The 121,896-nt window shown below is 34.3% G+C and overlaps 1 protein-coding gene and 2 pseudogenes across 2 annotated transcripts; 1 reads left to right on the top strand and 2 right to left on the bottom strand.

Moving 5' to 3' along the window:
* Nucleotides 1–592: 592 nt before the first annotated feature.
* On the bottom strand, nucleotides 593–75,525 carry Acvr2a (activin A receptor type 2A). 2 transcript variants are annotated; one of them, XM_026388548.2, is made up of 11 exons: nucleotides 74,716–75,525; nucleotides 31,525–31,732; nucleotides 28,881–28,990; nucleotides 28,543–28,697; nucleotides 13,574–13,717; nucleotides 11,528–11,671; nucleotides 10,478–10,623; nucleotides 8,488–8,602; nucleotides 5,094–5,232; nucleotides 1,971–2,101; nucleotides 593–914 (listed from the first exon to the last, which is right to left on the bottom strand). In XM_026388548.2, the coding sequence occupies exons 1-11, from the start codon at nucleotides 74,768–74,770 to the stop codon at nucleotides 720–722; spliced, it is 1,542 nt and encodes a 513-aa protein (XP_026244333.1). In that variant the 5' UTR covers nucleotides 74,771–75,525; the 3' UTR covers nucleotides 593–719. The 2 variants fall into 2 exon arrangements, with proteins under 2 accessions (XP_026244333.1, XP_026244323.1); XM_026388538.2 differs by lacking the exon at nucleotides 74,716–75,525 and adding an exon at nucleotides 47,801–47,940.
* On the bottom strand, nucleotides 53,347–53,772 carry LOC113182602 (small ribosomal subunit protein uS12 pseudogene; annotated as a pseudogene).
* Nucleotides 59,447–60,010, top strand: LOC144256587 (small ribosomal subunit protein eS7 pseudogene; annotated as a pseudogene).
* Nucleotides 75,526–121,896: the final 46,371 nt, after the last annotated feature.

Below are 121,896 nucleotides of genomic sequence, written 5' to 3'. Positions count from 1 at the left end.
CTTTTTTTTTTTTCTTAAATAACACAGTGAATTTGTGATACCTTGTTACAAAACATGGATCGATTTATTATTCAAATTTTGTTAGTGTTTTCAATTTTATAATTTAGCAACCGTGGAACTGAGGTATACCTTGTTGAGAGGGAGGTTAAAGTAATGCTTGGAAGCCTCTTTACTGTACCCCACTTTGATGACTTTGTTTATGTACACAGAACAGCAGCACACTAAACATTCACAAGCTGTGTCATATTGGCATTACAATAGTCATTTATAGAAACAACAACAGCAAATGCAATAAAAACAAGTTACCCTTTTTAAAATCTGAAATGAAAAGTTTTTGATTTAAAAAAAATAGCAGTAGTTCATTTAAGGAATTAGTGTCTTCTGACAGACATTAAGAAATCTGATGTCAGTTTTCAACACTTGATTAGCCAGGTCCAAAAGATCCTTGATTTGGAGAGGGCCACATTCTTCATGTACATTTTCTCAAAAGTTTCTTTATAGAGTTTGCAATTTTTCTCTTAGCCTCATGTCCTTCACGTCTGTGCTACAGGCAATGCAGTAGTCTCCCAGAGCCACATTTTTCAACAAGGGGCTGCTTTCTTATATTTCCAGGAGGCATCCTACTCATTTCACACAGAAAATAAAACTGTAAGCAGTTTGTTAGCTTAGCAGCTCCAGTTCAGAGTCCCATTGCTCAGTGTGTACAGATGATGCAACCATCATAGACTAGATTCTTTGGGAGGAAAGTCAACATTTGTCACCATCGTGACCACTGTTACAATGTCCTCTGTAGTAATGATATTTGTGAGTCTCTGCATCTGGGTAATTCTTTCACCTACACATCCTGCTGATAACCTGGCTTCTGCATCATGATCCCAACATTCTTCTATCGTTTCACAGAGCATCGCCATTCCCTAAGAGGAGAAAAACATGGTCAAACACCACAACAATGGTTTTAGAAATTAGAGTAAAATTTTCATGAACTGCTTTTTGTAGGCCAAGGAAATTTCAAGATTACCAAAGTATGATATAATTTAACATTCATTTTTTTACTGATGATATGCAAGTCCATGAAAGAGAAGCACAAAGAAGAAAATATTTAAGTACTGGACACTACTACAACAGGAATATTTTTTAATTCCAAAAATTCCTATCCATTTTTCATAAACCAGATCATTTCAATGCAACCTTGAACTACACTCAAAAGCAAGGGTAATGGAGGTTATACTATTTTTCATCTTTTTCTTAGCTAATATCAGCATTTCCATCTTGAAATTTAATACAAAATTAGAAGGTGATCCTTCAGGATCTCTACCTGGCTTTATCCACATTTCTAATTATACTTGGACCAAAACAATCAAGGCAATAATACACTGTACCATCTTCTGCCTAATCTATAATTTTTTAATGACAGATGAGTTTATTTCTTTTTCAAAATATTTTTATTTTATTTACTTATTTTTATGTGTGCTAAGGATCAAACCCAGTGCCTCATGCATGCACTCTACCACTGAGCTATAATCCCAACCTCCTAATCTATAATTTTAAAGTATTCTTATGAACTTCAAAATCTAAGCCTAAATCAAAAGGCTTTTGAAAAAACTCCCATAGTGATTTGATGGATTGATGCTGTTCAATACATTTAAAAATGACATCATATGAAAGGTAGTGATCAACAAAGTTACATAGCTGTCCACAGGCCCAGAATCAGTCATTCTTTTTTTAAAGAAGGTTTCCAAATAGAAGATACATGCACAGAATTATAGAGATGAGCCTTGTAAGGCTATGTGACTTTACCATCTCCCTGGTTAGTACACAAAGCCCTGATAAAGTGACTTTTGCACTGTAGTATGGAATATCCTGTGTGAAGATCACCTTCCCAGAAAGTCCTCCAAGAAATGTGCAGAGAATAAATCATGCCTCTGAAAAATGTTTTATTCAAATTTCAAATGAAAAGCTGAGTAACTTACAGCATGTTTCTGCCAATAATCTCTTAAAACAGGCCTCTTTTTTTTATGTACAACAACTTCCTGCATATCTTCAAGAGATGGATGCTGGCCAATTTCCTCCTCAAATGGCAACATGTACTCATCTACAGGTCCTGAAATGTAAAACCAAAAAACGGGTGGTCATTTTAATTAAAATCTTTCTGACTTCCAAACTGGTATAAACTTTCTAAAATATATTCTGAATCATCTTTTTCCAATTCCACCTGCTGTAATGACAGTAAGAGCAAGAGAGCAACTACACTTACACTCTTCTTTAAGGGACCCACTCCTTCTTGCAATTCAGAGTGAAAGGTTAGCAGTGATGTTTCCACCTCTGAAGATTTTCGGTTAAATGTGTTATAACCACCTTTATTCTGTGGCAACCTCAACCCCCACTACATGTCCCCTATGAGGAACTAAAACACGTCAAAGTCACACCTCTTCTCTACCTTTCCTCACAATAACTTTAACATTTTTTAATAACTTTAATATTTTAATATTCATTTTATGTTAAATTTTTTAAGTCACAACTATCTCTAACCAGGGTTCCCAACAAGTCAATGTACCTTCACAGATAAAATGTATTCAACAATAATTCTTTCTTTTACCTATTCATATAAGAGTTAATAGTAACTAATATAAGAGTTAATAATAACTAAGATTCAATGAGCAGCTATCCTGACCAGAAACTTGTATTACATATATAATTTATCACCGTTTTGCCTTCACAAGGTGAAGGTGCACTATCTGTATTTTGCAGATAGGAAGTTCAGAAATTTTTATGTAAATTTGCACAAAGGCACACAGCTATCCCATGGAATTTGAATTCATCTAAGTCTGCTTTTTTATCACTACATTAGCTCCTCTTGACAGTCAATACTGAGCTATTTCATTGACCAGACAGATACAAGTCTTGTGCAGTCTAAAAAGCACAATTACTGCTGGGCAGATATAATGAATCACCAAGAAGTCATTAGGTCTCCACAAACAAGAATCTTTGATGCCTGGACAGTTGGTCTCTGCTTGAACAAGTCCAGTGACAGTACTGATGTTCTAAGGTATGTCTGTTCAACCTTGCATCTACAGGTCAGCACCACTGGCCTTAGGTGATGCCTTTTCAGAAATGTGGATGCTCTGGCCTCAACCCAGACCACTGAGTCAGAATCTCAATTTTAACAAGATTTCCAGGAGTCTGGTACGCATATTTATATGTGGAAAAAAATCACCAAATTTAACCATCAACAACTAGTCACCAACAAATTTAAAAGCACCCACAATGTCCCTTTGGCCCCAATTTCTGACTTATTAAGAGTCAGAAGTACCTGATTCTAATTGTGTCATTGCACATATGAAGCATTTAAGAATAGAAGGCATTTACCCTTTTCTTTTTCCATAAAATACTCCCTGATGACTCTTCTTCACCCTATGAACTACCATAACACTGCCTTGTAGTTACATTCATCTCAAAACATTTACTGAATGTCTAGGTACCAGGCACTGGGCTAGATAATTCATTTACTTTAGAGTTAATTGTCCAGAATGTTTTTTATTACCTTAACTGTATATTACTTGAAGACTGGGCTTTATGTCCCCTATGACACCCAATCCAATGGTTTACTATGAAAAATTCATACTAAAGTTCTTATAAAATGTATTTTCCTATGACATCTTTCCTTGACCTACTTCCATTTCCACAAATGCATGTAATAATTGTATGTAATACTACTTCTACTTTTGAGTCAAAACAAACAGCTTATGTGTTTTCTTATACACTTAAAAGCTAAAAGTTATTCTCAAGTTGCTTCAACCTTTCTTAGGTTTTGGACCCACCCCAATCCTAAAGAAATAGATCTGTCCATTTCTGAACAGATTTCTAAACAGCTCAGTAGATCTACTAAAACTCAAAGTATCTTGTGGTCTACCCCTATATGTCACAAAACTTTTCAAAATATCACATAAGAATGTTGTCAAGCACCAACCAGAGCTAGCTGGTTTAAAGGGAACTTTTCAGTTCCCTTTAAAAGTGTAGTCCCCTAAATCAAATTTCACATTTCAGAGGACGTTTGTTGTACACCGAGAGCCTTTAACAATATTTAGAAAGTAAAATATTCTTAGTTGGTTATACCTTTTGAAATATTCAACATATTTTTTCTATGGTTTTTGACACCTGGAAGAAGTTTTTAGGTAATTAAAAGAAAAAAAGATCAAGCTCATTTAAATTTGTTTGGAAGTTTAACAGGAAGTTTGTCTTATCCAAAAAAAGTACTACCACATATTTGAGACAGAGTACAGACCTTATGAAGGAGCACTAAAGATCAAATATGTAGAACTTTATAGTTTTTACATTACAAATATGGTATGCAGATTTATAACCAATGAATAAATACCTAATGCTTATAAGATTTAAAGATGAACTTTTCAATAACAAGAACAAAGAATAAGAAACCCTTTAGAGCCACCCTGCTGTGGTAGAGAATATGACTAATGTCTATGTCAGGTCAAACCTTCAATGTTTTAGGGGGCAGAATTTTATCTGTGGTACATGTGAAAGCATGATCACAGTTCTGTCTTAGAGGATAAAACTAAAATTTAATATGGTTAACGATACGCTGGCATTTCCTGAGTGCTAAACAGACTCAGCCTCAGAGTCTTGAAAGGCAGTCAGAAGGCCCTCCCACTTTACATACATGTCCTCCTACTAAAATAGTTGACTTGAGAACCAGACAAGCAGGACCTACATGACCTAGCTGAAGTAGCAGCTCTTTCTTTACAACTGGATCAGAATCACAAATATAAGTTTCATCAATTACCTTGAAACAATTTCCTCACCTGTAAAATTGTGATAATAACTACCTCCAAAGTGGTTTTAGGAAATAAGCTAAAAGTATGTGAAGTATCCAACAAAACATCTAGCAGCAGTAAAGAAGCAAACACTGACCAGTTCCCTTCTTCCCTGTCCCATCCTTTCTCCTTCCCTGCCTCCTGAATTCTCTACCATCTCTTGGTTATTAAAACAGAAATGTACTTTATTACCTTTGAATGTAACCATCCACTTCATAAATGTGGCATATGTACTTTTTAAAACAAAATACTTTTTTCCCTTACCATCTGCAGCAGTACAGCGAGAAGCCAGTTCCCACAGGACTAATCCCATGGCGTACATATCTATCCTCAAAAATGCATCCCTTTGGAAGTTTATAGCACCTTCTAATACCTCTGGAGCCATATACCTTCGGGTACCAACCTGAAAAATATTTTGAAATCAAACAGTACTCATTCATTAACTTTATGAACTAACATTTTACATTTTTTTAAGAATCAAAACCACATATGGTCTATTATCAGGGTAAAGCAACTAAATTATGAACACCAAATTATAGCATATATACATAGTAAGATCATGTGTGAGTATACTTAAAAAAATATATCAACAGATGTTATTCTGGTAAAGATTCAGAATTTTTCCCTTTCTAGAAGTAATCACAAGGTATTGAACAATGAACAACAATGGGAGAAGGATGGAACAGAGAAAGCTGCATAGTTTTCAACTGTACCTTTGCAAATATTTGAAAAGTATCTTTAAGAAACCCCTTTTTTTGAGGGCTTCAATGACAGATATTATAAAATGTTTTAAAAATACTTAACCAAGCCTGTGCCCAACAACTTGGTATTTCTTAGTGCTATCACTATGGTTACTAAGCTAGTACAGCTAGCTCTATTTGGTGCCTGACAACATTCTTATGTGATATTTTAAAAAGTTTTGTGTCTTATAAGGTAGACCACAATATACTTGAGTTTTAGTAGATCTACTGAGCAGCTGAGCTATTGCTATTTTCAAAAAGCTCCACCCTTAGGTGACTGTGATTCCTATTCCACACTAGAAGTTGGGGAGTTACATGCAATAACACACACAAAAAAACACACACACAGCACAGATGTTAAAAATAAATAAATAAGGACAGATCGCTAAACTCTGAAGTTTTGAATATTCAATTTATTTAATAAGGAGAACACTTTAAAGAAAGAAAAGGTAGCTTTTAATTTTTTTCCTCTTCTGAATAACTATACTACAAATTAACACCTCCCAAAAGCCTACTTAAAAAAAAAATTATTGGTGCAGTATAACTATACATATCAGTGGGATTCACTATTACATCTTCATACATATGCACACATAATAAATTTCATTCCCCAGTACCTCCCCTTTCCCTCTCCTCCTCCCTCCCCTGCTCCCCCCTCCTCTGCTCCCCTTTCTCTATGCTATAGTCTCCTTTCTATTTTCATGAGATCCTCCCCAACTTTCTTCTTTTTTCTCTCTCTCTCTCTCTAGCTTCCACGTATGAGGAAAAAAAAAAACACATTTCTGAGTTTGGCTTATTTTACTTAACATTATGTTCTCAAGTTCTATCCATTTTCCTGAAAATGACATAATTCCATTCTTTATAGCTAACTAAAACTCTATTGTGTGTGTGTGTGTGTGTGTGTGTGTGTGTGTATGCCACATGTTCTTTATATGTTCATCTGCTGAAGGGTACATAGGCTGGTTCTATAATTTGGCTATTGTGAATTGCACTACTATAAACATAAGTATGCATAGATCACTATAGTATTTAATTCTCTTAGACAAATACTTGAGAAGTGGTATTGTTGGGTCATATGGTGGTTCCATTTCTAGTTTTTGAGAAACCTCCATAGTGATTTCCACAGTGGCTGCACTAATCCTACCAACAGTGTATAAGGGCTCCTCATACCTCCATATCCTTGCCAGCATTTATTAATATCTGTATTCTTGACAACGCTATTCTAACTGCAGGGAGATGAAATCTCAATATAGTTTTTATTTACATTTCTCCCACTGCTAAAGACATTGAATCTTTATTCACATATTTCTTGGCCATATGTATTTCTTATTTTGAGAAGTGTATATTTAGTTCATTTGCTCATTTATTGATTGGGTTGTAGGGGTTTTTTGAGGGAGGAGAAGTATTTTGAGTTCTTTATGTATTCTGGATATTAATCCTCTTTTTAAAATGTTGCTGGCAAAGATTTTCTCCCATTCTGTCCTCCTTTTTTCTCTTAAAGATAAATGTATGCCATCTGAAGTTCTCTTTTGTTATAAGAGCATGGCTTATCTAAATTTTTAGCCTAAAATATTCTCTTTTATAAATTGATAATAGATGAAAACTCGTATTTTTCCCCAGAGTTCTTTATTTGCAATATATAAAATTTACAATAACATGCAAGTACCTTCAAATAGTGTTCCAATTTTCTGGTACATAAAATCTAAAGTCAAGGATCAACTGGTATAAGTAATTGGTTATTTTTATCCAACCATATGACCTAACTGCAAAGGAATTAAAAGTTGACATAAGTGAGTCCCCCAGTTTTTCTCAGAAAAAATGCCAGAGGGGTTTATGAGGTACCAAGGATGAAACTTTCCAAAAGTTCATCTTATGACAGTGAGTCATAAGAAGTACAAAGTACAGAGGTTTGTCCCCAGGCTTTCTACATAACATCCACCTTGGTAGTATTTGCCACAAAAGTGTCTCCATTTCTAAAGAGATTTGGTGTCAACTTCTGTAGAGTTCTGTGACTGCTGACCACTGCCCTAAATGTTTTAATTGTTAGTCAACATTGGCAAAATTTGTGTGCCACGACTGTTTACAACTACGTTCTTAGAAACTTGAGGATATGCTGAAAAAAATAAAGCTCATAAATAGCTGACCAAAAATTGTATAACAAAATTTAACACCAAAGCCAATGAATCATTTGCTTCATAGGAAATGTCACCTATCAGGTTAAACTGGTTTTCTTGAAAAAAGGTTATCTTATAGGAGTGAAAACATCTTTCCTAGCCTCACAGCTTCTGAGAATAAAATGTACAGACAATCTTTTCTCTTTGGCCTTTCTATAAGGTTTCCACTGCCAAATTCTTGTTGTATAGACTTTAACTAATTAGGTACCTCACTTAGGCCTATACAAGGGCTTTGTATTCTGGAGAGAATTCACAGAAAGTAGATTAAGAAGTGAGTGAAACAATAAAGAAAAGCAAGAAACAAAAAATAAAGCAAGAAATTGTTGGATACAAAAATGGGAAGGGTATCTTAATACACTGAAGCAAGAATAATGGCTGATTTTTCTTCTATACCACAGGACAGTGAAAGAATAAAAGAATTAAAACTACTGAGTTAATAAGAAGATATCCCTAAGAATGCGGTCCATCAAAAAAGGTGGGTTCTTCCATGATCCACTTTTTAAAAAAAAAAAAATCCTGTAACATCTAGGAGTTATATTATGAAGTAGTACTCTAAACCACCTGAGTCCTCCACCTCAATATGAAAATGACATTTTCCTCAGAAAATGTAACATATAACTTTTGATTGGATGCTAATTTAATCTCCACAACAATTTATACCAATTCAATCTTGATATGCCAGTCTAAGAAAACATGAGACATATTTATTTTTTGTTACATGTTATAATTACCACCCTTCCTTACCTGTCCATGGGTGTCACCTGCAGACTTGCCAGCCTCAAATTTTAATGCCAATCCAAAGTCAGCAATGCAAGCCGTCAGATTGTTTTTCAACAGCACATTTTTACTTTTGATGTCCCTTGCAAATATAAAGATAGTACAATTAAGTTTCAACAAGTTATCTTTTAAATTTTTTGCTCATAATCGGAAAGAAGGAGAATATCTATGCTATAAAATAGTAGTTAAAATATGACATGCAAGGAAAAGAGAAAAGAAGAACCTTAAGCAGAGACCCCATACAGCACAAGAGTAAAGTAACAAAACTCCTATTCCTAACACAGATTGAAGAAGAAATCCTCTCCATAAAGCAGTTTTATAAAGAAATGCCATTCCAAAAACACTTTATCTATGTCATTCTCACATATCAATAATAAAATTGCTATGATTTAAGAGGTTAAGAATATTTCAAAGTTTATAGTAACAAACTCCAAAAAAACTAAAATTTTTAAAAACTAAAGAATTTTTTAAAAAATAGCTAAATTGTGTCCTTTTGTCAACTGTATAGACCTATATTTTAGAATACTCCCTTAGTGTAGTTAGTGGTTCTTATATTTTACACCCAATTGTAGAAAAATATCTCTAGGATATTTAACATCTCTAGGATATATAACACATTTTATCATAAACATATACTACTCTAGCTGTATCCTGTATTCTGAAAAGGGTAACAGTTTTGAAATAGGAAGATGTCTTCCTCTACACACTTGCCTCAACCAGTTCATCCTAGAGATTGCTCTACTCTAATTAAATACATCTTTGCCATGACAAATGGCATGTGTACAGTCACAGGAAACAGCAAAGGGAGAGGTATATATGGATGTTCCATAAAACAGCTTGAAATTCAGGATTTTCAGGGCCCCTACTCCTAATAACCTTTGGGACTCCAAAGGATTAAATCGTTCCCTGTATGGAAGACAGTGCATGTAGGAAGGTGAGAAGAAAAGGGAGCCATTAAGCCAAACCTTAAATGACTTCTTCTTCTGAAGAAGAAGAAGTCATTTAAGGTTTGCAAAACCAGAATCTATATATAAGACATAGGGTTAAAATAATGTCTCCCAGTAACCTAAAATACCACCTGGTGATAATCAACTAAATATTTGTTAAATGAATCAGTCAGTGCCTACTTTTAAAACAACCACTGTTAAATTGAATACAAGATGACAAACTGAATCCCATGTTGAAGGAAGTTAAATACATAGCAAACTGAATCAATGTTTTAAGGAAAAATATTTTGCCTTCTGAGCAATGACAACTGTCTGGATATTACCATCTCACTGACAATTGTTTGAATGATGTCTCCTTTGACCTTAGCTAAAAAAAAAGAATATAAGATAATTCAAAAAATAAGCAAAGAGCTGGACATGGTAGTACCAAAGACTTGGGAGGCTGAAGCAGGAGGACTGCATGTTCAAAGCTAATCTGGGCAACTTAGCAAGATCCTGTCTCAAAATAAAAAATAAAAAGGGTTGGGGATGTAGTTCAGTGGTAAAGTACCCCTGGAACCTGGATTTCACTCCCCAGTACTACAATAAAAAAAAAAAAAAATTTAATTAAAAAAGAAAAACAAAAAGATACACTCAAAAGACTTTCCTTCATTTACATCCCCTTGAATATATTTAAAATCACCTTATATCTTGACTTGAATTAAAATAAATTTATTTTTCCTTTGAGTTAAGAAAATATACTTTCATTCTCAACTATGGTTTTAGAAATGAGACTAAATTAAGAAATACGGAGATAATTAAACTTAACTAATGATGTTAATATATACATTTTCCAAAATACTTCCTAGCCATTATCAAAGCTAATTTAAAAAAATAAATGAAAATCATCTGCCTCTTAGGGCATGACTGGATAACTAAGGGAAAAATTAATTTTACTCAAGGATTTAAAAGCTCATTAAACCATAAACATATTCTGAATCATCTGGAAAAACAAATAAATTTTGCTCTACCTGTGAGATATTGCGGGTTTGTGGCCATCTTTGAGGCCAGGTATATCCTCATGTAAATATGCCAACCCTCTAGCCATGGTTTCTGCAATATGACACAGTTCATTCCAAGAGACCACATTAGCCTTAAGAAAGTCTGATAGTGAGCCCTAAAGAAAGGAGGGTAGAAAAACAAAAACAAAAAAAACTTAAGCTCTTGACAAAAGCCATACGTACACGGGAATTTTTTATCTATAAGTGTAAGACAATGTATCTTTCCTTTGAGTACATAAAAATATACAAAAAACATGGTCCCAATTTCCTTCCAATTCACATTAATCCAAGTTTTTCTTCATACATACTGAAAATCTAAAGTTCTAGAAAAAATTTTAAAGTGAAATTATAGCAATTTTAAATATATTATACAAAAGGACTAGGATAACAAACATCAGAATATACAAGCAACCACTAATAAAACTTTCTCTATTATGGTGAAGAATTAAGGTATAAGAGCCACATACTTAACAATGATAAAAGTATCAAAAATGAAATTTCCTTATTAATGGTACTTTTAAACATCTCTGGAAGTTGAAAAATTGAGGGAAAAAAAACACAAGGGTGTTTTGGTGATAATTACCCTAAAAGATTATATAAATTTTCTGATTCTGGGTTTGTCATTATAGATTTTAAATAAGAGTTTTAAGGTACAGAATTCAAAGTGAAAATGGCTTATGAAATCAAAATAGGTCATTAACAAGTAAATGAAAATTACTAAGCACTGCCTATACTAAAGTATTTGCAAGAGAGGTAATTACAGACAGCACAGGAAATCTGGGACAAAAGACTGGTATTACAAATAGAGAGGCTACAAAAAAAGCTACTTCATTCTTTTGTTAAAATAAGTTATGTTTTAAAATGGATTTTTATTTAAGAGCAATTTGCACTTTATGTTAAGTAATAATCAACTATATAATATATTATCTACTGAAAAATAGGTCTGAGGGATTTGTAGTCAACATCAGGTAGGTAGGCCAACTCTTGATTTTACTGAATTCAAGTGTTAGGTAGTTTTACCTTTTCATGAAATGCTGTTATTAGCCAAAGGTCCACATCAACACTGGTGCCTCGTTTTTCTGCACCGATGAACTGTAATATGTTTTCATGCTTCATTCCAGGTAAACTATAGACTTCATATTCATTTTGCCATGACTGTTTATCCTAGGATTAAAAAGAAAGAATAGTAAGAACAACAACAAAATATTAAATAAATCACATCTAATAAATTACTTAAAAAGTTCTAAAGAAACAAAAAAAATGTATTTAAGTAGAAAAGACCTTTTGTTTTGACCTTTCATTTAATGAAAGGAAGTTCTATTAGTTAACACTATCAGAGTTCTGGTAGTTCCATACTAAACGCCTGTCCACCCTAATCCTTTAAAACATCGTTTTCTGTGCTTCTAGAGGAACAGTAGTTCATCAGAAATGTTGCACTTTTGCATACTACAATGGCAACACATTCTACTTCCAAGTTATTATAAGTATTACACTGTAATTTCATCATGGTGTGAAGCTGCTCCTGTCAGTAATCAAAATAATCTCTCTGAAAGATGCAATTCAGGTGGAATTACTCTGTCCAAACAGAAAACATTTTTGTTTTCAACGACTAACATATTATGTAGCATTCTTTAAAGTCACCATATACTCATTTGTGCCTGCAAATGATTCATGTCTACTACATTTTTACTTATAAAAGATTAGTTTCTTTTCACTATGAAAGGACACTGAAAAGACAGGCACCAAAGCATATGGATTAGGAAACCTCTGGCTCCAAACTACCTAAACTTAAATTCTGAATCTGCCACTGACCTTTGGCAATATATATAATCAATTTCCTCATTAAGTAAAACAGGGATTGCAGTATCTGTCTCATAGTGTTGTGGCATTACATGTACATACTAATAATATACATACATATATGTAATATATAACACCTGACATAAGAGCATTCAATAAAATGCTACTCTTAATATCCAAATACGTTCATGTAATTTTTAAGATTCCTCACACATTAAAATAAACTTTCCCTGACTTTTTAAAATACCTTTATTTTATATATTTATTCTTATGTGGTTCTGAGGATCAAACCCAGGGCCTCGCATGTGCTAGGTGAACACTGTACTGCTGAACCACAACCCTAGCCCCTTCTCTGACTTTTTAAAAAATAAATCCTGGCATTACAGACTGTACACTCTAGAGTTCTAAATTGTAATTTATAGGATCTGCATTACTAACAAAAATAACCAATGAAAGTAATAATCTTCTTCATAGATTCTACAATACAAGCTTTAGGAGAGGTAAGAAGGCTAAAATCTAGTTATAGTAAGGCAAATTGCTTATAGGATAGCTTTGCAATAAGGAAAACTTAGGTGTAGGAGTAGAGCTTATATCCTCAAATCCAACCTGGGGCTTAAGTACTAAGGATAGCATTAGCCACAAGGGTACAAAAGCAAGAGCAAGGGAAAATGGAATCATCATCAAATTACACCACTGATGCAACAAAACAAAAGAAGGGTAAAAGCTTGATAAGGGTTTTGTGAAAAGTCCAGCTATTTTTGAAAGAAAAACAACTCAATAGTAAACCAATTATTTGGAGTCTTGATTCACTGCCTCTGAAAATTCACCAAACAAAAACTTAAATAATTACATAAACACTCGAAGTAGAATGAAAATAAATCAGTCTGTTCACATACCTCCAAACAGCAATTCTAAAACAAAACACGCTACTTCTTCACTTTTATGTTTGCTTTTTTTGATAATGTAAGGGATATTAAAATTTAACCAATGGGGTTTTTTAATTGGAATCCTTAGCATTTTTATAGAATTTTTATTGGCAAAAGATCACCCATGTTTATTTAATATAATTCTACCACTCCAAACAAACATGTTTTTGTACTAATAATTCCATTTCTCAGATGTGAAGGCAGACATAAAAAGGCTAACTGCTTTTCCCAGTATTATCACATTATCACTTTGGAATATATGTCCTATGTGTTTAGACTGCTTCTGAGTTATAATGTCCTAGTTGGTTTCAGCTTTATATATAACTTTATAACTGCATACCTGTATTGGGAATATTTTAACGGCAACATATTCATTGAGCAACTGGGCTTTCCAAACACAACCAAATCTTCCCCTTGCTTTCACTTCTAATAATTGCAGTGGCTTCAAACCTAGTAATGGAGAAGGTGGGGGTGGTCCTGGGTCCTGTAGATAAACAAGAATAATAGTGTAAATAAGCAGACCCTGGAACATATCAATTCTAAAAATGAGAAATAAGTGAGTATACTGAAGAATCAACTGACAGAAATAAATGGTAAACACATAAGGATGACATTAATTTCAATCTTACTAGAACTGAGTTTCTCAAGCATCACTAATCTGTAGGGATTACGAAGCAGGCAACTTGATTTAAGAGTTGTCATAATAACAGTTAGCAGTATTGCTTCTCAGGTACAGCAGTAGAAAAAAATCTAATACCATTTTTGATCCAGTCTCTCTAATTTTCCCCACTAAGATTTTCTGTGAGCTTTAGATCACTCATAACAATATTTCCTCAGAGAATAAGTATTTGAAAAGTGCCAGAAAAAGCAGATTATGACTATGTCTTAAAGAAAACCTCAAAATATACTTTTTCTAATGGCTATTTAATTTAAAATTTTTTCTTCATTAATTAAAATATTTTCTTCATTAATCTTAGAAACTACCAGTCATTCTTAAGTACATTGCAGTTAGATGTACGAAATACAAAAGCATGTAAAATAAATATGTTATAGCCAAATTGTTTATACGTTGTCCTCATTTTTTAACATATTAACAATTCATCACTTTGTTTATAATTATTCCCAAAATAAGTTTGTGTTCTGAGGCCGACTGGCAAAGAAAATATAAACCAAAATTCAAAAAAGAAGTGGTCATCATATTAGATAGCAAGGTATAATAAATAATTAATTTTTAAAACAGAACAAACATAGTATATAAATAGGAATACAACAAGGAAATCTTCCCTATACAAAGTAGGATGACAACTTTTCTCTGAAAACATTTTATTGGTTGGTTATCTGCCATTCCAGAAAGCTTCCAGAGAAAAGCAATAGAAATGTTTCCAGGGCTACATAACAAATGTTGTGAGGAGGACATAAAATTTTTGTTGCAAGAGGGAAAAGTATGATGGCACTGTGTTCCTCAGACATTTAGAAATGTTATGCTACCCAGATCAATACATCTTACTCTGCCTTTCTTCTCCCTCTCTTTTTATCTCCTCTCCTAATGCCTCAAATACTCCTAGTGCTCCTTAGGCATCATTCAGCCTACTGGTGCCACTCAGGAGTTTAAAAGTTCACATCTATCATTAGAAAGACCCTCAACAATAGAAACACTGCAAGGTTATAAAATAGGAAAAACATGCAACTAGACAATCTTTATAAAATGGCTTGAGAACTCCTATTTTAAAACAGCATACTGTAAAATAGATTACTGTAACTCATTTTAAACTCAGATATTTATTTTAAAACGTCTACAGAAGTTGCTTTTTCTTTCCAGGTTCAAAATATGAAGGATTAGTAAGCTAGAGTGTTTCTGTTAGCAAAGCAATAGGGCAACGAGGTCAGCTGTTAATCTTACAAGAAGGACAGGCTCTTGAGAATGATTCTCAGTGGGAGGGAACACAAGACTCTCTGCAGTTTCTATGGAAACTACACCATCCCTATCTCATTCTTCAACTATCTCTACCTGTAATTAGAGATTCTACCAACAGCAGTAGTTTGCTTATACAAATGTGAATACAGGCAAAAATGCTGAAAACTACTTTTCCAGAGGCAAAGAAAACCCATCCAGTCTTCAAGGTCCAAGAATAACTGTATAACTGCATAAAGGAATGATTAAGCTAAACAGAAAAGGCTAGAAAGGTATATTTTTCAAAGCAAAAATGCCAAAAACTAAAGTATGCAGATAAGAACTGAAAGCTGAAGAAAGTAATATGGTAGAAAGTAATACAGCTCTAAACTGAAATTTTTAGTGACATAAATAAACTGAGAACGTTTGTAGATAACATATACATTTATATACTCTCTGTTCTAAAGGGTACCAACCACGGAGATATGATTCAATCTGTAAAACAAGATTTAGATGATTTAATTCACATCTCAAAAATATATCAGTAGTTCAAACAATGATTTGAGTACATTAACTTTAAATTCAGAAGATATACAATAATTTTTAATGTGTATGTTTAGGGAAAAAGTAGTTATTTGTTTTCCAAATGCACAGATAAGGAAAGTTTCTAAGGCTCTGTTCAGCAAATTTCTAAGCTACCACTATTTCAGAAAGATATCTTAAGTCACCCTCTTAATATTACAATTATATTCAATATTGTATCATAACAACCATAACACTTCTTTCAAAATTACTTAAAAGTAAAAATCCTCAAATTAAGAGAAAAAACTGGCCTATTTTATTTTCAGAGTGAGAAAAAGGTCTACAAAGGCACATTCTTATAGTATTAAAACTTTTAGAAATGTGTTTTTAAGTGTAATTTAAAATAATATTCTTTAACAATTAAAGGATTAGGTCTAAAATTGAATAACTTTTTAGCAAAGATAATTGTATAAAATCTATAGTACTCATCAATATAAATTTTTTGCTTTTTTAATCAGAAATTATTCGAATAAAATATTAAATGCATTTCTAATATGTTTTATTTATCCAATAATCTAAGAATATTAGAAACAATTTTCAGCTTATTAAGATCATTATAGTAATTTACCCACACAAACACACAAAAAAAAAAACCTTATTTGATTCTAGAAATAAAGACTTAAACCTTTGAAATGTATGACACCCTGGGAAGACAAATGCAAATGTAAATGTCAGAAATGACAGCAGCATTCTGTCTGATGTTATCCACAAAATACTGCTTTGCCCTGCTATACTGAAAAACTACTTTTGGGAAAGCATCTAAAAAGGTTTTAAGAATTCATAAAAACTTTTCCTAAGTATCCAGTTATCTTGCAATATACATACTATTTTGGAAAACTAAAAAGATATACATTAGAAATGGCTCTGATTATACTCATGTCATCAGAAAATATCATGCTAAAACTACAATTATTGGAAAAAGTCTTCTACCCCAGGACTCCTTCCCAATATCATTATTATAACCAACACTAGAATACACAGATAGAGATGGACAGTTGTGAAGTCATCTGTTATCATTTTACTATTTCTGAATTCTCCATTTGAAGGGTGAATTCTAATAAAGTTATATAGCCTTAAACATTCAGACAGCAAAAATTCATCAAAAGTTGTATTTCTGCAGCTAGTTCATTTGCTAGAAATGCCAAAGATAAAACTATCTGAAAATACAGATTTCACATTAAAAGATAATGGGCTGGACTAGAAAGCTCTTGTTAAAAATGAGCACATGCTAACATTGAAACTTATGACATCCTCTAAAAATTAAACGATACAAAATTTTTAAGGCAATTAGAGTCATTTGATGTTCTTTTAATCAGCTAAAACAGTCATTTCTATATTCTACTTTAAATAAGTATAAATACTCTTAGCATTCCTTTAAAATCAAAACCTATTACTATGTCAAATCAATCATATTTTTATAATAAAGGCAGGGGGAAATCCTTATAACATAAATGTATATAAACTAAAGGATGCACAGTAAAGCAACAATAACAACAAAAATCTTAAGGACAAAATGTTTAATATGCATCCACAAAAAATTCCACAACCATAAAACAAACATCAATGCATCTTACCTCTATCATTATATGAAAGGCGTGCTTGTGAAGAAAAAACACAGGCAAAAGAAATTACGATTCATATTCAGAATGAGATGAAAAATGACACATCAGTTACAAAAGGAAAGAGAATAATGATTTAGCTTTTAAAAAGTTGGCAGTGATCCAATGTATTATATCTTTAAATGAATTTTGGGAACTACTTTCCTTATGAACAGAGGAAAGTAATATCAAAAAAAAAATTCAAAAACAAAAAACAAAAGGACCACTTGGATTTTACCTATCAGATGAGAGGTAGTAAACAAATTATTGACTCTAGAACAATATGAAGTTATCTGACCCAACATACTTCAAGCTAGCAAGTGAACTAAACCAAGTCTTAAATAATTTACTACTGATTTTTGAAAAGTACCTAGAGTCTACACTTTAAGACTAAAACAAGCATTTTAACTCAAAATGATATGAGAGAGAACTGGCTTCTGGACACCAGAGGGCAGTATTGCTTTTAACAAAATCTAGCTAGCAGCCCTAAAGAAATTTCTATAGAGCTAGAATCTCTCCTCTGATTATATTTTCTGGGTTGTCCTAAGAATTTTTAGAATCTCCTACTTCTACTGAGTGAATTGCCCCACTCCTTTTTCATGGAAGACAGCAGAATCACAGCCGTAAGAGAAAAATGTTTCTGGTGTCTATGACTATGTACAACATACTACACTGGTAAAAATAATAATAATACTAATAAGACAGAAAAAACAAATCACCAGAATTAAGTAAAACAGTGACAGACCAGGCCTAATTTTAACCTACTTTCCAGACACATAAAGGCAAAGAAATTAAAATGAGTCCTAATTAAAATAGAATTTAAATGAGTTAATCCACATTTCAAACTGATAATATATCAGCAGTTCAAATTTTGATTTAAGTATAATATTAACTTTAAATTTGGAAACATTCAATAATTGGATAAGCAGTAGTGGCCTTGGGAATGTTCCACACACATGTCTCACAGTCTGAGGCCAGTCGACTGCTAACAGAGAACAAGATTTTCATTTTTCTAGTCATCCCCAAATAGGTAAGAACTTGAATTTAAAATTGAGAGAAACATTGTTGCTGAGAATTATTCCCAATAGATGGTTATATTCCCCAGTTTCCAATATTTCTACAACATTTCTAAAGAGAAAAATAGCACAAAAAAAATAACTGATAACTCCTTTATCTTTACCGGCTACTTAGCCAGTTTTTCTTCCTTCTCAATATTCTTCCTGTGATAATGATTCAGAACTATTTATAATTCATACAAAAGGCTGAGTTAATCCCACCATTAAAATATCTCATCAGTATTCCAGAGAAAAATTCATCCCGTGAAAGCCATGCCATCTGGATAACTACAGATTCCCAAGGTTCAAGGATCACTCAGATCTTGCTTTAGTACAGGTGCTTTCAGAAATAAAGACACCACTGTACAAACACAGTGCAAATAGGTGCTATCCTTACATCTTACCAAAAAGGATATCTCTGCTTATATTATTCCTAATAAATAAACATTAGAATAAGTTATAAAACGACCAAAGCTTAAATGAGTGAAAACAAGAACGGAGCTCAACGTGACAAAAAGGATCATGACAGAATCCAAAAACAACAACAAACTCACAAAGAGATTTTTTATAAAAATATATATTTGCTTAATATATTTCCAAATAAACATCAAGATAAGAAAAATGACCCACACTAAACAAAAGCCACCAACAACAGTCCTTAAAATATACCCTATGTGACAAAATAACAAGTTAAAATCCAAAAAAAATGACTTAAATGTACAGATTAAAAAGTAACCAAACAAATGAGCTGGATTCACAAATTTAAAAACATAGCTTTGAGTATTATGTTCTACAACTCTAGGTAACAGCAAAAATAAAATCAGCACATTAATGTGAAGGAATTAGTTTGGGGAATTAGAAAGAGACTTGCTGCTCATCCCTTAAGTGGGAAAAAAAATTAGTGCCAAACATCAGAAAAAAATAAAGAGTATTTCTTCATTCATCATTTCAAAAACTGTTTAATAAGCACCTTGTCTGTGTCAGGTACTGACTACCCGAACCCTCATGAAGCTTACAGTAGTCCAGGGTAGAGAGACTTACCAATGATTCACACTAAAGAATACATAATTATAAACTAACAGCAATACAAAGGAATTCAGAACCTTAAGCATCTATAAAAAGATACCTGACTTTCACAGGGAGGTGAAATAAGATTTCCCTGAGCACACTCTCAAGTAATGGAGTAAGAACTAGAGGGATGCAGAAAACAATTTTGGGACTAGATATCCAACTTAAATGGGCAATTATTCCATTTATTGAAAACCAAGTTTCGGAGTGGTAAGTGTTTGAAAATCTAGAAGTGAGTTATTTAGGAGTTAAAATATGCAGATATGAAATACAAGGAAATCTTTCCAGAAACAAAGATTTTTGTTTATATACTATATATGTTTACATGATTATGTACTATAAATATTCTTTTATTTACTATTTAATCTATTCCAAGATATCTATAGCTCTATCTATATACATATATAAATTTTTCCCTTTTTTCTACACCTCACTCAATAACCTGTTGGGACTATCAAAAAAGATTTGAATGTCTCCTCTTTATTATCTAATTATTTTACATTTTAAGAAATTCTACAATTGTTCATTTTTTAAAAGCCTATTGTCAAGCAGATAGAAATAAAATAACCCAGTGTATCAGGGCAAACATTTCTGAGCTAGAAAAGGCAAATATACAATTACAGATTCAGTAATACTGATATTGTTAAATACACAGCCATGATTCTAATTAGATCTTCCATATTCCTTTGTAATGTATCCTACTTCCTACAGTTCTTTTCACCTTGCTCCTCCCGAAAGCAAAGCAAAAATTAACATGGATGAGACAAGGATTCTGGAAAAGTTCCCTACAAAGTGGTTAGCACTTCAGAGCAGACAGAACTGGGATGAAAAGTCAGAAAGAAACGAAGGCATGTCCATTTCTCCTTCTGATTATTGGTCAAAAGCATCAGGTTTCCGACTACAGAAGAAATTTTATTTATTTTAGAATTTGTATTCTGCAGATTAAGATGAAGAAAAGGAAAAGGATGATGTTGTACACAAATAAATTGTGTTGTGGGTAAAATGGTTGCTTATCTACAAGGGTATATATACTTGAAACAGAAACTGTTTTAAATGTAAATTACATAAACTTATCCCTTTATCCTACTTGAATTTTTTATAGACCCTATCAAATTATTTATTGAAATAAGTCATTTATAAGTAATTCAATCAATGAACCTCAATACTTGGAATTAAATGCCCAGGCTTTGCCACAGGGTCGGGGACTCTAAACAATTCATTTATATGTGCCTTAATTTTCTTTATGAACTGGACTTGATTAAACAGAACCCATTTCATGGGGTATTTAAAGATTAAATGAATTAACAGGTATAAAGTGCTTTGTATACTGTGTTATACAGAATTCAAAATGAAATATTTTATTACACAAAATTCCAAGTATTAACTTTGATATATATCAATGATAGGATAGTTTCAATAAAAATGATTCCTTTTGAGTTCAATTTTTTTTTAACCAGGTACCAGGAATTGTACCCAGTGATGCTTAAACAGGGAGCTACATCCCCATCCCTTTTATTTATATATATATATATATATATATTTTTTTTTTTTTTTTAATTTAGAGTCTGAGTCTTGCTGAGTTGCTTTAGAACCTCACTAAATTGTTAAGGCTGGCTTTGAGCTACAGATCCTCTTGCAGATGGGATTATAGATATGAGCCACCACACTCAGCTTGGGTTCAATTCTGAAGTTGCTACTCTGTTGGCAATAACAGCTAACAGTTATTTGAGCACTTAACATTAGCAAAACACCCCAATGTTTTCCTCCCAATCACTACAGAACTGGAATCAGACATTTCTTCCTTCATACTTTTCTTATAAAATGACTAATGCAATTCCTTTCATAATCTTTGCCCTTCATTTCTGAGCTGCAAAGTAATCAACCAATCAACCTGTTTTTAGTTTACTTAGATACTAATCCACAAAGCTTCCATAACAGTTGTTTTACTAAATGGAGTTTTTCAATTCTATTTTCTCAAATAAATAAAAAAAAATGACAACAATGAAATAGCATGAAGGAACAAGTCTAAGATGAGGTCTAGGAGATGAAGACTACAGAGAAAAAGCAAACTCACTTCCTCCTAACTACCATCTCTTTTTTGTCAGGTAAGAAAAAAGATAAATTATATACTCTGGTCCCTATACATGGTTCCCATTTCCAAAGGGAAAAATTAATTCAAGATTTTGAAATTTAAATGGAGGGCAGAGGCTATAGCTCAGTGGTAAAGTGTTTGCCTAGTATGTGTGAAGCCCTGGGTTCAATCCTCAGCACCACATAAAATTAAATAAATAGAATAAAGGTATTGTTTAAAAAATTAAATGAAAATCACTTTTAGAAATAAGTTGCGTTGGTTAATTTTAAACTGCTCTAAGCTATTAATAAAACTACATTTTTCCCCCTTCTCCCCCTTCCTAACTTTTTCCTTTGGGACATAGAATTTTAGCCATCTCCAAGTGACCCTGTCTGAGCACTTGTGGGTTGGGGGTGGAATAACTGAGAATTGAACCCAGGGATACTTTATTACTGAGCCACATCCTCAGCCCTTTTATTGTAAGAATCTCACTAAGTTGCTGTAGCTGGCCTCAAAACTTGCAACCCTCCTACCTTAGTCTCCCAAGTTGCTGGTATTATGGGTATGTGTCACCACACTCAGCCTCTAAGTATTTTTAAGTGGAATAAATTACATATGCCCAGTGAAAGTAATATTTTCTCAAGGGACATGTTTATGAATAGTTTATGACACTGCTCAGAATTAGAAGTATATTTTAAAGAAAGCTATAATTTAGGTTATCAATACAAAAGTAATCATATACCATAGTGGAACACAGAAGGAAAAATATGTATAGCAGCCCTGTACTATCTCTTAGGCATATGGCAAAAAAGAAAAAAAACTCCAAGCTGATAAAAATATCACATTGTACACCTTAAATGTACACCGTTTCTCTCTCTCTCTCTCTCTCTCTCTCTCTCTCTCTCTCTCTCACACACACACACACACACACACACACACACACACACACAGTTTTGATATTTCCTGAGCATACCAAAACACTCCACTAAATCTCACTTAAAAATACATCATTTAATCAAATGAGATAGATTACCCATAACAAACTGAAAATATATCTTCTGTATACTGTTAAAATAATTCAATTTTAGAAAAATATTTTATAATTGATAAAAGAGGAATAAACTATATCCTCAAGTGAGGTTACAGAAAGATACAGAAGGATATTCACCAAGCTGTTTTATAAACTGATTATTTTCAGGAAAGTGAGAGAAAGGGGAAAAAGGAGGAGCAAATCATTCTCCTTTTTTAGACACCTCTTTCTAAATAATTTATCTTGATACAACAAACATGTATTCATAAGTAGTATTTTAAGTAAAAGAGAGTTTTAAAAGAGAGGGAGAAGGCAAAAGAAAGAAAAGGCAAGAGAATAGATATGTATTAATTAACTCCAACCATTTAGCATCAACTTATGACTTCAAGATGTGCTTCTATGGATACTATAATAACTATTTTGTAATAAAATAAAATTTAATATATTTCCCCTGCATCCTCCCAAATAAGGAAACAGCATATTTTTCCAAACTGACTTAAAAAATGTTATCCTACCCATTCCATGTCTTATTAATTCTAAATGGATCCAAACAGAGACCCATTATCAAGAGAAAAACTTCTACAGAGTACTTTCACAGATGACTTAGTTTCTCAGTGGGTACTAATTTGGCATAGCATAATTTGACAACCTATTATTACTTTAATATTAAGGTCAACAGGATTATTTTCCAGTCCAACTCAGGGATCCCAAACATCAGAAAGTCCTTACTTCTTATCAAACTAACACCTATTTAAATGTCATGATGCAAGGACTAAAGAGGCTGGTATCATTTTTATAACTATTAACTCTGCAATAATAAAGTGCTAATTATATAGCCTTAAAAAAATGAACAAGTGGCCAACATCATACCCTGTTAAAAGGGGATCATTTCTAGCCCCTAAAGTTAATTTTCTTATCAAGTGGTGTTTTTTATTAGCACAAATATAAATCTTATAAGCAGGAAACTTAAACTCACATATAGTCATGAAAGCAATGCAAACAGTTTTATATTTTTACATTCAGTTTACTCACTATATTTTATAAGAGCAGCTTCCTATATGTGGAAAGATAGTTTCGGCACAGACAAAAAAAAAATTAACCTGGATAACACAAATTGACAGAAAGTTTCAGTCTCATTCTCTTATAAAAGCTGGAATATTTCAACTTCTTTAAAATCCCTCCAAAAATATGACCTCAAGATTTATCTCAAGGCAAAATCCTAAAGCACAAAACGTACAATTGAAGAAAAAAAAACTGGAATATTTTATTAACATCTTGGTATAACTCTACAAACAACAAATTCAATTCACTAATTCAGCACTTACAGAATGGTGATTACACACAAACACCTGTGTAAAATATAGCAGTAATTACAATATATACTAAGTCTTTAAGGAGCTTACAATCTAACAGAAGAATGGAATATGAACACAAATTGCTATAAGCCCTTCCCAACATAATTCATCCGAATTGCAGAAACAGAAAATGACTTGACCACTATTTTGTCAATTTTTTCAAGGATGGCAAATAATCAAAACAATTCAGATACATATGATGAATGTTCTAGGGTGTAGTGGGAAGAAAGAACCACAAGGCAGAGTACAAGACACGTTATGCTCAAATTTTATATCCTTTATAGTGGATCACTGGGCGTTATCAAATATTTTTAAACACAGAAACAACATAATCAAACATGTAAAATGCTATTCTAACAATAGTACAGATGAAGGAAGAGAAATGAAAACAAGAAAACCAACTATAAGATACAGAATTAATCACAACCACAGATGTAAAAATGTCCTGAACCACAATAGGATCAGTAAGGAAGAAAAAGGTGAAGGAACAGGATTTAATAAACGACAAGGCCAAAGTCAGAAATAGTTCTCTACAGGGCTTTCATCCAGTGTAATTGGGAAGAAATTAAATAGTGGTAGAAAAAACAGTAGTTATCCATCATAAAGAAGCATGCCTTCAATTTTTTTAAAAAATAACAAAATGCTTTTTCTGTTCTTTTAATTATGCTAGTTTTAGAATGATTTTTGTTGGTTACTAAAAATCATAATTAAAAGAACCATGTTTTAAAGTATTTATATCCCTGTATCACTTCTTCAAGATAAAAATACTAATGAAACCAGAAAAAAAAATCTAAACAACCTGATGTCTTAAAGAATCCTACCATTTAAATATCAGAACAGTTTTATTAATTATGATGCCACCAATTCCTAACAACAGACTACTTTATTCACAAAACAGTCTTTAGCCAAGATATTTTTATTGGTATAATTATATGTAATAGTGGGATTCATTATGTCATATTCACACATGCACATAATTTGATCAATCTCATTTCGCTAACCAAGGATTTGAGAAATTTCTCTAAGAAAGTAACAACAAATTTGGTCATTGTGGTTATACATTTAAAGAATTTGGAAGAAGAATTCTCCAATAATCCATGGCAAAAATGTTAAAATCTTTTCTCAACTAGTCTTGAAATTATACTGGATATACATGAATGTGGGGTAAAATTCATAAAGACACCTTAATACCATACATTCAGTATTCCTCTCCTAACTACCTCTTAACCCTTCAAAATAGTCATTTTGGGGACTATTTTCCAACAGGGTTTGAACTTTGAACCCAAGGACACTTAACCACTGAGCCACATCCTCAACCCTTTTTTGTATTTTATTTAGAGACAGAGTCTTGCTGAGTTGCTTTGGCCCTCACTAAATTGCTGAGGCTGGCTTTGAACTCATAATCCTCCTGCCTCAGCCTCCTGAGCCACTGGGATTATAGGCCTCTACTACCAAGCCCAATGCTAAAACAATTTTTTTATTTTATTTTTTTAATATTTTTTAATTATAGGTAGACACAATATATTTTATTTTTATTTAGTGCTAAGGATCGAACCCAGTGCCTCACACATGCGAGGCAAGCACTCTCCCTGTGAGCCACAATCCCAGGCCCTAAAACAATTTTGTAAATGGAAAACACATTTCTTTCTCTCTCTCTCTCTCTCTCTCTCTCTCTCTCTCTCCCCCCCCCTCCGGTGGGGGGGGGGTGCTTGTTTTGTCCTTCAAGATAATGTTAATGTGAGATAATGTTACTGCTTGTTTTGGTAGTTAGACAAACTATTCAATATCCAAAAGTAGAAAAATAATTTATCCTATAGAATGATTCTGAGATGGCAGGAGATGTTGAATTATGTGAAATACCAGAAGCATCTGCTTTCTAAAGACAGGCAGAACTGAATCAGCAATAGAAACAAAGCTTCAGTGTCAGAGGGTTCTTGGTTCACATTCCAACTCTAACACTTGTGAGTTTTGCTGTCTCAATTTCTCTATCTATAAAATTGTAACTTACACTACATATTTGGTCCTGTGAAGTAAGATTAAATAAGTGCTTTCCATATCTGGCTGGTCACAAGATTCACCTGGGAAACTTACTGAAAAAATAATTTCACAGACCACATTCCATATTTTCCAGGGTATCATCCAGGAAATTATATTTTCTAACAAATCCCAAATATAATCCTTATACACTAGTATTGCAATCTGGAAATTATTGAAAAACTTTTTCTTTATATGCTTTTTATATTGTAATTTATGTATTTATGTATAATATAATGGCACCCCAGAACACACATTTATATCTTATGTAAATCAAATTATCATTAATTATTTTTAAATAAAAGGTAACCCTTTTGTCACAGGATGGCTACTGAACACTCTTACAGAACTACAGTTTGAGTAAACCATACTGTTTCAGAGACAGTGAGAGGTGATGAAAGCAAAATTCCACATCAATGGCAATGCCTCTTTTCCATGGTTTATGCAGCAATAAAGCATAAAGTCAGGCTCATCTTGCATTTTTCTTCAGGTTACTATATCACTAAATTTGTATTTCTACTTTTTTTCTGCAATTCATATAAATTTATAACAGCAATGCAAGTACTAAAAAAAATGTGTACGATAACATTAGTAATTGCAACAAATATCTAAAAGGTTCAGAGACAGACATTCTTGTGATCCAGGTTCTTATGGTATCTTTCTTTTTTAGGGGGAGGGGGAGGTATTGGGCTTGAATCCCAGAGCACACAACCACTAAGCCACATCCCCAACCCTCTGTATTTTATTTAGAGACAGGGTCTCATTGAGTTGCTGAGCACCTTGCTTTTGCTGAGGCTGGCGTTGAGATCTTAATCCTCCTGCCTCAGCCTCCTGAGCTGCTGGGGTTATGGGCTTGTTCCACCATGCCCCATGCATTGTTCCTTTTTAAAAAAGGAACTATTGAATTAATCAGTATTTCTAAATAAAGTGATCTGATATATAGATTAGCAAGTCCTTTATAAAAAATATCTTAACTACAACTTTATATCTATATTGGATATAAACTAATATAGGATTACATTATCTTTTTAAAATTCTTTCTATAAGAACCTTAACAAATTTATTTAAATGTGGGTTCTAGTTTATTTATATCACATCACAAATCTATGGTAAATTCAGAAAACTACTATAATATTGAATACTCTTCTTAATTTAGGTACTAAAACAAAAGTTTAAAGTTTCTACTGACAAAGGCAAAGTGCACCCTATGGTTATCTGGAGTAAATTATATACATTAGGTACTAAAATTTTTTACTTTAAAACACTTTTTACAAATGATTTTTAATAAATCCAAATATAGCCACTACTGTTTAAAAGTTAAAATGTTTCAGTTATTTACATACATAAAACATTGTTTATGTTTTATTACATATTATTACATAAAATATTGTTTATCCAATTTATTGAACAATGTATTTTATTTTACCTTTGGGTTTACTTCTCCATATACATATCTTCCAAAGGTTATGGAGATCAATGATCTAATACTAACAGATTGCTGCAAGTACTAAGAAAGAAGTATGTTACGTAAATAAAGCTTAAAGGGAAGAAGTTGTTATGGTCATTAAATTATAGGACTTTACCATTTTCTTCTATCAAGTTTTAACCATTAATCCTACTGGTATTAGAAAAATAAAGTTAAACCAAGAGATCCGGAAGGCCATAGTAATCTGATCTTAAGAGTTAAAAGAAACTCAATAAAAACTAGAATTTAGAGAGATGTCTCAAGCAAGTATAACCAAAAGTTTTCAGCTTTCCTGGGCCTGTATAACATTAAATTACCTCCATAAAAAGTTCTTGTAAGGCACTAGACCAGTGTCAATTGTCCTACACGTTAGAGAATGAGGAAAAAGTAATGCATTTAATCTGATTACCAATCACATCTCTATTTCAAGAAATATTTAGGGTAAGATGAGTAAAAAACAAGAGCGTTAAAAAAAAAAGTTTTTAGTCTTCAACAGGTACTTTGTATGTTGGGGAAAAAAATTTTTTTGAACTACCAGTGACACATGAACACATGATGAGAAATGTTGCTCTTCTGCTCCTCCCCTCCCCCTTAAAACACTTTTTATGAAGATATGTTCCTAAATTATGATACTTCTTTTTCATACTTTCTTGGTTATCTTCCTGGGTCCATCCTAATGTTTGGACAATAGTATTGAAAAAGGCCCAGAAATTTAAGAATAGAGAAGAGGTTGGAAAAGAAAAAAAGGGTTATGATGACACTTCTTCTCTACCATTAATTAATCCTCAAGAAGAAAGTAGGGTGTACCTCCTACTTACACATATTAGAATGAAAGCAAAATTCTTGCATTCTAATTAATGAACATTTGAAAATCAAAATTAATATTTGAAAATCAAATTTTTAAAAAATGTTATTCATACACATTAATTATACAGAGAAAATAGGAATAGGAATACCCCCCATTCTACTCTACCTCAACTTTTGAGAAAAGTTTAGAACATAGCAAATTAATGTTTGTAAAATAAGCTGTAGTTCTCATGACAATAAACATTCAAAAATTAACTCAAAAAGAAAATAATTTGTTAGCTTAGTTTTAGCACAGTAATATTTCTTTAAAATATAAAATTTTAAATAGTACAAAGTATGGCGCAATAACTTACTTGAGTTGGAACAAGTACAGGAGGGTAGGCCATCTTGTGATGCCTGTATACCCAAAATGCACATATGACAATCCCCGCAATTAACATAAGTGGCACCAAGGAATAGAGCAGAATGTTGTAATAGGGTGGCTTAGGTGCAACTGGATTTGAAGTGGCTGTGGAAAGGGGAAGGAAAAAACAACTCAGATTTGGTCTATAAAATTCTACAATATTTATCATAGTGTCAAATATTTGAAAAAAATAGAATATGAAGAAATAGAAGTATCCTATCAACACAAATATTCCTTGTTTTCAGTCTACACGCTGAATAATCTTATGTATTTTCCCTATGAACTTACGCTGTGTGACTTCCATCTCCGGAAAATAAGAAAATTTTTCATTACACATATTGCCCTCACAGCAACAAAAGTAGACTTCAGGACTGTCTTTTTTTTCTATACAATCAGTCCTACAAACAGAAGAGAAATAATCAAAATCAATATTCTCAGAGATAAATAATAAATGAGTCACTTATACTCAACTTCAAGATTTTTATTAATATTTGAGAATCACATTTTTTTAAAAAAAATTTATTGGTACACATTTATTATACAGACTAATGATCATTTCCTAAAAGCCAAAAGTATCCTAGACTGCTATTACTAAATCTCATCAGGAAACAGACAAAAACAGCTGAATTTATGACATTCACATGAATTCCTTGAGACCAGTGCTTTAATACAGTTTTTAATAAATAATCTATGCCAAGCATCTTTTTTCTTTCTTTTGTTAATTATTAGAAAAGCTTGAAGAACAACATAAGTCAATGAGAAAATTCAGGCTAGCAGTGCTTTTGCTCACTGGAAATATAGCTTTCCCATTTTTATGGATATTAAAAACTAAAAACTTCATATAAATCTTCATATAATGCATGTGTATAATAAGGAATAATAATAAGTATACACACATACACATACCTATTTATACAAGCTCATATCTCATGTATAAGCATATTTCAAAATCAGAAATCCAAACTAGCTTTGGGAATTAATATTGTCATTTTTAATAGTAATAGATTTGTTTTCTGAACACAATGAGCAAGACTGGGTTAAGCATCAAGTAGTGAACAAATATACAATAACAAACATACAGGACCTAGTAACTCAAATTGCTAAGAATTAGATGGAATTAAGACGAAAAGGGGGAGGCAGTCAATGGGACCTAAGTCACTGAAAAGACGTGGATTTATCCTCTAGAACAACCCCTAATCAACTACCAAGAAATAGCTATATATATTTAAGTAAAAAAGAATCACCCTTTTAAATAAACTGAATCTTTGTGATGGCTGTAAGAAAAATAAAGTTAAATTTAACTATTAAGGGAAAAGCTCCAGAAATTTCAAGAAGATAGTTTTAACAAAATCAAATTTTAAATTATAATCTATACTAATACCTATTTAGTATAAAGTAAAAAGACAAATCTAAGTTTTAACAATGTATAAGAAGAAATGTACAAGTTTAAAAATTAATATTCAGATTCATACCTCAAGTTATAGGAGACTAACATGATTATACCTAGCTGAATTAGTTCAAGAAAATTACTTTTCGCCATCCAATTTCATTTTTCTTTATTTTCTTCCACATTTGGACACTGCTTGAATCTTTCTTCTTTTCTCTTACTTCTCTTACCATCCTTACTAAATTTTTTTCAATCAGATTTAGAGCATTAAAAAAACTCACATACTTCTCTATTAGCATTTAGTCTCCCCAAACAAAGCTAGTGTAGTAATTATCACCCTAAGAAAGCATGTATTTGCACTGAATAATGAAGCACTCCACAGACTTTCAGTGAATGGCTCACAACTCATTTCAACATTGAGTCTCACATGTTGAAATGCTGGTTTTAGGTAGAAAACAGTTTTTACTCTCCACCTCCCCCCAAGAAGAAATCTCTGATCTAAACTAATTAAAAGAAAGTTTCCCAAATCCCTCCTATTTACCTTTCATAATAGGTCATATCACTTGACTACTTTTGGTAGCAGACAGACTAATAATCAGAAATACTGCTAAAACATGTTAAGTGTAAAAAATAATAATCCTTGGAAAATTCAGACTTACAAGGATACCCTAATCACTAAAAATATACCAAAATAACTGCACTTTAATTTGTCATGAAATGTGAAACTAGTCCAATTTTCAGGGTTTATTCAATGTATGTTGTTATTAGTCACATATGACTAGCTGATCAGAGATCACAGGTAATCAACTGATGCTCCTGAAAGTAGATATCAGGGGTTCAGTATAAATGGCATCATTTACTTTCTGCTGTAATGGAAATTCTGTGGCTCAGTATCTACCCAACTTCTTAGAGAAATATCAAAGGCAGTCATGACCACTATATTTTACTTCCAGTGCTGAACAATTTATAAAAGATCTTTTAAATAAAATGTAGCTTCCTAAGAGAACTATGTTAATTCTGCTGTAATTCTGAATGTCAACTTAAAATGTCTCTTGGGGTAAAGAACAAAGGCCTATGTAGCAAGAAAAAAGTAGGGTGGGATGTAATAAGATCAATTTCTTCCAAATACATAAAGAAGAAAACTGAAAGGAAATTAAATACTACAATTAAGGTTAGGTCTCCTTGAGGATAGATTTTTCAACAGATATACTCTTATGAAGCAATTTTAAAAGTCCTTTTTCCTTAAAATTGGCATAAAAGTTCATAATTCCGACGTGGGCAATGAAATGATTTTTCCTTAAGAGGTCTCACTACTGGATAGAATATTCAAAATATATCAAGAATAAAACATCATAAAGATACCATGTTTATTACTTTAAAATACATATTTTGTCATTAGAGCATATTATAATGGTCTTCAAAATTCCATATTTAAGAAGCAAGAAAAATTCATGTGACAATCTATACACTGATCTTATTTCAAAAGGGGGAACAGGTGCAGGAAAATTACTCAACACTTTCAAAGAAAATAAAGTATGTTCTCACCTGTCATAGCAGTTGATATCATCCAGCCAACAACCTTGTTTCACTATTTCAATGGAACCAGAAATATTCTTCCAGGTAGCAAAACAATGTCTCCGTTTATCTTTGTCACCATAACAGGGTTCAACACCAGTTTGATTGGTTCTGTCTCTTTCCCAATTAGCATTAAAGAAAAGACACTCCTGAGTTTCTGATCTACCAAGTATAGCACCTATAAGATAATAAAACAACAACTTACTATAACATATTATATTATCATTATAAAAGAAGAGTTTGTCTCCCAAGATAGCAACTTCAGGTATTCCTAAAATGTCAAAATTTACTGTCTTCCCAGTATTATAATTTTAGATTTATGTTTCCAGGTTAATCCCTGGACTTTAAGTATAAAAATAACCACAATAATCTCAGACATCACAAAATTTCTCTGGACAACGCCAGTTTCATTTCATTTAAGAATACCCTTGATGAAAAGCAGCAGATAATATTAACTGTATTAATTTTCAATCATTGAATAGACTTCTTTTCAATACCTGTGACAAAATAGGAACTAGGCAAATGCAATTCTGCTGCACAGCAAAGCAAAATGGTTGCCTCAAGAAAAAGTCCTTGTATGACTGTACAATATACAAATTCATACTTGGGTATCTGGCAGATAAGTTCTTAAAGTAAACCAAGTGAAACTGTTACCTCAAGAAAAAAAATAAACAGGATGTATTGAAAATGCTAAAATTTGAGTTTTCAGGCAAAAATAAGAATTTTGAAATTTTTAAAACCTTCCCAATACTTAAAATTTTTTTCTGAAAAGATCAGTGGTGATATTATCAATATTTTTTTAGTTATACATGGACACAATATCTTTCTTTTATTTATTTTTTTGCGGTGCTGAGGATCAAACCCAGGGTCTCTCATGTGAGGCGAGCGCTCTACCGCTGAGCTACAACCCCAGCCCCCAAAGGTCTCCTTTAAAGAGTGAATAATGAAATGCACTAATCTCTAGAAGGTCTATATAGTTGAGACTCAATATTTTCTAAATGAATTATGGGTATTGTTACAAAAGCATTTATAAGTAAATCCAATGTGTAAGACAAATCAAGGGATGGAAAATTCATCAGTGATACCAAACCAACTAACTTTTAAGAAACTATGTTTAATCTTAGCTGGGAAAGCAAGTAACTAAAATACTCAAAATAATCTGTGAGGGGAGTACAAAGGTGAACTCATACTTTACTTTAAGGGTCACTATACTTATAGAACTATGTATCTAGGGGCTGAGGCTGTGTGGCTCAGTGGTAAAGTACTTGCCTAGCATGTGTGAGGCACTGGATTTGATTCTCACCACCACCTACAAATAAACAAATAAAAAAGGCCCATACATTTAAAAACAACAACAAAAAAGAACTGTATATCTAAAACTATATATTTTATTCTATCATAAACTATATTTAAATAAAGCTGATTTGAAAATAAAATTGAAAAGAAACTACCTGAATTTGGTATGGAATCAAAGAAAAGCATCCACAAATAGCTAATACATTATTAAAATATTACTCCTTTCCCTAACTATATATCTGTATGGCCAGATTTCCTTCATATACTTCATTCAAAATAAAATATCACAACAAACTTAACAAAGAGAAGAGTTCAGTTATCTTCTACTAAAACAATCATGAAAAAATATCTTGTTAATTTCTCTTTGTTTTGGAATATATTTTCATAAAGATCTGTTCTTTTACTAACAGAACAGATTTATTACTATTTTTAAACAAATTAATATTTTAAAATTTTCTGTCTTCCATTTCAAATATGATTAATATTAACAGATACAACCCACATTTTTAAAAAGTTCTTTGAGGTTTTTGAGAGCCTAAAGAAGTCCTAAGAAGAGCTGCTCTACAAATGTATTATCACAGAGATATAATTATAAGCCACTAGTATCTATGAGTAGTAATGGCACCATGGACTTTCCCCTCAAGTATGGAAAAAATAATAGCATAAACTGACAGCACACTATGCTGGTAACTGTCAACTGCAGTCTATACAAGAAGGACTGATACTACTACTTATCTGGTACACAGCCATTTTCTAAGTTATTCCTTTTCAGAAACTTGTTCAAAATATGAGCAAACTAAGTTTCCTCCTTTACCAAAAAACCCCAAAGCAATCATTTACTGCCCACACTTTATCTTAAAACAGAGATGGCAAACTTTTTCTGTAAAGGTCCAGACAGTAAGTATTTTAGGCTTTACAGGCCATATGGTCTGTCGCAACTACTCAACTCTGCTTGTGAAGCACAAGAGCATCCACAGACAGTAAATGAATGAATGTGGTTGTGTTCCAATAAAACTTTATTTATGAACACTATAAAAATTCTTCTAATTTTTGCATCTAAAAATTTTTTTTCAAAATTTTTCAATCATTTAAAAATGTAAAAATCTTTCTTTAGGCTGCATTTGACCCATAGATTGTGTGGTCTGCTACCCTGTCTTAAAACAATGTCTTAATTACAACAGTACAGCTAACTTGCCTTGTGTTTATTTTGTTAGGGATGGGTATCCTGTGAATTTTATTCATTTCATTTGTGTTAAAATACCACTGTTTAATTATCTTTAATTTATGAAAGAAGTTTCCACTGAGGCACAGTAATACCCCTTAAATTAAACAAAACTGAAGAACAAAGAACCCTGCCCTTTGCAACTCTGGTGTTAATTCCAATCAAGGAGTGGCTGCCTGGAGCACTGTACTAAAAAGGATTTTGAGGATTTTTCTGAAAGGATTTTACCATTTAGAAGGGAGGAAAGCAACACCAATGTCACATCAATTTAGACAGAGTAAATTTAGATAAAAGATAAGCTAATGGCCATTTTATTTATTTAAAAAGTATTCACACTAATTATTTTTTAAAGGTAAACAATATTTCTGAGTGATTTTCTAGATGCAGACTATCATTTCATTGATATGAAATATAGGTAGAGAGAAAATGTCTTATGGAAAAAACTATGACAATCTCTCCACTACTCCTCAAGCTTATCTGTAATCAGTTTCTATGCTATCACATAACTAAACACTAAACATAAAGAGGTACTTATAAAATAAACCAAATTATATAATAAACCAAATTATATATATTTTTATATTCTTAAGCTCACATTGTAACTTTAAAGGTGTGGTTTTAAAAAGATGGCAAAATAATTTACATGTATTAGGTTTTAATGGCAGGTCCTACTTTCTGAAACTTCATATCTCTCTCTCTCTCTCTCTCTCTCTCTCTCTCTCTCTCTCTCTCTCTCTGTGTGTGTGCTGGGGATTGAACCTAGGGTCTTGTACATGGGAGGCAAGCACTCTACCAACTGAGCTAATATCCCCAGCCCCTGAAACTTCATGTTCCTATACAAAAGTGTATTCTATCAAAAATAACTCCATATGCTTAATGTTGTCATTTTTAAAAGAAATAAACATACATGAAAGGTACGCATTCAGAGTTAGTACAGTGATTCTTAAACAATGATGTACATCAAAATTCCCTTTGTATTTTCACACATTCACATATTAAAGCGCTATTTTCTTATGTCCTGGAAATGCAGTAGATGAAAAGTACATTTGGGGGATACACACACACACACACACACACACACACACACACACACATACACACACATAGTATTCAGTTTGTGTTCTTTTTTTCTAATGTTCATTCCAAGTTAAGAACCATTGGCTTAATAGGCTTTGGCCTGTACTTGCAGACTAGTTCACAAACTGCTGCCTTGAACATGCTAGCAAATCCCTCAATTCAATTTCCAAATTATTTTCCAGATCCATAATTCACACTCCATCTTATTACAGAAAATTTAGTCAGGTGGATCCAGCATCAGATTTAATTTAGATAATATTTATATATTAAAAATACTGGTTATGCATTGAAGACTAGTACTAACTGTTGCATTCGTCCTACCATTAAAATATACATACATGTGAGCCTGTGTTTGGAGTATGGGGGCAGGGGGATCAATACACAGAATTTGATATTTGGTAGATTACTGGGCCATAAAATAACCTTGAAGAATTAATGTTCAGGGCTGGGGTAGTGGCTCAGTGGTAAAATGCTCACCTAACACGTATGAGGTACTGGGTTTGATCCTCAGCACCACATAAAACTAAAATAAAGATATTATGTCCACTTAAAACTAAAAAATAAATATTAAAAAAGAATTAATGTTCAATCTAAAATGTTTTTCCTTTGCAAAAAAAAAAAAAAGAAAGAAAAATTTCACCTGAAGCAACTGCATCTGAGAACAATTCAAGTTTTGTTTCTTAAAAACATAAAATATTAAAATACAGCTCATCAATTTTACACAATTTCTTCCAAAAAACAGAAGTAAAGGCATTTATTCATTGATGGGGCCAGTATTACCTTGATACAAAAAAAAAAAAAAAAATGCAGAAAGGAAAAAACACACCAATATCTCTTATCAGCTTAGATGAATCAGTTCTCCACATAATTTTAATAAGTGGAATCTAAAAACATATTTTTAAAAGTGAAAACTACATCACAACCTGGTTTAATCCAGGTATACAAGGTTGATTGATTCAGCGTTCAAAAATCAGTCAATGCAATCTACCAAATCAACAGGCTAAAAGAGGAAAATCCCACGGTTTTATCAATTGATACAGAAAAAGCAACACCCATTAATGATTAATAAAAAACAAAACTTAGTCCCTAGGAATAGAGAGGAACTGCCTCAGTATCATAAAAGAATATTATACTAAAAAACCTACAGATGACATCATACTTAATGGTGAAAGACCAAATGCTTAGGAAACAAAGTAGTAATAGCCACTCTTATCCCTCTTATTTAAAATGGTACTCAAAAGTTCTGGCTAATGCAATAAGGTAAGAAAAGGAAATTAAGGGGATACTGGCTGAGAAAGAAGAATAAAATTGTCTCTATTTTCAGATGATGTTACTATTTATATAGAAAATCACAAGATACCTTAAAAAATAATTTCCTAGGATAAATGAGTTCAGTCAGGTCACAGGACACAAGATCAATAAACTAAAATCAACTGCATTTCAATATGCTGACAACAAAGTGGAAATTAAAAATGCAATACCAGTTACAATTTGAAGCTATAACCTAACAAACATATCATACATAAGATCCCTATGATGAAAATTATAAAATGCTGATGAACCAAAGACCTAAACAGTTGAAGAGACATACTATGTTCATGTCATGGAACTGAGACTAATAAAGATGTCTGTTCTCCCTAAACTTACATACAGTTTTAGTGCAATTCATACCAAAATTCAGCAAATTTCTTTGCATTAAACAAGCTTCCTTTAAATTTTTTTGGAAAAGAAGACTAAAGTGGGAGAAATCACTCTCCACTTTCACAATGTTAAGATTTACAACACCCCTTAAGGCTTAACTGTAGTAAATCAAGACAAATGAAGTATAGGAAGACGAAAACACACATAGATCAGTGGAGCAGATAAGACACCAGAAATAGATCCACACAAATATGTTCAATTAATTTTTGCAAAATGGACAAAGCAATTCAATGGAGGAAGGGTAGGTTTTCAAAAACGAGTGCTGGAACAACTGGATCTGAAGCAAATACATCTTGAATGCCCTCCCCCTCACTATATAATGTTATTCTAGTAATTCCTGAAAGTCCAGCTCTTTCAGAAAGCCACCCAGGCAAAATCTCATGTATGTGACAGTTTTCAAGTTTTCTTAAGATACACATATCAAAATCCTAACTCTTTTAATCAGGACTCTTTCTTCTCCTAAAGTGCTCAATTACCGATCCAACATAAATTGTTTTATACTTATTCAATGTTTTTAATCAGCTATTTATATATGTACTTTTACATATCAGAATGCTTTGGGGGTTAGATTTTAAGCATTCTCACCACAAAATGTAAGTATGTAAGGCAATGCATATGTACATAAGCATCATTTAACTATTTCATAATGTACACATATTTCAAAACATGTTGTACATGCTAAATGTATATCATTTTGTTTATCAACTAAAATGAGTCAATAAAAAAAATATGTCCAGTTTAAGAACTGGGGAATATATGAGTTATACTGACATTTCTTTTCTTTAGACAGAAGATACAAGGTGATGATATAATACTGTCTGAAACTATAACTATGAATAAAGAGGTACGCCACTGAAGACCTACCCTAAATTTGTGCTTCCTATAAGCAACTCAAGTCTTCTAGGAAAGGTTAATGAAATTTCAAATATAATAAATTCAACTCAAAAAACAATTCTTATTTCCCTTTCACATATCATTACTCTTGCCACTTTATGGACAGACTACATGTTCAAAGAATCAACTATGGAAGACAGATCACAGTGAATGATGTTTTTTAATCCAAAATATCTTGTAATCAGGCAGCCCTCAATATGAAGGATCCCTAATTTCCCCCAAGAAGATTTTTTTTTATCTTGACTAACTTAAAATACACAAATTTTTTGTTTACTTGATACAGTTTAATGTATACTGAATTTATTAATTTAGCCTTATGTTTTAAATCACAAACACAAATTTAATAAAACAATTACATTCAAACTTTACCTGTATCTTCAACAAGTGTCTTATTACTTTCTTTTTGAGTCATCAAAAGTATCCTAAAAGGCATAATCTTCACTTCCATTTAAGTTGTTTTGAAAAGCAATACATTTTATAAGTCATATATAATACTCTCAATAAAAATATCTTTTAAGACAAAAATATTCATTCACATAATACTAAGGCAGTTAGTTTTTTAATAGTTCTATACATACATGTTGTGATTTCCATTAGTAACATGTTAAGCATCCTAATCCAAATATCTAAAACACAAAATGCTCCAAAATCTGAAACTTTTTAACAGCAACATGATGCTACACATTGACATCTCACAGTCAAAACAAGGTGCATTAAAGATACTGTTTAAAACAAACAAACAAAAACCTTCAGGATATGTATATAAGATGTATACAAAACTAAAATGAATTTTTGGGTCCCAGGGTCCCATCCCTAAAATATCTCATTATATATGAGAAAACACTCCACAATTCTGGGTCCCAAGCATTTAGAATAAGGGTTATTTATCCTTTAGTTCTGTTAAAAATAAAATAACAGAAGTTTCAAAATATAAAAAATCTTGTAAAAACTAAACTATAACACCTTATTTTAAGGAATAAATTTTTAGAGAAAACTGCTTTACACTGGATGTATGCAGATAAAAGAACTGATCATACACTTGTTCCATAAATAAAATCAACAAGATAAGGGCTAGATAAATGTAGTAGGAATTTGGAAATGATAACCTAGGATCCCCATTAGAGTTTCTAAAACAAGTACAGTCACCACCTCTGTATCATCAGTGGCTAACACCATATAGACACTCAATAAATGTGCACTAAATCAATTCACAAAGACCTAGAAGAATTAGAAAAGGCTGTATAGCCAGGTGTGATGGCACCCACCTGTAATCCCAGTGGCTTAGGAGGCTAAGACAGGAGGATTACAAGTTGAAAGTCAGCCTCAGAAACTTAATGAGGCCCTAAGCAACTTAGGGAGACACTGTCTCAAAATTTAAAAAAATAAAATAAATAGGTGTAGCTAAGTGGTTAAGCATCCCCTGAGTTCAATCACTCATAACAAAAAAAAAAAAAGAATGAAAATTAAAAGGATTTATGGAGGAAATGGGACTAGAGCATGACTACTAAATAGAGACAGAATTAAAGTAAATATAGGCAGAGAAGATGAAACTATAGTCAAGGTTGTGAACAGTGTTTGCCCTCACTGGATGGAAGCATTTCATATTCTTTAGTACTGGATATGGTACACTAAAGGAAAAAATGTCTTGAAAGACAATAAAAACATAAAATTGCATTTGAAAGATTGATCAGAAAACAATAAGTAAACTGTGTTGGAAATGGAATGAAACTCATGAAGCCATACTAACCAATCAATAAAAAACAATGGTCTATAATATGCATGTCATAGGTATCATTAAAGGATTAGCAAATTAGAGTACAGAGATCAAGTTTTTGCTTACCACAGTCCCATATTTAGTCTCCCTGAGCATATAAAAGTAATATATAAAAATGAAAAGGCTTATTAAGTTGGATGGCTGCATTTCTTTTTTTCCCTATATTTTTATTAATGCATAATTATATAATGGTGAGATTCATTATTATATATTTATACATGAACATAACAATACACTTTGGTCAATATCATTCCCCAGTATTTCTCCTTTCCTTTCTTTTCTCACAACTCCTAGTCCCTTTCCTTTACTAGGTAGCTATATTTCTAAATGTTTATCCAACTTCCAATAAAACAAAGCTTGCTTCCAAACATGTTTATCCTATGTTTCCCTGTTGCTAACTCTTTTCCTGATATTTACACTGTCATAAAAGATATATATTGCCCAGGATAAGTTAGATATCTTCAAAGAAAAAGCACAAAATACTTTTTGCCTATAGCTGCAAAACATGGGATATATTTATAAATGCTGAAGTCTTAAGATTAAAATAGTTCTATGTAGTCTTCTGGCATTCATTCAAAAGATGCTTTATACCAAAACAGGAATAAGTAAAAACAAGTTTTACTAAGATTTTACAAAAGATATTTCTGATATTAGATATTCATTTGCGGGCAAGGAAAGGGAATCATGAGGACTGTAGCTGGAGGCCAATAATCCCATCAGATTAATAGGCTATTTTTTAAAAAAATGTACAAAAGCCAAAACTGAGCATAAATTTAGGAGGGGGAAAGATGAAAGGTAGATTCTTAAAATCACAACAGAGCTCCTAGTAGACAGATAAAGTACCCAAACACATAATATTTCTATTATTTATGCTTTCTATGAAAGTAATGTGAAACATAACCCTTGAAGAATCAATCAGCAGTGTCAAGAGCGAGAAAAGTGGGGGGCGGGGGACACAGCATGACAGCCACCATAAACACTCTCATCAAAGCAATATCTGGAAGTTTAAAGGAGAGCTTGAATAATAATAATAATATTTGTTAAAAGTAGCTTTTAATAGCAACACAGTAGTTATTTTAAAGTAAAAAGACGTAAGCTGATAACTCACTACGACACTAAATAACAGATGGATACGAATCACTTAGCTAAGCTTATTTTTTTTAATCACCAGCTTTTTTCATATGTATAACTGTGTTGCTTCAACTTACAAAGAATAGAATTTCTAGTATCAAAAAAGAAAAAAGAAAACTAAAATTCTTGTTTATTACATTTGTGCTACATAATTTCTTTCCTATTGAAGACTCATTAATTTGTTTCTGTATGATTACAAATACATTTTAGGTCTTTTGGTGCCTTTTCTTTCTATGTTAACACACAGCTTAGAGGTATCACCTTCCCTATTTGGCTGCTCTGGGCTGTTTTTAAACTTTACAAAAACTTAACACTATCCAAAACTTGCCCTAAAGTCTAATTTGTCCACAAAGACACAGAAAGGTTTGAAATATGATGAAGGAAATATTAACTAGCTCAAATTTTCTAAAAAATTATTAAGTTAAAAATAAAGTAAATTCAAGTTAAATATATAAATCATAAACAACAGAATTAGAAAATCTAAACCAGGATTTTTAAAGGAAGTGAGTGTCACTGAAGTAAGAAAGTTATTACTGCAAGTCATCATTATCTCTGCCTGAGCTATAAGCAATACTCTTTTTACCTGATTTCCTAGCTTCTACTTTGTCCTATATCAGTTCTTCATGCATAAACCAGACAATTCCTTTATTAAGGTTAAAACAAAAAATATCAAGCCATTCCCCCAACTTAGAGCCATTCATTTAATGGCTGCCTGCCACACTTGCCTTAAGATAAAAAATCTTTAGCAAATATAAGAACTTTAAAAGTCTGGCTCCTCTTGAGCCTCAATTCCTACCAGACAAATGAACTTCTTTAAATATCAAACTCTCAGGTGATACATTCTACCACTCTTCCATCATCCTCAAATCTCCTCCCCCTCCTTGTGTTTCAAATCCAAAATTATTTGTTTATTTATTTTTATTGGTTCTTTTTAGTTATACATGACAGTAGAATCCCTTTTAATGGGTGAGATAATGGAAGGAAGTAAAAACATTGAGAAAGTGCTTGAAAAAGTTTGCTACAATTTGAATGTTTATCACTCTAAAACTTCTGTCTGAATTTACAATTGCCAATAAAAGGTACTGGGAGGTGGGGTCTAATGGGAGGTGTTTAGACCATGGTTTTAATGCTGTTACAAAAACAGCTTTTAGAAGTATGTGCTTCCTCTTGCCCTGGTACCATGTAAGGATACAGTAAGAAGGCCTACACCAGATGTTGGGACCTTGAGCTTGAACTTCCCAGCCTCCAGAACTATAAAGCAATACATCACATCATTTACAAATGACTCTGTCTCATGTATTCTATTATAGCAGCACAAAAGAAACCAAGTCAAATTTGAAAAAAGTTCACCAAAAAAATGCAAAACATCATCTCTAATTCAGTTTCTTAAACTACTAAAAACACAATTTAATTGCATTTTAAGTTTTCAAAATACATAAGTTATCATCTTCTCCTCCCGTGAAACTACTTACATCTTTAAAACACTTAAAATCAGTTAAATTTCTGATAGTTGTATAATATTACCTCTCCCTTAAAAAAAGAAAGCTAACTAACTTGCTATTTAATTTATAAGAGACAAGGGAAAGCCTTTAAATCTAAATCTTTCTCTTAAAGAAAAACAAGAGAGAGAAAGAAAGCGAGACTATTCCTTTGGTCAGAATAACATGAACATGCACCCTTTCACAGAAAATCTGGAGAAAATCAACCAGAAACTTCAGATTTACATTCTACATCAAATAAATACCTGAATCTAGTTCACAGTTCTGAATTCCTGCTTAATAAAAAAGTAAAAAAATATTAATAAAAGTAATATCTGCCCATTTTAAAGACCTTTCAATAATTACTAAAGTTGTTTTAGATTACTATCTTCTCTAGATATCATAAACAAAAAGTAGCAAGGACAAAATGAACACAACTTTTTACTTAATATTACAAACTACAATTAACCTATGACAATGGTATTAAAGTAAACTGAAGAATGGCAAATAAAGTTAAACCATTCACTTTTAAACCCACAGTGAATAAAAACCCAATACAGCCTTGTCTATATTCCTTGTGAATTTACATGTCACCTTTGCCCAGAGGTCTTGCTAATCTCTCCTATATTGTTTCAATTTTAGTACTTGTGCCTTATGTTTTAAATAAATGTCCTGAAAAGAATTCTGTAACTTTTGTTAGCCTACCTTGAATGCCATTCCACCATTTCTTCTACATAGAAATGTTTATATCCATCATTCTCTTAAAAAGAAACTTTAATAATTATTGGGGCTGTTCTCAATCTTTATTTGGAAACATTTAAACAAAGCAAAAAAAGTCATATTTCTAGACCACTGAAAGAAACTAAAATAAGACTCAAAGAAGTTCAAGTGATAATGTACTTTATTCGAAGTCAAAAACTACTTTGGAATGCTAGAAACTAAGTAAGGCCATGGCTGGCCAATTTTTTTAGTTCGGGTCTGCCCTCAGAATGGAAGCCTGAGATAAAGATATATATTAGAGAAAACAAAATAATTTTGAAACACAGACAGCAGCTTTAAATAATAATACTCTTTTATTTTTTTTTTTTTCGTACTCAAGGATGCATGTGTGTGCTGAGGAGATGGGAAAGGGACAGGAGCAAAAGACAGAAGCCGACAAAAATGAAGTTGAAAGAACAACTGTATCCATCAGAATTGTTCTCAGTTAAGCAGCTGGCTAGAGGATGCGTCAAGGGTCAACAATTCTAATCCACAGTCTTTACTAAATCTGAAAACCAATTCCTGGTGGAATTCACACACCCTCTTCCCATTTATCACTTACATCCATCCACCTGCTCCAGTTTCCAGTGAAGAACACTTTTACTTTTTAAAGACAAATTAAGAAGAGGGAACAACTGCAATAAAAGCCCACAGGAACTTACATACCTGCAGGCATTTAAAACCTTGTAAGTCTGATAAAGACAAGGACAGTGATAGGCTAATGAGAATTATATACTTAAATGCCAGTCTAAGAGCTCAGTCTTTAATATTATAATTTTTTAAACACACATAAGAAATTTATGGTATATACCTACCTGAGGAAAGGAAGAACAGTGAAATAAACAAATAAAATGAGTTTTATCAAACCAATTTCTTATCAGGTATGACCTACAGATAGTGGGTTTGTCCCTTCATTTGACATCTCTATAAATATCATCTTGAGTTCCCGTGGAAAATACACATGAACACACATGGCATTGTGATGTCCAACATTTAAATGTTCAAGCTAAAATTATATTATCTCCAACTTACATTAAAGTCAGTACCTATAATCTGTGTCTCTGGAGGCATCAAGAAACAAGAGCAATGTTTCTCAATGTGTGGGCCCTGCACAACCTTCATAAAAATATTCAGCCAAAAAGTTGAATTCTGAGCTCATTCCAGATCCACAAATCCAATTCTCTAATATAATGCTGTTTAGCTGAGGCTCTACATATTTAATAAGTTACTTTTTTCATATCCAGAGAGAAATAAAAAGGGCTTCTATTAACTATGTATAGGAATTAAATAAGAAAATTTATAAGTATGAAACACTGTAACTAATGCTCAATAATAGTCTGTACTCTCTGAAAATGGAGAAAATAGAGGATATTTTATCTCCAAAAAGTACAGTCATGATGGAGTGGCTTTTTGTTCTGTGTTGGTGTTTTTGTTTATTTGTTGAGGGCAGAAGAGGTTAATTGATAGAGAAGGGTTATTAAACATAGACTATAAATAATCCTAAATCTGGATAACCTCCTTTAAACAATTAAGAGTCACAAAGAGCCGGGCTCAGTGTCAAATGCCTGTAATCCCAGTGGCTCCAGAGGCTGAAGCAGGAGGATCATGAGTTCAAATCCAGACTCAGCAATGTAGAGAGGCCCTAAGCAATTCAGTAAGACCCTGTCTCTAATAAAAATATAAAACAGGGTTAGGAGATTGCTTGGTGGTTAAGCACCCCTGGGTTCAATCCCTGGTACCAAAAAAAAAAAAAAAAAAAAAAAAACTCAGAACCCCATGAAGATACCAAAATCCAGAGATTCTCAACTCCCTTATTTAAAGTGATATAGTATTTTCATATAACCAACACATATTCTCCTGCATACTTTAAATCACCTCTAGGTTACTTAACATACCTAATACAATGCAAATGCCATTTAAATAGTCGTTACACTGGACTGTTTAGGAAATGACAAAGGGAAAAAGTCTGCAAATGTTTAGTACAGAAGCAATTAAAAAAACAAAAACATACATTTCAATCTGTGTTTGGTTAAATCCACAGAGGCAAAACCCATGGATAGAGAGGAAGACTGTATTCATCTAATTTGAATATCTATAATTCTACTTAGCTTCTATGCAACTAATAAAACCAAAAAAAAAAAATTAAAAAGGGGATAGGGATATTTAAAAACACATAATTTTGTGGACTGCAATCATGTACCAAAAGCTATTTAATAAGAACTAAGATTCACCAAAACTCAACTAGTACAGAAACCATTATTAATAAGTCACTACCACTTAGATTTTAATCTACAGAAGTCTAAAATTTAAATATCTTTTCACTTAATCCTATTTTTACAAACTTAAAAATCTTAGTTGATCCTTACAACAATCCTACAGTGTTAACAGAAATAGATACCATCATTCCTACACAACTCCTAATCCAATAATAATATGAGTAGATGCTTGCTTGAACCAAACCAGATCTTAAGAGCCATCCTTTCCAGTGGTTCTCCAAATGCATATGATGTACAACAGCTACAGTTGAGTGTGAAATAAAACATTCTTGGCTCTACCATTAGATTGATTCAGTAGGTCAAACATGTAGCCTAAGAATATGCATTTTTATCTACTACTCAAAAGTAATTCTAATAATGAAAGGTCCTCAAATCACAGTTTGAAAAACAATCCCAACTCCGTCCTAGAGAGATAAGGTGATTAGGTCCACATACTCAATCCCAGACTTCTCATTTTTATTATCAACACAACTCACAAAATGAGATTTAGAAAGTACTTTCTTCATATAATTTATGTGTAAAACAATGTTCATCAATTACTGATCAAGAGGTTTCACCAAATCTTGAAAAGTGTTCCCCCCTTAAATAAAGTGTTTATTACTCCATTCAACAGAGAAAAAATTGCAAGAGAAACACTCAAGTACAATGGTATTTCCTGAGTAACAATGACATGGTTTCCTTGGATATTGTTGAGATACTCAATGATCATACCAATATACTGGAGGACAAAGGTTTCTTGTAGGAAAAATATATAATGTGATCTGAAAGGTGCTACAGAAAATGTCAGAAAATCAGAGGAAATTATGAAACAAAACGATTATCCTAACTACTCAAACAGATTTTTTTTCCCTGTAGATGGGGGCCTTCCTCTTCTTAAAAACTGCTTTAAGGGGAGAGACAGTGTGAACATACATTCCAAAAATACATGATAGTCACTCTTTTCTCCCCTCTGATGTCCCCAACTAAAAATAATAACAGGAAATCTGTCATACTAGTCAAGGTCACTACAGGCAGATTCTGTATAATTCATACAATTTAATCCATACAATTCTATGAAGTAGATATTATTTCTGCCCATTTTTTGGATGAAGAAATTGAGGCTTGGGTGGTTGTAACTTGCCAATGAAAACAAAGTTAAGTGGTCCAGTCAGGTCTTAACTACATTTATATTCTATGGCCAATGACTCTACACAAGGCCCTCTTAGTCACTGCCTGAGCAATAAATTTTGATACCATATTCTGCATGAGCTTTCATTTGCTCTTAGGTCACCAAGAACTTTGTCCGGTTTTTACTCCATAAAAATCAATCATTTACCTCAGACTCTTCCTCTCTACTGTATTAGTGTAAATCATCCTCTCTGCCTCCTTGCTACCCACATTATGCCTCTGCAATGAATTTTATCTGCTGATCTCAATAGTTTCTCTGGGGTGTCATTATGAATGACTACCTTTCTCCTTCAAACTTTGTAATGACGACACAGCCTAGGATAAAAAGCCCTTAGTAGGAAAAGATGTTTTTCTTAAAATGATAAACAGTTACTCTGGTCATCTTAAAATAAACTGGTAATTGTCAAGTTCTGCCATTTTCTATTTTCCTGAAACCTTTTGAATTTCTACTATTCTTAACTTCCAGACAATTTCATCATCATCTACCAAAACTCTGTTTCATACGAATTTTTGATTCTCTCCCAAAACAATATGCATACAAAACAATTTCATACAAAATTCCCTTCATGAGGTAGGTCCTAAGAGTTTCATGTGTGTTCATCTTTGGCCTTCATCAATTTTCTAATTACCATAGTTTTACCTCACCGCATGCTCTAGACTTGAGCAATCTAATACAATGACCACTAGCCATATGGAGTTATCACACATTAGAAATGTGCCTAATCTGGACTGAAATGTGTTTAAATGTAAAATACATGCTGGATTTCAAAGACTTGGTACAAAAAAATTCTCATTAATAATTTTCATACTGATTACAGGTTCAAATATTTTAATGTAGCTACTAGAAATCTAAAATTTCCTTTTGTGGCTCACACTTGTAGCTTGCACTATATTTTTTGTGCAGTACTTTTCTAGACACTCCATCATTGCAAGCTTGGCAGTCCATCAATATAATACATTTAGCAATATAAGGCCTTCTTAGAATATACCCACTCTTATATGTTCAATCATCTCCTCAAAATTATATTAGTTCATCTGATAAAAAAACAATGTTTCATCACAAATAATATATGTGTGCATTTGAAGGAACACATCTGGAAATGAAGCTACTATGAATGTCTCCAAAGTGAGAAACTACAAGTTAGGTGTCAAATGGGCTATTCCAAAGCACATAAACCACTCTGCCTTCTCTACAAATAGTCCTGTACCTGGAAATTATTCTGTGCAATTTTTATTATTGCTTTTTCTCCTATGTACTTAAAAAGGTTCCTCCAAGAAGGTAAGGCAATGGTTATTTCTAACAAAGGAAAATCCTAAGAACTATTAAAAGGTAAGTATCACTTCTATTACTAAAATGTTTATATATAAAACCAAATATATCTAAGATGCTGGGAGTTAGAAGACATGTTAGTAATGGGGGAAATCATCATAATTTTCAGAAAGAATGCATTTAACAGCAGCTGCCACAAACCTTGCTCTACTAGATGACCTAGGGACAGTGGGTGACCCCAGACTCCTACCATGGTCATCCAGTAGCATTCCTGTCAAAGGAAGAGGTCTAATCAATAGTTCTTCAATTGTATGAGCCAAAATTGCAATGTTTCTGAATTTGTAGAAGTGGCAGTTTTACCAAATCATCAGATGAAAAATCATGGCAGTCTGTTGTTGTCAGACTGAAAAAGAAGCAAGAGAGAAAGGTGTCTGTTCAGAAATAACTCTGATAATATAAAGTATAATACAATGTAAGCTACCAAGGTTTTAAATCAACTGCATAACATGCTAAATACTCATGAAATCAACTTTCTATTAGGACCTAAGAAACTTTTATCATAAAGGCATGTTTTACTTCTAATGAGACTTTACTCCTGTATGTTTTTCTTAGGACACAATATCATCTTTATTTTATTTATTTATTTTTATGTGGTGCTGAGGATCAAACCCAGGGCCTCGCACATGCTAGGCAAGCGCTCTACCACTGAGCCACAACCCCAGTCACTCCTGTTTGTTTAATATGGAAAAAATAATGTATTATTTGTTTTGATGGATACAAAACTAGTAAGTAGAGAGCTAGTAAGAAGGCAGTTATCAGTCTTTAAAATTGTACTGTAATAGAATGCATACATAAATACCAAACCATGGACCCATGTTTTTAATGCTAATTTGTAAGAGGAAATGGAAAGTATACAAGCAGATTTGCTGCTATGCTGGGTAAAAATACCCTGTATCTGAGAGCAAACAATCTTTACAAGTAAGAATCCATAATACAGCTGAGGAGTGGTGGCACATGCCTGTAATCCCAGATGCTGAAAAGTCTAGGGAAAGGGAAGCAACTTAGAAAGACTCTGTATCAAAATCAAAATTTTTAAAAGGGCTGAGGATGTAGCTCAGTGGCAAAGCACTTTCCTAGCAAGCACAAGGCCCTGGGTTCAATCCCTAGGATCATATTTAGGGGGAAAAAGAAAAGTCCCTATTATAGTAGCCACTCAAATCATTCTCTCTCCTACTCATGTCAAAGACCATGAAAAAACAAAATCATCTCATAAGGAATGCAAATGGAAAAGATAAATGAGAAGAGAATGAGCAGAAAGATCAATAAGGTGTCACTCTGAAGAAAAGCAAGATGCTGGCAATATAAGCAGCTCTATGGGTGACCCCCAAAAGCAGACAGCAAGCTTTAAAACAAAATCTTACCAGATGGCCAAGGATGTGACTTAGGCCTCAGAATATTTATATAACAATTTTTTAAATACATATCTGCTCAAGTCCACTGAAACTGAAAAGACTGTTCTATACTTTTGCTTGCTGCGACTTACCCACAACAGAGAACACAGCTTTTTTTCTCCTTCAAAAATATTGATATATCTGTTGTAAAAATGTATTTGTAATTAGACACATGACATATACATAAATGCAGAGGCATGTAGGCTAGACATTCTATAAATTTTCTTATTTGACTAAAACCCTGACTTAAAATGCACAGCAAGTTAAATTATTTCTTGATGACCCTTCAAGTCCTTAGAATCTAGGAATTAAAATGCAAAGAAAATGATTAGTAGCAGGTAAACACAGAATAAATATTACTTAACAATTTGATTAATATGCTGTATTAACTTGATGACATTTTATTTACTCAAAACTAATCCAAAAAGAGAGAGAGAGAGAGAGGGAAAGATATATATATATCTTTCTTTCTAGGGACTGTTTAATATCATTAAAATCAACAAGTATTGGAACCAGAGGACTTTCAACATAGGTGAGGCACCTCTCCATACATGAGCTGTGTGAGCACTCTGGGCTCAGGAGAGGAGACTGAGCTTCAGACATTAACCATATCTAAATGCTCAAAGTTGGCAAAACATTATGGAAACACACCAAAAGAAAAGAGTCTTTTTCTGCCTAAGAGAAATCTGAAATCCATTTTGAAAAACAAACATATCAAAAGTATAGGAATTATTTAAAATAATTTGTGTGCTTACTGGCAAACAAAGTATAAAAGAAATGTGAAGACAGACCAAAAAGGATAAAAAGAACCAGTTAAAAAAGATTTCACACAAGTATATGGAAAAGATTCTAGCTATACGTAGAAAGCAGAAAAAGAAAGTATAAAGTACAAAGAAGGAAAAGGGTATGGCACATATGGAGAAAGCAGCCCACCAATGAGAAGCAATTAAAAAAAAAACTCATTAAAAGAGAAAAAGGAAATATGGGGTCTCCTTCATGATATAGTCAGTGGATTAAATAGGAGGAATGAAATAAATCAGGGTGAACAGCTCTTGCAATTTAAAAACAGAGTCATGGTAATTATGGTATTTACAGTCACTGTACAGTTACCAGGCTTACAGGTGTTATGGCTAAAGCATAAATCTCCAATATTTAGAGCCAACTCCCTTGTGAATAGCCCACAGGGGACTAGATAAGCCAAAGATTTGTACAAACTGTGACATCTGCTCTCAAGACATAAATGCTTTAACAAGAAGAATCAGAAATGGCATGTTAAATGTGGCATTCTGACAAAGGTATAACTTTACTCAAGAACTAATTCAAAAAGGGCAGATAGGCAGAGTTATTTGAAACTAACATATTTTATTAAATAAATAACAAGGCAGGATGACCAAGTAGAATATTAAAGGGAGAAAAAATAAGCCAAGGCTTAATTTGATGCTATGCTACATGAGAGTAGGACAATGGGCATTTCTAAGTATCTAAGATTTTCTTATATTTTATACTCTACTAAAATATATTTTTGCCTGAAAGAGAATATAGTCACACATACACCTCTTCTTGTATCTACCCCCACATACCACCTTGTACACCCCTAAACCCCTTACCCTCTATTTACTCTGACATTCAAGACCCTACATAAGTAATGTGGCAATAATTTAGCCTCTCAGTCATACCCTCTCAACCTTATCTCCTGTGCCAGTTTTAATTCCTATACTGCAAGTATACCATTCTCGCTGTCCCTATCTTAGTTCAAGCCCCTACCTGCAACCCACCACACACCACCCACAACCACATTCCATCAATCTGAATTTTAACTCATCTTTCAAAGTTCACTGAAATCCCATTTTCTTCATGAAATTTCCAGGTTATTTTGCCTCTTGATGTTTTTCATTGTCCTGGATTTCCTACTTACTTGACTAGAATTCAGCTGGTTTTTCATGCAACCTAGCATTTATATATAAACTACATTGTAACATTTATTGTTGATTTATTAATAGAATTCTCTCTTCAGCTACAGCAAAGCCACAGCTTTCTGTTTTCTCTACAGAAAGACAATAAGAGACACATCCCTTTTGTATGGCTGCTAACTCTATACACTATTCCCCTCTTTGACATAACTTGTCTATTTCTCAAATATATTCAGTCCCTGGATATACTTCCATGATTTCAAAATATCACATTTAAATATATCAAAATACAACTGGGGATCTTACAACCACAAATTAGATGCTGGCTTAAGGAAATAAGCAAAAGGCAAGGATGAAGAGTTACTCCCCCTCATGAATGATGTAAAATCAATCTTTTAACATTTTTACAAATAACCTGAACAAGCAAGCCTATGCACAGCAAAATTTGCAGATTTACAGATTTCCCCAAGCAATTCTGAGCAACAAGTTATCAAACCAAAAGGAAGCAATGTTATAAAGTTCTTTAAGGGTATTCTATATTAAAAGAAAAATAATGTAAAATGCCTTGTTAAATGATTATCTCTGAGTAAAAAAAATCTAGAAGTCATCAAGGTCTGAGGACATGAAAACACAATGATATAAAGTACTTACATATTCAAAAAGGGCAGTACCATTTTAGGAAGGTAATTAAACCTTAATAAAAAACAGAAATTATTAAAATGTGGCACAACAAGACAGGGTTATCCACATCTGATAATTCCAGAAGATACAGAACCTTTCCTCAAAATTCAAGAATTAGTATTATTTCCCAGATTAACAATAAAAAGATCTGCCCATTGTTACGGGGAAAGAAGAAAAACCTTAAAGCATGAGATCCCAGACTCCAATTCATCTTCACTCAACTTATTTTTCTAACCATATCTCCTGTTATATTTTCTACCTCTTCTCTCCTGTCTAAAAGGAGTATTCAGCATACTGTAAATATTATCACACTTACTGCCTCAATGCTTTGTGATTTGCCAGCTACCGTAAATAGAATGTTTTTCCCATCAAAGGCCACTTGGTGAAATCCAACCATTCCTCTCAGGCACAGTCACAAGCTAAAACATACATGCATTACTCTCTTCAAATCTCAATGAACATGAGTTAAGCATCAACTCCACAATCAGTAAGCCAGGCAACAAGGACAGAGATGAATTAGAAAAATTCCTATCGATCTAATATGAACAGTGAAAACTGAAGAAATGTCAATCACATATAAAGTGATTATATGATATTATAGAAACACAGAAAGGAGCACCTAACAACTGGATACAGGAGAGAGGAAACGGGGGAGAGGGTCCCCAAGGAAATTGCAAGACGTACAAAATGATGGAGTGTGGAGGAAAAAATAAAAACAAGTATGTAGGAAAGGGAGAAAAGAGAAATTATAAAGTCTTATTAATGTGTTGAAAGATCAAAGTGGTTGGCAGTATGTGGCAGGAAACGAAGGTGGAAAAAAATCCCTAGGTTACTGCTGTACATCATATTAAAAAGCTTGACCTTCATCATTTGTTGGTGACAAGAAGTCAGTGAGGAGTTTTAAGAAGCTGAGTGTCGGGCTGGGGATGTGGCTCAAGTGGTAGCGCACTCGCCTGGCATTCGTGCGGCCGGGGTTCAATCCTCAGCACCACATACAAAGATGTTGTGACCGCCGAAAACTAAAAAAATAAATATTAAAAAATTCTCCCCCTCCCTCTCCCTCCCTCCCCCTCCCCCTCCCTCCCTCCCTCCCTCCCTCCCTCCCTCCCTCCCTCCCTCCCTCCCTCTCTCTCTCTCTCTCTCTCTCTCTCTCTCTCTCTCTCTCCCCCCCCCCCCCCCCCCCCCCCCCGGCGCGCGCACACTTTAAAAAAAAGCTGAGTGTCAGGGTCAGATTTGTAGATCCCTTAGTTTCTACAATCTCCATGGTTTCTATCAAAGACTGTGAAAGATAGGATTTCTTTTTCCCTGGTGATTTTTTTGGCTTACTTTGTTTTGTTTATGGAGTAGAAGAGGAAAAGATCAAAAAGGTCTATTCAAGACTTCAAACAAGGGATGGTAAGGGTGAAACTAACACACTGATGATGGGAATGGAGAAGCAAGTAGTAAACAGAAATAAGAAACACAAGGTCAAGTTGACAGGATTTCATAATTATACAGATTTGAAAGAACAGTAAAAAGAACACAGTGAAGATGATAGCCAAGTTTCTGACTCCAATTTTGATTTTCCCTTTTCTGTAAGCACTCTCCTGAACCAATACTTCAAGCAAATAAACATTTTTACCCTACCTCTTCTCCAATCTGTCTTTGTTTTTTTTTTTTTTTTTTGGAATATGAAAATTTCTTACTATGTTTTCATCAGCAAAATTTATGATCTTGGTCTTTCCTTCTTGCCTTTGTATAGGGCCAAAAGGGAGACATGACTACTTTAACAACCTTGAAGCGGACTCCAGGAATGTCACCAACAGCATGACCTTTTAGACCAAATCCAGCAACTAGAACTTCATCATTTTCCTCAATAAAGTTCAGGCAACTATCGTTGGGTACAAAAGCCATGATTTTCTTGCCATTCTTGATCAGCTGGACCCTGACACACTTCCTGATGGCAGAATTTGTTTGGCTTCAACCCCTACTTTTTCCAGCACAATTCCCTTTGCATGGGAAACACCTCCAAAAGGGTTGGCCTTCAAGGCTTGCCCAAATGGGCCTTCTTGTATTGTTTATCATGCCACTTTTGGTCCTGTCAGTGACTACAGAGCTTCCTGGCAGTAGGAAGACCACGACACTTGCCCATCTTGTCGATGCCACGGGGCCGAGCGAAAGAAAGAGTTCCCCCCATCTCTTCACAAACTTTCTCAACCAATATTTCTTAAAAATAATGGATCACACCGGAATCCACTTCCTCATCTACATTTCACTCCTCATTTTACAACATGGCTTTTGTCTCTAGCACTCCACTGAAAATATTTCTTGCTAAAGTTACAAATAACTAACCTCTAACTGACAAACCAGTGATGAGTATTCAGACTCTATCTTATGACACTGTTTAATAGTCTCCCTACTTAGGAGGGAATGAAACTGCTTGTTTTCTTTCTATATTTCTGGACACATCTTCGTCTTCTTTGTCTTCCTCCTCCTCTGCCCTGTTAATGTTCATATTCCCCTGAGTTTGAACTTTGACTCTCTTTTCATTCTTCATTCTGCCTATTTGATTCCATGCCTATACATATACTGGCTGGATATTCAAATGCCTCTCCCCAGCTTAGCTCTATAAGTCTACTCATATGAAATCCCTATCAGGATTAGCCACAAGTACTTAACTTGATAAAAATATAATGTATCTCTTTATTCTAAAGCACTAATCTGATGAAACATTCTACTTCTGAAAATGGCCCCTCCACAGCCTCCATCATGAAGTTAACATTCCTTAGCAAATCATCATGCCCTTCATAATCTGGCTCTACTTAACCTCTGCAGACTCATCCTCCAACATGCTTCATGACCCACTTATCCCTTATGATCTAAGCTTCCTGAACTAATTCCAGTCCCTCAAAAATGTAACAATTATTCATGTACTCATGTAAATTGTTTCTTTGGCCTTAGTCTGGACATTCTTGGCTTCTTTAATCTCTTTTTATTCAAAATACAGTCCCTAAACAGACCGTACAGCAACACTGCAAGCTTATTAGAAATGCAGAACCTGGGCCACACTCCAGACATATCAAATCAAAACCTGCATTTTAGCAATATCTCCAGGTGTCTTGTGTACATATTAAAGCCTGAAAAGCATCACTTTAATCTATCATGACCACTACTGCAATACACAACAGGTATCACAGTAAAAGGCAAATCCAGCACACACAACTTTGAGAGCTTTGATCTAAATCATTCCCTTACATAGGCTCTTTGAATCAGTAGTAATGAAAATGTTATTAACTCTCTTGTTTTCACAGTCACTCCTCTCTCTCTGGATTTAACTCTTTATACAATTTTGCAAACATGACATTGGCTTACAATTCTCAGTCCGATGAGGTTGTCTTTCATCTGGTATCAAGGAACTTGTCCACACTGAGCTGTCTCACCCCCAGGGAACATAATCACTAGACTTGTTAGAAACAAAATTATTCTTTTTACTTTATTCATCTGGTGAAATCCTAGTCATCCTTCACGATTTCTCGAAGCACCACTACAAGAAAACATAACCTGATCCACTCCAAACTGAACTGGGCCATCTTGTTCTGTAATCCCAAAGCATTCTAATCTATGTATGAAGTGCTGTATAATCGCTAGTTTACCAATCATTCTCTTCCAATGAGGCTGTGAATCCTCTAGAGTAAGGTAGTGTCTTATTTATCCTCATAGTTGCAGACGTCAATATACTTACTAGACAACTAAGAAGTCTGGAACTCAAGAGGGAAATCAAAGTCAGAGACATAACTCAGGACATCTACATTTAGCTTTAAAAAAATTACAAGAGATGGGATTACTTCAGCAAGGAAGGGTATACAGAGTAAAAATTACATAAGGATTAAACTCTGAACAAACAGCAACACAAAAAGAATGAATACGAAGGTGGTGAGGGCCTAAAGTAAGAAGTTAAGGAACAAAAGAATTTCAAGAAGGAACAGGCAGACAATAACATCAAACTTACAGAAAAGTTAAGTCATAACCAGATACACAACAATTTTTTAACCAATTAGAAAATCAATCTTTGAGGTAATTATTTCACTTATTTCAGGTTAACAGTAAGCTGAAGAGAGAATAAAAGGTACAGATGTGGAGGCAGGTATAGATAAAGAGCCATCTGAAGAAACTGGACCGTGAGAGAAAAAAGGAAGACTCTTTCCCATTAATTTATTTGACAAATACGTATTGAACACTACAAATGCAATGATACACAGGTGGACCACAATCCTTAAATTCAGGAAAAAACAATAAAAAGAAGCACCGAAAAAAGGCCAGACGAAGGAAAATCTAAAATGCATCTCTCACCTAGTCCTAAAGGCAACCAAACGAAAGAAAAAAAGGAAAGAAAAAGAAGGACGGTCAGTCAATAATTTGGTGCTAGACAGCATTAATATTAGTAATGAAGGTGTTGAATTTTTTATACTGCATGTTCAGAGTATGTACTGTGTTAGAAGGCAAGGGTATCATTCCAAAGTGACTAATTTCTTAGACAATCAAAGACTATCCTTCTTTTGTTAAGCTCTGCAGAATCTACCAAACTTGGAAGCCCATAGTAGATATCCTTAATTGTTGGTTGATATCAATTATAACTAAATGGACCATGGATATGACAATATTAGTTTTCCTATAAATTCAGTTGCTTAAGTTCAAATAAAACCCCATGGATTTATTATTGCCTTCACTACTCATTTAACATCTTTTATTCATACTTAGCATTCTAAAAACTGGAGAAATAAGGGATTTCTTTTTTTTCCTATTCTCTTCATCACATTTCAATTTCTGTAAGCTAACCTATGCTTTAAAAATTATAGTAACAGAAAATTGAGGTCCTTGGATTTAGAAAAATAAATTAATCTATTTATCAAGCCATCTTAATATAAATGAAGGGAAAGAAACCAGACTATTCATGCTTATCTAACATATTCTTCCTCATGAAACCAGAATTTGTAACAGGCACCAAGTGAGTAACTAATAACCACTATCATTAAATTATTTTCCATGTATGAGTCAAAAAGAACATGAATATGTTTCCTTCTACATGAGCAAATTTCAATTAATTCAACTTTCCTGAACCAAGGTGTATCATTTTAAATAGACACAATTACTTTATACATTTGATTCACTAATTACTCAAGTAGTGATCAGAGCAAATGAATTCTGACCTACTTCTGATTCTGGTTCATTGTATAACCAAAAGAAATAACTTCTTTTTCTCAGTCTTTAAACAGCTGTGCACAAACAATTACTTTTATTTAAGAGGTGGAAAAAGCTCTGCTTTATCAGTCACCGCCAACCATCAACACCTCAACTGGATAACCTACCATTTCTGACATCATAAATCTCAAGGGGTGCAAAAAACAGCAGTTTTTGTTAGGGTAGGGGGAAGTGGAAGGAACTTTGGTAGAATGGGTTCAAAGAAAATCATACTGCCCAAGAATTGGTAACTCATCTTTTAATATGTTTTAGAGTATCTGAATATTTGATTCAATATAAAGAATAGAATTAAGTCCTGAAAAATCTAGATTAGATACTCTAACTCTGCTTAGTTATACGGCCTTCCACAAGCCATTGACTCTTGGTTTCCTCATTTATAAAATGGGGTAATATTTATCTTGTACTGCAAATCACACATATTATCACTAACTTCAAAGTACTTAGCCCAAAGCATGTTATAAAAGATGGATGCTAATAATGATGGTTTTAAAATGATAATCCTAGTAATATTATTGATATATACAATGACTGTGACATAACTTGCCTGTTTCAAATTTGACCAAAGAAATATAACAATGTAAAATTATGGCACATGTGTAATGAGATTGACTTGATTATGAACCATGAGGAAAACAATTTAAAACATTCACAATCAAAATACAAAAGTGACTGAGAAAAGCACTTCTTCAGCAATCAAGGGCAGGATTTACCTACAAATTTCCTTGAAGCAACAATCAACACATGTGGATTCTTAGTCACCATCAAGCTAGCCAAGCAAGAGTATATCTGTCCTAAAATTAAAGCTCACTTTGGTACTTTCTATTGCTGCATTGCTGTTTCCAGCTCTCTGGGCTCTAAACATGGATTCCTTAAAGTCTGGTACAAAAGATTATCTGCAAAGCAACCACTCTAAATTACTGCAAACATTTCCCCCACTAAGGGTAAGAGAGGGCAGTGCAGTATTCTCTAAAGGTTGGTAAGCATAAAGAACCCTGAACTTAAAAGTCAGGGTTTTAGTTCTAGCTCCATTCGTTAGTGACTTCAGGCAAAATGTATTATCTCAGAGTCTGAGTTAAAGCAAATAACAACATAGAACCTATTTCAAATAGGTTCAAATAGAATCAAACAAAAACAAACATGAAATCACTTACAAAACTATAAAGCATTAATAAATGAAAGCTATTTTTCTAGAAACGTTGGTATTTGAATACTGAGAAAATAAAACAAGATATAATTTGGAAATTTCAAGTTATTCCCCTAACACAACCATTCTGCTTTATCTCATTTGGGAAAAAAAGGTTTTGAGGTGCTCTCATTTGGGAATATACTACTAAATTACATACTATTTCATTCTATAATATTCTGAAAAGATTCCCTAAAAACTTCTGTATAAACAATACAACTAAATTATGAAACTGAAAATGTCAGTATTATTCCCTGAAAACTAACTAAACTGATGTTCTAGATTTAAATCAAATAAATATTATAAAAATATAAATAATATTAATAAGAAATTATTTGCATCCTGAACACAATAGTGTGGCCAACTGCAAAAGTGTAGCTTCTTACTAAATACATTGGAGTGGCTTCAGTTGTCAATTCACTACACTCCAACTTGTCATATTCAATAAATGGTTTAGAGATAGCCAGCCACTGCTTAGTAAAAAACAACAAGCAGCATTAACAATTAATTATATTTAATAGGATTCTGTCATATTTCCATTCTCTAACCAGATTAAATATGGTTTTGTTACTTTTCTAGTGAAACTATGACAAACCAAGGTAGAGATCAGAATTAGCATGAACTAGTTTTCACGACATTTGCACTCAATATTTAACAGAGACAGAAATGTCTTAATGACAAGTATTGTGATTTTTAAGTATTTAAAATGAGTAACTGGGTAAATAAGTCTGGACTACCAAGTTACCTGAGAGAGACTTTTCTCTTAATATAACTTTAAATTTTTTTCAATTATCATATCAAAGCTACCCATCTCCAAAGCCAAGACTTCTGCTTATACATTTTAACAGTAAGTCCTGTTTTACCTACACCCACTTGTAAATTGCCACATGGGAACAGCAAACCCATCTTGGTGACCAGGTGTCCCTGCTACTTGGGTTTCCCCTCTCAGTTAACGCCATGAGTATATTACTCTTCCTCACTAAACCTCATCCTCAATTCCCTGCTATTTCTAGTATGAGTAAAGAGCCCAACTGTTGATGAAAAATGAAGGAACAAAGAGTTTAGTAAAGAGAGAAGAAAAACTAAAAGTAAAATTTCTCCTCTTACACATTCATTTGGACAAAGCACAGAACAATGTGGAACCCAAGGATAAAACTTTTTCTGGTGCCTGTAAGAAGCTTACAAGCAAGGATATTAATTCTGAATTCCCAGAGTTTCAGATATAAACAAAAATGCCTAAAAGTATCATGTGTCATTACTCATATAGATTACTAAACATTTATTCACACCTTTTCAAAAGCTCTATCACTGAAGCCAATGCCTTCAAGAAATCTAGTAAGCTGCCACCAACTTGGATACTTTTTGTCCTGCAAAACATAAAGTTATGAAAATTATGAAACCCATAGCTCAGAAGCCTAATGGGCAACAAGAGCTCTTAAAGCTGGAGATAAACTTGGACCTCAAAGCCCAGCTGTGGGAGTTCAACAGCACAACAGTCAAGGGAATTGAATTTGGTGGTGGTCAAAAAGCTATCATAATATTTGTTCCAGTTCCTCAACTGAAATTTTCTCATAATATCAAAGTTCGGCTTGTGCATGAATTGGAGAAAAAGTTCAGTGGGAAGCACATGGTCTCTATTGCTCAGATAATTCTGCCTAAGCCAACTCAAAAAAAAAAAAAAAAAAAAGCCATCTGAAAAACAGGCAAAAGCATCCCAAAAGCTGCACTCTGACCAGCTGTGTACAATGCGATCCTTGAGAACTTGGGTCTTCTCAAATCAAACTGTGGGCAAGAGGATCCCATGAAGCTGGATGGCAGCCAGCTCATAAAGGTTCATTTGGACAAAGCACAGAACAATGTGGAACCCAAGGATAAAACTTTTTCTGGTGCCTGTAAGAAGCTTACAAGCAAGGATATTAATTCTGAATTCCCAGAATTTCAGATGTAAGCAAAAAAGTATCATTCACAGTTAAAAAATCATACATGCCTTCTTTCTTTCATCCAGGATATAAGGAATGAAGCACATACTCTACTCTAAAATGAAATGAGTCTGTTTGAATCTCAGTTATAAAGCGTATTAGCTATATGACTCTGTTTTCTCTCCTGTAAAACAGGTAACTACCTCATAAAGTAGCTCAGTACCAGAAACACACTGCAGTAAGCAATCAAGAGGCTTCCTTTATATATTTCATTTGGCTCTCACATACAATTAAAAAAAAAAAAAACGAATCTCAAGGTCAATATCCCAAACCCTTAGAACATAGGCTTTTTAAATATTTATTTATTTATTTTAGGTGTAGATGGACACAACACAATGCCTTTTATTTTTATGTGGTGCTGAGGATCGAACCCAGGTCCCACCCGTGCTACTCGAGCGCTCTACTGCTGAGACACAATCCCAGCCCCAGAACAAAGGCTTTTAATAAAACTTTTCTGACCACAAACTACAGTAAGAAATAAACTTTTCATTGAGATCCATTACATACATATATATATAATCACACACAACTGAAGATTCACAAAACAATACTATCACTTGTGTGATACATTTTAATAGTTTCTATTTTTTTGTCAAATTGACGTTCTGCAATGATTTCAAGACCTCTAATGATTTGTGACTTCTAGTTTGGAAAAAAAAAAAAACTACCTTGTACTCTTCTCTTTCCTTGATTTTCTCCTCCCATCTTTTCTTCTCTAATCAAATGCACAAAGTGTTTTTAGTCTTCCTATGCCACCCTACAGGAGCACCCAGAAGCAGGGTATTTCCTAAGATGTAAAGCCCAGAAAGCAAAAGAGATCATGGAAAGAGGAAGTTTTGAAAATAATGGGGAGAGTCTTTATTAAGGTCCAAGAAGGATTATTAAACCCATTTCCCCTCAGAGATAGCATTATTCTTGCTGGTAAAGTCTATAGGATTGCTGGAATACAATACAGAAGGTTAAGTAGGTTTTCATATTAGTCTAGGAACTTAATGTTTTTATAAGAAACATGATTTTTAATGATTTTATAAGAAAATGCTAACTAGTTTCCAAAGAAAGTTTCTTAAACATATTTCTAAATTGAGGGAGTAATGCCATCCATACAATCAACAAATGCAACCTACAGCCAACAGGTCAAATCTACTCCTGTTTTTTACACAGCCCCTGAACAATGGTTTTTATTTTAAAATAATAGAGAAAAATCAAAAGAATATTTGTGACACATTAAAATTATATGAATTTGGGGCAGGGATTGTGGCTCAGTGGTAGAGCGCTCACCTAGCACATGCAAGGCCCTGGGCTTGATCCTCAGTGCCACATAAAAATGAATAAATTTTAAAAATTAAGGTATTGTGTCTATCTACAACTAAAAATAAGTAAATATTTTAAAAATTACATGAACTCCAATTCCTGTATGCACAAATAAAGTTTTAGTGAAAATCAGTCACACTGATTAATTTACATATTGCATATGACTGATTCTGTGTTAAAAATGGCAGAGTTAAATAACTACAAAAGAGACAGCCTAAAACATTTACTATCTGGTCCTTTACAAAAACGTTTGCATACTCCTGTCCTAAGCACTTGAAAGCATTCGACATTCATTCACAAATATTTGTTAAGCATCTACTATTTGCCAGATACTGGACACACTACAATAAATAAGTCAGCTATGGTCTCTCTTATGAATAGCAATGAAAGGCAAGTGGAAAAAAGCTCACAGAGATAAAAAGCAGTTGATTTCTTGTAGGAACTACCAGACAACAGATATGGCAAATGTGGTTGGACTTGGGCCATAGTATGCAGTGTCTTTAAGGTCACTGTAAGGAGTAAATACTCTTTAATGTTTTATATTCAATTGCCTATGGAATTGTTACCTGTATTCACTGACAGCTTAAAGATGAATTTCTACTCATTAATAATCACAAATTCTGAATTAGAAGTATTATCATAGTTCCCCTGAACTCTTCCTATTGTTCTCTACTCCTTGAAAACATTGTTGTATTCCTTAAAAATATTTGGTATAACATTTCAAAGTTTTAAAGATTTCATGTATATATGTATATGAGTGTGCTTGGGCTTTTGTGTGTAACCTTGAATCCTCATGGTAATCTTATGAGGTGAGCAACATAAATTCCACTGAAATGTAAAAAGTCCACAGAGTTATGGAATTTCCCCAAGTTCACACAGAATCACACCATGGTAGAGAAAGGTCCAACACCTAAGGTTTCTTCCTGAGAAATGTCTGCTCTTTCTAATATACGATTCCAAGAATGCAAAATAGATGACTTACACTGAATTTGAAGACAAAGGAAATTCTTATGGCTGTTTGTTTTAGACAGCCATTTTTGTCAACAAACGACTACTTGTACCAATATGTTTTTGTTTCTGTTAACTAGCCCTTATTGGTATATCACATGCTCCAACAGCAGAAAATTCTAAATCTATAATATATTGGGTCAGCTATTCTTCTGTTCTCTGGCTTAGTGAGATCATGGAAATAAGGGTAGTTATTAACTATGAAAATACTTAAATTAAGGCTGCTAAATACATGCTGTTAGAGTAGTTAGAAATTATAATTCTTGGTATAGTAATATTCTTGAGATACAATACTAAAAGATAAGACCTGAAGATAAAAGATCCCAACTATGCTTCACTGACTCCAAAGAGAAAAATATAGTCCAACTAATTCTCTTCTGACAATAACCTATTACTTTTATTCCATACTTCAGAAGTAAGGATCAGCTTGAGTAGTTTATTCTTCTTAAAAATCATCAGAGGTAGTTACTGGAGAAAATGGTACTTGACAGGCTGTTAGGCCCTCTCAGTAGTCAGAGCCTCCTAATTTCCTAATTAACACCCAAACCAAGTTATATATCTAGAAAGAACAAAAGAAGAAAATAAGAAAAGGTTACCAAATAAAATTTGTCATATATTTATATAGAATAGAAGTATTGTTAGTTTCTATTCAACTTCTTTTTGTTTCCTGGTCTTTTAGAAAGGTATTTTATTCTGTTTCTGAATACCTGCTAAACAAATTGTTTTTCTAATACTATGCCCATCTTGCATAAAACTACCATCTAGGAACTGTCTGTCCTCATTGGTTATTTATCAACATTCTCTTATACTTTTCAACTTTTCAGTTCTCCCCATATCATTTTAAAGTACACTTGTGCAAGTTCAAGTTCATTACAAAAATAATTAGTAAATTCTACTAACTAGAGCTTGGTTTGTAGCTTATAGAGTGCTTGCCTAGCATGTGTGAAGCACTGGGTTTTATTCCCAGCACCACATATAATAAATAAAATAAAGTTCATCAACAAAAAGAATTTTTTAAAAATTTTCCACTAATCCTATAGTATCAAACTCCACTAGAGGGTAACACAAAGTCTAGCCACTGGTTTTTTGTTTTGTTTTCCTAGAACTACTTTACTGAAGGTAATAACAAACAGAATGTCCTATAATATTTACAGGGTATGAAACTATACTTCTTTACACAAAGTGACTCAAATATAGTTAGTTTTTCCTACTTCAAATGATAGACATCAAATGAAAAGGGAGCCACCATTATATTTTTTAAATTCAGTAAAATTTTATGTCTCTTCTGCTTTCACCTTTATGTAATAACGCAGTTATTTCCTAGTCAAAGATGCTGTTCAACTTGGTGCCATAATAAAAGCCAATATCCCTGCCCAAAGCATTACTTCTCTAAACAAGAGTAGAAGCTTGAAATCCTTCCAGATAAGAATACTGAAACTGACTACCTACAATTAGAGGCTGTAGCACTAAGTAAAACTAACAGCCCAAACTATTAACTATTTACATTTCAGAATTTATTGTAAGAGCTTAATTACCTGAAAAAGATCTATTCATAATAATTAAGATACAAAATACAGTATATTACATATTTCAAACAATGAAGAGGTAGTGATCTTATGAAAAAATAGTACAAAGGATTGAAGTGGAGCAAATTATGTTATATGCATTTATGAATGTCAAACTGAACCCCACTATTATGTATAACTATAATACACAAATAAAAACATTTAAAAATAAGCATTTGAAGAAGAGGAAAGCCAAAGTTTCAGAAGTGGGAATGCTTAAATAAGAATATAAATTAGCAGATGAACAAAATATAAATATAGAAATTTATTACAAAAATTCAATAACCAAGTCTGAGTTTTATTATCTTTTTTTTTACTTTTTTGAGACACTATATTCAAAGTTCTTATGTCATAAAAAAAACTTTTTTCTAGTAGAAAACATCCGATAACTAAATAATACTAGAGGAAGACTGATAAGTGTAAGCAAGCTGTACAATACAATCAGAGAACTTTCAATGCTAGGAGAGATCTTGGAGCGTCTAGCTCACATTGATGCAACAGACTGCTAACTAGTCTTCACCTATACCCTATACACCTATACTCCTATACCCTCCCAATATATTTTTCAGATAGCTACAAAAGAGATCTAGTTCCTCCTTAAAATTCTTTGCTTACCACTGGTTCTTTGCATTTTTATTCTAATCCCCTCCCCTATTAGATCAAAGTCCTGTATGATCTTGTTCCTCTCTCTCCAGATCTCCACATTTACTTCTTTGGGCAGCCAGTTAAACATTTCTTGAGTTTCTATTTTGTGCCAGAAACTGTGCTATGTCCTGGGGATATGGTGATGAACACATACCCTGCTTCACTGTTGGAGCTACTATTAGAACCTAAACTCTAGCAGTGAAAAGGATAAATAATAAATAGGAAGGTAAACAATTAGAGATTGTGATGTATGATGTGAGGTGAATAAAAAGCAATCCTCTCAGCACCCTGCTCGTTTCGACAGTAGTAAATATGACCTCTATATTTAGTTGTTCACTTGACTGCTTCTTGACTGCTTACTTCATGACTATAAGCTCCATAAGGGCATAATATGTCTGTCTTGTTCACTGCCAAATCCCAAACACTTAGCAAACCATCCAGAATTTATTTGTTAAATGAATGAGCACCTATTTTATCATCTTTAATTTGGGGATAAGTGAGGTCTTAATGGTTGTCAAAGGTCAAAGAAGAGTCACCAGGAAAGTACGAATTTGAGTGAAAGATTCTTATTAAATTTTACTCCAAAATATTATACCACACTCAAAATACTGATTTTAAAATTCAACTAATTGTGTTTTCAAAGCTTAAGTTATTGGCACCTAAAAAAAGACATGAGAATCTTTCAAACACAAAAAATTCTATATCAAAAAAGAAGTTTTAAAATACCTAAAATTGAAATGAAATAATCGTTTTTTTTTTAATTCTGACAAATACAGATGCAGATTTATGCCAATGTTTCTTTTTAATGAGTGAGAACAATGAGACCTTAAAGAACTCTTTGTAAAGAACCATGATATCTGAATGTTTATTTCCTGGCATCTATCTAGCACTCTATACTGATATTTTGTCTGTATCATTTTTAGTTAGAATGTGATTTAACATTAGTTTATAAGTAATATACCTGCAAATTTAAAAATATCTCCCAAGAAAGCCAAACATGGTGACACATCCTTGTAATCCCAGCAATCTGGGAGGCTGAGACAGTAAGATCACAAGTTTTGAAGTGAGCCTGGACAATTTAGAGAAATCCTGTTTCAACATAAAATAAAATAAAAAGACTTGTGGATGTTACTCAGTGGTAGAACATCCCTGGATTCAATTCCAGTACCACAAAAAAAAAAAAAAAAATCTCCCAAAAACTGAATTTATACTTTTAAATGTCTTACACACTATATCCTTCCCAATTAGACTCAAAGACAGATTAATGATTAACATATGTATGTGAGAGCTACTCTAGATTTGCCACCGTGTTATGTGGTATAGTGTTCTATTTAATACAACTTGGTTTACACATCTAAAAAATTAATCTCAGAGTTTTAGAAACCTGCTAAGATCTCATAATTTACCCATGCCCTTTCCTCTTGAAATAATGCCTTGGAACAAGCTTGGTTTTTAATATATAGTCATAAAGATGTGAACAACAGATTTTTCCTAATAATGGCCTTTCTATAAAATATAAATTTTAAAGTCAATAATAACAACTAGGAAAAATCTTCCCTTCAAGCTTTATAACTAGACAGACTTATTTCTATCACAATATGTAAAAACTTAATTTAAAAATCTTTCATAAGGCAGCCCCTCCCCCAAATGTGTAGCTAGTCCAATTTAGTATCTCCTTGCTTAACATTTAGTAAGTATCTCCTTGCTTAACATTGTTACTTCAGCAACATTAGGGGATAAATTGATTCCCAGTGTGATAACAGACCCCCCCAAAAAAATGAAAAACTGTCTGTATTAAGTACAAAACAATGATCAATGAAAGGTTTAGGTTTCAGGTATGAATAGCATATACCAAGATCAGAAAAATATCTAAATCTATTTTGATAGCACAGTATAATTTATTGTAAGGAAAATGCCTCACACAGATTTAGAAATATAAAAAAAAATATAAAATATAAAAATATAAAAATCTAGATAACGAGTCATTATTGTAATTACTTGAATTTGACCATTATTTAAACATAATCTAGATGACCAGTTAAGACTCATTAATGTAATTACTAGAATATGATCATTATTTAAGCACAAACAACATATTGAGCCATTAAAGCTCAGAATTCTGTAAGTAGGTATCATATATTCATCAAACAGTGTTCACCACATAAGAGAATATCACAGGCTCTCCAGTTTTTTATGTGCGCTTTCATTCTTCCAAATCTGTGTGCATATTTTAATTCATAGTTATCACTAAATCCATGTCTATCTGTGTATTTATTCAGTTATGAAAGCTCTTTCTATTTTTTTCTGGCTTATAACTTCTTTACCAATTTTATTTAGTACTACCTCCATCTACATTAATATTCAAGTTGCTCTTCTGTCCTATATTCCACATCATACATTTGAACATCCATCAGGATCTATATCACTTCTACCTTTTCTAAGTTTTAATTACTTTCATCTGCATTTACCCCTTTGACCAAGAATATCCCACCTCTTTAAGCAATTATGAATATCTCTTTATTACATAAATCTTTTCTTCAGATTAGGTCAAAACTCCTCTATCCCAACTTGCCTTCCAACCATGGTCAAGTCTACTCTCAACTGTTCTTGTGCTCCTGATGCTATTTTGTACTTTTTGCTTCATATAAGATGAATATTCTTCTAAACTCCTGGAAAGATACTATTTTTCTCTAATATTGGGCTATAATTCCTCTAATTTTCTTAAATGAAAAAAAAGTCTGAATTCCCCAAAATTATCTACAACACCTTCTTATGTACTTTAATTTATGCAACTAGTCCAGAACAGAAATAAAAGTGTCCCTTGAGACCAGTTTTCCCTATATTCCAACACCTAGACACACATTCTCCATTACAGATTAAATAATGACCATATTTTTCAGTGCACAGTTTTGTTCAGTGTATATCTTTTTGACTGAACATATTTCCTTCTCTGAAGTACTGGTTAGAATAAGAAGTTGATGAGCTAGGTCAGTGTGTTTTAGAAGTTTACAATCCATTGGCTGGTCACTGACTGATGGGTCAAATTCAACATTTTAAAAATGAAATCAAATTTTTTTTTAAAGTATCCTACTCACATTAAGATTATATAGTTCATGAAACTTTGTTCTGCTACATACACATACATACACACACACACACACACACACACACACATACAACACACATACACAATTACATGAGAACTAAGTCATGACACAATGTATAATTCTTCTTGTGGATTATGGCCAAAAAAGAATGAAAGCTACTGAAACTTGAAGATATCTAAGATGTCTTCTAAGTATAAAATTTCAAATTATATTAAAAGATTTAGTCTAAGGAAAAAGATAAAGCATTTTTAAAAATGATCAGAACTTAAGAATATCAAAACAACTACCAGCAAAATAATTTTTCTTAACAAAATGTCACTACTGAACACTAATCCTAAAATTATAGAATCTTATATCTTTTAAAGTAGGAAAAAAAATCAGAGATCATCTAATTCAAATCATCTAATCCAAGTTCATCTCTTAACATAATAGGAAATCTCTGGCCCAGAAAAGTGAAATAATTTCATTTCATTCATTCTATAAACATTTGCTGAGTGCCTACTGTGTACCAGGTTATAGGAATGAGTCTGTACATTAAGAGAAGATGTTTTCAAGAGTGCAAACAGGAAAGTAAACATCTGCACTAGTGTAAAGTAAAAGCAGGAAAGTAAACATTTGCAATAATTATTGAAATCTAGGTGACTTACAAGATGTTAGATGAACACAAAACAACTAACTGAATCTAGGTTGGGTGATAGAGAGAAAGTAATTCTAAAGAGGTGATACTTAGTCTTTTAAAACAACAGGAGTTAGCCAGGTAAAGGAGGAAGAAACAACATGTACAAAGATATCCTACTGATACACAAGATGACATCCAGAAAACTGTAATTCAAATTTGTATGAATGAAGTATTGATTGAATCCACACTAAAGAGAAGCAATAGCAAAATATTTAGCATTTATGTGCCATTTAATCTCAAACCAATCTCTTAGGCAGGCACTGTTAATATTCCCATTTTGTAGATGAAGAAACTGAGGCACATGAATTTAAAGTGAGTTTGGCCAAGGTTAAGCTGTGAAGTAAAAATTTAAACCAAGGAAATCTAATGTCAGTGCCTATACCCTTAACTACTATACAAAGAGATTAGAGAAAATAGGCAAGAACCAAAAATCGAAGGACCCTGTGTACCATTCTAATACTTTAGATTCTATAAAGGTGACTCAACATGAAAGATTTTAAGCAAAAGTGATGTCAGATTTATTTTTTAATGAGGCCACTCTGGCAGCTATCTGGATGAACTGGAAAGAAAAGTAGTAACAGGGAACTAACTGGACTTAGCTAAAAGACCAACAATGATTCAGGTAAAAGAAAATGACAGATGAGCTAGATAGTGGTAGTACTGGCACAAGAACCCAAGTCAACCAACACTACAACCAACTTTGTTGTGTACTATCCATAAGAAACTCCAAATTTCCCCCCTTAGGTCTACCATTCTAAAAGTTCTAGAAATTCAACCTCAGGATCAACATATTTCCTTTAAATACCTTTATTTTAAAAAACCTGACCACTAGATGTATTGGGTATATGAAAATGACTAACTGAAATCTAGTTGGAGAATGATGGAAAATCAACTGCTATCTAAAATAGTTTTCCTGCCTTCTTCCTCTATACACTATTCCTGGAACTTTCATGTTCAATAGTTAATTTAAAATCAATGTTCTGTCTAGACATGGCTGTCATAACTTAACAGAATTAAATGTACCACAAACAAAAGCTAATGTGGGCCCATCAGTGGCAAGAAATATACTTTCAGGTATGGTCAAATTTTGGCATGAACAGAGATGATGAATTAGTAAGAGACTATATGACAGCAGCAAAGAGTTAAGAAAAACCTGAATATGAAAAGGAAAATAAGAGCAATCTAAAGTTCAAGCTATTTGATTACAAGAGATAACACTACTCCCAAATGTGTGTACAGTAGTTCAGAAACCAGAGGGAAAAAAAATATCTGGTCAATCTCAAACATTCTAAATTCAATCTGCTTTCATTGAAAATAATGAGTGAGCCCTATTAAGGCATGGTGAATACTTAGCATAGGTTCCACAAGTAAACAGCCTACAGTATAGGAAAGTACAGAAGGAAAAGGAGGCAGGGGAGTAGACAAAAGGAAGAATATGAAAAAGGAACTATAACAGAAGGAAATGATGAGTTTTACAACAAAAATAGTGAAGGTATACCAGTAACCCCAGTGTTAAAGGTTGCCAACTTCCTCCATGATCTGAGGAACACTGTGACAAGTGGCAACATAAGAAAGCATGAAAAGACAAATCTGATATCAAAGATGAGAAGTAATAGTACTTATAAAAGAAAAATGCAAAAAAAAAATAAGTCTTAGACTCTAAAAGAACAAATTAGTGAGTATTAAAATCTCATTTGGTTTAATTAGTCTTCATTTCTTTAGAACAGACTCTGGTGGATCCAAAGGTGAAAATATCAGTAGTACCATACCAGAGGGCCATGAAGAGATGTTAGAGAGACAATATGAGGCTGATCTGCATACTTTTTGTGGAAGTGACTTCAGACTTCCTCTGAATGGTATAGCACTACTTAAAGAGTTTCACTATAAATTCAGGCATGGTGGCCACATGCCTATAATTCCAAACATTTGAGAGGCTAAAGCAGAAGGATGGTTAAGTTCAAGGCCAACCTGTGTAACATAGGCAGACACTGTCACTAAAATAAACAACCATATAATCAAATCTAATCAATCAATCTATCTCAAATTTCACTATAATTCTCATCCTGGCTGGCTGAGTTAACTATCCAGGGTTCAAAATAAGGTATGCATTTATTAATTATGATCAACATTTAATCTTAAAAAGGGCAAGGGTCGGCAAGAAATCATAGAAGAGCATTCAGTGTATCCTAAATAAGTCTAATGGTATCCAAAATCCAACTAATGATTCTCAAGAAAATTATATAATTAAGAATTCACTTGAAAGTTTCTTGAAATTATAGTTGCACAAAAGAAATCCTTTTTAAAGGGTGAATTTATACGTTGAAACTATTCAAGGCACATGTGATGGTGAACATATTTCTTCCATTCATACAAAACTTTTAGGCACCATGTTAAATACATACAGACACATGTACACACATACCCCCATAGCCATGCAGCCCACTGATCTCAAAAAGATAAAAGGCAATATCCTTAAAGATGATTGGTATAGCAGAGAGAAGCCCAGATCCAAAGCAATATAATTAGGCTTGATACCTTGACTAATTTTTCATCATATCCATGAATATGCAGTTTTCATGAACACTATCAAAATAGACCATTGTAAGTTTACTGATAAAAGTCAGCAAAATATTTTTATTAAAATTTAATGGGATGCAATAATATATATAACCTATACATATAGCCTATTTCCATAATTTAATCATATTTTAATTTTAAAAGATAATGAAAAGATAAAAACTTTAAATACAAGGTCAACTGGATATCACCAATTCCAAATACTGATAAAATTTAGATAACCGACTTTGTGGGGAGTAAGAAGCACAGCACTTTTACTTCTATACTAAGCTTTTAAAAATTAAGTGTTTAAACTGAGCACAGTGCACACCTGTAATTCCAGAATGATGAGACCAGCCTGAGCAACTTAGCAAGATCCTGTCTCAAAATAAAAGTCTGGGGATGTAACTCAGTAGTAAAACGCCCCTGTGTTCAATCCCCAGTACTGCAAAGAGAAAAAAAAAAAAATTAAGAGTTTAGAACAGGTCTTCAATCTCAACACTGAGTCAGATAATTCTTTGTTATGGAAGACAGTCCTATGCATTATAGGATGGTTAGCAGCATCACTGCCCTCCACCCACTAGATGCCAGTAGCACATACACTCCAAGCTGTGACAATCAAAAATATCTCCAAATGTACCCTGGAGTAGAGGGGAGGAAAAAAATCACCCCAACTTGAAAACTACTGATGTACCTGATAAATAGAAAAAAAATCTAAATAAAATGGGGGGTGTGTCGGGGTTTTTTCCTAGTCTGTTTCAACAGGTTATATTTGATCACAGACAACGTTTAAGAGATCCTCCCTCTTAGAAAACAACGTATTTAATATCTACACTTGTTAGCCAAAGTTAACAAGAATCTCAGAAGATTCTCTGCAGTGCCAACTCTCCCTCCAATCACACACACACTAGCGAGGGCGCACAAGCAAATACGCGTACATATACACACACACATACACACACACACAGATAGCCTAGCTGAACTGAAGAAAATGTAACATAATTACCATACTTTCATTTATTCATCAAATATATTGACCACACTTTCCAGCTTCCACAGAATCCAAAGGAATTCTTACAAAATGTAATGTAGCTCTGATACCACAATAGCTTCATTATTCTAGGTAGAATAAACTAAGTTCTAGGACAAGTATTAAATTCATCCTTATATTTTAACAAATTATAAGAAAAGATACAAACTAACCATGAAGCTTTAAAAAGGAAAAAAATTGAGAAGCAGATTTGTATTTTGAAACCAAGAGATAAGAGGAATGAAAAAATTCAAAATCAAAGGGAATCTGAAAGCATTCCAGGATGAGGGTAAAACTCAAAATGCTTCCCCTGGAATGAGAGATAGGAGGAAATTATACACTTGGCTATATCTTGCATAATCAGTCTCCAGAATACAAACCATGGAATGAGAAACTGAAAAATCAAAGTCCACAAAATACTAAAGAAAACATTTCCATCCTGAACACTTAGAAGGACTGTTCTTTACTATTGTTTCCCACTTAAAAATTTTTAAATGAGATATCAAAGGAAAAAAAAAAAAGAATCTGACAACTTGATAAATTTCTTAATTCTCATAAAAAACAACCACTCTGATACTTCCAGCATGCCAGATTACACATTACACAGAAAAATCAATTAGCAGGAGAAACACAATAATCCTTTTTTAAAGAATATTTGATTCATAACAAAGCCCTTTTTAAAAATCAGACATTTTAAGTACTAAAAACCTTCATGTAAATATGGATTAAGGCTTTTAAGATTACTTCAATTATATTCAATAGGACCACATATTTTAATTCAAATAGGAATGTTCATTTAAAAAAACAATCTATGCAACAATACTTAATATTAATTTAATGTAAATGAACTATCTCTATGCTCCATAGCAACAAAATACTTTATATCAAAATTTTCAATATTAACCTCTGGCCCAGTGAAAAATCATCCTCCAAGAAACTAATGCTCAATTCTTTTTACTCCCAAACCAGAGGAAGCTGTAAGATCTATAGCGACAGCCTGCTTTTCTAGAAGTAATACGTTAAGACCACTCAAGAATAACATCCTTCACCAATTAATGTGACTCAGGTGGGTTTGGGAGGGAATAATGTCCAGGATCCTTTGGTCAGTGGCCATGATGCCCCTCCTTCTCAAGGGCAGGAGATCCGAAAAAGGGATTTGAATAAGAGGAGTTCACCATTCAAAACATAATAAGGGACAGAGGAAAAAGAGTACTACAGGAAAGATAAAAACTACATGGTTAAGTCATTTCACAAAAGCAAGGCCTTCATTCATTTCAGACACACCATTGTTTAGCTTCCTCCCTAAACCGTGCACAAAAAGAACTGTCAGCTTGCCTTAAGCATGTTTCTTCTTCCATTTAAACAGACATGATTCTTTTGGTTAATCTCTGGCAATGATCGCCATTTCACAACACATTCAGCCCACCCGGAACTGATCAATACCACTACAGACATAAGACTAGACTTTATCCATTTATTAACCACAAGGAAATGTACCATTCAGCAAAATTCTATACATTACAAAAGATTCTATTAAAAGGGGGGTGGGGAAGAGGGACAGACACACACACACACACACACACACACCACAGAGGTACACAAAGAAAAGACTACCACCCTCTAATTTCCCTGTGGCAAACGAGATAAAGACATGACCATGAAACCTGTCAATTCATTCTTCCTCCTATAATTCTATCTCACAACCTAGTAACTGGATAGTGAATACTTAGGATAAGTATATCCATTATGATTTTTAAACTGTTTCATCTATGCAACTAATTCTCCTGTTATGTACATTTGCACACCTTGCTGCTAAATATTGTATTCATTTACAGAATTTCAAATACAAAAGACTAGTTTTCCAACCACTGGTTGCAACACAGAACGTCCTCACAAAATCAAAATTTCAAATATAAAATGGCCAGATCACTCTTACCAACCTTTGGCTAAAATATATCTCATGAGCACAGCATATTTAACAGTACGAACAATTTCACATGGGCTGTTCTTAACCGAAAACAATGCTTCCACACAAAGCGTTTAAAATAAGTATTCCGTAGGTAAGCAAAATCTATGCCTGAAAAGAGCACACAAATAAATGATGGTTGAAAGCCAGCACATTACCAACAGACAGCGGCATACCTCTCCTGCACTGAGTTATAGTTAATACTCCAACAACAACAACAACTATTTTTAACACTGCTGGACAATGAAGTTGAAGAAAACGTGAGAAGAGACAAATGAATTGCTGATAGGATTCATTGTTTCTCACGGTCAAAATTAAATATCAACTGACTTGATTTATGTCGTAATATTCACCGGAGAAGCACTAATTAGAAGACTAGAAAATGACATTCATAAAAGAAAGAAAAAAAAAACCTTGTTTTGGAGGAGCTTACACTAAATGACATTTCAGAATACCCCTTTTGGGTCTCAACCTTTGCATAAATTGTCACTTGTGGTATTTGTGGCTTAACAGCAACCCCACCAGCGCTGTCATCCAGTGTTATGGCCACAAACCATGACTTTCTCACTTCCACAACAACACAGCACTCACTCTTATCAGTTCGTCAACCTAACTCAAAACAAGAAAAATTCATGGAGATTTCCAGATCACAATCAGACCAGGGGGTGGTGGTAGCAGCAGACGGGCTTGGGGTGTGGGGAAACCTCCCCAGGCTCCACTGGAGCTCACCGACCCAACAACAACCGCGGCCACCAGCAGCGGCAGCCGCGGCCGCAGTAGCAGCCCCGCCGCGCTCCCTGCACCTACCTGAAGAACAAGAGATAAGAAAGACGGCAAACGCCAACTTTGCAGCGGCTCCCATTTTCCCGAGGCGCCGGGGAATCCGAAGGAAGTTCTCGCTAGATATCCAGTTTCCTGCGTCTTCCTCGGAGACAAACCTCCTGGTGTAAAATCAACCGTCATAAAACATATTCGGAAGCCCCCGAGGATGGGGGTAAAAAAACGTTCACGGGGTTCTTAAAAAAAAAAAAAAAAAAGAGAGAGAGGGAAAAAAAAAAAAGCACAACAATAAAAAAAAAAAAAATGCACCACGGGGAAAAACCGCCACACACACGCACAACACACAAAACCAAACAACGAAAAGCCAACAACAACAAAAGCGGGTTTAAATCACTGTCAAAATCACTGTCAGCTCCGCTCGCCTCTCGAGTCTCTCGGAACAAAACGCCAGGCTGAGGCAAAGAGGAGGCAGCGGCGGCGGCGGCGTCCACTGCCGCCCGGACAGTTCGGGAACCGAGCTGGGTCCGACGTCCGGACCGACCTTCAACCCGGACACCCAAAGTCCGCGGACCACTGGCGACCGAGCTCACGACTGTGGCGGCCGAGGAGGCAGCGGCGCGGGGAAGGGTCGGCGGGAGGCAGTGGCGACAGCAGCGAAGGCGGCGGCCAAGTTCTGGTCCAGGCTCTGGCTCCGGCTCCGGGCTCCGGGCTCGGCCGCGTTTTCGGTCTCCTGGCCTCCGCCGGGCCCCGCCCCCCACACTTCCGGTTCCGGCCCGAAGCTGGAAACTAGGCGCAGCGGAGAACGCTCGGCGGCGGCGGTGGCGGCGGCAGCGGCGGCCGGGCGCAGCGCGCGTGCCGGCCCGGGAGCGCGAGGAGATTGTCGGGGAAGCGAGGCGGGAGCGGGGGAGGGGTGAGAGCGAGGGCGGGGCTGACTGGAGGGCGAGGAGGCGGGGCGGACGGAGGCTCGATAACGCGAGGCCTCGGCGTCCGGCCTGCTTGGTCGGAAGATCCCTCGACAAAGGGGCGCGGGTGCCTCAAAGTCTCTGGGCCGTGGCAGGGCTGTAGGTGGGCGGGGTGGTTGCGGCCGGGTACCTTGCACGGCTGTTGTCCAGATCGCGCCCAACTGGACTCTCTGGAGTGCCCGCCCAATCGTTCAGGGACAGTCCTGGAGGAACCCAGGATGGTGGACGGTGACTCCAAAGGGCGTCTGCGGCGCCCAGCCCTTCCTCTGGGGGTCGCCTAGTCGCCAGCACCAAGTGGGTGGAATCCGCGGGTGGGAACCGGTCTGCCGCGCCCTTGAAGCTGCCAGAGGGAGCTCGGGACGCGCGAGCTGGCATCCGCGCCCCCAGCCTAGGCGATGCGACCTACCGCTGTGACTTCTATCTCAGCGTTTTGTGTTGCATCTGAAAAACTAATCAAGAAAGACCTGTCCGACGGGTTGGGATATCCACGCCAATTATCGCAGTGTACAATTTGAATCCTTTTCCACCGTACCTTTTGTACTCAAAGCGTTGTTTTGAAAACGGTTCTGTACGTAATAGATTCGCAGATATGTGTGTGTTACGCTTTGAAGAAAAACCTGAAGGTTTCGATCGACATACCCAATGGTCAGACAGGTGTTTACTTTTTAAATTTTTAGCTCTTTTAGGCCCCAAAAGACATATAATCCATGTTGTTTGCTTACAAGGTGCTGTGTTAGGCACATAATGGAATCCAAAATGTGAAAATAGGATCTCTACCACATGGAGCTCAGGGTATATACTATATTGGAAGTTGACTACAGAATACACATTAAATGCTATTAAAGTTAACTAGCTCTGTCTTTTGCCACATGTTAGTGAGCTAACGTTAGAGATCTTGTCTTTTTCCCTATTTTTATCTCGGCACGGAGAAGTGTCTGGCATAAGTTCTTAATAAGTTAAAGAAAATTATAAATGATTCAAAAGTAACTGACCTCTTTCTTAAATACAAATATCTTTACATCTACTTTTTTTCAACAACTGTATCGTAGGCTAATTGATATTTTACTTAAGATTTACCAATTCCCACATTTTTCCACAAAACTCAAGCCTTCTCTTCTCACTTTTATTTATAGTGTTTTCTTTTTCTCTTTCCTTAAATTACTCTGTATTTCTGTCTATTAAGTTCATCCTGTAATTATCTGCCTAGTTCTACCTCTTGTCAGGGTTATTAATAATCATTGTGGCTCTTTAAACTCTCTCCAAGATTTCCAGTTCTCAAGTTGTGGTGCTCAGAATTTGACTCATATTGTGCAACAAAGTTCCAAGTTAGTCTTCAAGGTGTCCGTGATCTCATGCAATTCTGCAGCTTTTATGAGCTGGTCAGAAGAATATGTATAAAACTTCCATTCTTTGGTTGAATTAAGAGTTTCCATTATCCATATGGGAAAGTGCTTTTTTGATTTAGAACCACTTTCAGTCCATTCAGGAATTTGATGTCAGTTATGCCCTGGATACAGGCTCTACTGTTGTCTTATCACTGCATCACTTCAATATTCTTGTGTTGTGAAACCAAAGCAAGTGGAATAACTGGAATAACCAGAAATGGAACTGAAACTTGAAAACATATTGCTTATCTTCTTACCACTCAAATTTGCCATTATAAGAGAATATGAAGATTATTTTTCTGTAGTACTTAAGAGGAGCAACAAATCTAAATCTTCACTAGAATATTCTAACAGAGTTAAGTAACCCCATGAGAGAAGTTATTAACATCCAGTAACATTAGCTATATATCTACTCCTACATCTATATTCACTCCTCCCTCTGCTTTTTTTTTTTTATTTCAAAAATAATAGCAAAACCACAGAGTATGTGACTAATTCCCACTGGAGTTCCAAGCTTAAAAAAGATAAAGGTAGCTACAGCTAATTATACTGCCCTTCTTTCCTTCCTATTTTCTCAGGAAAAAATTGTGTGTGTGTGATGTATGTTTGACATGGTGTCCCCTGCATTGCCCAGGCTGGCCTCAAACTTGCAATGCTCCTGGCTCTGCATCCCACATAACTGGGGTTACAGACCCCTGCCACTGTGCCCATTCATAGAATCCCTTTTTGGAATCCACAAATTGAGCACTTTCCTAACATTGTACAAGATGTACAACCTGATTTGGGAAGAAAAGGAAGGAAAGGAAACAAGGGATTTTAGTGTACTAGAACATTTGATGTTATGAGATAAATAGATCCAGTTAATGACACTTAATCCTCACACCCAAGATCTAACCTTGTTACCAACCCAGTGTTAGACTTTCAAGTTCTAGAGTCCTGCTAAGAAGATCAACTGAACCACAAGCTAGTGTTGTGTTCTTGAGAAGTTGATTCAATCTAGACAGTAAAGTATATTTTAGTTGGATGAGATAGTGACACAGAATGCTTAAGAGTAAAAGGTGATTTTGTTTTTGAATTAATAACTTATGTGGCTCAAAAAGATGGACAAAGTTTCAATTCTGAAGTAGCACTAGAATTGAACTGAGCTAGAATTGAATTTGCCCTGAGATTGAGTATTATGCCATTTCTGGAGAAATTCACCCTAAGAATTCACTTGTTTTGGGACAAAGGACTTATCTGAATATATCACTGAAGCAAGATGTCAAATCTCTTCATCTTCAGGAAGATACATGACTGAAAACCTTTGGTGTATGTTAGAAGGTTAAATTCCCCTTCAATGAAGGCTTTGGAAGTATTTCTGCTGTTTCTAGCTACTATAAAAGTTTACAGCTATGTTCTCATAACACAAGCATTCCTGAAAGTGACACAAATTTCTTCTATACCAATGCTCTAAGGCATAATAGGTAAGGAATAAACTTGGTAACTTTGTAAGTCAAAGGAAGACAGATAATGATCAACATATATTTTATGAATATCTTTATGCACCCAAGGTGAAAAGGAAACCCCACAAAGTAGCTTTTGCTTTATTCCTCCCCTTTTGTTATGCCCAGCAATAGCAACACTATGCCAATGGGGTCAACAAAACATACTGAGGAGAATGAGGATGCGGGATTAGATAAAAGGCAAAGCAGTGAGATAAAATATTTTAGGGCAAGAATGTAAGTAGAGTTAAGAGAAACTAGTTGTGACAGAAATAACATACTTAGTACTTTGATAAAAGGCTATAGTAATCCATCCAGAAATGTAAATATCAACAATCAATTGGTTTCTCTGTAACATTGCATAAGCAACATGTTACTTTTTCTCCCCACTATCATCTCCTTCAAAACCCAGTATGAGAAATAAAAATAACAAAATTAATTTGAAAGGATGTTTTTTTTTGAGAGAGAGAAAGAGAGAGAGAGAGAGAGAATTTTAATATTTATTTTTTAGTTTTCAGCGGACACAACATCTTTGTTTGTATGTGGTGCTGAGGATCGAACCTGGGCCGCACGCATGCCAGGCAAGTGCGCTACCGCTTGAGCCACATCCCCAGCCCCGAAAGGATTTTTTTTCCCTCCCTCCAATTTATATTGATTACCACAGTACTCAGTTTTCCTCAGGAACTAAGACTCAACTCCTCCCCAGACTGAAAAACCAAAGTGCCTACTCTAAAACTGCTGAGTGGCTGGCAGAACCCCCTTCCCTCAGTGGTTCTGAATTGTGGCATCACCAACCCTTCCCTCAGCAGCTAGAAATGTGTATGGGGATGGAGGTTGGAGTCGGGCAAGGTGTTAGTTTAGACAACAACTGGTAAGGGTGGTGCTACTAGCTTTTAGGGTACCAGGATTAGGATGTTAAATTCCCTTCAGTAGGTTGATTAGTTCTACCCAACAAGTAGTATAGCACATTCGATGCACTGGGTTCGATCCTCAGCACCACATAAAAAATAAGTAAAATAAAGAATTTGTGTCCAAATACAACTAAACAATATTTTTTTAAAAAACAGTGAATTCCATCCATTTTGACAAATGATTAAAATCTTAACTAAAACTTTGACCTTTTAGTACTACTGAAGTTCCAGAAAGCAAGATTGCATAAGGGTCAGTCATTTTCAATACGTTGTCCATCTTTACCTCTGATATTCATTTATTTCAAAATAAATTTTTAGGTATAGGATTTGTACTAGGTATTAGTTATACAAGTAATGGATGAAATAAATATAGTCTCTGCCCTCACTGAACTTACAATACCATGAAGGAGACAGAAAAAATAGCCAGTAAACAAGTAACTGTCAAAATGGGAGGGATTATTTTGATAAGTGGACAGAATGCTGAGATAAAGAATAAGAGTAGTAGGATAGGGTAGAAAGAGGGGACTTAGTTAGAGTGATTCAAGAAGGGCTTTCTAAGAAAGTAGCACTTTCTTAGAAAGGCTGAAAGCTGAATAAGGAAAAGGAGATAGCCAAGAAAGAAGTTAATGAAGAAGAAACAGTAAGTACAAAACTTGTATTTAAGACACTGAAACAAGGCTCTCATGTCAAGGAGGAGAGTGGTATGAGTAAGTGAGAGAAAAACAAGGCCCAGAATATGCAAAATCTCATAGGAAAAAGTAAGGTCCTTGGGTTCAATTCAAGATGAAGCATCGAGCCATTGGTGGTCAGGTTTATGCTTAAAATATTACTCTGTTATATGGAGAATGAGTTTGCAGGATATTCTCAAAGAAAGTAGAGACTATTAGAAAGTCATCCAGTCAGCCTAGAGATGATGGTATTATGAACTGATATAGGAAGGAGTGAGAAGATTCAAGATATATTCTGGAATTTGCTGATGGATTGAATGACTCCTGATTTTTCTTCGTAAGCAAATTAATTGAGGTAGTGTCATTTATTGAGATGGGGAAAACTTTATGGAAGAAGCACTACATATATCTCAAATTGATGAGATTCAAGATACAAGATTAAAAGGTTCAATTTTGAAAATGTTAAATTTGAGGTGCCTGTGAGACACCTCAGTGAAGACATAAAGTAAGCAAGTAGATTATGTGACTAAATTTTGGAGGAGCTTGCAATGCTACAAATATAAATACAGAAGTTTTCAGTATGTATGAATGGTATTTAAGGCCATGAAATGAATGAGAGCATCTAAATAGGGAGTAGAGAAAGATGCATATTTTGTGTAAAGAAAGATAAAGTACATGACAAAGGACTTATCTGAATATTTGCTACTTTTATAACATGGAAAGAGCATTTTAACCTATGCTAAGATAAAATTATTATTTTAGAAATAATTATGATTTAAAACTATTCTTAAAGAATTATGAATAGGAAAATGAAAAGATGTGAACTTATTGTTTTAATTTTGTGTGAAAGTTATTTTTGCACTTTCATAATAGATAATATTTATACATTTTATATTTATATATATAAATATTTTGTGGTAAAATAAAGCCAGTGGGAAAAGAAAAAAAAATTTCTTTTCCATATTATTTTTTTTTAAATTTTTGTTTTCTTAGGTTTAACTACACTGGATTTTCCCACCTGTTTAAGCATGCAAATTAAACAAAACACTTAACTGCACTTTATTGTGCTTCTTTTTAACTTAGATCAGAAGAATTTTAATCAAAGCTGTACTGAAGCTTTAGGGGAATCTTAAGTTGTAGGGATGTTAGTAATTTTAACTAGTCCAAATACATTCTGTGTCCCTTTTTATATTCAAAATCATTTATTACTAGCTGCTCTTGCAAATAAGTGATAATTTTATCCCATTTTTCAGGTGAACAAATACAAAGGTTAAATGGTTTGCCTAGAAGCATAAATTGAATCAGTAGCAGAAGTAGGATTATAACTCCAAACTACTGACTCAAAGCTTAGTCCAATGAGCCATGCTGTTTCTCAAGTAGTAGGCATATTAATTGTTCCTCCAAGCAGGAAACAGAGCTCTAAATGGAGCATGTCCCATCCAGAATACCTATGCAAAATAGTAAAGAGACCTATTTATTTCATTTAGTTAAGGCAGAAAGAAAATAACTTACGCACAAAATTATCAAACTTGCTTTTTTGTTAAAGAATAAGTATATATTATAAGTTCAAAAAGTAATACAAAATAGGTTACAAAAATATACTGTTTCCTAGTTGTAAACCCATAGAATGTTTTGTTTTTAATGGTAGCATCAGACCTAGGATACACAGAATGAAGAATTTGTTGCATAAAATAAACACATAATTCAGTAATCCATGTACTCTGTTATCTAGGCTAATCATAGAAAAAAATTCTATAAATATTACTTAATATTTGAATAAATGTTTACCTTACTCATTGGTCTTATTTCAAGTCCACCCAGGTATGTAATATTTTTTACTCAGTTTTAACCGTGTACTTTCAAAGCCATAAATGGGAAGGAGATTGTATTGAAAGAGTAGATTAAGGAAAATTACAATTAAAAGTAAATGGGTCAGGGCTGGGGTTGTAGCTCAGCAGTAGAGTGCTCACCTAGCACGTGTGAGGCGCTAGATTTGATCCTCAGCACCACATATAAATAAATAAATAAATAAATAAATAAAGGTATTGTGTCCAACTACAACTAAAATTTTTTTGAATATTAAAAAAAAAGTAAATGGCTCAGGATTGGGGTTTTAGCTTAGCAGTAGAGCGCTTGCCTCACATAAGCATCACATAAAAATAAAGTAAATGTATTTTTTTAAAAAAGTAAATGACTCTACTTCCATTTCTGGATATGATAGAAAAACTTATATTACATTAATTCTCCTGTTAAGAACAACAATTTATAAATAAGATATGTCACAACTATTTGAAACTACTTAAAAAGTAATTAAAGAATTCATTATTAAAGGGACAAAAATCCTAGAGAGGATATAAGTTTAATGAATTGAGGTCCATATTTACCTATGCCTTTCACTTTGGTTTTTGCATTCAAGGTATGGATAATGGATGAAAACAAGAGAGTGGCAGTTAGGACTGTGGCTTTTTCACTGGATTAGGGAGATAAGTTATAGTTTATGACTGCTAAAGTGACTTGATGAACTAGAGTTTAGAAGTTGAGAAAAGCACAGAGGAGTGAACCCAAAATTCTGCTGAATCTCTTCAAGTCACAGGCTGACTCCTTAACTATGTGAGGTAAGATGCAGAGAAATTAAATGTTAAGAAACAGTCTGGTAGTTAAAGAATTGAACCAAGATTTTGGCAGTCTTAGAAACTTTTGGAGACAGAGATGGGAAGGAGGAAGAGCCCAGGTCAATTCTTCAAGAAGGCTACTTCTTAAAAAGTAAAGGCTAAGCTTTAAGACAAACTGAAAGTTTGTGAACCTAAAAAAGTCTGAAATCTAATACTGAATGGAGTAATATGATTAAGTCTATGCATTATATGACTTCTAGAACAAGTTAAATCCTCTAGGAAGAAAGATAACTTCCTGCATAATCTTTGCAATTTTTCACAACATCCAGCATTCACTTAAAAATTAACAAAGCATATAAAAATCAGGACCAAATGGATTTTCTAGAGCCCAAAATTATAAGAACTAAAATGAATTTTAAAAATGGATTTATAACAGGTTAGGCACAACAGAAAATAGTAAATTAAGGGTGAGAAAATATTCAGATTTAAGCACGGAGAATAAAACAACGACAAAACCAAAAAAGGAAAATACAGAAGGCAGAATAATAAAAGCTAAAAGAGCAAAAGAACATAAGAGTGGAACAGAGTTTAAAAGTTCTGGTATAACTATAGTTGCAGTCCTAGAAGGATAGGAAAACATGAATAGAACAAAAGCAATATTTGAAAAATTATTGGTAGCTAGTTTTACAAAACTAATGAAAGAAAAGAAGCCATACATTCAAGAAGATCTACAAACCACATTTAGTACAAATTTAATGAAAAGTATCCCAGATGATTAAGTAAAAAGATTTGTAAAACAATTAAAAATACTGGATGTAGAGAAAAAAATACACATTATTTTCAAAGGTACAAAAATGAGACGATGCTGACTTTTTAGTAGAACCTAGGCAAACCATAAAGCCAAGGTTAATACATCTTTAAATTTCTGCAAGAATATAACTGCTAAACAAGAACTTCATACTCATAAAAATATCTATTAAAAAGGAATGTTAATTAAATGCTTTTTCAGATAGAGTTTTTTTGCTATCAGACTTATACTAAATTTGACTCTATAGGTATCTTTTCAGATTAAAATGCAGAACTATAGAAAAATTAAGAAAACTTGGAGGGTAATATAGGAGTAAATCTAACTACAAACAATAGTAGTAACACATTACAGGGTTTTAAAATAGAGTATTAATACATGACAATAATAATATAAAAAGTAAAAAAGTATATGTCTTAGTTTAGGCTGCTATAACAAAACAATATAGACTGAGTGGCTTAACAAATATTTATTTCTTACTATTAGAAGCTGAGAAGTCTATGATCAAAATGTCAGAAAATTCAGTTCCTTGCCCTCTTCCTGGTTTGCAGACATTTTTTTGCTTTGTCTTCACATGATGGAGAGCAAGAGAGAGCTCCTGTCTCTTTCCTTTTCTTATAAAGACCCTAGTCCTATATCAGGAGCGTCTCCTTCATGAATTCATCTAAACCTAACTACCACTCAAAGAAACCACCTTTAAATACTGTCACATTGAAAATTAGAGTTTCAGTAAATGGATTTGAGGGGTCAGGGAGACTTAGTTTGGTCCATAATAGTAAATGAAGTTAAAATGTTATAAGGTCCTTGACTTATCCAAGAAATGTTAAATGTACTCACTAACGGTCAACTTAAGGACTTATATTAGTTGACTTAAGGTAGATTGTAAAAAGCAATTCCAATAAGAATATTAGAATCTAATATTTTAGAGTAGACAATAAGGTAATAATAAATATATAAGTAACAATTTAATAGATGTGATAAATGAAATAGCAAACACTCAATCCAATAGAAAGAACAGCAAAACAGAGAATAGGTGATAAAATAGAAAATAGAGTAAGAAGATAAATTTGAATGTAAATACATCAGTAATCACATTAGATTTGTTGAATTAATACTCCAATTAAATGATAGCAATGGTCATAGTGAGTCAATAAGAAAAACAATAAAAACTTCCTCTTTTTAGTCTCTCTGTGAGAAGAGTATTTGTCATCCAACTTAAACATACGCCTTGATGAGATTTCTCAATGCTCATTCATTACAATATCACATACTTTGAATAAGGAATTCACCCATGATTATATTAGGTACTTCTGCCACTTACTCTTTCCCTGATTTCTACTGAAACATAGAATGCTTGGTCACAATTCGGTGATTCCTTTCTAGGTATTTGAAGAATATTGGGAACCTATCCTTACCTTAGCATCTATGTCCTTAACTTATCTGAGCATTTCTCTATGCTACAAGGCTTTTCCTGAAAAACGGTACAGATTAAGCATTCCTAATTCCAAAATTCAAAATGCAAAACATATTAAGCACTTATATGATGCCACCAGCAAAAAACTTCCATACCACACTTTATGTTACAGATTATAATCAAAACATAGGCACACTAAAAATATTGTTTAAAATAACCTTCTTGATATAGGTATGTATGAAATGTAAATGAATTTCATGTTTAGACTTGAGCCAACCCATCTCTCTCTTTCCCTCTGTCTTCCTCTCTATTTTATATAGGCAAATATTCCAAAATTCTGAAAAAATGCAAACCTGAAACACTTGTGGTCTCAAGTATTTCAGATAAGGGCTAACTTTTCATCTTTGACTAGTTTAATAAGCATATTTTGAACATAAATTCTGAAATCACAGATGAGAATAATAAATAAAGTAGAATCTACAAAGCTGTTATGTATTTGTGGATAACTACTAGAAACCCTTTATTTTATTTTCAGTCAACTGAATAGCACACAAGTGAGAAAGTGCTATTTATGAAGAGAATAAGGAACTTGGATAATTCATTTATGATTTTGCAATTAAAAACTTAATAAATAAAAACTTGAATAAAAACTTAAAATCTCAGCTACTTAAAGATTCAAGATATGAGGGGCTTTTTCTCCAGATACCTCTCTATAGCCTTGAATAAAAACTTAAAATCTCAGCTACTTAAAGATTCAAGACATGAGGGGCTTTTTCTCCAGATATCTCTCTATAGCCTGAATTTTTCTCTCCTTGGAACACAACCTTTCCCACTATACTCACCAAAATACAGTTCACCCTTTGGCCAATCGCTCACCTGATACTACCATTCTCTTCAACAATTTTAGTGGAAAAAAAACTATACCTGATATGGTGTGTTACTGTTGTATATTGCTTCATTAGCTCAAGAAACCCTAGAAGTAGCAAACCATCTCTCAGTTTTTTCACTTGCTGTTCTCTCCTTGAACCCAAACCCTTGAAAGCACTGCCTTTTCTTTCTAGTACAATCAACCCTCTTCTTTACTTAACTCAAGGGCAGATGAAACTCTTTTCAAAAAAAAAAAAAAAACCCTTTGAAGATGCAGAGTATTTTGTGTATGTGTGTGTGGCAGGGGGTGGGTGGGAGGGGTCTGGATAAGATTTGGGTCAAAACTGCAAACTTCAGTCCTTGTAATCATCAGAGCAGTCATCAGTCTGTCAGGGTCATTGGGATTAACCCCACAGAAATTCCATGATCAGTCTTCTTTACTTTATATTGGATATATGAAAATATGCATAAGTCTTCTGAGCTCAGCCTTAAGTGATCAGTTCTTCCTGAGTTTATTCTCTGTTATGTTTTTTGTTTTGTTTTTCTGCTATCTGAACCCAAAATCTCTTGAAGAACGGCAACTTTATGTAACTACACAGCACTTTTCCCTTTCCCATGTACTCTAAACCTACACAGATATCAGTAGCCTGTCTGAGTGGCCCAGAGCTTCTAGAATTCAGGGGTTACTACCACTTAGCTATTGTTTCTCTACTGTTCCCATTGTATTATCAAATATAATAAGGCATTAGCATATTTCACCTGAATTATATTTTTAATCTCTGACTGTGAATTTAGATCAATTTTAGGGAATGAACCCCAGGGTAATTCAGAGGCTATTTAATAACATGCATCACCACAAGAAATTGAGAACATACATTGATGTTTACTTAGTTATTATTATTTTGTTATATACAAAAGTAGAGGCATGGTATATGGAACCCCTAGGCATTTATCACCCAACTTCTATAATTATTGCAGTCTGCTTATATTTATTTTTAAAAGAACGATCTTTGAGTACTATATTGTATTAATATTGCTGTCTCAAGAATTATTATCCCCCATGATCAGTTTTACTTTTTTAATAATTATTTTATAGTTATAGGCAAACACAATATCTTTATTTTATTTTTATGTGGTGCTGAGGATCGAACCCAGTGCCTCACACATAGTAGGTGAGTGCTCTACCTCTGAACCACAACACCCACCCCAATTTGCTTTTTATTCTAAATCTAGTCCAGAAGCCAAACTAAAATACTAGGGGAAAAAAGTGAAGGGAGATAAAGAAAAACAAATGGATTATAGTTCTTTTAATCCCAGGGCTAGCTCTTTCATATTATCTTTACCGAATAATGCAAGTTACAGCACTAAGTACATTATAAATTCTCATTTGAAACAATGGTTGAGGGGAATTCTAGATTATTGGAGTTTACAGGGATTTTTTTTTTCATTACAATACTGTTGTCATAGTTACCCCACATTGTATTCTTCAGAGAAACCTCTGACCAAAAGATTGGATCAGTTTCAATCTAGGCAGGTTAAAGTCTGGGGATATCTATTTGGGATGAATTATTAGCAACTGCAGCAGTTGAAAGAAGAGAAAAGAGGCTTTCAAAGTCTGTAAAATAGTCTACTCTGGTGTGCCCCACTTCTAGGTAAAGACTAGTTGGCTATGGCTATACCTCTAGAGGAGATGAATCAAATGACAATTAGTTTAAGCCTATGCAGAGGACAGTGCTAGAATTTGGATCTTTATTTATTTTTTTTTTTATTTTTTTTTTATTGGTCGTTCATAACATTACATAGTTCTTAATACATCATATTACACGGTTTGATTCACGTGGATTATGAACTCCCCCTTTTACCCCGTATACAAATTGCTGTATCACATCAGTTTCCCTTCCATTGATTGACATATTGCCTTTCTAGTGTCTGATGTATTCTGATGTCTGTCCTATTCTCTACTATCCCCCCTCCCCTCCCCTCCCCTCCCCTCCCCTTTTCTCTCTCTACCCCTTCTACTGTAAATCATTTCTTCCATTTGTATTATCTTGTCTTACCCCTCCTTTCCTCTTGTATGACATTTTGTATATCCCTGAGGATCGCCTTCCATTTCCATGCAATTTCCCTTCTCACTCCCTTTCCCTCCCACCTCTCATCCCTGTTTAATGTAAATCTTCTTCTCAAGCTCTTCGTCCCTACCCTGTCCTTGTTTACTCCCCTTATATCAAAGGAGTCATTTGGTATTTGTTTTTTAAAGATTGACTAGCTTCACTTAGCATAATCTGCTCTAATGCCATCCATTTCCCTCCAAATTCTATGATTTTGTCATTTTTTAATGCAGAATAATACTCCATAGTATATAAATGCCACATTTTTTTTATCCATTCATCTATTGAAGGGCATCTAGGCTGGTTCCACAGTCTTGCTATCGTGAATTGAGCTGCTATGAACATCGATGTAGCAGTGTCCCTGTAGCATGCTCTTGTTAGGGCTTTAGGGAATAGACCGAGAAGGGGAATAGCTGGGTCGAATGGTGGTTCCATTCCCAGCTTTCCGAGAAATCTCCATACTGCTTTCCAAATTGGCTGCACCAATTTGCAGTCCCACCAGCAATGAACAAGAGTGCCCTTTTCCCCACATCCTCTCCAGCACTTATTGTTGTTTGACTTCCTAATGGCTGCCAGTCTTACTGGAGTGAGATGGTATCTTAGGGTAGTTTTGATTTGCATTTCTCTGACTGCTAGCGATGGTGAGCATTTTTTCATGTACGTGTTGATTGATTGTATGTCCTCCTCTGAGAAGTGTCTGTTCAGGTCCTTGGCCCATTTATTGATTGGGTTATTTGTTATCTTATTGTCTAATTTTTTGAGTTCTTTGTATATTCTGGTTATTAGGGCTCTATCTGAAGTGTGTGGAGTAAAGATTTGTTCCCAGGATGTAGGCTCCCTGTTTATCTCTCTTATTGTTTCTTTTGCTGAGAAAAAACTTTTTAGTTTGAGTAAGTCCCATTTGTTGATTCTATTTGTTAACTCTAGCTCTATGGGTGTCCTATTGAGGAATTTGGAGCCCGATCCCACAGCGTGTAGATCATAACCAACTTTTTCTTCTATCAGATGCCATGTCTCTGATTTAATATCAAGCTCCTTGATCCATTTTGAGTTAACTTTTGTGCACGGTGAGAGATAGGGATTCAGATTCATTTTGGTGCAAATGGATTTCCAGTTTTCCCAGCACCATTTGTTGAAGATGCTATCCTTCCTCCATTGCATGCTTTTAGCCCCTTTATCAAAAATAAGATAGTTGTAGTTTTGTGGATTGGTTACTGTGTCCTCTATTCTGTACCATTGGTCCACCCGCCTGTTTTGGTACCAGTACCATGCTGTTTTTGTTACTATTGCTCTGTAGTATAGTTTGAAGTCTGGTATCGCTATACCACCTGATTCACACTTCCTGCTTAGTATTGTTTTTGCTATTCTGGGTCTTTTATTATTCCATATGAATTTCATGATTCTTTTATCGATTTCTATAAGATATGCTGTTGGGATTTTGATTGGCATTGCATTGAACTTATATAGGACTTTTGGTAATATCGCCATTTTGATGATGTTAGTTCTGCCTATCCATGAGCAGGGTATATTTTTCCATCTTCTAAGGTCTTCTTCTATGTCTTTCTTTAGGGTTCTGTAATTTTCATTGTATAAATCTTTCACCTCTTTTGTTAGGTTGATTCCCAAGTATTTTATTTTTTGGGGGGATATTGTGAATGGAGTAGTTGTCCTCATTTCCGTTTCAGAGGATTTGTCGCTGATATACAGGAATGCCTTTGATTTATGCGTGTTGATCTTATATCCTGCCACTTTGCTGAATTCATTTATTAGCTCTAATAGCTTCTTTGTGGACCCTTTTGGGTCTGCTAGGTATAGAATCATATCATCTGCAAATAGTGATAATTTAAGTTCTTCTTTTCCTATTTTTATGCCTTTAATTTCTTTCGTCTGCCTAATTGCTCTGGCCAGTGTTTCGAGGACTATGTTGAACAGAAGTGGCGAGAGAGGGCATCCCTGTCTTGTACCAGATCTTAGAGGGAATGCTTTCAATTTTTCTCCATTCAGAATGATGCTGGCCTGTGGCTTATCATGGATTGCTTTTACAATGTTGAGGTATGATCCCATTATCCCTAATTTTTCTAGAGTTTTGAACATAAAGGGATGCTGTACTTTGACGAAAGCTTTTTCTGCATCTATCGAGATGATCATATGGTTCTTGTTTTTAAGTCTATTGATGTGGTGGATAACATTTATTGATTTCCGTATATTGAACCAACCTTGCATACCAGGGATGAATCCTACTTGATCATGGTGTATAATTTTTTTGATATGTATTTGAATCTGATTCGCCAGAATTTTATTGAGGATTTTTGCATCAAGGTTCATTAGAGATATTGGTCTGTAGTTTTCTTTCTTTGAAGTGTCTTTGTCTGGTTTCGGAATCAGGGTGATGTTGGCCTCGTAGAATGAATTTGGAAGTTCTCCCTCTTTTTCTATTTCCTGAAATAGCTTGAAAAGTATTGGTGTTAGTTCCTCTTTAAAGGTTTTGTAAAACTCTGCTGTATACCCATCCGGTCCTGGGCTTTTCTTAGTTGGTAGTCTTTTGATGGTTTCTTCTATTTCCTCTATTGTTATTGGTCTGTTTAGGTTGTCTATATCCTCCTGGCTCAATCTGGGCAGATCATAAGACTCAAGGAATTTATCTATGCCTTCACTATCTTCTATTTTATTGGAGTATAAGGATTCAAAGTACTTTCTTATTATCTTCTGTATTTCTGAAGTGTCTGTTGTGATATTGCCTTTTTCATCCCGTATGCTAGTAATTTGGGTTCTCTCTCTTCTTCTCTTCGTTAGCATGGCTAAGGGTCTGTCAATTTTATTTATTTTTTCAAAGAACCAGCTTTTAGTTTTGTCAATTTTTTCAATTGTTTCTTTTGTTTCAATTTCATTAATTTCAGCTCTGATTTTAATTATTTCTTGCCTTCTACTTCTTTTGCTGTTGTTTTGCTCTTCTTTTTCTGGGATTTTGAGATAAAGTATGAGATCATTTATTTGTTGGTTTTTTCTTTTTTTGAGGAATGAACTCCAAGCAATGAATTTTCCTCTTAGAACTGCTTTCAATGTGTCCCATAGATTCCGATATGTTGTCTCTGTGTTTTCATTTAACTCTAGGAATTTTTTAATTTCCTCCTTGATGTCTTCTAAAACCCATTGATCACTCAGCAACCTATTGTTCATTCTCCAGGTGATGCTTGATTTTTCCTTTCTTCTTTTATCATTGATTTTCAGTTTCATTCCATTATGATCAGACAAGATGCATGGTATTATCTCTACCTCTTTGTATTGTCTAAGAGTTGCCCTGTGACATAGTATATGGTCTATTTTTGAGAAGGTTCCATGTGCTGCTGAGAAAAAAGTGTAGCAACTTGATGTTGGGTGGTATAGTCTAAATATGTCAATTAAGTCTAGGTTGTTAATTGTGTTATTGAGTTCTATAGTTTCCTTATTTAACTTTTGTTTGGAAGATCTGTCCAGTGGTGAGAGAGGTGTGTTGAAGTCTCCCATGATTATTGTATGGTGGTCTATTAGACTCTTGAACTTGAGAAGAGTTTGCTTGATAAACACGGCTGCACCATTATTTGGGGCATATATATTTATGATTGTTATGTCTTGTTGGTGTATGGTTCCCTTGAGCAGTATGAAGTGTCCTTCTTTATCCCTTTTGATTAGCTTTGGCTTGAAATCTATTTTATTAGATATGAGTATGGACACTCCTGCTTGTTTCTGTGGTCCATATGAGTGGTATGATTTTTCCCAACCTTTCACCTTCAGTCTATGTACATCTTTTCCTATCAAATGCGTCTCCTGTAGACAGCATATTGTTGGGTCTTGTTTTGTGATCCATTCTACTAGCCTGTGTCTCTTAATTGGTGAGTTTAAGCCATTAACATTTAGGGTTATTATTGAGATATGGTTTGTTCTTCTATCCATATTTGTTTATTGATGTTACTATACCTGATTTGTTATCCTCTTTGACTACTTTCCCCCCTTTACTGTCCTACCTCCCATTGTTGGTTATCAATGTTATTTTCCATTTCCTCTTCCTGTAATGTTTTGCCAAGGATTTTTTGAAGAGATGGTTTTCTAGCTGCGAATTCTTTTAACTTTTGTTTATCGTGGAAGGTTTTCATTTCATCTTCTAATCTGAAGCTTAATTTCGCCGGATACACGATTCTTGGTTGGAATCCATTTTCTTTAAGCGTTTGAAATATGTTATTCCAGGATCTTCTAGCTTTTAGAGTCTGTGTTGAGAGATCAGCTGTTATCCTGATTGGTTTACCCCTAAATGTAATCTGCTTCCTTTCCCTTGTAGCTTTTAAAATTCTCTCCTTATTCTGTATGTTGGACATCTTCATTATAATGTGTATAGGTGTGGATCTCTTATGATTTTGCACATTTGGCGTCCTGTAGGCTTCTAGGATTTGGGATTCTGTCTCATTCTTCAAGTCTGGGAAGTTTTCTTGTATTATTTCACTGAATAGATTGCTTAATCCTTTGGTTTGGAGCTCTGTGCCTTCCTGTATCCCAATGACTCTTAAGTTTGGTCTTTTGATATTATCCCATAGTTCTTGAATGTTCTGCTCATGGTTTCTTAGTAGACTTGCTGAGCTATCTATGTTCTTTTCAAGTTGAAATATTCTGTCTTCATTGTCTGATGTTCTATCTTCTAAGTGATCAACTCTGCTGGTAGTATTCTCAATTGAGTTTTTAAGTTGGTTTATTGATTCCTGCATCTCTAGTATTTCTATTTGTTTGTTTTTTATTACCTCTATCTCCCTGTGAAATTGATCTTTTATTTCCTGGATTTGTTTGTCAATATGATCTTTCATTGTCTGATTTTGCTGTCTCATGCCTTCCTTGAGACTCCAGATCATCTGAAGCATGTATGTCCTGAGCTCTCTATCTGACATTCCATCTGTTGCAGCTATTACCTCTTCTAAAGTTGAGTTGACCTGCATTGCCTGTGGTCCTTTCTTTCCTTGTCGTTTCATACTGCTGGCGTTTCTTTCTGCTTGGTGAAATTGTTGTGTCTTTGATATTTTCCCCCTCTATTTAATTATATTGCTCTTGTATAGTTGAAAAGTCACCCTTTCAGGGCAGGTAGTGGCTGTGATCCTCCTCCAATTAGTGTGATACTGGGGAGGAGAGATATTAGAAGGGGAGGGAAGAAGTCACTAAAGAGAATGAGTGTAGGCAGGTAGAATTCAAGGAAGGTGGAATAGGAAAATTGAAAGAAGTGAGAAGACAAAAGAAAAAAAAAGTGAAAAGAAAGAAAGAAGAAACGAAAAAAATAAAAATTTAAAACCAACAAAAAAAAAAGAAAAAAAAGAAAAAATTTTATAATGATAGTAAAAAAATGGAAATTAAAGTTTAAAAAATAATAGTAATACTAATAAAATAAAAAGAATTTAAAAAAATTGAAACCATTAATAGGAACGTTAAAGAACAACAACTACATCAACAACAAAAAGTGAAAATAAAATTAAAAAAAATACTAATAATAATCATTAAAAAAAAAAAATAATAATAAATGCAGTCATATAGCTCGATTAACTTCTCATCCAGTTGGTGGAGCTATGCCCACTGGGCCAGGCTTTTCTTCTTGATAGGTGGGAACCAATCACTGTGCCTCAGCTCTTCTTCCCAGACTGTGTGGGTCTCTAATCCTGAGTGCCTAGGGCCTTCTCTTGTGGTTCCTCAAGCCAGGCCCCGCTCACCTGTGACACTCACCACAATACTGACTACACGCCAGGTCTGCTGCTCCTGGGAGCCCTGTTTTCATGGGTGCCTGGGCACACCCTTTCTGTTTGCCTCCCTCAGACCCTAAGTTTGTAGGGCAGGGGCTGAGGGCCCCCAGCGAATTTATTTGCCCTCAGGTAGCAGCAACTCCCCTGATAGCTGGTGCAAGGGACCTGTTATCAGCACTGGTGATAGCAATAGCTGGGAGTCCTGCACCACTAGTCCTGCGTCACTCCTGATTCCCTGGGTCTGGCTGTGGTGCTCAGTTGGCTTTTACCTCTTTGAGTTCAGGCGGGCCGACTAGTTATTTCAGTGGGATCATTAGTGTTGAGTCCATGAAGCAGGCGAACCTGAGCTAGAATGCAGCCAATTCGGGCTCGGTGTGTTCTGAGAAGGCTAGACCGTTCGCCCGGGGTCCACTTCAGCTCAACCGTGCCTAGTGGTCCTGAGCGAACAGTATTTTGACAGTTTCCTTCTCCCTATGCCCGTGCAGCTGAAGGGGTTAGAGACTTGATCTCTCCGCGTCCGCCGCCATGTTGGATCATTTAGATTTTAAATTGTCACTCATCTTATCAGCTGTTCCATTTTACTCGGTTAAGAGTCTGTTCTAAGGTGCTCCGCGGAAAGCGGTGGCGGCAGCGGAGGTGGCTGCAGCGGCGGCGGCGGTGGCGGCAAAGCTGTGGCCTTCGGGACCCCCGTGGAGGGGGTGCGGACTGGGGGAGGGGAGGCAGCGCCTCGGGGCCCGCGCGGGCTGGGTACTGGGCACGCGAGAGAGCGGGTGGGGTGGGGGAAAGAGATTGAGATCTAGATTTAGGGAGTGAGCGTGGGAGGAGAGATGGCGGGGGAGAAGCGAAGCGGAGAGGCGGAGAGGGGAGTGAGAAGGGGCCCAGGGAGCCCGGCAGCTCGGGGGCTGCAGCCTTACTGCTCGTGCTGAAGTCGTGGCGGATTCACTCCATCTAGGCCCTTTTCTTGACACGGTGCTGAATCCTTGTCGACAGATGTCCTTTGATGATCTTTACTTCTTCTTTTAAGAAGCAGCAACATACGCTGCGGCGGCGGTGGCGCGGAGCACAGAGCGGCTCACTCATTCCCCGCCGCCATCTTCTCTCCTGAACTCGAATTTGGATCTTTAATTTTTTTATTTGTTCTTTTCAGTTATACGTGATAGTATAATGTATTTTGGCAAATTATACATATGTAGAATGTAACTTATTCTATTTAGGATCCCACTCTTGTGGTTGCACATGATGCAGAGTTACCTTGATCGTGTATTCAAATACAAGGCTAGGAAAGTTATGTCTGATTATAGAATTTGGATCTTGAGGGGTCCCCAAAGGTCCATGTGGTTAAGTTTTAATTTCTAGATAGTACTATTGGGATGCTGTGGAACCTTCTAAAGGTGGGGCCTACAGGTCATCAGGTCATTGAGGGTAGGCCCTTGAAGTGGATCCTGGAACCCCAGCCTCTTCCATTTCCTCTCTTTTCCTTTCTACCCACTATGTAAGCAATTTTGCTTTGCCTTGCTCTTCTCCTGCAATATGCTGCCTCACCACAATTTCAAAAACAATGGGAACAATTGACCATGGACAAGAACTTTCAAAACTGTCAGCCAAAATAAAATTTTTCTCTTTATAAGTTGAGAATCTCAAGTATTTGTTATAATGATGAAAAGTTGATTAACACAGTTTTCTTCATATCCTTATGGATATCATGATGAAATAATTCAGAGCATATTATTAGACTCAGTAGGAGCTGAATTAGATGGTTTTCTAATATATTAGTAGAGAGGCAAATGACCTTGATAAGTTGGTAAAACCATGTATGATGAAATCATAGGAGACAAATAGAAGATGAAGCTGAACCAAAAAGACATTCTCACAAATTCAGTTTGAGAAATCTTTCCACTATACTTTTTGTCAGACTTGTACTAAAACAATATATCAATCTTTGTCAGAAAACTTTAAAATTCTGTAGACAAATTGGAGGAGTTTCCAACAATAATGGCAAAATCAACAAAAGTAAAAGAAAAAATAACATTAAAAATGTCTGAAAGTATGTTGTGGGAGTAGGTACTAAGTGGTTGTTTTTCTATGTTTAAGAAGGATTAAAAAGACTTAGAGGATAACATTTTATTTGTGCATAATTTCCTTTATTTAGGTAAAGCACCAAAAATAAGTAAAAAAATGTACTTTATTACTTACATTCTTTCCAAATTGTGGTTTTAATGGTCTATATTTTAGTAGGAGTCCTGAAGTCTTCAATGAAAAAGATGATTTTAAATTAACTTATTACTCTCCCTAACAGAAATGGTTTGCTTATGATTAGGATTGTAAAGGAACATCTCTTCTGTCAAAAACAGCATTCCTGCTCCTTTCCTCAAAAAGTCTGACATACTTTGAAATTTTTAAAAAATGTAAAATGCACAGTGAAACATTTTACTCTTACCCTGTACACCATGTGCATAGCTCTCTTATACATGTATAGCCATAATCATTATTATTGTTTTCTCACATGCTCTTGTAGTTTCTTTATCCAAACACTGAGAAATAGGAATAGTCTTATTCCTTCTCTTAAGTATCATCAATACCCACTATTTTATATGTTGATTTTTTTTTGTTTTTTGCATTTAACAATATATCTTTTTCTTTTTTTGGTACTGTAGATTGAACCCTAGGGTGCTTAACCATTGAGCCACATCCCCAGTTATTTTGTATTTTATTTAAAGATAGGGTCTCTTGGGTTGCTAAGTGCCTCAATCAGTTGCTGAGGCTGGCTTTGAACTCTTGATCCTCCTGCCTCTCAAGTCGCTGAGATTACCGGCATGCATAATAGTACCTGGCTAACAATATACCTTGATGATCAGTACTAGCAAACTTCCTCATTCCTTTTTTTTCCCCATTGTGTAGTACTGTAAATATACAAGAATTTTCTTATATTGATGGGAACTTGAGTTGTATCCAGTTTTTTTTTATTTGCTCATTATTTTATTTTATTTTTTTTATTTTTTATTATTGGTCTTTCAAAATATTACATAGTTCTTAATACATCATATTACATGGTTTGGTTCAAGTGGGTTATGAACTCCCAATTTGTATCCAGTTTTTAAATTTCAAACAATGGTATGGATAGTGTTACACACAATGTCCTCTCACATGTGGACAACTATATCTATAGATAAATTCCTAGAAGTCCAATTGTGAGTCAACTGTTAAATGCTTTGACAAATTTGCTTTGACAAATATTGCAAAATTTTCATCTATCAGAGTCATACAAATTAAAACTATCCCTAATGTATGAGAGGACCTGTTTTTCTACAAATAATAAAAAGTATTATCAAGCTCTTTGATCATTTCCAATTTGAAAAATGACATATCATTGTAGTTTTGATACATATTTCTCTTATTTTAAGTGGATTTGATCATTTACTTATGTTTATAAGTCACTTGCATTTTCTTCTTATGACTTCAAAGTATATATTATTGCCCATTTTTCTATTATGTGGTCTGTCTTTTGTTGATTTTTAGCAGCTCTTCAAATATTAGGGAGACAGGTAATTGTCTGGAAATAAGTTTCTCAGTTTGTAATTTTGACTTTGTTTATAGTTTAATGTCATTAAATTTATTACTTTATTTTATGGAAACTGGATTTTGAGTCATAAAGAAAGAAGGCCTTCTTCATTGCAATGTTAAAAAAATTCTGTGTTTTTTCTCATATTTATATAGTCTCAGGATTTTATATGTAAATCTTAGATTCATTTAAAATTTAACTTGGTTTCACTGGAGTATAATCTTCCACAGCATCCATTATAATTCTTCCTGGAAGCCAGTATAATTATATACCTGGAAAACTCAAGAAACTTGACTTAAAAACTATCTAGCAAAATAGTGGGGCACAATATTAATTAATATACAAAAGTCAAACAACAAACAGTATGAATATATAATGGAAGAAAATGCTCACTTAAATAGAAAAAAAGAAGACAGTTTTTCCTCAGATATTGTATAACCATTTATTGAAGTGTTTATCTTCTCTCCACTGATTGAAATGCTATCTTTATCATATATTGAATTGTAGCATGCTTTTGCAATTATTCTGGAGTTTACATTATGTTCCATTGATGAATTTGTTTATTGACAAACCTATTTCACACTGCTTTAAATATTCATGGTTTTATAATATGTTATAATATCTGGTAGTATTCATTCCCCTCATTGCCCCCCTTTTCAAGTTTTTCTACTTTGGATAATTGTTTTTCATTATAAGCTTTATGATCAGTTTGCTAGTTTCACAAAACTCACTCAATATTTTTCTTATTGGGCTCATATTAGTGATAAATTATCTCAGAAAGAATTGATATATTTTTGATGTTAACTCTACTGACTACATAAATCTTCTCTGTGTTCACAATTTCTTATCTGTTCTCCAGTAGTGATTTAACATTTCCTATTAAGCTTATTTCTGTGTACTTTTATATATTTTATATTATGAACTCTTTGGTACCTTCAAGTAGACAAGTAGATCAGATGATATCATTGTTCAAAAAGTGTGGTATCATTTTGGGAAGAATGTTACAGGTTGAGGATTATGTTAATTAGCTTCTCATAACTGTGACAAAACAACTGATATAATAACTTATAAAAAGGATCGGCAGGCTGGGGTTGTGGCGCAGTAGTAGACCACTTGCCTAGCAAGTGTGAGGCACTGGGTTCTATCCTCAGCACATATAAAATAAAATAAAGGTTATTGTGTCCACCTACAACTAAAAAACAAATATTAAAAAAAAAAAAAGGATTGGCTTAGTTTGGCTCACAGTTTCAGAAGTTTCAGTCAATGGTTTCTTGGCCCCATTGCCATTGGGCCTCTGGTGAGGCAGTACATCACAGAAGGGAGCATGTGGTAGAGCAAGCTGCTTATCACTTGGCTGCTGGGAAGCAGAAAAAGGAGAATTACAGAGAGAGAAAGGGAATTGGGCCCCACTGTCCCCTTCAAGGCCTACTACCACAAATGACCTAACTTCCTACAACTAGGCTCCACCTCTTAAAGGTTCCACCACCTTCCCACAATGGCATGAGCTAAAGTCCAGCCCTTTAACACCTGGGCCCTTAGGGGATACTTACCCAAACCATAGTAAGTGTTGCATAAACATTTCATTATTAATCTCAGTCATCATACTTGCCATCACATATTTATATAGAATGTCCTCTGTATTAAAAAAAAAGAACTCATACAAAACTACCTGTTTGTTACTACCACTGTTCTTACCAAAAATTTAAAAAATGTATATCCATGTAAAGCCCAATATAGTTTAACTTTAGTATAGCATGGTGAAGAAAAAAACCCAAGTGTATACAACCAACTTCTCATCAGTCTTTCAGCTGTATTGGGTTTTACTAAGTAACTTAAATGAGCTGCTTTGTGTTTGTGATGGCACAGTAAATCAACCTTGCTGAAATTTCTAAAACCTCTTCGCCTAACAGTGATCTCCTTTGTTGATCTTCAGGGCATAATGTCTCATCTGTTTAGTTTGGCCTTTTATTTGACCTTCATTTACTTTGTGGCCACGCCTGTTTTTTTTGTTTGATATGCTAGTTCAACTATGTAGGTGAACCCAACCACTTAGTGGTGGGTATGTAATTTTTATAAACAACACATGATGTTAGTGAGAGAATTCATATTTTCCTAGCAAATGAAAAAAATGTTTGACTTCTGAGTAATATCATGCTATCTTTTAGCAAACTTGTCTAATTGCTACTGAATTTCCATCAGGTATTTGGTTGTTTTTAAATACACAAGGCTCTACCTTAAACTAGATAGGACAACTTGTCTTTTCTAAGTGCTTCCTAGGTGTTAGAATCTTTTAGTCTATTTTCTGGAGACCTATAACTGTTACCCAAGCCTTAGTACTGAGTTAGCCATCATCATACAAAATTTGGTATAATGAAGAATATTTTCAATTGAGGTACATCACAAGTTGTATCATGTCTCCAACTGTTAAAAAAATATAAACATGCATCTTGGGTGGTAGTATCAATGAATATAAAATAGAGAAACCAAAAGTAGTAAATATCAACATTTGTACCTTTTGGTACTGAAATTCTGATTTTACAGTAGTAAATTCAACTTCATTGCCTTGTTTCAGTTATGATTGAATTTCAATATTTTACCTCTTTTCTACAAAATTCTGTTAAGAAAGCCAAGACATAAAATGATTTTTTAAATCCCAAAGGTTTATATAAATTTTAGTTTTCTCTGAGGTAGTACTTCTGAAACCAAATCAAGTCACACAAAGAATAGAAATTTTAAGGCACTTATTATTCTTAAGTGTATTATTGGGGTGGGGGGGGGAATACTGGCAACTGTAATACCATCATCAGTGGTAAGCTTCTGTTGGCTCCAAATGGGAATTACTTTTATAAAATTCCCTCTAGAATCTTTGTTTATGGGAATGAGACCTGAGGGGATGTTAGAAAGGGTATAGTCTTGTTTTATAGGCCTTCTTCTCTGGCAACATACTTTAAGTTTCAATATTCAAAAGTCATTCATATAATCTCTTATTTTATTGATGTGGTTTTTTAAAGTTTCAGATACCTACTTGCAAATGTTTCCCAAGAACATTTCCTTGTATCTGGGATGCTATGACGTTTGCCCTTTCTCTTTTTCTTTTTTGACTGTTTTAAAAACATAGTGGTTTTAAAATATAGTGCATATTTCAAAAGAAAGAAGATTTGGAGAAGAACAGAAGTAGTCAAACTTAGGTTTCCTCGTATGCCAACAAAAGTGCAAAGATAGGAGACCCTCTTAATTAAGAGGGCTCTAATTTTATTCCTGGAAGTTGTTGATTATGTCAGTCTTTTGGTGCAAATTGATAACAAATCAGTAAGCAAAATCTTGAAACAATTTGCAGCCTTTGGGATTATGGGAGTGTGAGGCAGTAGGTAGACAACAGGAGTAGGTCTGAGGAGATGTTTTTTGGTTTTGTTTTTTCATTAAATTTTTAATGAAAGGTATATATCCCTAGAATCTTTATTTTTATAGCTCCTATATTCCCTATATTTTCCTCCCTGGTGAGATTTGACTTCATATTCAAGGTTTCTTTGCAATCTTTGTTCAGTATTAGCTTAGTGATAACCACCCTGTTGGGGTAAATGACCACATGGACGATGGTGCCATTAGCCTTCTCCTGCTGCACCCATTCGATGTAAATAGCATATTTCTTTCTGTAATCCTGAACTTGCTGGTCTTTGTAGTGTCCTCACACAACCTGTACTTTATTATCCTTTTGGATAGACATGGATCTAACATTGCATTTTTGTCTCCGTTATTTGGAAAATGGGGAAGACATAATCTCCCTGTGAATGTGAGAAGGTGCATTGAAATGGCTTTTATGGTTCTTGCTCAGGTCAAAAGTCCCAGAGGGACTGGGCTTCATTTTGGCCTCTTTCACTTCAGTGATGACTATAAAAGAGAAGAGAAAATAGGATTTTCATTAAAGTTTCTCTAGCTTTAATTCTTTAATCTGAAATAAACCTGTAGACCTATTGTTCTAATTTGTACTCAGCCTTTTTCCAGGCCTTCTCATATTTTTTTCCTTGAAAGCTAAAATTTGTAATTTTCATATCCTTGGAATCCTGCTCAAGCATTTAGCAATATTATTTTAAACAAACATTTGATTTTATCTTTTTCTTTTATTGTTGTTGGTGATGATTTTTATTTAAGTGCAAAGAAGCATTTTTAGTCACATTAGGAAGAGAATGGACTCTGTAGTCAGACTTATTAGGGTTTCAACCCATATATATGTTTTGGTACTGGGGATTGAATCCCAGTGGTGCTTAATCACTGAACCACATCCATAGCCCATTCCTATTTTGAGTTGCTCAGAGCCTTGTTAAATTGTTGAGGCTGGCTTTGAACTTGCAATCCTCCTGCTACAGCTTCCCAAGCTGCTGGGACTACAGGCATGCACTACTGCACCGGCTGCTTTTTTCACTTTTTTAAACTAATTAAATAACATCTCATCTCTAAGACCAGCCACATAATATCCGCTTGTGATTTGCTACTAGAGTCCAAGTCATGATTGGCCCTCCATATATGTGTTTCTTTTAAATTTACTTGAGGTATTCAAAAGTCTATTTATTTTTGCAAAAGGACATACGTTTGTATTTTTTTCATTCTTTCCTTTATTCATCAAACATGTTGTGCATCTTCCTTATACCAGGCATGGGTTTAAGAACGGGAAATGTGTAATGAATAAAAAAGAATATTTAACAAATATTAAATTTATCCAAGAATTTGTATTCTTTTATTTTTTATTTTATGGTACTGGAGATTGAACCCAGAGGCACCTAACCACTGAGCCACATCCCCATCCCTTTTTTGTATTTTATTTAGAGACAGAATCTTGCTGAGTTACTTAGGGCCTTGCTAAATGGCTAAGGCTAGCTTTGAACTCATGATCCCCCTGCCTCCGCCTCCTGAGCCACTGGGATTATAGGTGTGTGCCACTGCACCTGGCAATAATTTGTATTCTTATGGGGAAGCCAAACAATAAACAAAATAGGCATGCAAAATATCTCATATGTCAATGATGATCACCACTGCAGGGAAATGAGTTGTACAAGGAACAGGTCACATTTGAGTGGAGTCCTGAAGGTGAGGGAGGGAATGATTTGGAATCCTCGGGGGAGAAAGAACAACAGGTACATTGTCCAGAAGCAAAGAGGCTGGTTTGTCTGGAGTGATGCAGATGGACAGCAGAGCCAACATCAAGTGTGATCTTGTAGGTAATGTAAGGACTTTTTAACTCTGAGTGAAAGTGGACCCAATGGAGGGATTTGATGAGAGGAATGACATGATCTGACCATGGCTTAAAAAGAAAGCAATCTGGGCTGATCTGCTGGGAAAAGATAATTAGAAGTATGAGGACAGAGGGGGAGACCAGTGAGGAGGCTGTAGCCGTGACCCATGCAAGCAATGATGGTGGCTTGACCAAAGTGGTAGGTAGCAGAGTAAGCAGTGAATCTATTTTTGCATATAGGAATTTTGTAAAGTGTCATGGGGAGCAAGTAAAGGATGACTCCAAAGTTTTTGGCTGGCCTAAGGAACTGGAGTTTCTGGTAACTGAAAGAGGAGGACTGGAACATTAACATATTTGAAGTAGGAGTGAGGGGGAGATCAGCAGTTTGGATTTAGATATGTTAAGTTTGAGATTAAAATGCCTATTAGACATAGAAGTGAAAATGTTCCTTAGACTTTTAAGCCATAAAAGTGGATGAGGACTACCAGAGGAAAAGTATTGATAGGCAAGAAACCAAGCTTTCTGGGGCCCACTAGCATGAAGAATAGCTAGAGATGAAGAGGAACTCTGATCTACAAATACGTTGTTTATAGTGAAAGTGCAGTGTGGGGAATACATTGTGAGGAAATTTATCTATATTTACCACACTCCCCAATTTTAACTCTAGAAAAGTGAGATATTTGCTTCTTTGAAGTAAATATCTATTGGTTAAGAAGCATAGAATTCTAGAAACATTCATGGAATTTCTATAGAAAGTAGACCAAAAACAAAAAATTATCTCTGTACTGAAGACACTAAAAGGTCTAAAAAAAAGTCTCTGTAGCAAGCAACAGTAAATTTAGAAATGGCTTATAAATACATCAAAAGTAGAAAAGTGGGGTAATGGACTGGTTTGGGAAGTGATGGTCAGTGTTTTTAGTAAGCACAGCCATGTGACTGATTTAGAAATGGCTTATGAAAGAGATGAGCATCAATTCAAGTTCATGAGGAACAGAACATGGATTGGTAGAAGAGAATTTCAAAACTGAGAATGGCCTATTAGCCACTGAACAAGTAGGACAAGCTTTTTGGTGAGTGACTCACTTCTTCCTTATAATATCACTCAGGATCCCTGCAGGAAACAGATGGTTCAATCAAAAGGAGCAATTGAGGAGAATTTGATGAAGGAACTATTTACAAAAGTGTAGGCAGGGTTAAACCTTTGTCTAGTATCCTATTGGTGCTTCTCCTTAGTAGGCTCCTGCAGGAAGCCTGAGGACAAGCAAGTCTAGTAGCCTCCTGAGGCACAGAGCAGGTAGGAAGGATGGCTAGTGGTTCTGAGGGACACATTGGGACTATTCAGCCCCTTATCTCCATAAAAAAATTTATAATTAGCTTCTGTAGAAAGTCAGAGAATTATGAAAAGTTAATTACCATTATGAACTCTGAATGACCATAAATTGAATAGTGTTCTCCCAAACTTTCAGTGTTTATACCTAAAAAAATAATAATAATTGTTTTTTCACCTTTTTTCTCCTTTGTTTTCTTCTTGGCAGTGTTGTTTTTATTTATTTTGTTTTGCTTTTGGCTGCTTGAATTTTTGTTAAATATTTATAAAGACCTTGATATGCTTCTTCCTATTTGAGAATAATCTACTTTTAAGCAGGTGCCAGGTTTTCAATCTATACAGTCTCACTTTGCTGTGCAGGTATATTGTAAGCCTTAGTAATACTGACTCTAGTTTGAGTTTTCTACTTGTTTGTTGCAATCAGATAACTTGCCATCAAAGATAGGGAGTTAAAATCTTATTCTTGCAAAACAATCACTTTCCAAATTGCCTTATACATGGTGTTAAGGTATCCTATTGACTTCAGTAGTCAGCATTCTCCTTCTGACTCTAGAGTGTTCTTATTATAGACATCTAGTGAGCAAATTTAGGCCAATTATATAATTAGAGTTAGTAAGATGAGGTAGAGACTAAATAAAACAAATCACAAAGTTACAATATCAAAGATGTGAAATATTTACTTTTTATGTTGTTGTTCCAGTGCTGGGGATCAACCCCAGGGATTCAAACATGCTAGGCAAGTGTGCTACCACTGAGTTATACATTCTCACCAAGATGTGGAATACTATCTTGAAAATTACCTGAAACCAAATGTCATAATCTGTTAGAAATATACAACCATGTGCAAATATCCATTACTTTCTCCTAAGATCATGTTTAGCACCATATTGCTTCTTCCTTCCTTTATTTAGTAATAGAACTCTTTACAATTAGCTGGGCACTTGGGGGCCAATATAAAGACTATATTTCCCAGTCTCTCTTGCTGCTGTGTTTGACCATGTATTTTAGGATCTGCCCAATGATATGCAGAATAGAGTGATACTGATGAAAGTTACAAAAGCCATTTTAGTCCATGGGATGGAAACTATGTCTTGGGAATGCTGGAAAATGTAGTAGAAAGTGCCGAGGTCCTCAAGAGTTTGGAGTGACTGCCTCATGATCCTTGGATGGTTAATGCTCCAGTTCTTAGGTAAGAAAGAAGTCAGGGTCTATTTGTTTGAGTCATTGCTTTTTCAGCCTTTATAATAGCAGCTAGACTTGTATCCCAATATATTCATGGCCCTTTTAATAAAGGCTAGTGTGCTAAAGTATAATAGTTATTATATTGTATCATCTGTTGATAGAAAAAAATGCTTAATGAAAAAGGGGATATTGTAAATGCAGGAAGGTTTTCAGTGAATTTTTATTTAATTAGTCACAACTATATACATTTGAAAAAATTATAATAGGATTAATGTAGGTGGAGTTTATTTCCTATTTACTCTATTGATAATGCTTGGACTGGCATGTGGACATAAGGATTCTTGATTTTCAGATAATAATGTTTTAGTTTCTGGAATTTGGAGAAGTCCTGCTCTGGAGAATGCTTTGGGCGGGGAGAAGTAACTCATTGGCTACATATCCTCTGGGTTTAGGAGCATTTCAATATTTTAAACATCCATGGGATTGTATCAACGTGTAGTAGGCATGTACCCTGGATGGTCTAAAATGTTACATTGTTTCCTTCTTGCCACCATAAGCAACTCAAGAGACCCAAACAGGGCCAATCAGAATGAAGCTCAGGACTTTCATTCTTTGGTTGGAGAATAACATGCCATTTTAGGAGACATGGAAACGAGATGTGGACCCAGTTGTTGCTGGATGAAACTTTGCAACCTGAAGAGAATCTATTTTAAGGGTAGAGCTATTAATCAAAGAATGGAAGAACCAAATAATTACAGCCAAATGGACCTAGAACTCTGATCAAGTGTATCTGAGTCTTTCCCATCCTCTGGACTATTAATTACAGGAGCCACTAAATTCTCCTTATTGTTTATGCAAGTTTGAATTATGTTTTATATTTTATCTTATTTTTTTGTAACAAGAAGCCTCCTAACTGATACAATCTCTGTGATTTTATTGGTTCTTCTCTTTGAAACATTTTATTTTGATGTCTGCTAATGTTCATTATTTTATAATTACCTTTTACCTTTCTATTCTGTTAATAAAAGAAGATATCAACTAGAGTCCAAGAAAATAGGACTTTGCTGAAAGACTATTATGGGCCATCTTTATACTAAATCCTTAGACTATAACTTACAAGCAAACAAACGTGCACTTGCACACATACACTCCTGCAATTTCTCTCCTATGTATTAAGAACTAGTTTGTATTATAGATGCAGTGGATGGGAAGAATAATATAAACAAATGAGAGAGGATCTGTAATCTATGGGGGATAGTAGAACACTGAAGGAAGGTATTAATTCAAAGAAATATGGTTTTGTAAATGGAATTCTCATCTCTATGAATAAATACAGAAATAAATCAAATTGTAGTGCAAGGCCAATTTATTTTTTTATTTTTTTAGAGGTAAATGTTTTTTATTTTCTTTTCTTTTTTTTCTTTAATTTTTATTGTTGGTTGTTCAAAACATTACATAGTTCTTGACACATCATATTTCACACTTTGATTCAAGTGGGTTATGAACTCCCATTTTTACCCTGTATACAGATTGCAGCATCACATCGGTTACACATCCACTGTTTTACATATTGCTATACTAGTGTCTGTTGTATTCTGCTGCCTTTCTTATCCTCTACTATCCCCCATCCCCTCCCCTCCCATCTTCTCTCTCTACCCTGTCTACTGTAATTCATTTCTCCCCCTTGTTTTTTCCCCCCTTTCCCCTCACTTCCTCTTGTATGTAATTTTGTATAACCATGAGGGTCTCGCAAGGCCAATTTAAATACAGAGGCTAGCCAAGGAATGGAGATGAAGAGAGTTAAATAGAGGGAACTCAGGGAAAATCATGAAGGTAAAGTACTTTTCCTATGTCTGAGTTTATAGAACTTGTCTTTTGAAGTTCTAGGTGCCATTTCAAAAACAGGGTTAAAGGGAGGGAGAAACAATGTAACAATATTCTTTGTGCCTCACTAACAATGAAAAATTTGAGTTGAATAAATTGATTTAGGTTACCCTGAATTGCTATTCATGTATTTGTACACTGAGTTTGAACCTTCTGCTTTACACTCCTCCTAGCAATTACTATCTATACTTTGTTAACAGTAAATATTTTTAAAAATGTAATTTCAAATTTAGCCAACATTTAAATTGTTTTTGATCAATTTTTAAATTAGCATATTGCCTTAAATAAGAAAAAAAGTAATTTTAGAAATAAAACTAAAAATGATGAGTTAATTTTTTTCCAGTATACAATTCGTGTTAAATCACTGGTTCTGAACTGAAATTTTATCAATACATGTAGTAACACACATTTCTCATTTTAGTTGATAATTAATATTCAGGTATGCAGAAGAACACATAAGATTAAATGTCAGTGTTGCTTTGTTTTTGGTTTAACATATACAAATTGTTACTATATGAAGTATTTCCCTGTCTTTGCACATGTATATTTGTTAATTTTGTTCTTTTTCTTTGTGATCATAATATCTTTGTGTATTCATTTGATCCAATCTTCTAAGGAAATAAAAAGAATAAATCTTCTTGGTTTTTAAAAATAATTGCCTTATGTAATTCAGAAATGAAAAAAGATATCTGAGAGTCACGTTTAAAAGACTGCAATTGAGGACTTAGTTTAATTGATCCACTAGTATAGAAATTTTAGTTCTTTTCTTTGCTTTTGTTTCATGTAATTTATGATTAACAGCTATGTAAAATGGTAAGCCACCTAATGAAAATAGTTTTATAAATATTGCATGCCATTTTATGTTCTTCAATCTCTACTTCCTTTATCAAGTATTTTTATGTTAAAAATGTTCAAAGTTAATGTGTGAGGAAGTAACTAGCTACTTTAGTTAGTTAGATTTCTCTTCCCTGAAGAAAATTACTATAATGGTTACTTTTGCTAAAATGCAATTACTGTCACTATAATAATCAATCATATTTTTATATAAGAAACTTTAACAACTCTTGAATGCATTAAGAAAAAGCAAATGAAAAAGACTCAGTGTGAAATAAGACTAGACACTCCAACCACTTCACTCATATTTGGTGAGAAAAAACTCATCTACCTCTCTTGTAATACATTTTAATGCCTTATCAAAGATTACTGTGAAAGTTATAGTAGTGAGGAAGTTTCTCAGATCATTGAAAAATGTTACATGTGTTCAATAACTAGTAGCTATTATCACTTCTGGTGAATAACAGTTTAATCCTAACCCAACAGAATCTATAGTCCTCAATTTCACAAATTAAACCAAAATACACCATTTGAAAAGGTTTAATTTTTTTAAATATACTAATTCAGATGAAAACATCTCCACATGAAAAATGAAGGCAGAATGTATCAGTTGCATCAGTTCTCACTTTATAACAAGAATAGTAGTTGAGGTCAGAAAAAATATTTGTCTCTAAATATTGTGCAGTTACATGCTCTATACACAGTATTTCTCACCAAATCATCTGTAATTAATATACTACTCATGAAGGCAGAATACTGAATAGAGCATGAGATGACTGTTACTCAACTCCTCATATAGTATTGAGAATATAGAAATAGATGGTGTGTTTCATACTGCTATTTAATAACATGTGCATTGACATGATGAACACATTTATAAGTGACATTAATCAAAATATACCAAAGAATAATGTACTATGGATAAAACTAATATTTCACGTAAGTATTTGCACTAGAACACAAAATTAACACACAGTAGTTAGGTGATCACAGCTCTGTTCTCTTTCCTAGGGCATCCCTAACTTGCCTTCTGCTTCTATGCCTTTGTCTTCTAATATCTTTAATGCTAACACCATACAACTAATCTCCTAAACTGGACATATAAGAGGTATTTTAATCCCCCCTCTCCCCAAGAGCCTTCTTTCATTCAGTTACTTGATTTCTATTCTAACTTTGGGAAGTCTCTAGAGACTTTCATGGTCTTTGTTTAGGCCCCCTGTTAGCTTTCTCCATAACCTATGTAGGATCTTGGTGTTATCAGTCCCTCTCCTGTTTGTCACTCACCCTTTTTTCTGCTCCCAGTACTATCTTTTCAAACCCCTTGGCATACTCTACCATTCCCATCCTGTTCAATCTGCTCTCATCCCTATTAATTCCCCTGTCCTGTCAGTGACCCTGTTAACCCCAAAGTTCTGTAATAGTGGAAGCTACTCTTTCTTACTGGAATATCCTTTTCTCTATTTAGAAAATTCCTCCATCTTCACCACAAACTGCATCTAACAAGAATTCTCCTCTGATACCCAACTAAAAATTAAATGTTTGCTTCTCTATACTGTTATAGCATTTGGGACTCAACTGGTTTATAGCAATTTCTGTGTTTCTTGAATTTTCTTCCACTACACTGTGAGCTTATGCAAGGGAAGGATGCATCTTGTTCTTTTTGGTATCCCTCATGCTTAGCTCAGTGAGTGTCATGTAGTAAGTATCCCCTCAATACAGAGTGAAAAGTACTTTAGTACTTTTAATTCTGAACTAATTTCAATGTTTTATTTCCAGATTCACATTCTGTCTGGGAACAAGGCCATTAAGAAAAATAATTTTAAGTCATGCTTTAAAGATTAGCTTTTACCAATTTACCTGAAAGTAAAAATCCATTATAAGGGAGCTGGCTTGGTGGTAGAGCACCTGCCTCACATTTGTGAGGCACTGGGTTCAATCCCAGGCACCACATAAAAAATAGTAAAGAAATAAAATGAAGGTATTTTGTCCATCTACAACTAAAAAAAAATTTTTTAAATCCATTATAATTAGAAGACATTCTTCATTATCAGGAAAGTTCTCTATTCTTGTGTGTGTGTGTACCCCAATATATACATATTTGGGGGTACATAAATATGAGCTGTGAATGGCTAATTCATAACAGCTATATGAATGATTGTTTGACAATAAAAAAACAAAAACAAGCAAAACATTATAGAATATCTGCTAGATGTCAGATTTCTTTTATTTCACTCAAAATTAAAGTTTTGGTTATAAAGTTTGTTTGGTTATAAAATTTCTCCGGTAGAAATTTTTTCAATGTATTTTAAATTGTTGACTGTAGCAGGCTAGTGCTATGTACAGAAAATTGCATTGGATTCTATTGCCAATATGTGGTGGTTTCCCCTCTGTAGTCTGTATGTTATTGCTGAACTAATAAAAGTGCTTCTTTCTGTTACCTTTGTGCTTTTTGGGAAAAAGGGAATAACAGCATATGCTTCAACATCCTTTCTCTTTCAATTAAAGGAGACCTTACAATTCTTTGATTTTTGGGTAACTTTGAATTAGACACCAATCATTTTAATATGATCAGAATGTTCATGATTTTAGAGAAGTTGTTCCTCTCTTGTGTCTGGGGTTTTGGTGAAATTTCAGTCCCAGTAAACTACCAGTTTCTGGCTTCAGGAGTGGGCAGAAGGCAGACACAAGCTTGTGCAGTCATGGTGTCTTATCGTTTTGTTTGTTATGTTTGATCTACGTGGTGGTCATATGATCCAGACAGGACAACATAGAGTCCTTCAATGAAGTGTGTGTGTGCATGTGTAGACACATGCTAGAAAGGGTTTAAATTTTTTTTTTTTTTGCTTCTAGAGAGATAGAGATGCACACTTGGAATATTGGCACTTATGTGTTCTGATAAGTGGAGGTAGTCCATTTAGAGTAAGAAAATATGAATCTTACAAAGAGATACAGGAGCAAGCAGAGTTGAGAGATATTGAATCAATCTTAATGATAATATTTGTACCACAAAACTTAGCTACACTTAAAGCAAGAGTTATCCTTGAATTTCCAGGTATATGAGGCAATAAATTCCCTCTTTTCTTATTAAGCTAGCTTAAGTTGGATTTCTATCACTTTAGTCAAAAAAGTATTCATTAAAGTGGAATTATTCTGAGAAAAACTGTTAAGGTGCTTTAAATATGAAATGTCAGTATTAAATAGATGAAGGGTACCCATGATTGTCACTGTATCCTAAAAGAAATAACCTCGTAACGTGACAATGAAGAGAAGAAGCAGGGGAAGAAGCTTCTGAACATGAGTCTTCTGATACATCTTAATATTTTCTACTCTGTGGTACTTGAAAGTTTTAAAAAATCATTTTATGTCATGTCTTCCTATTTTAAATGTTTTAAAATGTTCACAGTAAGAGTTCTAACAGAGGCTGATGACTTTGTATCATGTTGATTGTCTAGTGTTCCCTTCCCATCTGGTTCCAGCTTACCACCAGCTAGAATTCCCTGTGTGGGATTTGGACATGAAGGGCAGCTATGTTTGGGAAAGGTGGTGGCAAGGCAGATGCTGCTTCAGTTTGCACAGTTCCAGGGATTTATTGTCAACAAGAGGCAGCTGCTGGGCCTCTAGCTCCTCCGACTCCTAATTAGGCTCCTCCAGACTCTCAGAACATTGGGACAGTGGAGCATACATACCTGTGGTAAGGATGGTGGTTTATCCCACCCAAACCATTAGGACCAGATGTTATGAGTGATTAGGTGATATTTCATTTTTTTCCCTTGAACTTCCAGTTTGCTCTTGTTCTCCCCAACTTTGCAACTGTTATGGTTTAGATATGGTATCCTTTGAAAGCTCAAGTGTAAAACAATGAAAGAAGGCTCAAAGGAGAAATGATTAGGTTAAAAGAGTCAATCTAATCAGTGAATTAATTCCCTGATAGGGGATTAACTGAGTGGTAACTGAAGTGGTAGGGTGTGACTGGAGGAGATGAGAATTGGGGCGTGGCTTTAGAGTATATATTTGTATCTGGCGAGTGGAGTCTTTTTCTCTCTGCTTCCTGATCACCATGATGTGAGCTGTTTCTTTCTACCAACCTCTCCTGCCATGATGTTCAGCCTCACCAAGGAATGGAGCCCACCTTCTATGGACTAAGATCTCCGAAACTGTGAGCCCTCAAATAAACTTGTCCTCCTCTACAATTGTTCTGGTCAGATCTTTTAGTCACAGCAGCGAAAGAGCTGACTAAAACAGCGACCATCTTCTTGACTGCTCACCTTCTGCTTTTGCAGTAGAACTAGAGGTAACATACACGACTGTCTAAGGGTTAATCCCTATCATAATGAATTCTTTCACTCCTATTAGTTCTGCTTGCCTGATTGAACCTTACTTATCCTCCTGTGATCTATTTTTTTTATTATGCATTTCTGAAATCATAAGAAATTGGGAAGCAAAATCAATGAGGTCAAATGAGTTTAGGCTTTATTCTCAGGATGATTAGTATTTATATTCCCTTTCTACCTTTGCTACTTGTCAGTTGGCTTTTGACTAAGTTGATTAATCTTTTGATGCCTTAGTTTCTTTAGCTGAAAAATAAGGAAAAGCATATCTACCAATGGGATTGCAATTGGTATTCACAAGGAATAATATTTGTTTTTCCACTAGACTATTGTTCATTACTGCCATCTTTGTATTAGCATAATTGTTACAATGAACCTTAGTCTATAGTATTTTCTAAATTGATGACTAAATGTGTATGTGCTTAATCCATGTTAATTTTCTCCTCATCCCTTATTGAGGAAATGTGGTAACTTATTGTTCAGATAATATTCAGTCTCTTCCCCTTCAAAAACCTCTGTGGGAGATGTATATTTCCCTATCCCATTGATGTTGATTTTAGCAATATGCCTTGTTTTTTCCAATGGGACATTAGATAATAAGATGTGAACAAAGGTCTGGTGAGTGCTTCTGTAGGAAGGTTTTTCTTTCTTGCTCTTCTGCCTCCACCAGTCAGCAGAGCAGGTCTGGTCCAGTCTGAAATAAAAACACTCCAGCAAAACCATGAAAATATGACAAAAGAAAAATAAATATTTTTCTTTCTCTGACTTGAATACTGGGGTGACTTATTATGGAGAATAGCTGACTGATACAGAAGAGTTCAATTGTAAAGATGAAATCTTTATAGACAGAATGTAAAAGAAATATTAAAAATCAACTGGGTTTTATGTGTTTATTATAAATTAGAGATATTTGAACAATAGTTAAGCCTATCTTTTACCTGATTAACCTAGCCACTAATATGATCCACAACACCAATTGTGGTAATATATTGTCCTGGGATAGCTATAATAGATATTCAAAGAGTTCTGGTAGCTATATGTCCTCAAGAAAAGTGACTGTCTTATAAAAAACTACTACCTCATCAAAAAGCCTTGCAACTGGCTTTCTACAAAATCGTTATGTTGCTTCTCATTTGGACATGGAGAAAGAATTCTGCACTACTTAAAAGCTATGGCCTTGGAGAGAAGAAACTCAATTTTATTTCCTCATCTGTAAACTGAGGATAATAATAGTTACCATCCAATGGAGTTGTGAAACTTAAATGAAAGCATACATATAAAGCTCTTAGCATACTGTCTGGCTCATAGTAAGCAGTCAATAGAAGTTGGCCTTTGTTGCGGTTGTTATGCTTGTGAGTGACAAGATGCTTAGGCAAGAGGCCAGGCTAATTCTGTCACTCCAAACCATAATGGAGTGATAGAGAATTCCAGCATGGCTCTGTGATAGGATAGGGAGTCTAATAGCAAGAAGAATTCATTATGGGGACAATCCAAGATAATCCAAGACCAGTAAATCTTTATCCTCAGATCAAAATATTGTTTTTTTTTTTTTAGAACTATTCCTATGGAATATGTTGATCGAGATTTCAAATTTCCCTTCCTTAGGCTAAGGAATTTAAATATTTCTAGTTTTCTTTGTTGTTTACTTGTGAATTGTCTATACAGTTTTTGCATTTATCATTTTATTTTGTGAAGACTGTGACTCAAGGAAGGCCTAATCTGAGCCAACTATAGCAGAAGATGTATAGGCTGATATAGAGAACATACTTAATTCTTCTGTCATTTACTCCTATTTTGTCTCAAAATATTCATTTCCCATGCTATCTCCATCCACTTTCAGCCAATGGTTTTGTAGTTAGTATTGACCCTATTCTTAGCCCTTAGCTTTAATCAGTTTATCAATATCTCATTTCTATGGCCCTCATAATTAGTTCAGAGGCATATGATCCCACCCGGACCAATGATATCCTAGCCTGCAATTTATATTTGACTTATGCAACTTTTTTTCTTGACTTGGTGGATAGGATGTCAGATTTGCAGTTACTAGAGATAGGGTTAGTAGAGGCAAGTATGTGGGATTGGAGGGTAAAATCAACACAAAGGGAGATAAAATGTGGAAAATAGAGACAAACTGACTCATTTGTAAAATCAATGAAGCTGCTAAATCCAGCCTTTCCTGAAGTAATTTAACTCCTTAAGCCTAATAAATTTATTTTAAGGCAATTTGAGTGGGGGTTTATGTCACCTGCAACATAAGATCTAATATACCTATATGCCACACCCTTATCAAATGTCTGAAGCTCAGATCAATGGAGTCCTGCTTTAGCACTGTGGCGTGTTCACTGTTCAAAAAGCACTTTCTTTTTGACTGGGGTTGTATAGCAGAATAGGGATCCCTTAATTGCACTTTCAAACTCTTTCTTAAGAAAATGCATTGTTGGATTCTGGATGATAAAAGCAGAACAAAAAAAAATCTTTCTATATACATGCACACTCACATATATAATCCATATATATTCTATAGATAGTACAACCTCAGCTAGGTAGACAGAGGAAAATATTACCTTGAAAACAAAAATAATAAACACTATTAAACATACCCCTTTCAACCACAGAGCTGTTAAAATAAACTGTTGTCCTTCTTAGAAATGAAACACTCACTACCTACATGTCCTTGTGACATTTATGTTACACTCATTTGTCACACAATCATTTCACTTAACAACTACATTGTGTTCAAACATTACAGCACATTAATTCCCAAGTGAGACAAGTTAGAATATAGTGTGCCCTGCTGTTTTGTCACATTTCCCTCTTTTTATTGTAAAGTTCTTTTAACATCACCAAATTTGGTGCTTTTATCAAAATGATTGACTCTTAAATTGGAAGATTTGTTTGATGGTTAGGCTCCATATCTTGAATTAGAGAGTTTTGCTGAAGATTCATAAGTGCCTATGAGTGGCATTATCTCCACTAGCCTCACGTAGCACATGTATTAGGTACAAGTTTTCTTATTCCTAAGACTGTATAGCTAAGAAACAAAGGGAAGTGAAAGAAAACATTCTACTCTTGAAAGGAAGTATAAAATGTATCAATAAGTTTCCATGTACCATCTAATCATTATGCAATTTTATTGTTCCTTATTCAACATAATACTTGAAATTTTAGCCATAGAAATCAATATGTATCTTTAAAATGATTGTTTTGGGGGACTAGGGTTGTAGCTCAGTGGCAGAGTATTTGCCTAGCATGTGTGAGGCACTGGGTTTGATTCTCAGCACCACGTATCAATAAATAAAATAAAGGTCCATTGACAACTAAAAAAAAATTTTAAAATGGTTGTTTTTGTAACAAAGTGAATAAAAGTTATTTCAAGTGGAGGACTAATAAGGTGGATATTAATTTCATATGAATTTCAAAATATCATTGGCATGGCTGATTTGTAAACCCCATGTCTAATTGTGTTGTTTTGAACTGTAGTAAGAGTATGTTAACACCCCAGCGACATAGAAAAAGTGATAGAATTTTTAGTAGGGTGGGGAGAGGGAAAAGTAACAAAATAGTAGGGTGCATATATATCTTCCCGTTGAAGTGACATAATAGCAAGAATGCTTTTAAATCTGACATATTTTCTAATGTCTTTGACCATGGCTTCTTAGGGATGCCCCTCTTCCTGTGATAGGGGAGGTCACAGTAGTAGGAGAAGGAGGGCAAATAGAAAAGAGCCTTGGGAATTTTCTCTGGTTTGGTTCAACAAGGAGGTGAAAATTTTGTAGCTTTCTCAAAGGTGGCTTTTAAAACCTTGATGATACAGTGGAGTCTGTATTGTAGTTTTGGTGACAGAGATGGAATTCATAGTTGCCATTCCGGTTTTTGCTGCATTTTATTCAAAGAGATATTCAAGGTCACTATTTGAACTGAAGTGTAAATATAATTCACAATGAAATTAAACAACTTGTAGCAGGATGATATCACATTTTGATTCATCCTAGGTATTAAGTTATGAATGTTGGCATATTAAATCATAGTAAATGAGCATTTTCTTTTCTATTAAGATATTTGTAGTACTATACCCAAATATAAGTAGGATGCTATACAACTTTTTGAAAAATTATTCCTTCTTCCTTTCCAAATATTCACAGCAGAAACTTAACAAATATTTTGTGTGTGGAGAATGCTTTTTGAGTATCCACTGAACTTACTAGTATATTTTAAACAATATATGCTTACAAAGTTTAGTTAAATTTTATTTCTTCCAGATATGAATTTTATTCTATTTAGCTTATATTATGTAACACTCTTGAGTACACAAGTGCATGCGCATGCGCACACACACACACACACACACACACACACACTTTAGCTTTCATATCTACAGAAAAAATGTAGCATGTGGTATTTTCCTCCCATGTGGTGGTAGGTTTAATAATTGTTTTAGAAGTTATTAACAGATAAATTGACAAATTAAACATTCAAAAATTTAATTGTGGTGTCAGAGATATTTTTAGTATATCTGCACTTAAGATAAGTATCAAGCATTAAAATCTTCATAAAATTATGAAATCTATCATTTTTTGCAAATCTGAAATGGTGTCAGAACTTTAGATCATTTTCTAAATTCACACTTATGTTTAAGACTTGCAATGTGCCTGGACAGGTTGTATTATCCTAATAACTACCTGTGGCTGTTTAAGTTGAAATCTTCTTTTTAAAAATTTACCCTCAGTTGCAAATTTAATATTGCACTATTAGGTCTAAGAGTCTGAACTTTGGGGCCAGGGAGCCTAAATTCCCTACCAGCTGTCTAAACCTGTTCAAGGCAACCAAACCTTCTTCCCTTGTTTTCTCATCTATGAAATGGGGATATGTATTTCATTATAGAGCTACTGGCTGAATTAAATGTGCCGATAAATGTAAGCTACTTAGAATTGTCTCTGGCATAGGGGAGGCTTGATAAATGATAGTAATTTTTGTTATTGTCGATGATGTTTTTACCCTCTCTTAATGGTTGATTTAAAACAGTTAATGATATTATTTTATTATGCTTTAAAAGCACAATCTGTCACACCAAAAATACATTGAGTTTCAAGCCCTATATTATTTTACTAAAATTAAAATTCCAGAATACCTAATCAATACTTTTAATAACACTTTCTATTGCATTATGTAAAGAAGATGACAATTAATTAGTGAAAATGAGATTTCTTCATCCATGTCACTAATATTCTGAGGAACTCAAAATAAACTTTTTAATATACTTGTTACAGAAAGCATATAATTCTAATATAATAACTTTCTTTCTTATTCCCAGGGTGCTTGTGATGTTTAATTAGTTAACATTTGAAAAGTGCTTTGTGGATTAAAAGTGCTACATAAGTGCTAAATCTTCATTGTTAGTAACAAAAGATCAAATTTGAAAGAACACATCAAGCATATTTTACAAAGGAATTGTATTTTATTGTAATTTTTGCTCTTCAACTTTGTAGAAAACTGCCATTAAAGTTTATTCTTTTAAGAGATAAAAACAGAGTGCTCTCATTGGAAATCTCAGCTCAGTTAACCCAGTGATAAATGGTGAAACTTTGACTAAGCCACCTAAAACCAATGCCTTTCATTTTCATTATCAGTGAAGTGAAGATAAGCATACTTAACTCCTGCCTACTTAATGCAGGAAATAAATACTCCTGTAAGGTAATGCTGGCTTTGAGCTCTTTGGAGGACAGTACTATTTATAACTGCTATGATTTTTGCATAGCAGCACCACATTCCCCATGTACTCAGCAGACAAAGGGTGGTGAAGCAGGTAAAGCATCTCAGCTCCTAGCACTGATTGTAGACTGGGCAACTTCTCTTCATCTCCCATCACCTGCTCAAAAATAAAGTGCAGAAAAACACAGTGAGTGGGAGAATCATTGAGCTGCAAACACCCTCAGAGACCACCTAGCCCAAAACTTCATTCCTCAGACACAAGTAAAATTGCTAAGTGGATGAATTGTATGGTATGTAGATGATATTGCAATAGAATTGCTGTTTTAAGTTTGTGCAAATGTGTGTGCACACATGTGTGAAATGTCTGCTGCTTTGTCTGTTCTCTAAATTGAGTGGTATGTCTTCTTTACCAATCCTGTTCTGATTCCATTTGTAGTCTATGATGGATTGTGGAATGCAGTAATGTTGGTCAGACAAGCATGCCAGATGATCTCTCCTTTCTTAAGAATTTGGGATCCCCTTGCCTCTACCTCCGGAAGTGCTGGAATTACAGGTGTGTATCCACCATGCTCAGCCTTCTTTGTAAAGAGCAAATGGCAAAAAATGGAGAAAAGTTGTTTAGTCTTTTCTCTTTTTCAGATAGTATTAACTTTTCAAGGGCTCTGAGAAGGTCATGTTGACCCATCCAACTTTCCTTTCCACAGTTTTGTCTAGCTTAATTTCTTACTCAGTCTGTAACTTGGATTTCTGACATTTCACCCTGGAGCTCCCTTCTTTTAGCTCGATGGAATTTTATTATGGGGCATTTGGAAATGAGAGGAGATATTTCAAATTATTGTAATCGGTTGTGGAAGGGGACAGGGATGATGATAAATATTTTACATGAGAAGTCAAGCAAAACAAAGAATTATTCTACCCCAAATGGCTATGCATGTGGTACAAATGGTGAGAGATACTGATAGAGTCTAGCTTAAGACTGGTTTCTTTTAATGTGTAAATACCAGAGTAGTCATTGTTACTCGGAATTTACCTAAGTTTCAGATTCTTTCCTTAGAAATAGTTTTGATATATTAGGCTGGTAAGAGATGGAGGAAAGAGCACGCATATATGAATTTTCTGGAGATGATGTTCTCAGGAGGGCAGAGAAGATGGGAAGGGAAGAACCCCATAGCAGACACTATTAGTTGGCTGGCCCACAGTCATTGCCAACTACTTTTCCTCTTGTATCTTCAATAAACAGGGTGGACAAGCCGATTTTGTCAGCTTTCCTTTTGAATGTGTGACCATATGATGACAGTAATACTAGGTAAAAGCTTGCTGGGGCAGGGAGGGGGCTTTTGGTTAAGTATTCCTTTCCTGGTAAAAGGGATGGTTGGTGGTACAATTTCCCGTCTTCCTGTCCTCTTAAGGATGGGATGTACAGAGCCATTGTTCAAATACTAGATAAAAATCATGCAGAGGAAAAGCCAAAATAGGGAGTACGGTAAAGGGGGGTGAATAGAAAGTGCTTGGGTCTCAGAATACACTTGAACAGCTGAACTAATCTTGGCAGCTGCTACCCTTGATCTTGCTCTGTAAAAAAAAAACAAAAACAAAAACAAAAAAAAAAAAACAAAACCAACAACAACAAAAAACTTTATTGGTTTGAGCCAGGAAGTGAGACCTTCCATTATTTGTAACTGAACACATTTATAACAATACAGAATAAAAGAAAAAATTACAAATATTTATATGCATACTTTTGCCTGACTTCTCTTAGAATGTTCAGCCAGTCAGGATCACCCTACTTTTGCTTTAAAAAGTAACCAAACTTGACAAGGCTCTCATTTAACTAATTTCAACATTTTTTGAGAGCCTACTACTTGAAAGGCAACCTAGAAGATATAAAAATGCACAATATACAATCCCTTTCTCAATGAGCTTTAATTTTGAAACAAATGAGGGAGACAAATGATCTTGCTAAATTATTGTGAACTAGTTTACATTAGAACTTTAGTATCAATGATTTGGAAAGCAAAGAAAATGATTTGAAAGTGGGAGAATTGCAGAGGGGAAGGCTTTGTAGGAAGTTATTTCTATCACGCAAGCCAGGGCATGTCCACAGCACAGTCTGGCTCAAGAAGTTACATTGCTTCCATCTGAATATGTAGTAAAAGGGAGAGCTTTCTGAGATATCAAGGATACTCACCTATTTACTTGAGCAATTGGACTTTCAACTGCTTTTCATGACCTTGCTTGCCAAAATCACCTATTCTCATATCAAAGTTGATTAAACAAGTAAAGAACAAAATAGCAATTGAGCATCTGTGGTGTTTTTAGTGTGAGAAAAGTCTGCTTAGTGTTCAAGAGTGAATGATCTGGTTTCTAATTCTGCCTCTGCTACTTACAAGTGTAAATTTTTACTTTAGTAAGCTACCAAATATGTCCATGCCTTAATTCTATGCTCTGTAAACTGGGGATACAATTAATATCTACTTCTTAGTGTTGTTGAAGCAACTAAATGCAATAGTATGTTAACTGGGTAGAACACTGGCTGGAATATAATAAGTGCTTAATAAATATCAGTTATTGTGTGTACAGCATTGGATGAAATCATTGGGGATGCAAAGAGAAGCAAAGAATGTTGGGACCATAATCCTGTCACTTAGAGTTTGAACAGTATTGGGGCAAGGTAGGAAGGAGTAATTCAGTTTGCCAAAATTTCCTAGAACAGAGGGTAGAGTTGAGATAGCTCCAAGTGAAGCAACTCCAACATGGAGTACTTAGTTCTTTATGTAATTCAAGCCAGATTTTCAATGTGGTGATGTTATTGCTTGTACACACATACCTCTACCTCCAAAATCCTCTTTACCAAGGTGAATGCATCTGCACTGTGTGACTCTCCCAAGGCAACAAGGGGGTGATATTTGGACACAGAATCTCTGGAATAAAGCAGAATCAATTCCACCTGCTTCTTGGGACTTGGGAAAGAGAGGAAAATAGGCATATTTTCAAGTGTTCAAAAATGATTGATGGTAGCTTACAAGCACTAACACACACACACACACACACAAAAGAGGAAATTCTAAAAATAGAGGTTAAAATTAAATAAGACTAAGAAAAGAAGATTTGCTTTGGGTTGGGGTGATAGAGCGAATTTGTCGAACTCTTCTTGAACTAGGAAAAGACTCAGTTAATTCAATTCTCTGTAATCAATAGAGAATTGATCAAGAAACTTTATACGGATGGCTTTTTTTGCCTTATTTTATATAAAGGCAGCAATACTTTTTATTTGTCAACAAGGTTTGTCGTTTTATATAGATACACTATTAATCTCAATGCTCTGGAATGCATATATCCCAATAGCAATTTGTCAATATAAGTTTTCTGAGATTGGGTTACATCATTATGCCCTCTTCAATATGCAAACTTCATGATACGTTTATTTAACATAAGAAAACCTAGTTACTAAAACATCGTTTGTTCCTTTTGCTTTCTACTACATGATATTGTTCAGAAGAACGTTTTGGTTCTGAGCAAAGGACGACATTTTAAAAATAAATGAGGATTTGTTTTCCTCTTGAGGATGTAAGTTATCTATTTTAAGCATTAGAAAGGCCACTCTTTGGGGGCAGTGTTTTCATTTAAGTAGAAATCTGCAGTGATGTACAATAAGTAGGCTGTTGAAGGCAGATGCATGGTGTCTTTAAGTATTCACATAGGACTGGAGAAGATCCTTCTCTGTATTTTCTCCTTTTTCCTGCCATTGTATGTGTATTTGGGGTCACAACAGATTCCACTGACTCAGACTTGAATGGGGCTGGTTGGACCTGTGACAGATCCCTACCTTTTCCCACCATCTCCATTTAGGAGTGCACATTCCAGGGCAGAGGCGTGAACACAAGGAAAGGAAAGCTAACGAATCACCCGCTCAGAGGTGTAGCTGAAGAACTTGATTCTTCCTGTCCTGAAAAACAAAAAGGTATTTTTGTTATTTTGCATCTTCCTTTCACATATGTGAAACTAGAAAGGCTTTATACACAACAGATAAAAGTGTTAAGGACAATAAATTTGGCTACCCCTTCTCAATAGGTTAAGGAGATTATGAAACTTATGATTCTAAAAAAAATGTTAAGGAAACCTCCAGAAGCACTGCCACGGGTGTATCTGAGAATTTATTTTGAAATGAATTGAAAAAGAATCATTGAAACCATATTTT

Source organism: Urocitellus parryii, chromosome 1, assembly GCF_045843805.1.
Source record: "Urocitellus parryii isolate mUroPar1 chromosome 1, mUroPar1.hap1, whole genome shotgun sequence".
Lineage (NCBI taxonomy): Eukaryota > Metazoa > Chordata > Mammalia > Rodentia > Sciuridae > Urocitellus > Urocitellus parryii.
Note: the sequence above shows the minus strand (reverse complement) of the source record. Positions and strands in the feature narration are given on the sequence as shown.

Excerpts from the sequence above, each read along its gene's own strand:
- Acvr2a (XM_026388538.2), bottom strand. The coding sequence starts at position 47,858 with ATGACCATGGTAGGAGTCTGGGGTCACCCACTGTCCCTAGGTCATCTA. Across the intron at positions 10,624-11,527 it reads TAACAGCATTTCATGAAAAG|GGCTCACTATCAGACTTTCT; the intron begins GTAAAACTACCT and ends TCCTTTCTTTAG. Across the intron at positions 2,102-5,093 it reads TCGCTGTACTGCTGCAGATG|GACCTGTAGATGAGTACATG; the intron begins GTAAGGGAAAAA and ends TTTACATTTCAG.